Source organism: Thunnus thynnus, chromosome 19 (assembly GCF_963924715.1).
Source record: "Thunnus thynnus chromosome 19, fThuThy2.1, whole genome shotgun sequence".
Taxonomy (NCBI): Eukaryota; Metazoa; Chordata; class Actinopteri; order Scombriformes; family Scombridae; genus Thunnus; species Thunnus thynnus.
The window spans coordinates 10,038,196-10,156,796 of NC_089535.1; the positions used below are offsets into that span (position 1 = coordinate 10,038,196).

The 118,601-nt window shown below is 41.4% G+C and overlaps 1 protein-coding gene and 1 long non-coding RNA gene across 4 annotated transcripts; one reads left to right on the plus strand and one right to left on the minus strand.

Annotated features, from left to right (window-relative positions):
- The first annotated feature begins 955 nt into the window (after positions 1 to 955).
- On the plus strand, positions 956 to 57,803 carry LOC137170613 (uncharacterized). Of its 2 annotated transcripts, XR_010924639.1 has the most exons (3): positions 992 to 1,287; positions 2,411 to 2,505; positions 57,562 to 57,803. It is a non-coding gene; the product is annotated as an uncharacterized lncRNA (long non-coding RNA). The 2 variants fall into 2 exon arrangements; XR_010924638.1 differs by lacking the exon at positions 2,411 to 2,505 and having other exon boundaries at positions 956 to 1,287.
- ntng2b (netrin g2b) lies at positions 9,292 to 75,866 on the minus strand. 2 transcript variants are annotated; one of them, XM_067574114.1, is made up of 8 exons: positions 75,175 to 75,866; positions 73,022 to 73,755; positions 60,964 to 61,607; positions 39,490 to 39,662; positions 37,760 to 37,789; positions 14,592 to 14,759; positions 11,807 to 11,941; positions 9,292 to 10,679 (listed from the first exon to the last, which is right to left on the minus strand). In XM_067574114.1, exons 2-8 carry the CDS (start codon positions 73,238 to 73,240, stop codon positions 10,456 to 10,458), a joined length of 1,593 nt encoding a protein of 530 aa, XP_067430215.1. In that variant the 5' UTR covers positions 73,241 to 73,755; positions 75,175 to 75,866; the 3' UTR covers positions 9,292 to 10,455. The 2 variants fall into 2 exon arrangements, with proteins under 2 accessions (XP_067430215.1, XP_067430213.1); XM_067574112.1 differs by lacking the exon at positions 75,175 to 75,866 and having other exon boundaries at positions 73,022 to 74,002.
- Positions 75,867 to 118,601: the final 42,735 nt, after the last annotated feature.

Genomic DNA, 118,601 nt, shown 5'->3' on the forward strand with positions numbered 1-118,601 from the left:
TGTCTAATAGTATACAGTGATCAATGGTGTCAAAGACTGCACTGAGATCTAGTAATAGAAGCACAGAGATGGAATCTGAATCCATAGCAAGTAGAAGATCATTTATCACTCTGGTTAGAGCAGTTTCAGTGGAGTGACAGGCCCTGAAAGCTGATTGAAAAGGTTCATGGAGATAATTTTCTTTTATATGAGTCGAAAGTTGTTGAGACACAACTCTTTCTAATACTTTAGAAAAGAATGGAAGATTAGAGACTGGTCAATACTAGTTATTATGAGACCCTGGATTGAGGTGTGGTTTCTTAAGTAGAGGTTTAACCACAGATGTCTTAAAACAGAAGCGTTAATAACAGTTACAATACAGTTCACCCACCAATAACCAACTAAAACAAATGGCAATGAGTATGATGTTATTTTAATGAAATGATTTAATAATTTATCATATAGCCGATTACAGATTTAATTTAATTATATTCTTTCATAAACAATATAGACATAACAGACTTGTCAAAATATTCACAAAACAAAACAAAAAGGTATAAAATTGAAGTTTGATACAGGATAAAAACACCATAAGTAGCCTAACTTATTTCCATGGTGGTCATCAAATCATTCTAATAAAAAAAGACTGCTGTGCCACTGGTACAGATGGTGAAAGTTGTGGTATGCAGACTGAATTATTGTGGGCATGACCCTTCATAAAAATTGTACATTTTTACTTATACACCAAGGAAGCCTATTGACCCATCTCTTCACTTTCCCTTTCCTTTGATTAAAAAAAGAGATACAGAAACTAGATAGACACAGATGAAAGGATTTAGATCCAAAAGAGCCTTATATAATAAGTCTAACTGAATTTACATTTCTTATTTTTTACTTTGTGGCACCTCATTTCTTTTCTCATCATTGATTTTTTTCAAACTGTTAATTTACAAAAGCCAAAGAAAGTTTTCGAGTTTTTAAAATGAGTGAAACAGCGCCCCCCCGTTTGAAAGGCAAACGCCGCGGTGGTCAAAGGTGGAACTGCATGCTTAGACAGTTGAGGCGAGTCTACTGAGAGGAAGCCAACTTCTGATTAAAACACACGTTAAATATCGGATAAACAAACAAATGCGGTCGCTGATCCAAAAAAGGACACAAACTAAAAAAAACTCTGGAGCGAATTGCCTCACAACAAACAAAGTTAGCAGTATCATTTCATGAAACACCCGAGATAGTTAGCTTGTTTTATGGATATGGACAATTTCATCTGCACAGAGGGAGGAAAAATGGACTTCCACATCAAATAAAGTGAGTTAAATACACCCACTGTCTGTCTGTCTGTCTGTTATCTTTGCTTGCTCATGTCTTTTGTGGTTTTAAATGTCCCGCCGTGGCTGTTTCTAGTTAACTAAGTTAGCTGTTACTTGCTGTGTAAGTTAGTTAGTTGTTATGGAAATCATATTATGTACTGTGCTTTGTCTGCCTGGACACTGAAGCTGTTATTATGTTATTGCTGTTGTCCACAGGGACAGATGCAGCTGAGGCTTTGAATAATTTGTAATTTCCCCAATTTTGCATTTATTGGTTGTTCAGTAACCTGTTTACTGTCTGTGATGATTTGTGGCCTGTGCAGAAGGTCTGGTTGTTGTTTGTTAGAGTCTCTTCAGTCTTATTTCGTTTGAAAGCTGTGCTGTATAATGAATAATTAGCCTTAATAAGAAGCTAGAATACTGTAGGCCTTGGTGGGTATTTTTATTAGATAACAGTGTATATGTTTGATATATGCATTGATGCTTTTTGATGTGAATATAAACTTTTGATGACCACTTTATGTAAAGCACACTGATACAGAGTATTGGCACCTATCCACAACTTCACGCTGTATGTGCCAGAATCTCCCTTCAAGCCGCTCCAGATTATTTTGATTCCTGTCAAATGACTGTGAAAGAAATTGCTGCTGTGAATTTACTCATGACCCCAAAAAAGAGGATTCATTGGTGCGTATACTCTGCTGCCGCATTAAAATTCAAAAAGACAATAATTCCTGATAGAGGGTAAAATGCTGTCCCCATGTCTATTCTTCATATCTGCCTTCTATCAGATAGATTAGATGGCAGGACTGCTCCAAAACAAACTTAATTTGCCACCTGTAAGCATGCTGAAATCCTTAAAAGCATTGCATAAATTTACCAAAACATCAAGTAAGATTGAGAAACCCCATCGTTTTCACTGCACACAAACTCTATCTGTGACAGTAGTCTTTAAAAATGCAAAGAAATTTGACTGAGACGCTGTCAAAGCGTATCACAGGAAACCCCATGAAAATCACTGCAGATGTTTCTACCACCAAGTGTTCAAACGTCGTTACAAGTCACATTCATGAGCTCTAAGCCATCCGGTCTCGCTTCTCCACACCGCTGTGTGTCTGCAGGAGCAGCGGAGAGGGCCGGCATCCCAGCCCTACAACTTGCATTTGGAGCTGTGATGTCAGCCCCACAGGAACGCTGAGCCGAGCCTGACAGCTAAGTGAATTGACAAAGATTTCTTCTTTTTTTTTTTTTTTTATCTTTAGCCTGAAGCACAGGCGTTTTAAGGGTTACATACTGCACAGTAGAAGCCATTTCTCAGACATATGCCAGCATGTTTAAAATATGGCATGCTGATGCTTCAGAAGTGCATGTGGTGGTAAAGGACAGTGTGAGAAACAAGGCAAAGGCAGTGGAAGACAGCCAAACTAGGGCCTATTGAAAACACCCCCCACTTGCTTATTCAACAAACAACCCAAACAGGATGTGACAACAAGGTGGAACAGTGGATGTCGTGTGGCGAAAGAAATAATTGTTGTGAATTATTAGAGTTGCGACGAGTTGATCAGCAGAAAATTGAAAAACTGTTTGGATAAGCAATTAATTGTTTTACTCATTTTTCAAGGAAAAATGGAAAAACATTAGTGAGTGAGATGGGTGAATTAATCTATATGAGCGTCACCTTGGTCTGTCGGAAGTTGTAACACATATTTTTCCCTTTTTATTCAGCAATTAACTGATTCATCAAGAAGATAATTAAGAGCTCAATCAACAATGAAAAATAATTGTCGGTTGCAGCCCTGCAAATTATAACCTGGCATTCAAGGATATTTAACCAGACTCATTTCTTCTGCTGTAAGGAGATAATGATAAGCTCGTGTCATGCATCCTTTGCAGGTGTAACACCTGCAGAAGGAACCTTGGTAAACAGCCACAGGAGGCTGAAACATACCTAAGAGTGACAGCAGCCAAAAGCTTCCTCTTAGAGGCTGTTAACGGGTTTTATTCAATGATGTTGTTTGTACTGTAAAGCAGCTGTATTTGATATTAGATACAAGGAGCTTTACAGTATTTGATGAAATGCTGGCAAGTGATGGAGATGGAGTGCGTCGGGGGTCTGTCCAAGTGGTTCACTATGCGCCAGTTGACCCTCCTCTCGGCCATGCTTCCTCGAACTGCGGTTTCCATTATGTACGCATTTAATGATGCTGACTAATATGTCATTTAGCCGACTTTTCGAAAAGAGAGAGAGAGTGAAAAAGAAGGAGAGAAAGAGAGTAAAAAAGTGGGCAATAAAGAAAGAAGGACAGTGCAAGAACTTTTTTTGGAAATTACTACTTTTTCTTCTTTGTTTAAATGTAGTCAGTGAGTCAGTCACTCACTTTTAGCCCGTCTGCCCCCTAGTGTTTGTTAGGGGTCATGCCTATATGGACGCTGAACTCGTACATCAGTATCTCCTCTGCTGACCTGCGTAGTTTCTTTGTCTCTGTGACACTGTGGGTCCGTGTTAATTTAGCCTGATCTTTACTGTATTTGTGTTGGTAGGTGTTGGTAAGGCTCATTTTTCATAATGTTCTGTTTGTATCCAATAAACTTTTCTCACAAAGTTTCAGAGTATAAATTTATAGATACAGTTTTTGGATCAAGTTGTTCATCTGCACTCATTAGTATTCATAATAAAGATGCTGTATAACTCGCTTGCCATAGATTGAAACTTGCTCTTCAGTGAAGCGTGTGTTGAGGGTCCGTGCCCCTGCACTTCTTCAACTCTTGCAACGCCTCTGGGTGTCTTTACAGATTCCTTTAGCTCAGCCTCAGGCTAGACGCCTCAGGTAGACAACTCATCAAGATGAGTGACGGGAACTTGACCAACTAACAGGGAGGAGAGTGGGACTACACTCGGCCGACTCAAGGCTATTTTATATTGAAATTAAACGTAATATGGATTCAGTTTTAATATGTAAATAAGATTACTGTTATTGCAAGTCCTTGGAAAGAGGCACCTCTATCAGATATGTTTGTGTGCTCATGTGTAAAGAGCTCTGGCTAAGGGAAATGTGATGTCTGCACACCATACACCAGTCGATGTCAAACCTTCAACGCCAACCGGAGGCATCTGCATACTAGGTGGTGGCCTGGTGATTTCTAACACCATCAGCTAAGCCAATGAATAAATTATTCATACATATTAATGCAGTTTTATTCAGTGATTTTCACAGGTACAACGCTGCTAGCACACTTTGGTGCTAACAGGTGGAGTTTTCAAAGTCAGTTCAGTCTATCCTGTCCCTCCACTTCCTCACACTTACCACACCTCTACATCCAGCTTATTTCATTGTTATTAGTGCCATGCTGGAGGTTTATGTGTTTTTAATGTAATGTTTTCCCCCTTTTTTTAAGCACTTTCACACAGGTAATAAAAGAAATCTAAAGGATTTTCCCCCAGAATGACAACACACATGAATACAGTATTCACATCTAAGCTCTGCCTCCTTCAGTAGACTCTATTTCTTAAAGGTTATTTATGTAAATACCAGCAATTTCCTCTCTGTCATGAGTATTTCACATGATGTTAAGCTTTTCTAGATTTGCATGATGCAAGTTAATTATCAGAGAGAACAGTTTGCCAGGATACTGATCTTTAGGTGAGTAATAAACATTCACACAGCCTAAACATCAAATGACAATGTGGTTGTAAAATAGTTGTATCCATAACATCAAATAGTATCATGTATGACAGATCTTTAATCTTTTGGTAATTTTTAAGGTGTAGGAAAAAATCTGTAATGGTAGTAGTTAGTATTAGTGTTAAAAAATGTATTTAGTTTGATTTTTCTCCTTCTGTCTGTTTGTTTTATCTTTACTGACTTTTTCAAATGGCAGCAAAGTTAAAGTTCAGTTAGGTGTCGGTGCATCAGCTGTACAGGAGTGAAGTAGCCTTTTAACAGCTGAGCAGTCACAGTACTATTGTGACTAACGAGCCATTGTTGAGCATTTTAAAAAAAAGATCCTTGAGCCTCAGCCGCAGGAGATTAGATTGGAAACTTGGAAGCACACACTGTGTAAATATCGACGTCGTCGTTATACATGGCCTTACCTGAGGGTAACAGTAATAAGAAAAGAAGCAATCATTTCCTTGTGCAAAGGGTGCCTCAAAAACATTTCCAATCTATCAGTGCTGATGTTTGTTTTTGCTGACTGTTGTGATGTCGACTACAGAACATTGCGGATGGTGTCAAGGGCAGGAGCATCATTACGTCCTGTGTCCAAGCCAGTTGAGAGGTGTGAATGAAGTAGGTGGAGACCAGCTGTAGACCAAAGTCAGTGTGGAGTCACTCGTTTGATTAAATGGAAGCATAGCTGGTTATTAAAACGTGCGAGTGACAGACATAAAAAAATTACAATTAGACCTTTTAGCTTACATTATAATGACCCCAACTGAGTTTCATGCAGTGTTATTAGATTATTAAATTTTGGAAAAGATGCACTGTTATCAGACTAGTTCTCTATATCAGCTAGGGGTGTAAAAATGATCTACCTGAGGTTTATATTTGCAGCCGTATCATAAAATACATCAGGGGAATCTTGCTACTAACCAGCTAGAGTAGCGTTTAAGTGGCTAAAAAGTGATCCAGTGTATCACTGCCTATGTTTACTATTGTTGGTGTGGCAGAGGATATACTTTTCTGGAGAATTTATTATATAATGTTTGAAACAAGAAATGAAGAAATAATTTATTGTTTATTATAGTCACACTAGATGTAAAAATATCAATTCCCAATCACAGCTAAATCTAATTGGCTTTGTATCGCAGTGTATTGTATTCCCAGAACTAGTATTGGGAAGGAAAAAGTCAGAGTGGTGCATCCCTAATTTTGTTGTTATTAGCTACATAGAATAATTACACATTCAGTCTGGAGCTGATACATCTGATCTGAGTAGGATGTAGTGATTAATGCAGGGATGTCGGTGTACCAACAGAGTGGGACTTCAGATCCGTGCTACCCTTCCAAAAAACATGAGGTGTTCAGTCAGGTCTCCTCCGGAGGGATTCTGTCTAGCAAAGGTTTGCTGTACTGCTAACCCTACATGTTTTTAAGAAAGATGATGAAACACGATATCAGCTCCAGTGAAACCCCAGAGAAGCACACGATCCTAGAAGTGAAATCAGGTACTATACGAGAGATAAGTCCGGTAAGGCTGTGCAAAGTACGTCTGGCAGAGACCCACGGGCACGTATGGTGACTGGCGTGCGTATCCCCCAAAGCAAAGGAAGCCTGAAAAAAGGGAATTTTAGGGCAATCAACACTCAAACCTCAAGGACCCATGTGAAATCCGCAGCTGAAAATAATCCAAACAGGAGGCAGTGGTACAGCTGGGAAAACAGAGCAGAGATGACAGGGACAAATCGAACTCTCGGTCACATTCAGGAGGCCGAAGACAAACTTATTCAGCCGCTGTTCTCCCACGTCTCTGATCTGACACACACCAGCGTTGGCAGGTGCTACAGTCTAACCTTCTTCTTCTACCTTTTATGAGACCTGATGATAAGTGTTTTGTTCATGATATAGCTGTGACAGTATGTACTTATTTCTGTATCACTTTGTCCTGCTCTCCATCTCTTTATGTCGGTAGAAAGCGGCTGAGGGTTTTTTTCTTGCGGTAGAAACATAAATTAAAGCTTCTTTTGCACTTATTATTCAGCTATTCAGAGATGAAATATAAAGGAGAGCTTTCTGTTGATGAGTTTACTTTCATTCATTTTTTATATATCTCACAGCTTCATGTCGGAGCTGGAAAGCTCCGTGTGTTGCTCCATTTTAATTTAATTAGGTAGGTCGATCTGATTATTCATTTATTACTGTGATAAAACGCGAGTGCAAAAAAATTACTCACAGTTTTGTCTGGAGTTGTGGGATCATTTGGCAGTTCCAATCTTATTTGTCAGACTCCGTTCATGAGTTTAATTGACAGCACGGTTGTATCTCGATTAACAATGTATTAATGGAACGTGCCTAATTTGTTAATTGTCGGCACAGATTATTTTATACATGAAGCCACTAAATGAAAAAATGTCAATGGGTTCAATTGCTTAGTTGAATTACAATGGACTTGTTTTCAGCTGGCAGAGGTGGCAGAGGTGTAATATCCGTCTTGCAAGCATTCTTTCATCTTTATTATTTTTCATTGAACTGCAATCTCATTGTAATTTGTTCGGCTGCTGAGAGAACTGACTGAACTACAGCTAAAGAAACCGATTCAAACAGAGAAATGACAAGCAAATGAAGAATATGTGCAGCCTTTTGAAAGAAATGCTGAAATTAGGTAAAACATAAGCAAATTTAGAAGCTGTGTTCACCAAAACATACATTAACATAAAGAAAAAAGAAAATAGAGATGTGCTACAAGTCATATACAACAACAGAACTAAAATAGAAGTTTCCAGGGATCTGTCTGATTAACATGCTAGTAATTAGTAAAAGGCTAACACTAGGTGTATAGTCACAGTTTACAATAATAGACTCATGTGGTGTTAAAAACTAACATTGTTAATTAATTTTCAGTGAGGAGTGATAGAAGCATTTATCAGCTTTTAATGTCCCCGTAGTGTTGAATACGACTTACAGCATATCAGTATTTTTTTTTTGTGTGTGTTTTCTGTATTTGCAGTGTGTTTCTTTATGCCGTGCACGTGTTTCTCCATTTGCTGTCTTTGGTTACTTGCTATTTCTGAAGTTATGCAATTATTTTTTATTATCAGGTATTCCACTGATTATTCTATCTGTTAATCAATTAATCATCTGGTCTTTAAAAATGAAAAATGACAGTTTTCCAGAGTCTAAATCAACTGTCTAAAACTCAAGGATATTAAACTTACTATGACAGAAGATTAAGACCAGAAAATATTTACATTTAAGAAGATAGAACACACACCTGATTATTATAACTGATTATCTGATAATCAACTAATTGATGGTTTCAGCTCTATTGCAGTCCATGTCCTTACTATAGATCTTATTCCTCCATCCTGAATCATGTCGTCCTTGGTCACAAGTTGGATGTTACTGTATCAAGCTACAGTCATTATAATACAGTGTAGTATACTGCAATACATTTTCTTCTGGCTATGAGTGCTGCTGCTCTTTGATCCACAATGATATGTGTTCTTTACATAATTTCTCAGTGTTCAACATTCATAAACTATTCTCTCCCAAGTCTCAGCTCTTGACACCATTCAGGCTCAGAGGGGATGAGCCTTACACACAGAATAGCTAATACAGCTACCACCAACTCAGTGAGAGAGAGAGAGAAAGAGAGAGAGAGAGAGAGGAGTAATACCAGAATCCCTGTCTTGTCATTTCTCACAGGCTTAGTCTCGCTTTTATCTTTGATGTACACTGTATCCTGGTGTAATGCAGCATTCATGTCTCTTTATCCACTGTGTACCTGGGATGACTCAGCAATAGAACATTTCTCAGTCAAATTATTATGTAGGTTTGCTAAAAAAAAAAAAAAAAAAAAAACCCAAACAAACAAACTTGACGGACATTTTTTCCCCCCGCTGGAACAAACCTTGCAAATAGTAATCTTGAGGAGAGTAAAAAAAAAAATGGCCTCAGGGTCACTCTGTCTCCCAGGACCATTGTGAATCATTGTGGTGATCTCTTGTGCTGCATCTGCAAGTGACATTTTCAGATATAAAAAGCTCTTTGCAACTTTTATCAGAATAAAATAATTTGTATTCTCTTGACATTAAAGCAGTTCTTTGTGATTGTCAGACAGACTGTTGGATATCAAACCGGTATAATCCATTTGTAATAATAAGCATTCAACACCATGTCCAAAGTGAATGAAATAGATCAAATGAATGACTTGGAGCGATGGTTCTCTTGTCTCAACTTGTTCAATTTCTTTTTCTTTTTTTTTTTCTCACCCCCACTGAAAAAAAAAGACGGTGTTAACAGCATGTAATCGTGGACGGAATGAAAAAAGTACAAGCAAGAAGGCAAATAACAGTCATATTTACTGCAAGGTTTTACACTCAGTGTAATAAAATGCTCATTTGAATAGTTGTAAATGTCATTTTTTATAATTTATTTGTAACTCCAAACAAAAATAATTTCTACAAAAAATATTCAAATAATGTCATATAATATTGATACGTGGTTGATATCTTTTCTCTCTCTTTTAGACTTCTGATAAGGTAAATTCTGTTAAATTCTGCTTCCTGAATACTGTGTGAAGATTAAATCTCGCTAAGTGTGGCAACAATCACTCATTCCTATAACAACCATAATAGTGACTAAATTTTTTTAATAATTCGTAACCCCCTGGATATTATATAATATGTATAATCTCAGCGACTGTTAGTGGGCACATTAGATACAATGACTCAAGATATAATATTTTTCTTTTTTTAAAAAAATGCAGCAGAAATAGAATAAATGTAAAATCAAGTCTCATCTTTTGAGAAGAAATGAAACCTGGTTAATATACTATGTAGGCCTCAGCAGCAGAATCAAACGCGAACCTCGCCTCCCGACCCGTCCGTCTGTCCGTCTGTCGCGTCGACATGTCCCGTCCTCTCACCTCGAGTCTGACCGCACAACACATACGCACACACACACGTTGGCCATCAGAAAGAGCAGTCTTAACAGAGGCGAGATTCTTAATTCAACCAAGAAAAAACCAAAAAAAAAAAAAAAAAAGAAAGAAAAATGTCCTTGTGGTTACAACAGCCATTCCCTTTGAAGTGAAACAGTGGTGATTTAAGTGTTTTGTTTATGCTTTTTGGTTTGATGCACATTGCTCCTGCTCAGGAATAAAGGGAACAGTGGTTGGTATGATTTTTCCCCCCCCCTTTTTCGTCTGCATCTCTTTTCTCTGAGGTTACTCCTCCTTTTTCTTTATTTGTCCATCTCACACCTGAGCACACACTCAGTAACGTTAACAGTCCTGTGAGGATGTGTGTGTGTGTGTGTATACGTGTGTTTGAAAGGGGACTGGGGGTTAGTTAGTGTCGTGTGAGTGTGTGCTCCTATGCGAATGTGTGTTCGTCCGGGTCCATGATTAGGATGTCTCTAGTCACTCTGGGTGACCCCCTCGCCTCACGTACACACACATAAACACACACTCCTTGGTCTGAGGGTTGTTTTTTTTTTTTCGTGGCTCAGTGGGGAGTTAAAATGGCCAGCAGGTGGGCTAGCAGAGTGCAGAGCAGCAGGGTGGCCGTGGAGAGGTGCGGCGAAGAGGCGGCGTTGCAGTCCTTGCCCGCCTCGCAGCGGGATTGTTGGCACAGTACCCCCTTAAACTCTGGAGGACAGATGCACTTCTGGTTCTGGTAGCACGTTCCTCCGTTCTGGCACAGGAGCATCTCCTCGTCGCAAACGTTAGCTGTAGAGTAGAGACAGGCAGGCAGATAGAGCAGCAGAGGGAGAGGAGGAGGAGGAAAGAGGGCAAGTGAAGGAGTTGCAGAGGTAAGGAGAATGAGAGAGAGAAAGAGAGAGAGAGAGAGAGGAGTTGGGAATAAAGAGGGCGCAGCAAAGTGACAGGGTGACAGGTGGTAAAAGGATAGTGGAGGAGTAAAGTGCACAAGAAGAAAGAAAGATGTACGGCAAAGAGAAAGACAGGTGGGGGGAGATAAGGTGGGGCAATGTTAGAAGCATGATGGGAAACAGAGATACAGAGGGAGGAGACGAATTCAGGGCAGAAAGAACAAAGTAGAAAAGAAAACAGGAGGAAGGAAAGAGGCAAGATAAATTCTCCAGTCTTTGCCTCAGGGACAACAACAGGTAACGCCTGCCTTTTTTTGTCTTTGCAGCCCTTGTCTCTGTCTGTTTTTTCGTGAGCCTGCACTTTCTCAGGGTCAGGTTAAAATCATTGTCTCAAAACCCAGCAGAAAATACACAGCGTGTGTGATATTATTTAAGTAATGATTAGAGGAACAAATGGCATCATTAAAATGCTGTGAAAGGCATTAGGAAAAGCACAGGGGTAGCTGTGCAGCACAAGATACTTGACCTAAAAATGTACTGAGAGAAAATAGAGAGGATCAGGCTCGCATGACAAGAAATAATTACATGAGCTAACATGTTTTATTACATCAGAGATAATTGGCTCTGTTGCACTGGTGTATTTGCAGTGAGATGTCAAACCTAAAACATACTGTATGTCCCACATTGTAGTAAATTAACCCACAGTCAAGATACATGCCAGTGGAGGTTTAATGTGTGTAGGTGAAGAAGGTCTATTTGAGAGTGAGGCCCTTGACTAGATGGTAGATGGTAGAGGAAGGCGATTCCCTGTAATGGGGTTAAGGTGTGACAGGGTCATCAATTAAAGGAGCAGCTGATGCCACTAATGAGGTACATGATCTATTCCCCCGGGGAATAAAGAAACATCGGGGGATGCATAAGCAAAGTCGGACAGTGCACTTGCAAAGATCCTGGAGGGCTACAACATTTCTTCATTACTGGATTTTTAGACATGAGCAAACCAAATGTTAGTCTCCTTATACTCACGGTAACAGCCTTGTTTCCAGTAGTATCCCGGCAGACAGTCGTCACACTTGGTCCCCGTGGCGCCATCTTTACACTGACAGAAGCCCGTACCGTTACACCGATCATGAACGGAACCCATCTGGTTGCAGTTGCACTCTGAAAAGAAGAGAGTGGTGGATGGAGGATGAAGAGAGGGAGTCATTTGGAAATTTCCAGACTCACAGAGCCAGAAATGTGAGAGAGTCATTAGCAGAGTTTCTTCTCCAGTATCATTTTTTTTGTGTCAGTATCAGCAATTTGACCGCTGTGTACCAGCTTGGTGAAAATGATGATGCAATGGCCATGCTAGTGTTTCTCATGCAAAACTGTAATGCAGTCTGAACTAAAAACTACTGTGATTTAAAACTCTTTTTGCATGTTTTAACTGCTATTGGATAGGTCTTTTATTCTCAAACAATACAACCAGGGGCTCCTTGAAGTTAAGGTTTTATAACAATCTTTCAACAAATTCACTGGCATGGGTATCCAAAAAAACAACATCATGTTGTGTAAAATACCAGGAGACTTGAAACAGGAAAAATGAAATGACCTATGACAGAAAGTAGTGCATATCTCAGATGTTGTTTGGGAAACTAATCCCACCTGAATAGAACTGCCAGTTCACTTCATTGGATGATATCTGCTTTCAAAAGCAGGTAGAATAAGTGCAGAGAACATTGTGATATTTTGAACAGTTGTGGGAGATGCAGAAGTATTTTTATCGTGCTGCATAATTAAACTTTAAGGTGATTCTGTTGAAATGTATATGATTCAAACAGCTCAAACTCATATTCACTCTCAGAAACACCCTTAACTCTCCCTTACTACCGATCACATCAAATAACTGACATGTTCAAACATGTTTTTGTTGTATTAAAATGCCAACTACTTATTGAGATTCTTGTCAGATCAGTCTGAGACAGACATAAAGACATAAATAACTCTTAATTTCTGCAGATAATTATCATTACAAATGCAGATATTTATAGTGACTGATATCCAGACCAGTGATGGTTGGTATCAGATCAGAGATGATTAAAAAAGTTGACGATGAACCAAAGTTTTTCTCATGACTCGAGGTAAGCCGATAGCTTGTCCTTCACTTAAACCCAAGATCAAATTAAGTAATTTATTATGAAAAATTCATAAAAGTGAAACAAGCCAAGAGGCCTGGATTACACAACCACAGCAATGCGGTTGGTATCCGTGTGTTTGTGGGTCATGTGCATTAATATTGGGATTGCATGTGAGCCACTGAGACTCAGTGTGTGTGTGTGTGTGTGTGTGTGTGTGTGTGCAGAATGTGTAGCTGTGTCAAAATATGTGTGCAAATGCATTTGTGTTGGAGAGCTTATGATTTCTTGCTCTAGAGACGCTGGCGTGAACTGATTTCTGTTGCCATGCTCTGTGTGCCAGTGTGCTGGCAGATGAGTTAATGGGGCCTTATTTGTGCTGACTCCAAGGCCTGGCCCTGTGTGTGCCCCAACCGTGGCGAGTTTACCCTCCAACCCCCTGCTGTCCACCTACAGATGGATCCAAATCAACACCAGATTTTAGCTCCACAGCTATGCAAACACAGTGACCTCTTATTAGGACATGCCCTTAATAAGGTGTAAAAGAGTAAATACTCTCTGAAAGCATAAAAACAGTATAACGGTATATTACAGTAAAGACAGAGTATTTTTTTAAAGGAAGTATCAAAAGCTAATATGTGTCTTATTGTTTTGGCTCTGCTCATATCAGTATTAGGTGAACAATGCAGGGCTTCTAACTCTTTTTATACATACAGTAGTGCCTCCTAAGCTTAAGAACAATGCAACAGGACAATGACCCTAAACCCTCAAAAAGTTTTTATGTCCAAACAACGGAAAGTTCTTGACTAGTTAAGTCAGTCACCTGAACGTATGTTGCATATCTTTTTTGACCAGACTGAAGGCAAAAAGCCCCCTCAACAAGCAAGAGATGAACATAGCTGCAGTGCACTGCAGACCAACAACTGGGAACATACTAAATACCTTCTGTTGTATATGGGTTGTTGATTTCAACCTATCACTGACCACTAGGTATTGCAACCAGATTTTGAATTTTATGATTTTTTTTGGAGTGTAACAAGCACCTAGCATTGAGATATTATCATCTTATAAAGCTGCTAAGTCGAACATTTTATTAAACACTTCCTATTTCCACATCCAGCAGACACATTAGCATTAATCTGGAGATGTGTTTCTGGCCACCTGGTGAAAGTCAAATATTCTCTCTCCTTTTAGCTCTTTTTTTGGTCTCCACCAACTTCTTCGAAAAATAATATGGCTCTTTAGCTGCTAAATGCGCCATTGTGTTCACCTGCTAGTTGCTAACTTACTAGCTGGTGAATTGCTAACTGCGGCTGTTGTTAGATGCTGGACAGGTAGAGTGAGAGTCAATCAAATGGCAAAATGATGTGGGCCGTAAAATCAAAACAACTAGCTGAAAGACACTAAAATCTTGTTTAGAGCTAAAGAGCATTACAACCCTTTTCACATTATACATGATAATTTCATCCTCTATTAATATAAAAATGTTGATTAGTGCAGCATTACGTTAAATTTGTGTCCAGTTACTTTCTTTAAAAAAATAAAAAATATTGTCTTTGTTTTTGTATGACGGTATTCAACATGTCACTAGTAGACTACCTAGACATCGTAATGTTCACCTAAAAAAATAAATAGTACAGCATCTACTTTTTCCACTTTCTCCATGCACTCCCACTGTCCCCCTGCAGACTGACCGATGCAGACGCTCTCATCATCCAGTTCGGCAGAGGCGTTGCGGAAGTATCCCAGTCTGCAGTGTTGGCAGTTCTGGCCCCTGGTGTTGTGCTTGCAGCTGACGCATGTGACGATGTTCAGGTAGTCGATGTAGCTGCAGCGGTTGGAGTGGCCGTAGCACTCACAGTCTGAAAGAAAAAGAGACAGATTTAAGTTCCTCTCTTAGGGGAGGATCATTGTACATATTTACGTTCAACTCATGTGTTGAAAAATTGGGATGGGATGGTGTATTTTAAGCCATTGCATCCCCATAGGAGTCTTCATTGACAGTAGGAAATGATAAATGACTCGCAGCATCAGACGTGGTTGAAAGTTTTAGATGTCAGTGAACAAATGAATGGCTCTGTGTGTGTTTTATGACTCGCCTTTCTGACTCTATATTGGTTCAATAAAGACAGACCACTCCCTCTCCATTACTACACTCACAAGTTTGCTGAGTCTGCTTCACTGTGCTGCACTGATTACTGATGGGAATTCCACTATCCGGTGTGTGTGTTCTTGTTTGTGTATGTGGGTGCAGCACAGGCATGTTAATTGTGTCTGGGAATTTAATTGCATTACCAGATGAGTAGATTAGAAGTTACACAATCATAACCAAGGGAGTTATGAGTGAGTGATACAGTTTTCAGACTGCACCTGACACCGTGAAATAGGTCTAACCCTGCTTAACCTGACAGAAAACCTCTACTGCCTCTCCTTAATTTTCACCGTTGGTTCTTAATTTCCCCTTAAAGTCTCTTTCAGAAAGCGCTGCACAACCAGTGCTTAATTAAAATTTCTCTTTGTAATTCATGAATTATGTGAGTTTGATTGCAGGTAGGGGTGGGCAATCTGGTGATTTAGGATCATGATTGATCTTGAAGGGGTCCACAATCTACTTTTCAGATGAATTTAATGTTACTTCTGTTTCCAAAATTCACATAACCTCATAGATGTGGCCAACTAGATGGCTATGCTGATTGGACAAATTACTTCATGTGGCTTTTCCTTGAGTGACATATTGTAAACGATGCAATGTGAATTACAGCTAGCGGCATGGTAGATGAGGAGCTTGTGCCAAAAAAAACTCAACATCAGTGGTATGGGAATGGTTTGACTCTGCACTGTCAGATTTCCCAAGCCAAAGTTATCAGTAAACTTTGTCGAGCAACGGTGGGCTTTTCTGGAGGTAATACAACAAACCTGTTCAACCACCTTAAAAGAAAGCACCTGAAACAATATGCCAACAGTACTTCACTCAGGGCGGCACAGCCTCACTCGTCAGCATCTCACGAGACAAAAACAAAACAGTTATCATTGACCAAAGCATTTGAGCAGTCAAAAAAACACGACTGAAGCAGCAAGCGACGGACAGAGGTAACTGAGGCGGTCACAATCTATTCATTGAAGGATATGGTGTCATTCAAAGCTGTTGAAAACGTAGGATTTTAAAATGCTGGAGGAAACTTTAAATCTGCTGTATGAGTTGCCAAGCTGCAAATATCTTTCCAATACCACCATCCCCCATATGTATGCCGGATGCCAACAGAGGGTTGCTGCTCAAATTCAGCATGCATTTCTTTGGAACAACAAGCGACTTATGGTCCAATCGTACATCTGGGCCATACCTGAGTCTCACCATCCCTTTTATTGATGACTGGAAGCTGAAGAGTGCATGTCTTCAAACTAATTACTGCCCTGAGGGCCACACTGGGGAGCTAATTGCCCACAACCTAAGGGAAGCATTAGAGTCTTGGAGTCTAAGTGAAGAGCAAATGGCTTGCATGACCGCAGACAACAGCGCAAACATGGTGAAGGCATTAACCCTCAACAACTGGACTCGGCTGCAGTGCTTTAGGCGCAGACTGCATCTGGCAATAAGTGAGTAAAGCACAATAAGCACAATATCCTAATGTGAATAATAATAATCATCATAATCATAATAATATACATATATGATCAAGAACGCATTATTTATTCATTTGCTTTGTTAGATCACTCTTATTATTTATTAATTATAGCATTAAAGTGATTATTAAATTGTCAGCCTATAAAGAGACACCAGTTCTTTTTGTTTATTGCTCATGAGTCTCTAATATGACCATGATGAATTTGTTTTTGACTTGATGTACACATGTTTCTCCTTTTCATAGGAAAAAGTGCAAAGGACCCAGCACCCCTGAAGATGACTGAAAGGGTCCTGGAAAAGGAGGCAGCCATTCAACAGGTGCTGAAGGTGGACAGAAAAGCAAGACATCTTGTGCACACTTGGCAAGATATAGACGTTTTGGAATCTGTCAAGAAGGCCCTCAGTCCTCTCAGAGATTTCACAGATGCACTCTCTGGTGAGGACTATGTGAGTCTTACTTGAAGCCCCACTCCACCTCTTGCAAGTGAATATCTTGTATCTTGAGTGTGGATGCTGAGAACACTAACCTTATTAAGACGCTCAGGAAAGCATAACTGATTACCTAAGCGAAAAATATAAGGATCCAAGCACAGACGACCTGCTGGACATGGCATCCCTGGTTGACCCCAGGTTCAAGCTCCACTATGTGGATGGTGATGAGAGAGAGAGTTAAATCTAAAGCTGTGTCAGAGCTGGAGGCCCTCTTTTCTGTATCCACTGTGACTACAGCATCTCAGCAACACCATCTGCCGCACAAAGTGCTAAACCCGAGGGGCCCACAAAGAAGAAGAAGAAAAGTCTAGCTAGTCTCTTCAAGGCATCAAACGCCTCAACAACCACATGCACATCTTCCTCACCAACCTTGAAAGTGGTAATTGAGGGAGAACTGGCACCATACCTCTCTATACCTGAGACTGACAGTGAGGTGGATCCCTTGGAATGGTGGAAAGTGCACCAGGCAAACAAAAAAAACCCTGTATATAACAGTAACCAGTGCACCGTCGGAGAGGGTTTTCAGCACAGGTGGCATTATTGTCATGTGTTGTTTACATATTACTAATTTGCTGTTTTTTTTAAATTGAGTTGTGAGTACTTGAAAAGTGTTATTTTGTGATTATGTTATCTTTTGGCTTCTGTTTACAACTTCAAATTAAACTTATGTTTTAATCACCATTTTGAAACCTGTGCAGCACCTTTAATGCAATATTGTGTTTTGTAAATGGAGAAATTCTTAGGCTGTTTCAAATCTGGCTATAGCCTACAGGGCATTTCAAAATTGAGAAAAAGATTGCAATTTAGATCGTGATTGCGATTAAGTAGTCTGTGATATTTTTTTTTTGGCCAGATATCCCACCCCTAATTGCAGGTTTTACTCTACATGCTTGTACGAGTGATAAATTAAGACTTCTTCCAAATTTCACACCCTAAAACCAAAGCTAAAAAAAAAAAAAAGTGGAGAATGGCAAAAAAAAACCTTCGTGTAATTTCTCCACAGAGAGAGAAATGAAAGCCTGATATAATTTAGAGAGATCTGCATTGTGCAGAGGGGTGCAGTGAGAGGTGGAGGGGTATTGCTCTACATTCTCGCTGCGATTATCTTGGCTGAGGCTGGTACCTAATTAAGGTTTTATTAAGCTTTAGAAGTTGGCTGCAATAGTGTGCTGCAAGGCATCACTGTCCTCTAAAGAGGCGTTTACCAGGCATGTTTATGCAAATACACATTTAAATGCACGTTAAAAAGTCGGAGTTTAGCTGTTTAATCAGCCATCACATTATTATTTTATTATTGTTTGGTTGATGATGCCAGCTGAAATATTAATGAGCTGGTTTAAAGGAAGCCAGCAAGAGGAGCACCATAAAGTGCATCTCTCAGCACTGAGGGAGCCATGCAAGCAGTGGGGGGAAGAACTGCCTAATTAAATATAAATGGCCAATTACTCCACAGACTAGAGAGGCAATGGGACATTGTTTACCAAATTAACATTACGAGTCAAGATGCTGCTTTATTGGTATTTATCAGTTGTGGGTTGTTAACAGTGAAGGACAGTTATATTGAGAGAAAGAGAGAGATGCCTACATTATAGAATCAGTCTGAGGTTGAAAGAATAATGCTATATTTAGCTAACAAGCATCTTTTCTAAAAATCAATAAACAGGGATGTCATTGTAGGTAACTGTTTGATGGTTTGATATGAATTTTAAGTGTAGATACTTACCTTGATCATACACATAAAGCAAATACAACCAGGAGGGAGTCACAGATGCATGGAGGGAAAAATGAGCAAAATGAAAAACATAAAACATGCAATGAAGGAAATTTTTCCACAGGTTCTCTACTTAAAACACGAATTCCACACTTTAGTCAAATGACAGAAAGACTTTACAATCCACTGATCTAAACCAAGAATCCAGCGGAGTCAACCAAGCTTGAGTCTCCTGTCTGTATCTTCACACTACATGCTGCTTCGTGTTGATCTCTTACCTTTGAAATCATCGTATATGATTCCAAACAACTCTCTGGCCTGGGGCTCTCCTGAGATCAAGAGTTTCAGGAGCCCTTGAGGGATGAAGGAATCTTTGTTTAAGATTTGTGTTTCCACATCATCCACCGGTGCTACTGTCATCTACTGTACCTTCACCTGCAGCACTATATATAGGTCATATGGATTAGGTGGATGGGATTCCTACATGGTTCTACTCTAAAGAAAGGGTTGCTTTGTTCTATAAAGCTGAGAAAATCTTCACCTACTTCAGTGTTTCTTAACTGATTGAGACCCAAAAGGCAGCCAAAATATTTTATTTGTCTGTTTGCAAGGAAATACTGTTGTGATGCACCTGACGCAGAGTTTTCAAGTCAAATATGATTCGACATCTCAATATTTGACGGTTTGTAATATCTAGAGTGGACTGGCAAACTGGTATAGATTATTTTTAAGCATAACGTAGGTTTTCAGAATGATGAATGCATTCATCTTCCCCTCCCACTTGCACATGAATGCACCAACAACAGATTTTGTTCAAAACACTCACGCAAATGGGTTTTTAAAACTTAAAGTAAGAATTCTCTGGAAAATGATTGTCATGGTTTGTCTTGAAAATACATCAAGTGCATTTAGACATCTAACTTTGCAGTCTGTGGACAATGATGAAGGCTGTAGGAATAAAAATGTCTGAGAGCTCAAGCGATCCCAATCATCAACCTTAAGGAAGCAGCTCTGAGGAGCATGTTATATAAAAACTTCATGATACATTTTGGGTCCCAATCTTGAAACCAGTTATGAATCACTGCGCTATTACACTGTATGTTCAACTTCTACCTTTCTTTTTCTCTTTTTCCTTCTCGTCTCTGTCTTCATCCTCTTTTCCATGAGACTTGTGGGTTGCATAACTCCATCTTTCCCTCTCAGGTTTTTCAATGAAGTTGTGCACTACAAAGGGGCAACAGCTCACAAATCAATCTATATTGACAGATAATCTCAGGCTCTTTTACAAAACTAGATAGAACAACTGACAAAACAACATCTAATTATTTATAAGAAACCTTTTCTAACATAAATCCTATTCCCACATATTCTAACGTGACTGACTAATCTTAAGTATTTCAAACATCATTACAAACAGCATCATTTAATGCATTCTGTATGGGTATTTAGAAAGTTTAACATTAATTTACATGTATCATAAAGCACAATATTTTTGTACTATCTATAATTAGTTTATCAGACAACTGATGAGGGTATTTAAAACTTGTTATTACTATTAGGGATATCCATGACTATTTTACACACCTACGTTGTTATTAACGATACATCGCAGCAAACAGTGTTTCCCCTAGGTTCAGTGCTTAGTCCTGGTGGCGGCAGGGGTCGGGGTTAGGGGGGGCGGTCTTGAGAAGCTGCTGCAACCCATACACTGTAGCCTGTACTGTACATTTGCTGCCAGACCGACAACTTACTGCTAACCTTTTCCTCTGCTCTGCTCGCATTCAACGTCACTTTGCCACTCGCTCTCTCACTCAACCACTCACTTGCAACGTACACACATTATGCATTGCCCTCTTCCTTAGAAGGAGCTACGCTACCAAGAGTTTCCTAGGTAACACACAGAGGTTGACTCACGTTTCGGAACAGCACTGCACAGAGGCTCCCAAACGCTATTGATTTCTGAATGAATGTATATTTGTTGTTATTTTTTCTCATTAATTTTTTTTTTTTTTTTGCCTGGTGGAGGTTCTCGATCTCACTGTACAATTATAGGGGAAACACTGGCATACTAGGCTAACAGTCTGTCAGTTGTGTGACACAAACACCATAAACACAACTGTCACCTGCCCAGCATGGTGACATTGTTAAACTGGAAACACCGCAGCTACACCTTATTTTGATACAGTCTATGGGCTATGCACAGCACGGCACGGCTATGCTAATGATGCTAGCCATGCTAACTAGCTGCTAGCCGTGCACATTGGTAAAATTCATTCATTTCATGTCTGAAATTTGCCACCGATTGATCTAATGTGAATAACAATTACAATATTCCCTAATTACAATATTGACATTATCCTAAACACGGAAACAGCATTGAATGTATTTCAATGGCATCCCCAGTGTCAAATTAATGTTCCTTTTCTAGTCTACCCATCTTTTCCTTTTCTTCCTTGTATCTTTTCCATTATCTCAGATAAAAATATGATGTTGATGTATACCAAACTAAGATTTAGCCTTATAGCTTATGGTGACTGGCACACTATCATGTCACTGATCAAATGAATTTAGATACATTTTTTTGTTTCCATTTAGAAGCCCATTTTTCAGCCAAGTTTAACTCAAAGTTTATATACTGCTTAATTATTGCACTACAAGTAGTCTATATCGTCTATACAGCTATGGTAAATCTACAAGATCTAAAATAGATACCTTTCCTTTTTCTCACCGTGGTTAGATGAGGTTGTTATTCTGTGGCCATGACTCTCATGTACCTCAAAATGGTGGGAGACTGACACACCACAATCGTCATTGACATACCAAGCAAAAATATGAGGTCAATTTTACTAGAAGATTGCCACCAATACATCTAAAAGATATACCTTTCCTTTCCTCTCCGTGCCCATGTGAGGTTGGTGTTTTGTGACCATGAGTCTCATGTCCATGCCCATGTGAGGTTGGTGTTTTGTGACCATGAGTCTCATGTCCATGCCCATGTGAGGTTGGTGTTATGTGGCCATGAGTCTCATGTCCGTGCTCATGTGAGGTTGGTGTTCTGTGGCCGTGAGTCTCATGTGAGGTTGGTGTTTTGTGGCCGTGAGCCTCATGTCCATGCCCATGTGAGGTTGGTACTATGTGGCCGTGAGCCTCATGTCCATGGTCATGCGAGGTTGGTGTTTTGTGACCCTGACTCTCATGTCCATGCCCATGTGAGGTTGGTGCTATGTGGCCGTGAGCCTCATGTCCATGCCCATGTGAGGTTGGTGCTATGTGGCCATGAGCCTCATGTCCGTGCTCATGCGAGGTTGGTGTTTTGTGACCCTGACTCTCATGTCCATGCCCATGTGAGGTTGGTACTATGTGGCCGTGAGCCTCATGTCCATGGTCATGCGAGGTTGGTGTTTTGTGACCCTGACTCTCATGTCCATGTCCATGTGAGGTTGGTGCTATGTGGCCGTGAGCCTCATGTCCGTACTCATGTGAGGTTGGTGTTCTGTGGCCGTGAGCCTCATGTCCGTGCTCATGTGAGGTTGGTGTTTTGTGGCCGTGAGTCTCATGTCCGTGCTCATGTGAGGTTGGTGCTATGTGGCCGTGAGCCTCATGTCCGTGCTCATGCGAGGTTGGTGTTTTGTGGCCGTGAGTCTCATGTCCGTGCTCATGTGAGGTTGGTGTTTTGTGGCCGTGAGTCTCATGTCCGTGCTCATGTGAGGTTGGTGTTTTGTGGCCATGAGCCTCATGCCCATGCTCAGGCGAGGTCGATGTTATGTGGCCGTGAGTCTGATGTCCGTGCTCATGTGAGGTAGGTGTTTTGTAACCGTGAGTCTCATGTGAGGTTGGTGTTATGTGGCTGTGAGTCTGATGTCCGTGCTCATGTGAGGTTGGTGCTGTGTGGCCGTGAGCCTCATGTGAGGTTGGTGTTTTGTGGCCGTGAGTCTCATGTGAAGTTGGTGCTATGTGGCCGTGAGCCTCATGTGAGGTTGGTGTTGTGTGGCCGTGAGTCTCATGTGAGGTTGGTGCTATGTGGCCGTGAGCCTCATGTGAGGTTGGTGTTGTGTGGCCGTGAGCCTCATGTCCGTGCTCATGCGAGGTTGGTGTATTGTGGCCGTGAGCCTCATGTGATGTTGGTGTTTTGTGGCCGTGAGTCTCATGTCCGTGCTCATGCGAGGTTGGTGTTTTGTGGCCATGAGTCTCATGTCCGTGCTCATGCGAGGTTGATGTTATGTGGCCGTGAGTCTGATGTCCATGTTCATGTGAAGTTGGTGTTTTGTGGTCATGAGTCTCATGTGAGGTTGGTGCTTTGTGGCCGTGAGCCTCATGTCCATGCTCATTTGAGGTTGGTGTTCTGTGGTCATGAGCCTTGTGTCCTTGCTCATGTGAGGTTGGTGTTTTGTGGCCATGAGTCTCATGTCCGTGCTCAAGCGAGGTTGGTGTATTGTGGCCATGAGCCTCATGTGAGGTTGGTGCTATGTGGCCGTGAGTCTCATGTGAGGTTGGTGCTATGTGGCCATGAGTCTCATGTCCATGCTCATGTGAGCTTGTTGTTCTGTGGCCTTGAACCTCATGTGAGGTTGGTGTTTTGTGGCCGTGAGCCTCATGTCCATGCTCATGTGAGGTTGGTGCTATGTGGCCGTTAGTCTCATGTCCGTGCTCATGTGATGTTGGTGTTTTGTGGCTGTGAGTGTCATGTCCGTGCTCGTGAAAGGTTGGTGTTTTGTGGCCATGAGTCTCATGTCCATGGTCGTGCGAGGTTGGTATTATGTGGCCGTGAGTCTCATGTGAGGTTGGTGTTTTGTGGCCGTGAGTCTCATGTGAGGTTGGTGCTATGTGGCCATGAGTCTCATGTCCGTGGTTGTGCGATGCTGGTGTTATGTGGCCGTGAGTCTCATGTCCCTGGTCGTGTGAGGCTGGTGTTATGTGGCCATGAGTCTCATGTGAGGTTGGTGTTATGTGGCCGTGAGTCTCATGTCCGTGGTTGTGCGAGGCTGGTGTTATGTGGCCGTGAGTCTCATGTCCCTGGTCGTGTGAGGTTGGTGTTTTGTGGCCGTGAGTCTCATGTGAGGTTGGTGCTATGTGGCCATGAGTCTCATGTCCGTGGTTGTGCGAGGCTGGTGTTATGTGGCCGTGAGTCTCATGTCCCTGGTCGTGTGAGGCTGGTGTTATGTGGCCATGAGTCTCATGTGAGGTTGGTGTTTTGTGGCCGTGAGTCTCATGTGAGGTTGGTGCTATGTGGCCATGAGTCTCATGTCCGTGGTCGTGCGAGGTTGGTGTTATGTGGCCGTGAGTCTCATGTCCGTGGTCGTGCGAGGCTGGTGTTATGTGGCCGTGAGTCTCATGTCCCTGGTTGTGTGAGGTTGGTGTTATGTGGCCATGAGTCTCATGTCCGTGGTCATGCGAGGTTGGTGTTATGTGGCCATGAGTCTCATGTCCATGGTCATGCGAGGCTGGTGTTATGTGGCCGTGAGCCTCATGTCCCTGGTCGTGTGAGGTTGGTGTTATGTGGCCGTGAGCCTCATGTCCCTGGTCGTGTGAGGTTGGTGTTATGTGGCCGTGAGTCTCATGTCCCTGGTCGTGTGAGGCTGGTGTTATGTGGCCATGAGTCTCAAGTGAGGTTGGTGTATTGTGGCCGTGAGCCTCGTGCAAGGTCGGTGTTTTGTGGCCGTAAGCCTCATGTCCGTGCTCATACGAGGTTGATGTTTTGTGGCCATGAGCCTCGTGTCCGTGGTCATATGAGGTTGGTATTTTGTGGCCATGAGTCTCATGTCCGTGTCCCTCAGAATTGTGGGAGACTGACACACCAATAACATCATTAAGAAAACAATCTTAAACATCACAATTCGATATTCTTTTTCTCAGCAGTCTAAACAATAACGTCTTTGTGTTTTTCTTTTCTATTCTCAGAAATTGAAATATAATGCTGACGCTTATGTCAAATTAAGATTTTGCTATATAGCTTTAATTTACAGACATGCTATTATGCTGATGAACAAATAAATTTAGATACATTTATGGTGGTGTTGCTGTGAGTTGCCAAGTTTAGCTCATGAGGAAAGATTATCTACTGCATATTTACTGCACCACAGGTAAACTTACAGTATGTAAATGTACCACAAATTGCTGCCAACACTATATATAAAATGGATACCTTTCATTTCTTTATGTTCCTCCCTTTCCACCCCGTGCTCAGATGAAGTTGTTGTTCTGTGGCCATGAGTCTCATGTACATGTCCATGTCCCTCAGACTCGTGGGGGACTGTCACAACAGCCGTCATTAGCATAAAAAACAAACATTTGGATAGACTTTTAGTTTTTGGGGGCCCATTTTGAACTGCTAGTTGCCATGTTTAAATTGTAGTGAATCTACTGCATATTTCCTGTATTTCCACTATAGGTAAACTACAGTATATAAAACCACAATAACATTGCCACCATAAGAGAGATACCTTTCCTTTCAGCTTTTATTTCCTGTCCGTGCTCAAATGAAGTTGGTGTTTTGTGGCCGTGAGTCTCATGCAAATGTCCATGTTCCTCAGACTTGTGGGGGACTGTCACAACAACCGTCATAAACATAAATAGCAAAAATTTAGATACGTTTCTGCTGTTTCAAGTTTTTAGTTTTCAGGGGCCCATTTTTCACTGCTAGCTGCCATGTTTAAATTGTTATGAATCTACTTCATATTTCCACCACTGCAGATAAACCACAGTATATAAAACTACCATAAAAGAGATACCTTTCCTTTCATGCTCCTCCTCCCCCCTCTCTTCCCCATGCTCAGATAATGTTGTTCGGTGGCCATGAGTTACATGTCCGTGCTCAGATGAGATTGGTGTTTTGTGGCCATGAGTCTCAAGTACATGTCCATGTCCCTCAGACTTGTGGGAGACTGACACATCACAATTATCATTAACATAAGTTAAAATGTAGGTACATTTTTGCTATTTAAACTTTTGAAGGGACTATTTTTTGCTGTGAATTGGCAAGCTTTGCTAGTGATCTGTGGCGTATTGGCACAACAAGTTGACTACAATATATACATTTTTATATACTGGTAGTAGATACCTGCCACCGTACATATATAAGAAGTACCTGAGTTTTCTTTTTCCTCCTCCCTGTTGTTTCTGTGCTCAGATAAAGTTGTTGTTTTGTGGTCATGAGTCTCATGTACATGTCCTTCAGACTTGTGGGAGACTGACACAGCGCAATCGCCAGTGAAATAACAAGAAATAACATCTTGATGAAAAATTGATGTCTTTTTTCTCAGGAATTTAAATATTGAATAAACAACATGTCCATTTGTTTTTCTTTCACTGCATCCCTTCTTTCCCTTTCCTTAGGCCTTTAGTTTCATCTGAGATTAAAAAAGAGGTTCATTTTACTCTGAGAGCTGCCAAGTTTAACTTGTAAAAGTTATCTACTGCATATTTACCGTGCCACAAGTAAACTACAATATATAAATCCACAGAACATTGCTACTGCTTCATATAAAACAGATATTTTTCTTTTCAGCCTTCATTGCATTCTCCTTCACCTTGTGCTGAGATGAGGTGGTTGTTTTGTGGCCATGAGTCTCATATAGGCTACATGTACGTGTTCCTCATACTTGTGTGGGACTGACACATCACAATCGTTCTTGACATAACAAGCAAAAACACCTTACGAGGAAAATTGTATACGCTCTTTCCTTAGCAACCTAAACAACAAATAGCGTAGCCCTCTTTCACTTAATTTCTTGTCCTTTAGCTTCAGTGATGGTCTTAGATAAAAATATGACACTACCGTTGGTGCCAAAATTACGATTAAACTCCATAGCTTAAGTTGACTGACGGGCTATCATGTCACTGAAGAGATACATTTAGATACGTGTCTGCTATTTTCATTTTCCCAGTTTTCACTGTGAGCATCCAGATTTAACTTGCAATAAAAGTTTGCATATACTGCATATTTCCTGCACAACAAATAAACTACAGCATGTAAGCATACAAAGATATTGCCACCATTACATGTAAAAGAGATACCTTTCCTTTCCTCCTCGTGGTGAGATGAGGTTGGTGTTTTGTGGCCATGACTCTCATGTCCATGTCCCTCAGAAATGTGGGAGACTGAAACACCACAATTGTCATTTAAATAACAAGCAAAACATTAGCCACATTTCTGCTTTTTCCTACTTTTTAGGGGCATGATTGACCTCATGGTGAAAGTTTATCCACCACTACAGGTTAACTACAGCTGCAGTACATATAAAACAGTTACCTTTCATCTCAGCTTTTCTTTCTTTTTCCTCCTGTGTGTGGCCATGAGTCTCATGTATGTGTTCCTCAGACTTGTGAGAGACTGACACACACAATTATTATTAATAATAACAAGCAAAAATGTAGGGAAATGGCTGCTGTTTCCAGATTTCAAGTTGCCAAGCTTGTGAGGAAAGATTATCTACTGCATATTTCCTACAGCACAAGCAAACTATATTATATAAATCTATAGCCTCTTTCAAGCATAGTTCCTGCTAAATTACTGGGATAATCTTTCAAGCACTGCTAGTGATTTTCACTATTTGCACATGCAGCTACATTCAGGAGCATTTCCGTCATGAGTTTCACACTTGCCATGGCAGTGCCCGAATAGATGGGGCGAGGGACAGTCCAGCAGATCGCGGTCACGCAATACTTATGGATGCCAACCACCATAAAACTCAAAAGAAGAAGAAGAAGATGGAGCAAGGCCCGATGTAAGTGTACGCAGCGGATGACGTCTCTAGACGTTTCCAGTTATTGTTGAAAAAGGAGCTTGTATTGCTAGTTAGTTGTCAGATTACGTCATCAGTGGAGTCTTGTGATTGGTTCGCTCGGTCAACGTGAAAGCATGTTTCGTCAGACGGATGTAACCCTTTGCGTGCTTGACCCTGCAATGTTACTGCTTCCGTTCACAACACAACCGTACCGGAAATGTTACTAGATCTTGAGGTGAAATTGGCGGTACAGATTCCCCTGAATATCGATCCCTGCTCCCATGCACACATGACCCCATGCAGGAAATGTTCCTGCATGTTTCAGGGATAGACTGCATGTGTGAACGGGGCTTATGAGAGCATTGCCTCTATTACATATTAAGAGATACCTTTACTTTCCTCCTCCCTTTCCTCTCCGTACTCAAATGAGGTTGTTTTGTAGCCATGAGGCTCATGTACGTATACGTGCTCTTCAGACTTGTGGGAGACTGAAATAACAAGCAAGAATTTCAATACGTCTGCTGTTTGCAGTTTTTTAGAGGACAATGTTTTGCTGTATGTTGCCAAGTTTAACTTTGGTCTACTACACCTCTGCACAAGTAAACTACAGTATATACTGTACATTTACATCTACTGAAACAGATTTTTATCTCTCCACCACTACACATAAAAGAGATACCTGTCTCTTAAGTGTTTCTTTCTTTTTTGTCCTCCTCCTCCTTTCTTCCTGTGCTCATGTGGGGTTGTTGTTTTATGACCGTTATTTCGTCTGTGTTCCTCAGACACAGCAAAAATCTTAATTAACATAAGGAGCAGAAATGTAGATAAATGTCTGCTTTTCCAGTCTTTAGTTTTCAAGGGGCCATTTTTCGCTTGAAGTTAAACTTGCTGTGAAAGTTTAGCTACTGCATATCGCCAGCACTACAGTTAGCTCCAGTACATGCAAAAGAGATACCTTTCATTTCAGCTTTTCTTTCCTCCCTGTGCTCAGATGACGTTTTGTGGCCATGAGTCTCATGTACGTGTTTCTCAGTATGGTGGGAGACTGACACACCACAATCGCCATTGACATAACAAGCAAAAACATCTGATGACGTACGTTTTATATGCTCTTTTCTCAACAACCTAAACCATAAATTAACAGTCTAAACCGCCAGTTTTTCCTTTCTTGGCCCCAGTTTCAGTAATTGTCTCAGATAAAAATAAGATGCTACTGTTTGTGCCAAAATTATGATTTAGCTCGACAGCTTATGTTGACGACAGACTATGATGTCACTGAAGAGATGAAGTTTGATACATTTCTGCTGTTTTAATTTGTTAGGTTTCACTGTGAGCTGTCAAGTTTAACTCCACCAACTTCATTACTGCAAGTAAACTACAGTATCTATAAGAACATTACCACTGTTATATTTAAAAGAGATACCTGGCTTTTCAGTTAGTCTTTCTTTTTCTTTATCCTCCTCCTCCTCCCCCGTTTTCTCTCCATGCTCAGATGAGTTTGTTTTGTGTGTGATTTATGAGAGACTGACACACGACAATTATGATCAACATAACAAGAGAAGACATCTTGTGGAGTTTTATACTTTCCACAGCAACCTAAACATTAAGAACTTTATAATTAGGTTGATACTGCAGCACGTAAAGATTACTGATATCATCTGCCTTCTTTCCCTTCCCGTCTTCCTCCGAGACCTTGTTTTCCTTTCCTCTTCTCTCTCTGTCAGATAGTGGATTGCCCCATCAGGGACCTTCGCCCTGGGCTTGGGAAAAAGCTGTGAGAGTCAAGGGAGGCTTGAGAAACTCCTTCATCACTACACTTTCACCCTGGGTGTGAAGAGAAAGAAGAAATGACATGCACTTCCTTTTATCTGAATGTCATAAAATCTGACTGCTACTTGTGCTTGTTTCTTTGTTCCCTCCCATAATAGAGAAAGAGGATTATCTCTGCTCTTATTTTTTTACTGTATTTACGCAGAATATGAATATTCATAGGATGCTATATACTGTATTGTATTACATTAATATCTCCTCATGGGTGTGCTTCTTTATGTTGAGATTTACTGTCTCTACACTCACACATAGCCTCTCGATTCAATATATCTTCTAGAGACAAAGCGAGCACACACATCCCACTTTAACTGCATTTTTAATTGTCTCTTGCTCAACTTTTTCCCTTTCTTTCCCTTTTTCTTTGTATGTTCCACTTTCCCAGAGGGCTTTATGCCATTCCCAGGATCCTTTGCATCAAGTTTTTAGGGCTACAGTGAGCACAAGTGAAAGAAGAGAGATGTGAAACTAGTTCAGTTTGTGTATCAAGCCTCCTCTTCCCGTCTACCTTTTTTCTTTTTTTTTTTCCATTTGCTGCAACACAGCCATAATTCAATAAATCAAAACACCACAATCCTCTTCACAGACATGATTACGACTAAAAAATACGGAAAACCAATCAGAGGAAGCGACCACACCGTGCACGTCATTGAGGGACTAATGATTACTAGACCTCTAGAGAATACGGTGCTGCATGCCTCCATCTGTGTTTCCCCTTGAGGTGTTTTTGCACAGGCGATGTACATCTCCAGTTGTTCTTCATCAGAGAGGGGCATCCTGCAAGCATCCTGCTCCCCTGCAGAGCGTCCCCCTTCAGGCTATCTCCCGCCCACTCGCTCCCCTTCCTCCCTCCCCCCACCCCCCCTCCCCGGGGCTCCAGTGAGACAGGACGCCAGCAGCTGTTCTCACAGCACCCTGGACCATTTCACACAACTGGCATCATGCCATCATTACATCTCATCAAAGTAACCCATGCCTACCTCTACTCATGTCCGACTCTGGCCCCACTAGACCCGCTCCCTCACACATCTGTCACACACACATGTGCGTACACATGCTGGCTGAAAAAAACTCTCTTGCGGGAAAAGCAGGATTCTAGATCACGGTTGTTTCAAAGGCTGATGTAGCACAGCAGTGAGCATACATGCATTTAATCTCAGTAACCCATGCTGCCTTGGGGGTAGGAGTGATTCGAACCATTCTTGGCATTAATCTCAATCAGCTCAGCCCAAAGTGTCTGACATCAGACGCTGGCAGCCAGAGCATTCGGGGTTCCCGCTTGCTCTACGCTGACTGAAAGAAGGGTGTGAGTGAGAGTCTGTTGGGCTTTGTAAAACACCATGACAGTGATGGAGCTCCTCATCTGCTCTCTCATTGGCAGGCTGACACTGATCCAAAACCATCAGAAAATGACCTCAAAGAACATGTGATTTTTTTTTTTTTTATCTATATCATGACACTTCACGACTCCCCTACCCCTCCAACGACATAGTATTTTGTAATCTGCTGCAGTAAGTCGATGTTAATGTCGGGTTGTTTTTGGGCTTAGGTCTGATTCAGTCTCTTTCCTGTTATCTCTTCATATCTTCTGATCCTCCACAATCCTCTCAATGTCTCTGAACGATGCAAAAACAATGTCAACTCACTCACTCATTCATTCACTCACTCACTCACATTAACTAGATTTCAGTGTCACTATCTAAATTGAATAAGCCTCTCTGACATGCGATACGATGCTGAGCAGCATAAAATTATGATGGCTTGTGTATAAGAGCACGTTAGTGACTTCAACCTCCTGAAAATTGTCCATTTCAGAAGGGTTCTACACCATAAAAACCATCACGCTGGCTGGAAATGAAAATGATCTCCTGTTGCTAAATTAGGTTATTCTATTTTCTAGGGGGGGGCTTGACTCTACTCTATATCTGTCATCTAGAGCTACGGGTGTGGCTTACCTCCTCCCTCACTATGCTTTGAATGATGATGAACTTGATGGAAGACGGACTCCTCTGTGATTGGAGGGGGGTGATGATGATGATGATCAACAACCAAATGATGTGCAGACTCCTTTTGGACTGGGTGAGACTGATGTGAGTGTTCGGGGATTGATTTTGAAGGTGTGAGCTCCTCCGGCTCCTCTGGTGTCAAGGAAAGTCTGTGCTCCTCTGATGGAGAGGAGGATATGGAAGAAGGGAGAATCTCTGTTGTGTCTGGAAGTGTGTCAGATTCTCCCGTGGGTACCGACAAAGGGCTGGTGGGTAACATATTGTCTGTTAGCGAGTCTGAGCTCTGTGTAACTCTGGTTTCTGCCGGTGGAGCTCTGGTGTCTGTTGCATCAGTAGCATGAGGACAGAGAGTGTAAATGCAATGAGGAACGAGCAGGCTAAGACATTAGCATAAGAGATGCTGCCTCAGATTGTTTATCCAGAGAAAGCCTAGTTTTTCCTTTTTTTTCTTCAAATGTCCACATATACGCGCATAAGCACGAACATTCCTACACACACAAAAGTGAGAACACACAATGAAAGTGTGATTTCACACTGCTGAGACAGGCTAAACTCAAAAGCTGTTCCACAACCCTTTCAGTGCTGGAAAATGGTGGTTTTTTTCCCCCCTGCAAAACACAGTGACTGTTAAAGGTGTGACTATTGTTAATATGGTTGTATAATGAAATCACACAGTTTTTGTCAGTGTATTACTCTGTTTTACACATGCGACGCTGTGTATGGATGTGCGCATATGTGTTTCCACACATTTATCTTTGTCATTTCTAAATCTGAGATATGAAATGAACACAAGAATTATGGAAATCCTTCCTCACCTCTCACCTTTAACAACAGTGAATCAATTACTGATCCATAAATATAGCACTGTATAGTTGTACAACACACTGATGTGAACACTACATGATGTGAATACACAAAACCGCTGGTATTATTCCCCGTTTAAACTGTTCTGAGGTAGCTACTGGCTAATCATCCCACTAATGTGAATCTAAAATGGTTTGGTAGTCACATTTCCATTCAGCGGTTAGTTAATGAGAGCAAATAACAAAATTGTAATGCTAGACATTCAGCCTTTTGGCTGCAGTATTGTTCTTTGTGAGGTTTTTCATTTGCTGCACATTACAATGTGTTGTGTAATTAATACAACATTAGGAAACGTGTATGTTCTACAGACACTTTTTAGCATTTTAATTCAAGAAATTAAGCAGAATTACTCATTTACATTTTCTCGTCAGTGAGTAGTCGACTGCAAAGAGTGACTATCCATCTCATTTTTTTTTAAAAATCACTGATGCACAATTGTTACCAAAAACACATGAACAAGGCCAAGTAAAAGTACATCAAAGCTGCCTCGTAAAACACCACAGACAGCAGTCAACGGTTTCCTGGCAAAAAAAAAGTGAGTCATAAAACCTGTTCACATCCAAAAGACTACAGTGTGAATTTAGGTTCAAACAATAATCTTCCCTTGAGGACAGTGGGTTGTCTACCTGCATAGTAAAGTTTTTTTTTTAATTGTTAAACTAGATAGCCGGAAAGCAGAGAAGGAGAAAGCAGAATCTGACAGGCTTTAATCTCAGGCTAGCAGGGGATTCGGGGTCCATGGGGTGTGTAAGCTCTACATCATCAATAAAAGCAGGATTTTACATCATTTTTAACCAACTCATTGCTATGCACTAGTCGTGTAGCTCTCTATTCTAGTATATTCACACTGCGATCACAACTAAATTAAATTTGTCTCAACCTATCTGGTTTGCATGTGCCTACCTTCACTTCCATGAGAATGGTGAGGGTTTATAAAGTTGGATTGCGAGTGTCCGACTCCAGAAACAGAGTCGATGAAGGCAGTGGACTCTATATGTGTAAAAGTAAAAGGTTTAAAAAAAGAAAGTTAAATTTTAAAGCCATACAACAGCGCCATCACTCATTCACAGAGTGCATCAACAATCTAAGCTGATTCATTACATAATCCTCTGACATGTGCCTATCTGTCTGTACAGATGGACTAACTGTCCCATGACACACACACTCTCAGTCTCACTCACACACACACACACACATAGAGAGACACACACATACATACTTAAGCTAGCATACCGTGTAGGTTCATGTGCTTTCCCCCACTTGGACACATTTTTAGGTGCCTTCCACACCAATGCATTTGCATATAATGAGATCATTTGTCACTTGTATTAATATGGCCTGAGAAATGATAACAATAATGTTTAATGTCACCTGTCAGTCTTAGCATTCTCATCGTTTATTACCAGAGTGCTAGACGTTGATTGAGCCCCACGCTAATGAAGACATTGTGATTCAGGACCAGTTAACATTTGCCAGAACACCTAATGGCGGCGTACTGAGTGACAGCTTGGATGTTATTAATATGTCACATGATTTTCCAGACATGATTCAATCTCTCTCAGTCTAAGGCTTAGTTCAGTTTTTATAAAAAAAAAAAATCCAACAGTTTCAGTAGACAGGAGCGAAATTAGGGTGGTGTACAGATAGGATTGTGGTCGGTCGACTGGTTGCTTTAGTGTAGCACATCCTCAGTGCGTGTGCGATTGTGTACACTCATCTGTCTGTGTGTGTGTTTAAGTATGTGACTGTGTGTGTGTGTGTGTGTGTCTGCTTGTACTGTACGCAGATTCTTCAGCAGCCCTGCCGGGACACCCTGGGATCTGATTTTTGGATGAAAAGATGAAATAAGGTCATGTTGGGTCATGGTGGCTGGATAGGTAGATGTCTGACTAGGTTTTAGGATTTGGTTTCTCTGACCTCCCCTCTCCTCCCCACCCCCCCACCCCCCTCTTTCCTCTCACCAAACGCCCATCTGTCCAGCTGACCAATGGGCTGCGAGCTCCGTGGATCAGACTCTCCTGCCAATAGGTCGCTAATCCTCATCTGAGCATGCTCAGTGACTTAACTGGGGCAGCGGAGACATGACAAAGGGTGCAACTACTATGACATACTGTCCAACCCATAAGTCTGCTGTAACGTTTATAAAGCTACATCTGCTACTTCAAAGACTCATCTTTGCTTAAAATCCCACAACGAAAGATGGAATTTGCATTTTTCCAATTCCTGAAAAAGATAATAGCACTGAAAATATGATTTATATAAGCAACTTTTATGTGGATAAAAATTTAAATAAAATCCCAGGCTGCATATTTAGCTTCACAGTAACACTAATGTGTGCACATGCTGCTATTTCTAATATTGTAACATAACATACGTGCTACGTAGGCCTCTTTAAATGCAGTCGAGTCAGAGACCATAACTGAAATTACAGGTTATATTATTCAAGATAAGTAATGTAATGTGATCTAGTTATTAATGTCACAGGACCTTTAGCCACATGATGCAATAAAACTGTGTGTAAGTGTGTATTAGTGTGTGTGTGTGTGTGTGTTTGTGCATGTACAAACAGCAGCGGCAGCCGCTGTGTGAGAATGGAACCTAAGACCTCAGATCCCCGGGCGGAAAAAGAGAGGATGAAGATGATTTATGGGTTTCACTGAACAGCACCATACGCTCGCCATAAATCTACACATACACACACACGTGCGCGCATACACACACACACACACACACACACAGATAACAAGGGTTTGCTCACATCAGGGTCAGGTTCAAGCCAAATACACTCCTCTAAACCGGAGATAAAGTAAGTCAGGCATACGACTCTACAATAGTGTAATCTTCTTTTCTGGTGTCCCAGAAGTGCAACTGAATAGAAGTGCAATCGTAATTTAAGACAAACGGCAGCTTATATCTGAATAAAACTTTTAAATACGGATGTAGAATATAATTAAAATGATTACATTATGATTTTAAATGTAAGCAAAAAGTGCGTATGTGATGTTCTGAGATGTTTGAGTCCTTCATCGCGTGCTTTGAAAGCCTCACAAAGCTTCTGTTTATACAACGATAAAGCTTCTGTCAGCCTCTTCTAACTCACAACTAATCAGTGAATTCATTGAGTTCTCTACTGATGTCAGCCAAACAACAAAAGTGCTGAGCTGTTCAACACACGCTCTTAATGGATTTCCTTAAGACAAAAAAAAAAAAAAGACGTCCGACGACCTCACAGCGGTGCCGAAATCCCGGCTCCTCCCACGTCTTAAGTGCTTTTCTGGTGGAACATGAGAGGTCCGCTGCCTACCAAGATGGCAGGTTTAAATTTAGCATGAGCATTAACCGGGGTTTGAGGACTACTTTACTGTACATTCAAGTGGCTGACAGGATCTATTCGCATCCGCCCTGGGTTGCTGAAAATCAGTCAGTCAGAACAAATAAAGTCTGAACGTCCATATAGTTTGACAGCCGCACTCTCAAGACGGGACAACCCACGTCTGACATTAACGTCAGAGATCTATACGGCCGAGGAAAAACAGACAATGTTCATTTTAGGAACCTCCAGTAAGTTACAGGATGATTATGTAAGATGTAGAAACACACAGCTAGTCAGCATCTATGAGGACAACCGCAGGCACGCAAGCACACACATCCACTTTATCACAGCTAAGTCTACGCTACACTGCTACTGTGTCATCTCATCAGCTACAGCAAGTTATAGAAGAAGTTTTCAGATCTTCTTCCCAAGTAAGACTGTACAAATATTAAAAGTAACACTGTACAAATACTCCAGTACAAGTAAAAGTCATGCATTCAAAACTTCAGTAAAAGTATTATCGCCAAATTGTACTTAACTATCAAAAGTGAAAGTACTCATTATGCAGAATTTCATAGTGTTTTAATGTTATATGATTATATTATCGGATTATTATCACCTGTATGCATAATTTACTGTGAACTGGTCAAGGTGGAGCCCGTTTAAAATCTTTATGATCGTATCACATTTTTTTCTTTCTAAGTAACTCTTAATTAGTCCTGAAAGTCTTCGTTTTCTTGAATAATAAGTGTCAGTTTCCTATCGAGTGTCATCCTGTTTCCTATTGAATAAAAAAACAAGTTTAAGAAATTCTCAAGATATAACATGTGAGAATCTTGAGGGAAGACAGAATGAGGGAAAATGACACCCTACTCTAGATAATTCATGAAACCAGTTGAAATCATGTCACTGCAATGGCAGGCTGTTTCACTTTTAACTAAATTTTTTAGAAAAGTCTCAAGGAAATAAGACTTTGAGGACTAAATAGAATAAAATTACTCGGTGATATGGAGATATCTGCAGCGTGTGCAGAATGTAAAACCTTAATATCCAAAATAGGAGATGTCAAATAAATGTAGTGGAGTATAAAAGTACAATATTACCCTCTGAAATGTACAGTACTTCTTCTTGCTATGGCTAATCTACTCGTCCGCACCTTCCCGAGGGGCTCCAAAGGTCTCGTGGGCCTCTGAGACGGTTGTGTCACCTTCAGGTTCACCCTGCGTTCCACCTCCAGCTTCAGCTTCACCTTCAGTCTCACCCTCTCTTTCATCCTCATCTTCACCTTCAGTTTCACCCTCGACTTCATCGTCTGTTTCGGGCGCAGTAAATGTGTTAGACGAGGCTGACGTTGTGGCTTTTCAACAGAACAGGTACAAGTGTTCATTAACAAATAGAAACTGAATCTGTGGGAGAACTGAACCACTAATCTCATCATCAGCCCATTAGCAAGCGTTGCTCTTTTCTTTGATAAAACATACCCATTATTTTTCCAAATAACCACACAATTGTATCTAATTATGAGAGGAGACCTTTAAAAAAAAAAAAACACACAGCAGACTTCTGCAGTGCAGTCCAATTGCTCAGTCTATCCATGCAACAGCCTTTTACTGTTGGGCCATGTGGAGAAAAGCCCAGTGCTGTCAGGGTTGATGTTGCCACTTTGCCGATCGTTTCTGTCTAACAGCTCGGAGGCTGAGAGCCTCTCCACAGAGAGAATCCCTAATCAAATTCCCTTTTATTCCTGCCTCCCCGAGCTCTTCACCCGGAATCACACTGCATTACAACACACTAACATATGCCCACATCCTTCTCTCCCATTTCTCTCTCTTTCTGTCTCCTTTCTCTCTTCTCTCAGAGATCCCTTTGCTGCTCCATCCACCACCTATTCTCAGTCCTCTCTCATCCCTCCCTTTCTTCAATCCACCAGCACCGTCTTTAGTCTAAATAAGAACAGGAGAACTGTGGAAGAATTCCTCCTGTGCAGGTTAGTGTGATGTGCTGTGATGAAAGGACATGGCGACAGAGAGGCCTATTAATAATGAAGCACACAGGGCCCGAGCTGCAGCGCCGAGAGAGGAGACGCAGGGAAAAAGAGAAATGACTGACTAGAGAGCCAGCTGAACATCACAGGAGAGAGGGGGAGTTTAGGAGACATACAGAAGGCAAGGTGTGGGGTTAAAAACTTAAATTTGGAAAAAACAATGCAATAAAAAGGGGGAGAGACAAGACAGGAAGAGAGAAAGAGATAGAGATAGAGAGAGGAATACCATCTCTTCTGCTTTGTTTTGCATTATTACTTACTAGAACCGGAGGGGGAACCAGCAATTGTACCTGAAAGAGAATAAGAGAAGGAAGAGGAGATGAGAACTTGTTTATTTATGCATTCAATTTGCCTAAAGACTCGACTCTGCCTCATTCATCAGACTCAGGTGGGAGAGAGAGAGCTTAAGAGCTGTTCTGCAAAGTAAGGGCTTATTATAGACCACCTCTCATTGTCCCGGAGTAATTACTGGGTCTGCACCCACCTCCCACCCCCACCCCCGCCCCTCTCCCTTCCATTTCCCCAATTCAACCTGTTACACTTCTGCTAACCCTCACAGTCAGAGGTTCTCATCATATATGTATGTTTTAAGAGAGAGCACTACCCCTTGAATCCAAACTTTTTGCCTTTCTTGCATATTTTCCCAGATCGTATTTATAGTTAGCTTAGCTTGGCATGCATAATACAATCTGTAGAGAACTGTTTCCTGAGCCATGGCCATTTTGTGTTGTATTTCAACCAAGCAAGTTGCAAACTTTTTAATTTTTAAATTCCACTAATGGGCTTCAGGAGCTGTAAAAGGCTTGTGATGGGATCTGAAGGTGTGTGTCAGTACCATTAGAACTGGGCTGGAAACAACAGCATGATAAAAAAGAGCTGACAATAGGGCCGTTCTCTGCAGTGCGTGTGCAGGTACAGGTGTGTGTGTGTGTGTGTGTGTTTCGCTGTGTGTGTGTGTCTCTGTTTGTTTGAAAGGAGAAAAGTAGGGAGGAGCTGCCCTAGATTATTATTTTATCATAGCTAGCTACTGTAGCTGGCTACACTCTCTCCAAGAGGATTTCCCCCCACGCGCTCCCCCCCGTCGTTACACGGCTCTGATCTGCTCTCCGCACTGCCACCGAGGTGACGACAACTCAGAGAGCTCAGTCGCTCCGTCGTCTTCTCTCAACTTTTACTTTCTTTTCAACCCGATAACCTTGATCCTGCTTGTCATTCAGGACCTCAGAATGATGAACAAACCTACATGTTCATCAATCAAGAATGCTCTGGAGAATGTCATTTTAAAATAACCGCGTGGAGATTCGTTTTGAAAGAAGAAAAGTCAGGATTCATCATCCGTGATTGGGAAGGTTGAAATGAATTGTACTGATACCAAAAGAGAATTTGGGGTCAAGGCGGTGACAACAAGAGTAGAATAAGAAAGAGTAGACTAAATATGTGAACAATTAAGAAAAAAGCATCTTCACTGTTTGCTTAGAGGAATCTCCACTAGAGTTTATCAGGGTGGACCTGGATGTGGCACAGCAAAACTGTGGATGTCTTAAAGTATCATCTGTTCCCATTTGTAGCTCTCTAGTTTGTGAATATCAGCTAACATGACTCTGGACGCTAGTGGACTGGACACAATGCTAACATAACATTACTGGGGCTAAGCTACCAGTAGTTACAATTAAAAGGGCACTAAGGTGACATAAAAGTAGTTGGACTAGGCAGGATTTTCCTAAAAAATACTGTATAGACTCACTCAAAAGTAATCTCTTCAAATATCTTGTTTTGTCCGACCAACAGTCCAAAACCTAAAGATATTCAGTTTATAATATAAAACAGAGAAAAATATAAAAGTTTAAGCTAGTACCACTCTAGGCCCATCCTTGACCCTGTAGTTCTGTATCGCAACATATTCAGGAGTCAGCAGTATTGTCTCTAACTGTGTGAGTCAGACTGATAATAAACGCAGTAGGAACACGTCAATGTGTTTTTGGGTACGTACAGGTGTTAGGGGTTCCATTGGGTGTTGGCAGGTAGGAACCAGCCTTCCAGGACTTGGCTTTGAAGCCCTTCCTGCAGCGCTGGCAGTCCTGTCCCGTGGTGTTGTGTTCACACTGGCACTGGAGGTTCCCATCCTGCAGCAGGCACTGGGAGGCATGGAGGTTACACTTGCACCTTTAAAAAAAAAAAGAGGGAATAAAAAGGCAGACGACACAGATGAGAGGAGATGTACGCTGTGTGTGTGTGTGTGTGTGTGTGTGTGAAGGAGAGCGAGCGTGTCCCACTGACTCCACATAAGGCAGCAGCAGGTGAAAGTTGTAATCACACACTGGTTGTGAGTGTGGTGTTAATGATGCTAGATATTAAATAAGCATTTTTACACCAAGGAAATCTTCTTTTTCTTGTACTGTGTCTTTCCTGCTGCTCTGTTGTTGTTGTTATTGTTGTGTGCAACTTCTTTTTGCCCAATTGTTTGTCTCTGTAAAGCGCATTTGAATTCCCTTTAAGGCGCCTGTATACATAAAATGTATTATTATAAAGCTAAAGTATGGAATCACGGTCTTACAAAATGTGTATTTTATATAAACTGTTATACCTTCACTTTAAGAGTAACTTTCTTTATGTGTGTATGTGTGTGTGTAGGTGTGGAGATACAGTATATTTGTGGGTTTATGGGTGTACACACACCTGCATGCATCAGTAAAATGTTAAAACAACGTTGCTTAAGTGGTTTGAGTCGCTGCACCTTTGCCAGCTTTAGTTGAAGTGCCCCTCCGGACCAAATTAGTAATTATATACTAACAGATTGTTGTAATTATTAATAATACAATAATTACTGTTGCTGCTGATGCCTACACCTTTATTTTGGTTATTATTACATATCCCCTGTACACCAAATTAAAAGCTGTTGTTAAGACAATAACATAAGGTGACTGAGCATCCAAATGAACTACTGAACGCACTCTGTTGTGTGTGTGTGTGTGTGTGTGTGTGTGGGAGTGATGGGAATTTTTTATTAAGGTGACAAGAAGTTGCTTTAACGTTGCAGTAAAGCTCGTGGTCATACCCGGCCACTTTTGCGTGTTCTCCGCCGTTAAACTCCCTTAATTTCCCAAAAGTCAAGAGCAACTTAAAAAGTTAACTCTACATTAACAGAGCAGTCAGCCTCTTTGTGCATTTGACTGACAGGTCGACACATCCAGACTAGATTTATACATCACACCATCTTTTCAGCGCCTCCGGGGAACCAAAAAGTTGTTCGCTTGACATCAAAGAAATAAAAAAGATTTGGTCGTCTGCTTTTCGCACCACTGTGAATGCTAATTCAAATCATTAAACACACACATACATCTTTAGGAAAGTGTTTTCTCCTTTTGTGGTCTGATTTGTGGTGTTGTGGCATTAGTGGCTATTATAATGTAAGATTAATAATGAAGACACCTATGGCAATAAATGACATTAAAATAGCATCCTTTTGTATATTACTTGGAAGTAAGTTGGCAGAGACAGAGGGAGAGAGAGAGCTAAGGGAGTTGGCAAAGGGAAGAAGTTCTGTGGAAACCTGGTTTCAAAGCAGCAGTGAGCCAAATATCTAACATCTAGATATATACTTTATCTCTCCGTCGTTTGTTTGTTTGTCTCCATTATCCTTTGGAAGTCGGAAGTAGTAATGAATTTATTGACAAGAGGTCAATTTTTAACATAACAATTATATTGAACATTGTTATTCTGTGTATAATATGTGTATCATCAAATCAGTGTTTCATCCACACAAGCACACACAAGCATGTGTATGTGTGTGTGTGTGTGATTTTATATGCCAACATCACAGTGGAGGTGGGGCTGCACTTTTCTGTCTCAGAATTCCTGATTGAATTTCATGATTAAGGAGGAATTTTATTTTCATACAGAAAATAAATGACATGAACATATTTCTTGTTGCTTTTCCTCTTTGTAAATCATTCTGGAGTGTGTGTAAACATACAGCAGGGTGTAAATGGGGAAGAAAAAAAAGAATAAACACTAAAAAAAACCTGAGTGCAAAATACTGTGAGTCTAAGATTGTCGGTAACCTATTTACTCACTCTCTCTCTCCAAGACTTCCATTTGGGAGAAAATTATTGTTTTCAATTACCGCTTGTGAATTTCAAGTGTGTGCGTGTTTGTGTGTGCGCGGGCATTAACATATGTGTTACGACCTCAGCAGAGGGCAGGGCCCAGGTGGGCTGATCCAGAGGTTGGAGTTCTGCTGGAAAGGAAATGAGGATCTTAAGGACACTCGGCAGCTACGGCTTTAAATTACAGCCTTTTCCAGATGAGCGACCGGACTCCAATCCAGTTTGTTCCACTGGAGTGAACAGCTATCCGTCTGCATCAAATATTCAAAGAATGGCCCCTGTATTCTGGCAAGATGACTACTTCAATCTTCCTTCCATCCTTTCTCATCAGTTTTCTTTTGAGGGGGGGGAGGTGGGGGGGAGGTCCTATCAACCTCAACACCAGCTTCACAACATTAAGTATACTTTACATACAGAATAACGATGACTGAAACTTAGAAACACACACAGTAGGCCTCACAGGAACAACAAATGGAGACAGTTGATCACGGTGAGTCGTGTCTCATATCACATTGTTGCTCACAGTCCTATAAATTACCCACGCTTCTCTCTGATCACCTGGACGAGCTGACAGGACGTGCCGGGGAGAATCCATCCACCGACAAGGCCTTGTTTCCTGCATGCCTTCTGAAGGACACGAGCTGTCCACTTAGCGAAGAGGGAAATTGAACATCTCTTTTTCATGGGGGGAAAATAGTACGCGCGTGAGAGAGAAAGAGAGCGTGTGAAATGAGACAGGTGTGTGCATGTGTGTGTGTGTGTGTGTGTGTGTGTGTTCCTGTGTTTCTATCTGGTGTGATTCTGATGCATTTGTCTGAGAGCGGCGATGACAGACAACAGATCAGGGAAGCTGAGGCGCGGTGACTAATGCCTGCGTTGGGTGACTGACAGCCCCCAACATATCACCGCTTCTCATCTCCTGCATCTACGGTGATAAATCTCATCTGTCTCATCTTTAAAAGTGGAAGCGCCGCTGAGTGCAGGATCTAGAAGTTGTAGTTTAAAATCAATATTGAAGAACAGAGGGATTTTCTAGGTATACTGCTGTGCGGTTCGGGCCTTGAGGGCCTAATGGCTGCTGCGTACTAGAGGAAATGGCCTCTCTCTTGTCAATTATCTGGACAAATACATACACTTATGTGAAAGCCTGCATGAATAGACGTATCTGGATCCGCGTTACGATGAAATATCACTGGTTCCCTAATATTCACTAACACTTCGGCTAATTTAATCATTTAAGCGAACATTTGAGTTGCGAGTTGAAACTTTGTGGACTCTCCAACCCCTTGACCTGCTTTTCTGACTCCTGCCACATAGTACAGCCCAGGAATACCAAGAGTACTTCTAGCCTTGCACTCCTTCCACATGAATGATGTGACAATCCGACTTTTCCAGCGCTGTGTCTCTTTTGCTCCCTCTCTTACGGATGACAGCTTGCACTGGGATTTCTGCCGATCCCTCTCTTCAGTCCCTCCACACACAAATAATACATGGGCACAATCATATGTTAATGTGCAAGATGTCTGCCTTCACTGCAAAGTCATCAAAGTGGGAATAGCTGCTCTGAGCTGAAGGAAGTTAAGACGGGACAGCTGGATCCATCACAACCCTGTCTATTTACTCAGAGAGAGAGAGAGAGAGAGAGAGAGAGAGAGAGAGAGAGGAGAGATGAAATGAGAGAAGGTGAGAGGAGGAAAAGACAAAGAAGGGCAAGAGAAAGAGTGAGTCAAGGAACCGGAGGGGGAAAAAAAAGGATGCAAATGTATTCCAATCTACTAGAAACCAAACACACAATGTGGTGTTTTAATTAGCTGGTGTAATTATGGGTCAATACTTCTGTTTGTCAGTCTGCTATGTTTCCTTAAAGTTATAATCCTGAGGGCTGGTGGTTTCAGGTCTAGTTAATTAGGCAACACCTCTGGTAACTAGTGGTAACAGCAAATGCATTTTGATAACACTGTACAGGTCCCAGAGTTCTGTACAAGATGACACACGTATTGATCACTGAGCGGCTAAGTTTCTAGCGCAGCCAAACAAACCGTGGGAGGAAAAGGATTCATTATGTCACGTTGTTTTAAAGGTGACATCCTCCTTTTTAACAAGTTAATATAGGTCTCTGAGGTCCTCTAAACATGTCTTTGAAGTTGTTTGCTGAAAATACAACGGAGCGCTTGATTCCACCTGGCACGGCTGCGTCGCGTTCCGGCTGCGACGCGGCCCGCCGGAGCTGATCACAGCCACTCTAGATAATGCTTGTGATTCCACCAGCTGTGCTGTGGCGTTTTTCAGAAGCGGCTCTCTGATCTGCTCTGCTAAAAATTATGTGCCTAGTCTATTTTTAACGGAAGTTACGTCAAGTTTCCTGCGAGGTCCTTGCGTGTAGGTGTGCAACTGGAATCCCTTTGCGAGAAAAGCGGACTATACCGTCGTCAATCAAAAGGCAATTCTAGAGTGTAAAAAAACATTGGCCATAATAGTATCAGTGATCATTATCACTGATAATATGTCATCATCATCATCGGTCATTATCAATGAATTTAGGGGAAACACTGGTATCTCTACAAATGTTCATACTGAATGTATTTCATGTTTATTTGTCCGACAATTTCAGCTCTTGCAATACAATATTCACTTGTGGCAACAATAGCGTGATTAATTTTTTAATTTTAACTTGAACCACTTGGTTAAGGTTATGGAAAGATCATGGTTCAATACTGAACAGTGACACAAAACAGGATGTGTTTGCATTTCCTGTATTTAACCAAAACCCCAATATTTCCCTAAACAGTGTCTTCGTAGCCTAAATCAAACCACATGCCCCAGTCTCCAGTGTCAAAATCCTGCACTATGTGTGTCCTACATCCATCCGGGATGCAACTTCTGTGTGGTACAAGACCAAAGCAGTTTGTGGACTCGACTCACGTGTTGTCTGTGAATAAAATCCAGGCATCAATTTCCTCCCAAACTTATAAGCCATTTAGTAGCATATAAACATATTCTTTTTTTAGAGAACAGCACATGCAACATCATGCAACATCGTACATGTCTTACCTACATGCTTACACTATATTTTCGTGCATCTAACTAATGCTCTGTTAATCTACGAGGTTGACAATTATTGTATCAATCTGTTTGTATCTCTGCCCAGGCTTGTCTGGCTGCGTGCGTTTCTCTCTGTCCGTTCTCCTCGCAGTCTCTGTCTCTGTGAAGTCATGTCGGCCCTGTGTATTTAATGATACGAAGACTGCCTGTTTTAGACAGCAGAGACACAGCAATTAGGGGAATAAATAAGAAGAAAGATAAACATCAAGGGGGAGTCATGTGGTGGCAAAGCCTGAGAAAGCAGCTGGAAGCAGCAGTTAATGGGGCTTTATCTGTCTCTTTACTGTAGTCGACGCCTATCCCGCTATTCCTCTCCGGGGACACAGCTATCACTCCCTCTCTCTTATTTTCTGTTTTGCACTCTCCTCCCACTGTATTTTTTACTTTTGCTCCCAAATTCCATCAAGCTGTTCCAGTCTGCCAGTCTCTCCTTTCGCTCTTCCTCTGTGATTTCCCACATTATCCTCCATCTCTCTTTCATTCTTTCCCTTTCTGTCTGTCTGTACGCCTAAAGCTCTTTAGCTACTGCCGGTTGCACCAGTGCTCACGGAAGAGTGCATTGGGTAAATTGGGTTGTGGACATGTGTTTGAGAGGAGCGGGTGGAGGGGAAAATAGGGGGGGGGGGGAGCTGAGCAGACAGTACAGCAGGGAGCAGGGCAGTTGTGTTAAAGCCCTGACAGTCTGCTCGCCTCTCCGACTACAGTGGTGAGACTGGAAGGAGGAGCAGGGGGAGGGTCCGCATTGACGTGCTCTAACCTGTGATGACAGACTGCATCGATGCGGCTCTGACCCAGCAGGAGATCTCCCTCCTCTTCTACTCTTGTGTTCGATCAGCCGTCACTGAGAAGGCCCACTTGGTACTCGCAACAACTCCTTCCCTTGATACCACACATACACAACCGGCTACACAACTTGCTAGAGTAATAGTAGAGTGAGAGCCTAATGGCCGATGAGTGTCAGTGTTTTTGTCAGAGAGAGACAGTCTTAACACCCAAACCAGGGCTGGCATGGAGGTACATATGCATATGAATAAAATAACCGGAATAATACAATCAGATACAACGGCTCTACACCCTTTTTCGATGTGTATAATATCAGATTTTTGTCAGACAGAGGAATTATTCATTCTTAGGTCCTTTGTATCCAAAGATTAAAGCCGCCCTCTACTCAAAAATGTGTTTTGCTTATAGTCTCTTCACTTTGATGTGCGACCTTCACTGTCCAGAGTGATGAATGTGCAGAGTTTGACACTAGAAAGCTGTTTTCACATTCATTTACTGAAGGAGGAAAGTTTCTCTGCGCTCACTTTAAATCTGAGTTCAAGACGTGTACATACGAGCAAGATTCATGACATCACAAAGCCAACGGTGCCAGTATGCAATTTACACAAGTGGTAATGTGGAAACTTGAAGCCTAATGATTAATTAATTAATCAATCAGTTTGGGTTTGGGCCATAAAATGTCAGAAAATGGTGAAACATGTCGATCACTGTTTCCTAGAGCTCCAGTTGATGTCCTCAAATGTCTTGTTTTGTCTTGAACAACAGTCCACAACCCAAAGATATTCAGTTTACTGTCATAGAGGACTAAAGAAACCAGGAAATATTCACATTTGCGAAGCTGCAATCAGAGAATTTGGCCATTTTTTTTAGCGTAGTTGGTGATTAATTTAATAGTTGACAACTAATCTCCACTGCATATACACTGAGAATAGACTTTTCAGTGAAGTAGGAGACATCTGTAGTTAATCTTTTGAAATGAACAATAATTTTATTTGTATATTCATAGATTCAGGATTTTTCACTGAGTAATTACCAACTTTCTCTGTGAGAACCATATCAGGCATAGTAGTGAGTATTTAAAATGTCTTGAAACATGTATTAAGTGTATCAATACCGTAAATTAAAATTGATTGGTACGGGGCGGCCTGCAGAAAAGCCGAGCCCTCCAACACATTGTATCCCAAGTGCAGCGGGTAGCGACCAAGCGGGGAGTGGGAGTTGCGTGAAGCCCGGGATCATTGATCAGTAGCACGCCTTATTGGCTTCTGCTGAAGTCTTTATCACCGCATCCCCTCCCACTTCCTCCCCCGCCTCGCCTCGTAAATTCACAGCAGCTAATTGGACATGACTGCGTTTATGTTCCAGCTTCATAAATTTCTTTCTCTGAAGGGAGCGGATCGATTTTCCTCGAGAGGAGCCTCCCGGAGCGGAGGAGCAGCATGAGTCTCTTCAGACGTACGCTCTCCTCTCCACCCCACTTCACCTTTTTTTTTTTTTTCTCCACTATCCTTTCTCTCACATGTGTGCGCTCTCTCTCCCTCCCTCCTCCTCTCTCCCTCCAGACTAAACAGGTAATCTATAACTGACCTCCCCTGCAATCATGTGGTGAGTAGGATTACACCTCGCCTTTTATCATAACCACAGTAGTTCTTTGTACCTCACTCACTCACTCCCCCACATTAATAACACAACTGATGACATTTTAAACAAATATTCTACCCAAGCTCATTATCTATCATTAACTAATGAAAGTTGTTGACAGCAAAAGACCCCAAATGTTTCAGATACATTTCCTGCCTTAATTGTTTTAATATTTTTTTTTTATCCCTCGTTAGTTTTCTTTCTAGTTTCTGTTTTGGGGGCATTTCCCAAAAGCCATCTAAGAGAGAAAACACTTTTTACTGGAGCATCTAAGGGACAGGCCTAAGGGACTGTGTGTTTGGGGTCTCCCATTCTCTCACAACACACACACACGTACACACACACACACACACACGCATGCATGCACTCGCTAAATATGCTCAGCGTTGAGAGGTCACTGAATGTTTTTGGCCTCAATAAAAAGGAGAGTGAAATGTCCAGCAAAAAGACATCCTAAATTATTCAGAGCGCAGGAATGACCTTGATTGTCTTTGCAATCCACACCCTGTGTGTGTTTGTAGTGTATGTGTGTGTGTATGTGTGTATTACGCAGTGCAAGGGGATGTGTGACCTCCCTGGTGTGTAAGTGGGATGATTCATTATATTAGCACAGTTTGCACTGAGTTAAAAAGTGTGTTTTGGTTTGTGATTATGCATTAGATAGAGGAATGCATGGAGAGAGAGAGAAAGGGAGAGATTGTGTGAGACTAAGCGTACCGGTAAATTATTTACACGGCATACAGTAAATGGCTATTGCGTGCCTGCAAAGCTGGGTTTCAGACCTGAGAGCAGCTCTCTGATTGGTCGGGTCGGGTCATGTAGCAGAGCAGCAGGCACAGTCAGGCCCACTTTGAGCTACCTGCTCTCTGAAGTATGTAGTGTATGTACAGGCCCAAATAACTAAATAATGGAGCCTGGAGACATTCTGTTCTCCAGTCCAGACCTCAGAGGAACTCTGTGTGTTTGAGAGAGAGAGAGAGAGAGAGAGCTAAATATTGGAACAGTTCAGGTGTGCGTTACATGCCAGCTGTGTGATTTTTGCTGGCCTTTCAAACTGCAGGGGTAATTAATATGCAGCTTTCATAGGATTTTGTCATCCAGGCTGTTTTCAGTGATACTTGGTGTATGAGGACACGATATATAATACTGCATATAAGATAAGATTGCGTAAGGCGGCTTTCAGACTGACTTTAGCGATGCGTGAAAAAAATGCAGCCCTGTTGATGTAGCGGGGGGGGGGCAACACAGAGGTCTCTGGCAAAAAACACTGCAGGGTCATCCGGCAAAAAATGTTTAACGTAGCTTTCTGACTTTTGCCGCAATGCAACGTGATGTTATCCGGCAAGGTCCTGCAGGGGCGAATCAAACACATGCACATTCCTGGTAGATTTGAATGTAGACTAGAGGTTTGCCTGCCAAATATCATAACGAAAGTGAAAATGATTATCACTGTGATCGCTCTCCAGAGTTGTTAAGTATTTGTTTGTAGTATTATAAACTGTTGTGATGTGTTTCTGCATCTGCTAAGCCTTCAGACTCATGGATCTATCGCTCAAACTTGACTTCCTGGATCATATTTCACCGTCTAACTGGTACCTGGAACAACACGACCATACCAACTCAGTCCCTTGCATTTTTTAAAAAAAAACTCGGGGTTGTTTTTGGTCTAAACTCCCACAAGTCATTCAAATGTTATTGAGTTCAGGTCCATTTTGATTCATTTTCTTTGTTTGAAACTTAATAAACAGAGCCGCTCACTCAAATGTCTATTGATAATCACACGAAACGTTAATATAGAAACAGTTTAGTTGCTCAAAGCTGTTCAAATTTCTTTCACAAACAAAGCAGATAAATGCAGGAAATATAACTTAATGTAATCTATTTGCATGTAAATTGTTTTTTATCCAAACTCATTTTTTGTCCCTGTTTGGGACTTTGTTCCTTTTATTGCTTGGCAACTTTGGATACCCACAGATTTTGCTGTTTGATCAAAAAAAGTAAATGCATACAATATAAAATCACATCCTGGTGTAGCTGATTGTTTTTTCTTTGCCCCAAAACAAGACTCGTAAACACAATTTTATATAAAATGCCAGTAAGGACGTACAGTATACGTCTAAGCAGATGTAAATGAGATACTCTGTGAAATCCTCTCATCAGCACTTTTAATTGTTTTCTCTGCTTGTCTTTACATGGGTTATTGTAGCATAAATAGCATATGCTGAATGTTATCACCCATGAATAGATGCACCCTCAAAAGTCACTGACCACTGTGATGGGTGACCCTTATTAATTCGTCCACACAAGACATATTTTACTGGCATTTGGCACTTGGCAGGTGGTAATTTAAGACTCTGCATGCCAGCATTGTAATATTCATGCAGCATGATGCAGCATGAATGATGCAGAACGGGGCTGACACTGTCCTCCTTACTGAAGCGGCCATGTCTCTGCATCTTAAGGCTTCTGCCACTAACTGTGTCAGATTCCAGCCTGGCTCCATCCAGCCCTGATCATCCTGAGCGTAAACGTGCCGTATATTAGAGCGTAACCTCCCTGCAGAGTCCTTACTGTTGCTGAATGAACAATACAGCAGAGAGTAACACCTGGGGAGAGAGGAAATTGGGCATGAGTTTGAGAGAGGGGAGTTATTATACATCCTCCTCTTTATTTAAGATATGAACCGCGCTGAAAGACAAAGAAGAAGTAAAGGGAGATGGGAGGAATGAAAAAATGATGAAGAGACAGAAACTCTGGGACGACATGGGGGTTTGGTGGGAGGTTCTTCCTGTTTTGCAATCCCCTACAGAGTCTTAGGACCCCCATGAGCGATACAGAGTGTTTGTGTGTTTGTATCAGAGTGAAGAACAGAATACGCTACTGATATCTGGGCCTGAGACAATATGCCCGCCGCACGAACTTTTAGAGACACGCTTTTGAACTTCTAAATGTGTGAAGGCACATTATTATAAATTAGCACACCAACACACTCGCACCCGCAGGCCTTCACCCGTGCACCTAATTTTTCCCACACAAACACAATTACTTCACATACTTGCTCTCGTTTTCTGAGCCGCGCGTCCTCACATGTAAATTATTCAGAAAAGTGTCCTAAAAGTCACCAGAACTTACAAAAACACACCTACAGACATATCCACATGCTAATGAAAAACACACATTCGTGTACAACTGTAATATTCCTTCCCATATACCCGTGCGTGTGCGTGTGTGTGTGTGTGTGTGTGTGTGTGTGTGTATTAGAGTCTAATTCCAGTGAGACTGTGGAGGGGAGGATGCCTGGGGAAGAGGAGCTGAGCTGGGATCAGCCAGAGGACAGGGGTTAATATAATTATCCTGCTAAAACCTTGAGACTGAAAGAACATCATTAGTCATAGCATGAAGAGAGCTACCCGAGCCGCGGGCCAGAGGAGGAGAGGAGACGAGGTGAGGAGAGAGGAACAGAGGAGGAGATGTGGGGGGTGGCGGGGGGGGAGCTTCAAAACACACCAGTGCAGTTAGCAAGACAATTAGTACAAGGACTAAAACTTGAGGGTCTTTGTTAAAAAAAAAAAAACTGAAAGGACATTGTTTACCAGTGCTCTGAGCTGGAGCAGAAACTGCTTCGCTTATTCAGTACTTATGATATTTTGCTTAATAATCTCTAAATAAATGAATTACTTGTGGTGAAATGTCTCAGAAATTAGATTCATATCTGAACTGGAGACATAATTATACTCTTGTGTAGCAAATACCCAGCACTATATGGAATTAATGAAATGACCTCTGGTTTGTGCAGATTTCATATGAAGCTCTAGTTATTGAGTTTTTTTTTTTTTTTGTTAATAAAATGTGAACGTGCTTAGTGGCCAACAAATGAATTGATGGATAATAAGACACAGGTCTTCAAGCATGCTATTTAGGGCCAAGAGCAAGGCCCTATTTTCTGAGAGCATCTTTGATATTATATATTTTTGTCATTATAAACATGTCTCATGAAAAGACCAGAACCAGCGATGTGAGTCCTTATTTCAGTATTATTCAGTCTGTGGCCCTCGGCCCTGAGTCCATTCTAGGGACTATTATAGGGGACTATTTTCAGCTGCGGATTTAGTGTGCTATCGCGTATTCACAGCAACAGGATGGTGTATGTGGGATCGATTCACAATAAACTACACAAACATATTCATCATAATGAAGAAACATGTTACCCAACTGATCAGCTCATGGATGTGTTTTTAATAGTTTTTGACAGTGGAAGTCTATGGCACAGAGGAATAAGCTATATAAGGTTCTGGATACATAGACAATACTTGTTATGAGGATCAATTCAAGGTTGATTTTTTTTTCTCAAAACAAAAAAAAATGGGTATCACACTTATTTATTAAGACTAAGATGATATTAGCCCTTAGACTTACTGTAGAGCAGGACATCACCTTAGTCTTAAAAGGCTTTTGGGTTACAGCACCCTAAAGTTTTCATTCACCTGAAGACTGTAACATGTTAATTAATTAATCATTATAATATATCATATAACCATTTTTAATAGAGATTTCCTACATTTTTAAAAGGTTTTTAAATAGTTAAAAAATGCTAGGTAGCTATGCTAAAGTAATCATGGGTTAATGATGCATTTCTAATCAGTATGTTAAACTAATTCACTTGAGGAGCCCCTAAAATAGTAACTAATATGTACACAATGAGGAGCAAGTTATTTATTTGATATGTGTCATTTAGGAGCTAATGCAAAGTTAAGCAGAAACAACTCATTGAAGCTGCACTAATCAATATTTAATGAGAAAGAGGTCTCTCGTCGTGACGAACCCATCAAGATTTATCACCCGACTCTGCACTTTCCTATGGTCGGCGCCATCTTTTCCGTTTGGAGCCAGGACCTTCCAAATAAGGAGTGCGGGGTTTTACCTTTCATGCTCTGGAAACACGCCCTGCTACTTCGGACCGAAGTGGACGCTAGCTTACTGGGAACACTTAGCGATGTGCACTCAGACTAACGAGGGTTACTTTAATTACTTTAATTGTGCTAACATGGCAGGTACAGTGCAGAGCAGCAAACTGTCAGTTCCAGCTGTCAATCAACGTCCACACGGCAGACATTAAAGCCTACTATAAGTCTTAAATCTTATTAATGGAGCAATAAATTTCAAAATGACCACCAGCACATTTTAGAGATTAGAGAACCTAAATTTAGTGAACAAGTCCATTATGACTTGTTGAAAAAAATGACAGACATAGTATTTCTAGAGAGAAGCTGATGCTTTTTGAACGGGAGTCAATTGGAGCCAGCATCTAGCAGCTGTCGGTGGCATTGAACTTTGAGGTACTTTCGCATTGGCTTCAGTCTCAAGCCGTGGTAGTTGCTGCTTGTGCTTAACTCTACAAAGCATTTTATTTGGACTTTAGCTTTGGTTCACTTTTAAAACTCTCATCATCATCAGCAGCAGCAGCAGCAGCACACCACTTAAAGCCCTACACCTATCCAGCACCAAACAACAGACAGACAAAGTTAGTGACTATAACTGATGAACACAGTGGAGCATTTAGTCGCTCAAGAGTCTCATATTTCCCTCGAGAGTTAGTGGAGACCTGACCAGGGTCATCAGGTCGTCTCGGCACAAATTAATGCTAACGCTGCTTCATGCCTGATTGACATGTATAGCAGCAATAGCTTTTCTAGCGGTTAATGAGTCCATTCATAGACACTAATCATTAGATACTGGTTCATTAACATAGCATATTGCAGTCTGTTCTCAAGTCACTTACAATCACTTATCATATAGTCCTTTGTTTTTGAGAGTAATTTGTGGACTACCTTTTACTTATTCTTTAATCAGCGATCAGTTCCTAATTTGTTCTTAATAAGTTCAGCATTATGTTACCTGCTGTCCTGTTTAGTTGGACTGAAAACTTGCAGACCCTTCATGGCCTTTGATGGGACAACACTGACATCAAAAACTGACTTATCTGATGTTTTTCTCATTGAAAAAAAACACACATGGGCTCATTTTCTGTCTCACATTCAGACTCCGATTGATGAGTTGTTTATCTGTTCCAGTCTACATGCTAGTAATGACAGCGACAGTCACACAGTAAAGGCACTGCTGTGGTTTTGAACACACCATGCCTGTAATAATGCTATGCTAATTAATGTGGCTGACTGAGAACAAACCATCTTTCCAAGGACACCCTCCCTCTACCTCATGTTCTCCCACTTACAATTCCCAGCATGCTTTTCAGCTTTAAAGCACGCTTGCGGTATCAAGAGATTCCCCTTTTGCCAGATGCTGGGTAAGGCACAGTGCAGGCGCTAGTGGGGAGAATTCTTTATTGCATTTGTGAATTTAAAAGGATATTTATGGGATGAGTAACAATAAGGGGGGGGGGCGGGGAGGTGGAGGAAGAAAAGAAAAATCTATTGAAGAGGGTGGGGAGGAGAAAAAAAAAGATCAGTGAAACAAAAGATGGGGAATGAAAGGAAAAAAAAAGGCGAAATCGCTGACTTTAACTTTCTTCCCTTCTGAGGGGAAATAAACTGCGATTATCAAATCAGTTACAACCATTGTGTCATAAATCATCACATATGAGAGGAACAATGACACTTTCCTCATTGCGGTCCCTCAGCTTTCTGCATGCCTTTCTTTTCTGGGGAGTGCTCATGAATGATTTAAAAAGTGATCTGTTTCCGAGCTGCGGCTGCTGCCTCAGAGGGAGATAACTCAGATGGGAGGAGTCTGAGCCGGGGTGGGAGGATCCACGCGTGAAGGTTTTTTTCTTGTCTGTCTTCAGCGAGAACACATGAGCCACCACTTGGATGTTCTCCTCATCACACATCAAGCAAGGATCGGTATCTTTCATTCATGAGGGGGAAAAGGTGGCAAGTATTCAAGTGCAAAGCGTTTTTTTCTCATGAAACAGAATAGATGGGGAGGTTTTTTTTCGACTGAGGGCGGAAAATATGGAGAATACGTGGGGAGACTGCTCTGTGGTCGCCGTGTGAACTGGAGAATAATATTTACAGAGCATCACACCTCACATCATTCATCACAAAATCACACACCCCAGCTAGTCCCATGAAACTAGAAGTTAATCCATCATCTGCCTCCCTCTTTTCTTTCTCTCCCTCTCCCCTTGATCCAGGCTTATACCTCCCATCCTCTCACCTTCACTCCGTAAAGGACACACAAGAAAACTTTGGTGTAATTCAAAAATAGTGGTGACAGTTCGCCAAAGTCAAAGTCACCCTACAGTACGTGGATAATCAAGACACACAAAAAAAAAAAAAGACCGGAGGCTCCGAAAAAAGGGAGCAGAGGAGAAGCATCTGTTCTTCCTTATTCTCCAGTGGAGAAGACGGACAAGCCTCGAGGCCACATCGATTCCTCTGAATCTGCCCTGTCGTGCTCAATCATTCCTCTACTAGCACAATAAACCTTTGTAACAGTCGGGTGTAGCCACTGTACGCCATTAAGGGTCTAATTAGTATATCTGTCTGCAGGCAGCGTGACTAAAACAGTACAGATTAGTCTTCCTGAAGTTTTAAATGAGTTAGTTGCACTTATAATTTAAATAGTATTGTTTATTCTGCATGAATTATCAGTAGAGTGTAGCTTTATATTTCAGCTGTTCTACTTTATTTACCAGCTAAAGTAATATGTTTTAGAGCAGTGGTTTCCAACCTTTTTGGATTTTACCCCTTAAAACAAATCTATTTTCTACTTGAGACCCTTTGTCGCTCGGTGTTCAACCAATTCTTCATTTGCAGATTGTTGTATTTGAATAGTTTTTAAAGGTCTGAAAAGGTCAATTTACCAAGAAATTCCCACAAAAGAAAACCAAAAAAAAGCACTGCTCAAATATGTGTTTTTTCTACTTTCCTATCCTGTTAATTACCTAATCAATATCCCCATTTTGGGAACAACAGTTTTAGTTGTTGGTTGAGCGTTAGATACAGGAGTTTGTCCTGTTTTTATTTTATTTAAGAGGCAAAGAGTTTTACTTACTTTACCTTACTTTACTGTGATGAATGCCCAGTAGGTTTGGGTTTAAGTTTTAGTTCATCGTCATAAACCTGATCCAGATGTGGACCAAGACCAAGTTACAGTTTGTCTTTCAATGGCATCTTATGATCTGTTCATCCATAATAGACTGTGCTGTAATTTGGTAACTTTAATGTTATAGTCTCAAAATCAGATTGTAAAATTGTCAGACTTCCATTAAGATTTGATTCCGGGATAGTAAAAGCACACATGAGTGAGAGAGAAAAGTGGTTGATAGATGCATATTGAACATGATCACATAAATAAAAATTCTCAAAAAATTACATTTCCATGTGCAACACGGGCTTAACACAACGATTCCAGACTCACACCTAGCTTAAGGAGTGCATTTTCTTGAATCTTTGCATACTTCTGCTCTTACAAAATCTTTCGCAAGTAAGCTTTTGAAAAGTTTTTTTGTGATAATTACAGAAACACATCTCATTTGAAATAGTAATTTATCATGACTACGGTAGCATATTTTGCGAAGCGGAAATATTGCCATTTGATTGAGAATTACAAAGGACTTCTGTTGCACCGGCTGTCACTGATATAACCACAGACAAACAAGAACACCTGCAGAAACATAAAAACTGCTTTGACTGATCTTTCTGTAACATGCTAATGAAGACTAGGAAAGTTTTCAATGCCAGCCTGTTCCAGTCTGCAAGGAGATGGAAGGCTTAAACCTCTCAGCACATTAGCTCTGTCAGCAGGGGGGCCAGGATGGCACTGAGAGAAACACAGACACACATTGGATAAATGAGTCAAGCAGGCATGAAACAACATGACCATGAAGGAAAAACTCTGAATATTATTAGCATTCATATGGTTTGTTTTCTGGCAGGATGACTCTTAAAGGACATGTGTGTAGGATTTAATGACATCTAGCGGTGAGGTTGAAGGTTGCAACAAACTAAATACACCCCCCTCCTTCCGCGAACCACGCGAAAAATGTGAAAGGCCGTCTCTAGAGCCGGTGTTTGGTTTGTCTGTTCTGGGCTACTGTAGAAACATGGCGTTGCAACATGGCGGGCTCCCTATGTAGATATAAAGGTTTCATTCTAAGGTAACAAAAACACAACAATTCTTATTTTCAGGTGATTATACACTAATTAAAACATACTTATGAATTTTATATTCCATTATTACCAAGTCCGCTCCACTAGATGCCACTAAATTCTAACTAAACTCTCTTTTCACTACTGGAAAATGATTGGTTGTTGGCAGGAGATAGGTCCAGTCATATCTAAAGGCTCTATCAGACACAATTAGGGGTTAAATCCCACAGAACAAAATGCTTTAATGTTTTATACTGCTGGTAGTAACAGTTGTAGTGGTGATATTAATATTATTAATACTCTTTCCACAGTTTCAGCTTCGCTAGTGGCTGTAAGGATGGCAATGTTGAATCCTAATGACTTTTGTGATCCCCTGACTTTTCCTCTAGCGCCACCTTGAGGTTGACATTTGTTGTTTTGAGTGACGTGCTTCAACAACTATCGGACGGATTGTCATGAAATGTATTACAGTCATGTCCTCTTCAGGATGAATTGTAATAAGTTTTGTTGACTTTTTGTTAACTTCTGATTTCAATCAAATGTTAGCATGCTAGCGCTCTAAACTAAGATGGTAATCATGGTAAACATTATACCTGCTAAACAGTAAGATGTGAGCATTTAGCTCAAAGCACCACTGTGCCGAAGTAAAGGACTGACTGTAGACTCTTAGTCTTGTTACTATTTATGGTCAAGATTATACATGATAGAAATCCCATTTTATGATTTCTTATACCTCAAGAAATATGGCAATTAGGAAAATTGTGTAATTATTATCAAATAAATTCCCTCCAAAGTTTGCTTGGAAATAAATCAATACTAGCCATACATTTTTGATGTTGCCCTGGTTTGCAGTTTAGATTTTGTTTTCACAGTTTGGAAAACAGTTTGATTATTCCTCTGTCACCACTGGTTCAGTAGTTTGCAGAAGCCAATTAAGGACAAACACGTTTTTGAGAAAATCAATACTTGATCTAATACAATTATATTATGAAATAATGCCTCAAATGTCAAATAATGTTACTTTTCAATAAAATTGGATAAAATTAACATATAAATGCTGTTTGCAGAGTTTATTAGTCAGTCAGTTTTGTTTGACTTGGTGCATATTATCATGTTTTTGCGAATGGAAAAATGATTAGTGGTGGTGACTTCACCTACAACAGTGCTGTATTGTTGTACATGTGCTGAACTTTACTCAATTAAAGAATTTCTGGGGTTTTTTTTTCTTTACTCTCGCTCTGCTGACTGACCAAGGAGAGGAACAGACAGTCACACTGCTAACTTGGCTCTTCTTAAATGTCATTCTTCCTCCATCAGCCAATCCAATCAAATTGAGAAGTCGGGGAGTAAAGGACCTGATGCTGCAGCGATTACCACCAGGGGAGAGAAGCGATGGCAGACTTCGTCTTCCTCCTCATCCTCCTCCATCTCCTTCCCTCCGTCTTGGCCCTAATCCACTTAGTTGGCTCTTCCTGAGCTTACAGCCTTTCCTTTATTCCATTATAAAGACCCACTGTATGACCTGCTGCTTATTTCATTAAAAAAGGCCCAATCCATGACCCTGTGTCTAATCCATAATGCAGACTACAGACCAGCCACAACCCTCCATAGTCCACGCCACAGTCCAGCAGGGATGGCTGACAGATGGGACAGAGGGAACAGGGATGGAGAGATGGAGGTCCAATGAATGAGGGAGAATTTGAGAGCTCTGCTTCTGAGTGAAGCTTCCTGGCGAATGTGATTTCACTGATGTAAATGATGATAGAGTTGAAGCGTCGCCACTCTATCTTTGATGGTTGGAGATGGCTTTCGCTTGGCCCATCAGTGATATGGAAATGGTCACATCTAAAGGTGGAATGTAGTCTGTAAAATGAGCATAAAGCCTGAGACTCTCAAAACTCAAAACACCTTAGCTTAAAATTTATATTGTAGTCGTTTCTGTAGCTCATTACAGTTAACCTTGGGAGAACTTTGCAACACAGAGTGACTGATGCTGAATCATATGATAATACTCTATCGACTCTATCCAATTTGACTCTGTATGACCTTCTCTGCTCTCTGCCCGCTTCAAAATCCTTGCTCCACCTCTGGCTGCCCTCTACCCTAAATGCCCTCTCATGCTCGAGATCCAGTTTGCTGGGTGTTTTCTTCGCGTCCACAAAGCTAAATTTACAACCTCCCTCCCATCAAAACCTGGCTTGCCTGCGTTTGCACTTAATGGCCTATCGGGTTACGTATTTATTGATAAAGCAGCACTATTTAGCCCTGAGTACCTGGCTTCCCGTATACCTGCGCCAGCTCTTTAGAGCCCGGCCAGTCACTCTGACAATGCAGCGTCAGATAAAATAGACACGTCCCACAGAGGTAACATCTTACACCGGTTGATGGGGGGGGGGGAGCTTGTTTTGCTCTTTCCGTCCGGATCAACTCAGATCATTAAGAACAGTCAACTAATAATAATCACTTTTAACGGGGATCAGCCAGAGAGACACAGCCAGAAGCCCGGGGACATACAATACAGCCAGGATGTGACTACAACCCTCTCTCCATCGATAACACTAGCATATCTCATTACCGTGGCGACCTGCGGTACACTGCCACTCGGTCTTGATCATATAAAACCCATTTCGCTGCGCCGTCCCCGCCGGAGCACCAGCGGAGTGGAATATTCATTATTCAAATTTTAAGCATTGGAAACCCCAATATGTTACTAAGGCCAGATGAGATGAGATGAAATAGCTTAGCCTTTTGTCCAGGGAACATTGACTAATCGTCTCGCTCCCCAAAATCAATTTCCCAGCCATAAGCATCAGACACTTCTGATTGTACTGTACTGTTGAGGACCCCCTACCACCATTACCTAATACTCCTGCTGGCTGCCCAGAATAACTTATTGATTAGTGATTATGTTACGGGAGGTGTGGGTGGCCGGGGATGGGGGGGGGGGCGGAAGACGGACTGGCCTCAGTCATCTCCACAGGGCTATATTTGGGTCCTCTGTCACCAGATCCAGCACATACTGACACTATCGCCAGATGCCACCAGCCCTGCTCCCTGGATGAGGAGAGAAATTAAGAAAGTTTTCTGGCAGTATAAATATGAAGAGAATTTTTTTTTTTTTTTTTTTTGAGAGCTTACAGTGTAGAGGGTGTTTCAAGCAAAGCAGCACAGCAGGGATTTCGAGTCGGATGATAAATTCTTAGATGTGGTGCGCTTGTGGACTACTAAATAAAGAAATAAGCACAAATATTTCAAAACAGAGATGGCTGATTATTAAATTTGCTGGGTTTGGTGGAGGGTTCTGGCTTAGTGATGGACTGTTTTCTCCCCCCAGGGTATTGGGCTGATCTCTCCCTCTCTCTCTCTCTGATTCTGTGCTGAGCCTGAAAAGTGGCTGTGATCAATACCTGCAGGCCCTTTCCACAGTGCCAGAGGGCTGTTTCTTTGTGTGTGTGTGTGTGTGTGCATGTGTGTGTGCTGTGTCAGCATCCACTCAGGACTTCATCAAACACCCCCCCCCCCCAATACCTCAACTGCACACACAAACACAAGACTCCTGCATCGGCCAACGTCCCCCCCCCCCTCAAACAGTCGCTCATTTTCACTTTCCCCTTCTCATCCCCCCCACACTCCCATCTACACACACACACACACACACACACACACACAAGCACTAATTCACGCCTCCTTCCTCCCATTCCAGGCCATCCCAACAAGGATGTTAAATACCATTCAAATGTCAGCCTGCCGTATTGATTGGAATAATAATTCTGAAAGGTAGGAGAGATGGCTTGTTGATGCTAAGCAGGCGCGTGACGGCCCGAGCATCCTTCACTGTCACAAAGTTGCCATGTAAGGGTTCCCGGCTCCCCTGGCAGGATGTGGATGGCGGTTTACGTTAGACCACCGAGGCCGTATGTTTCTATCATTAATCATGGTCTTCACAGGCCAGTGACAGGCAGACCAGGATCTATGCTAAGAGAAACAGGGTCATCGTGAACGCCCTCGGATCAGAGTGTCTGTGTGCATGATTGTCAGACCAGAGGTTACGTTGATCACCAGGTGGTTTTTATTATCCATCATATGTGAGTGTGAAGGGATATTTAATAATATAATACTATATGTTTTATAGTTACACATATCTTTAGTTGCTGACTTGTTTTAAGAATATCTTTACAGCAGATATTCTGACAGATTAGTAACCTTATATGAACATTTCAGCAATAATCATCGATAGTTCATGTATAAATAACGTCAAGGATGCTTGTGAGCTTTAACAAACTGACAATATTTTGTCTTTTATATGTGAATTTGTGTTATTTTTGGGAAGATTTACTTTAAAAAAAAAAACTTCTGTACCCCAAAAAGCCATCAAGCGGAGAACTTTTTACATTTACCGACACTTGAGGAGTAATATTTGGTTTTAGGGAGGATGTAGGAGATGAAGATTTTCACAAATATAATTAATAACATAGCTGTCATATTCTTCTTTTGTAGTTTGTTTTTGCTATTTTTTTTACTCTGCTCTACAATACTTTTTAGTAGAAATACAATCTTTTCATGTATTTCATGATAGATGAAATTTTTGTTTCAGAACACTTTGGTATCTGCCTTTATTTTTTTTTTTAAAAAGAATATTTTCCTTATTATGAAGTGAGTCAGCATGTATTTAAGCATTTAAAAATATGCATCCCTAACTAAGTCAGCTTCGACCCTCACCTGGCAGGTACCTCGATGTTGGAGATGGCATAGAAGTACTTGAGCAAGTTGTCTCTCTGGACGTAGGTGCCTCCGAGGGCGGGCCTGAGAAGCCTCATTCTAAGGTTGGTGAAGGTGAAGAAGTCTCTCAGTCCCTTCATACTTTCCATGCGAGTATACAGGCTGTCCATGTTCTGTAGCCGAGGGCCGGCGAACACAGCGAAGCGCGCCCGAACCTCGAACTTCACATTCTTGTCGTTCTTGGAGCCGACCCAGCGCGAGTACTGCTCGGTGCAGATGACCCGAGTGATGTTGGCGGGCGAGAGGTCACGCACACGTTTAGGTGGCATGTTGAAGGCGTCCAGGCAGTCGTCAGCGTAGAACTGGTACGGCTGCCAGGAGCGCCCGTGGTCCATGGACTTATCCAGTACCATGATGGTAGGACGGCCGTACTCGAAGGTGATCTGGATGTCGTCTGTGAGCTCCAGACTCTTGTTCCAGGACATGGTGATGTTAGCCAGCAGGGGCTCAGGGTGGCGTCTCCATGTGACCGTCTGCCAGTAGGTGATTAGGCCGTTGCGTTCACGGTCCTGCATCAGCTGAGGAGGGTGGGCCAAGTCTGGATTAGAGGCATCACACTCGTCACTGCACAGGTATGGGTTCTCCTATGAGAGGGATGAAGACAGAGCAGTCACACATCAGTCAGAGATTGAATGTTATGAGGATAACATCTAGAGAATACGTGATATTTGTCATAAAAAGATTTGTTTTGAGAGAAAACCAACAAATATCCGATGCTGTAACATTGACTGGCCTCAGATTTTCTTGTTAGTTAGTTAGTAACTGATAATTTTATGAAACACTATACATACTATGACCTGATTTAATAAATGTGTTAAACTACATTTTGACACAGGAGACATGGCCCCAAGGTTTTAATAAAAGGGTAAACCTTAAGGCCCTTTTTTATACCCATTAATAAACCCTTATAATTTCAGTGTATACGTGCTTTGATGGTGCATATTTCAAAACTAATTTACAATTCATCAAATTACCTCAAAGTAATTGCAACACAGTGAACGTGGGACCTTTTGGGTTCCCAGAGGGGATGGGGCCCTGGGGCAGTTGGCTTCTTTGCCTATTTGATAATCCAGCCTTGCACAGACTTTATCAAAATGTTATTTCAAGTCTGACTTTAATGAGAAAACAAAAATGTTTTGCAGCATAATTTTTTGCTCAGGTTTTTTTTGCAGTAGTTGCAGTCATAGATACCCACACTGATTCAAATGATATGCACTTTTTCCTACGAGACTAGCTAAAAAAAACTATTCATATTGCTGGTGTAAATCTAAACGAGGAGTGTCTTCAACTCTTTGCCAGAGCACTGAGGGACACAGAGCTTAAAAGTAAACTTGCCAAACAACACAACAGGAAGTGTGAAGGTCAAGGGGATCGTGCACCATCACTGTCTTTGCATAGACAGCAGAGTGCTGCTGCACTTTTAACTCCAGAGAATTGATCCTCCTCTTCTAGTGATGTCAAGACTTTCAAGCCACGGCCCCTCTACAAAAGTCAACGGGATTATTCACACTCCTCACAGAGAGCTACGAGCCTCTTTCCACCTGCACTAAAGAAACGCCTTTCACTCTCTCTGCTCACAGATCTCGCGCCTCTCATCGTCCTCTTCTTCCAAAAAGACAAATTAATTCCGATCATGTTCCAAACATGTCAGATCCCGTACCTCCCATGACCTATATAGAGAGTTTTTCTAGCCTTCCACCAAACTTTGTCGAATTTAAAATCCCTTCCCTCGGATACGTTTCTAAATGTCCGGGTCCAGCAACATCCTAACTCTTGCTGGCTTCTCATATTCGAGACATTTGCATATATTTCAGTAAAATGGATGTAGCCTACTGTTGTAAGCCAGTTGTCTGACATCCACATCACCACAGAAGTTAAATATTTACACAAAGAAATCCCAGAGATCCTCACAGCCGTCTCTCCTGGTGCATAATTTGTGCAAAATTCAGCTCTAACGCTGTTTAGATTGTATCACATTCATAAGGCTCATCATGCCCCCAGGATGGACTAATTAGACTGATAAGGGCTTATTATTTTCTCCGTTGTTTAGTCACAGTCATTCATTGTATCAAAGGGGTCATTATTTGTCACTGTATTCACTACTGGTTTGTTTTTATCATAGCAGAACTCACAAAGTCCCAAAACTGAAATCTTCATCTTTGTCATAACGCTGTTATATTTATAGAGTATTAACTAAACAGATCTCTGCTCTAAATGCAGTACATATATTTTATTTAGGTTAGCAATTAGCCACCAATGCCTCTGAAGTTTCCATCCTCATCTCCTGTTTTCTACATTTTTAGTTACTGATTAAATTCTGATGTTATCCTTCGTCTTTTATTTATCGGGAACCCAATAGTATTTCTGCGTTTTACTGCATCTCGTTTAACAAGCTGTTGATGGAGTGCAGTGAGTGTCTTAAAATATCCCTCTTCTTTTCTTTCTTTTTATCCTTCCACCTCCACCACCACCACCACCCTCCTCCTCCTCCTCCTCTTCTCCTTCTTCCTCCCCTTTTCTTCTTTGTTTTCTTTTATCTTCTCGTCTTTACCGCCCGTGTTTTACTACTGTTTAATTGTTGTGTTTAAGGATGTAACCGGCTCATCCTGAAACGCTGTTTGGTGGTGAGGTAATGGTAATTGTGTTGACAACAGCAACTACAGAAAAACAGCAGACGTAATTAAATAATTATTTCTGGAATATTTTTAGATATTCAAATAAAATATGAGAAAGGACAAATGACGAGTAGTGGCAAGAGGTAAAACTGTCAACCAGAAGACTCAAATCTAAGATGGGTTGACAACAAATATTTGCCCTGCTGACAAATGCAAAGGCACTAAACTACTTTAACTTTGCACAACCTGCAAAGAAAATGAACAACAGCTTGTGTGCGGTTCATCAACACACATTGTACTTTAGTGTTTACATGCCAGGTTAATATTTCCCTCTATTAGTCAAATAAAAAACATGCTACTGTATGTTTCTATGTAAAGCAGATGTTGTTTAACCCTGCGGCTGGTTTGACGTCATTTGTACAGAGCTGGGCTTGTCAAACTTCTAAGAATTACACTTAAAAATGGTCTAAACTACCAATTTAAGATGAAATAAAGATATTTTCTGGAAGCATCAGCTCTCATGCAATCATGTGATTGATCATATGTATGCTCTGTGCTCAAATAACCAATCAGAGATAAGGATTTACCCATCTGCCATATTGTTTGATCCTTACATATTAGTGACATGTTATTCTGCAAAACATGATTTTTTTTTTTTTAAATGTTAGAATTGTGAAATCCATGACATCTCCTGTAACAATTAACATGCAGAATTAACAACAATCTAATAATTTTATAATCTAGGATTACATAATTGGACTTAAACAGGAGCAGGAAAGAAATTCTGCTGCTGGTAAAAGAAAAAGTCGTATAAAAGTCTGTCAAATGTTCAAATCAAATGCAAACAGTAAACTAAAACTAGCCAGTTCTGAATTAGACATAATTCAACATAACAATTATATTTTGCACAATTATTGCAAAACATGTAAAGTTTCAGTCACTTTTATCTTTCATTTAAGTCCCAAATGTCACTTTTAGCAGTTTGATGAATTCTGGCCTTAAAGATGATGAAAGACTTGATCTTGTGCATTTTCCTTTATAGTTCCCAGAGATAACTAAACCATATCTAACATCAAACTAGAGAAAAACTGTACAAAAAGACCAGTCTGGGTGTTGATGAAAATCATACCAATATAGAATGAAATGTTTTATGCAGTTTCATCAAAGTGATGCATTAAATCAACTCCACAAAATTACCGCCTGCTTTTCAGTTTATCAGATTACAGCCATGACTAAAATACTGAGAAGATTGATTACACAAACTGATGGAACACACTGAAAGGCTTTTTGCATTAGTTAAGCACTGCGGAATCAGATCGGATAATGACTTTTAAGTGATATTCCACACAAAATCTATCTTTCTAGTGTGAAATCATGCAACCCCCCGTAGACTTGAAAGGTGTCAGTAAATAGTTTGTAGTTTCATCCTTGATGGAAAATGGTGGCTGTAGTCAGCAGGAGGTGGGCGCTTTAACATTCATGAACCGGCGCACGCGCCCGCTAACGAGCTCGACAGAGTCGTGCGTGCAAGATTGAGATGCAAATTGTGTATTTAGCCACATTTTACGTGAAAACGGGAGTGTTCGGAACATAGAGACGGAGAGTGGAAGCGGATTATGCTGCAGGGGTGGTTTGAGAAGTTTTTATGGATGTTTTGTTTCCTTTTTCTGCTGGAATCCATCGTTAGTAACATAAATTCAAGCTGACCAAACTTTCTGCAGCCTACAGAGGATTACTGTTCGATACTCAAAAGATTTTGGGAGCAGTATCACTTTAAATAGCAGTTTTTTCTTTATGATGTAAGCTCTAACGTGATAGCAGTATTGCATCATATCGATGTACTCTGCAAGCGCAGATCATGTGTCACAGCTTCTTTGCAGACGCTCACTTTTTCATGTCTGTTTCCAAGAAGCAGCACATCCCGACAGTTCTGCCTTTTGAGTAAAGTCATTGGACTGTACCAAGGGAAAGTGAGCAGTCACTCAAACCCACTCTAGTGGTCTAATAACAAAAGCCAAAGTTACAATCCTGCGAGGCTGAGATTATAAATCATCTGATTTATGGTGACAACGCAGAGTGGGAAAACTCCAAACATAAGCAAATGCTGAGCCGGTGCTGAGGGAAGCTGTGCGGCATTGAAGACACTATACAAGATAATAATGCATGTGAAGGCACAGCAGTGAAACTACAGTATCTTTATACCAAAAAACCGCAGATAATCTATCTCTCTCCTCACAGGGACGACATATCAGCATTGTTCTCTATCTGATAACCCAATTATCTCCCTTGCACCGACTCAGACAGAGATCACTGTCAGTGCAAACACACTTAGGATGATAATCTACAACGCTCATAACCAACTGCAACCGGAAAAGGTAATTAGAATTAGATGAAGGAGGTTACAGTGAAAGTCAGAGCCGGTATGTGCTACTTTTAGCTGAAAGCTGCTCTGTAGTGGCCCTGCTGCTTTTGTGCCCTCCATTAGTGCATCCTCTGACCTTAGCTCAGACACACGTTTATACACAACAGACTGGATTTAGGAGGCTGTTGTTCCAGGGATGACCCTCGACCTACAAATCCTATTGAAAATGATTGCACTGTCACACTGTCCCAGATAGAAACTCCTTATACGTTAGCTGCTGAAGTGTGTTTGTGATAGTGTTTACAGACTGAGACAAAGATGTAGAGAGTCAGGAAGAGAAAGTGTGTTTTTTTTGTGTGTGTGTATGCAGGCGACTGTACAAATCAGACAAGAGGCAAGGATCAATACAGTATTTTTCTTTTTACGTCTGGGTGTCATGTTGTTGGATTTGAGCGTCGGGTCAAAAAGCTGCACACTGCTGTTCATCAGTGTGCTCTGACCTCTCCGGGCCCTTTAGGATTAGCTACAGGAGGAGGTGATATGTACAGTAATATAGGCTGGAAGATTTTTATCCCTCACGAGACTTACGCACGAGGTTATGTATAAGCCCTTTGTGTGCCCTGTCGTTCTTATCCCGCTCTACCTCCTGCCAGCACTCTGCCCCGATCCAGTATATCTATGCCAGCCTACACACACACACACACACACAGACACACACCCACAAACACCCGTAAACACACTCACACACACATATATATCCTGGCCAACTGCTGCGGCAGGTGGCCCGCACCGCTAAGCCCCTCCAGCAATTATCCCTCGCTGGGATCCTGTCTCCACGACAACAGCCGCCGCCATAATGCTCTCTGCGATGAGCGACTTCCTTGTTTTCACTTGCGGGGTAACAATTTGATTCAAAGCGCTCATTAATAACTCCTCAAGCGCTAAAGTTATGAGGAGTTTGTGTTTGTGACTAATAAAAAAGAGTGAGCTCTCTGACCTTCTGGAAATCATCATACACAAATATCAGTTTAGGAGTTAGTTATTGCGATGTTTGAACACAACAGCAGTAAAAAAAACATTACTGGTTGCCTACAGAAATAACAAACCGCCGTTATGCATTTACGCAGAAATAAAACACGAAGAAAATTGTCCTTCTCTCTCTCTTCCCTCGCTTTTATGACCATTTCTCTCTCTCCCCCCCCCACACCAAAATATTCTCCCTCAGTCTCTCTGTTGCCGCCGTGCCCTCTCTCTCCTCTTTATTTCTTCCTTCACTTATAGAAGTTTCTATGTTATATTGTTATATTGCTAGCAAGGGGAATAAAGGTAGGGACACACAGTCAGAGAATACAATTTATTTTGTTTTGGAGGAAACATCAAATGAAATGACCCTCCCATTAAAAAGGCCACAGAGGGGAAGAGAAAGGGATATTGCTTTTCCACTTATAACGTTAATCTTTGATTTTTCCATCATACTGAAGGATCTTGTTACCTTGAGTGAAATGCAAGTATAGAATGACAAATCATATACTTGTTTTTACTTTAATTACCTGCGACTGTGATTATTTGCCGGCTGTAAACTGTCTCGACAGGAACATAACAGCAGTCGGCAAAGTGTAAATGTGTGTGTGTGTGTGTGTGATTGTCTATGTGTGTGCGTGCAAGCAAAAGCAAATGTTTACTGTAGGCAAGTGTGATTATGCTGGAGGAGGAGAGAAGAAGGACAGAGCAAGGGACACCATGCTGCTCCGAAGCAGCAGCGAGGCTGGTCCCGCTCAGATCAACACAGTTGGACCAGGACGAGTTATGAACTTATCTTCTAATTCAGGCAAATGCTTACAGCGCATTGAAAGAAGCAAAAATATCAGAGAGATGTACTCCTTTCCTTAAATGCACTGATGAGGTAAATCCAGGCAAAAGCTATTATACTTTATTGATGTCTGTTATTAAATCTAAACCAATCACAAAGGAGCAGACGTAGATAAAGAGAGGCAGACGAGCTGGAAAAGGATTTTAAGCTTTTTGGGAGGACTGTGCGTCAGAGATCTTTATATTATTTTGTGCTTTCAATCTTTCTTTAAAGACTAATGATTTAGTTTTGCACATCAATAACATTGTCTGACTCATGATGTACAGGTTTAAAATAGGATCAGATTCAATGCAGCAGGACAACAGATATTTTTTACTCCACTAATTTTTTTTCCTTGATAAAACCTGGTGCCTACATTACCCATAATGCAACTTGACTGAAGACAGATCGGTCAGAGACTTGGGTGTTTATGCAAGCAGCGGCAAATGTAGTCTTGAACCTCTAGCCTCAAGCGGAGATCTTGTAACCCCGCTTCTTTCTAACGCCACACCTCCAGATTTTTTCATTTTCAAACTTGTAGTCGTCAACCCCAACCGACGCTGACTCATGCTACGTTACGTGAGGCAACAGACTCTGAAGTGTAAAATCAGCGCACTTCCCCTTTAATTGAGCAGCTGTGTCAGAGGTCAACCATGTTTTTGTCCCTTGGTCATGATAATATTTTTTCTCACCACATTCTTTGCACAGCGAGCAGACATTTTGACTTGTCATAGTTGGAAAAGCACAGCTGTTGCTAATAACATTAGCGATGGCTCCTCTGTGTTAAAGCGTCCCAGTAAGCCGTGACAGTGTGACCAGCATTCACAACACCAGGACCCTGATATCGAAGCAACTAAATATAATTCACTCATCACTTAATTTTATTATTTAAACCTGTGATTTTCACTACTGTGAAATGTCAACATGTCTGCCGTAAAGAGTCTCCAATGGCTTCCAAAAAAACACTTTTAATCAGCATAAATAAACTCAAATAGTCTAAGTGAAAGTAAACAGAAATTACAGACAGAAATGATTCCCCTGGAAATCCTTGCAGAAAAATATTTGAGAGGATTTGTTGATTTCAAGTTATTTTTTTTTTGTAAGTTGTAGGAGACTCACTTGCCCTGACATAACATTGCTCTTGCTGTAGTCAGCATCTCTACTCCTTTGTAGAGATTTGGGAAGTTCAAACTATTGCAAGAACACTCGTAAACATGGCAAGGAGCGTGAGTCTCCTACAGTTTTCCAAAACACATCATATCAACAGAAACCATCTCAAATACTTGTCTACCGGCATTTCCAGGGGAATACTTTCTGTGTTTATACTCAAGATATACTTGTCCGTATTTCCCAAATCTCTACAACGGAGGTGTTAAGTAAAATTTTATCATGAACAATAGTCATGATGGACAAAACACCGACACAGTGGCTCTAGCCTCTAACCGTACGGTCTGACCATCAGATCCCCGGTTGGAGAGACAAGACGATTTGTTAAGTTCACCTCAGGCTGTCTAAGCCCCTGTGACCAATCCCTCTTAGTATCACCTCAGTCAGGGATAAATCTCACTTATAACTATCCTCCTGTTCTGCCAACACATCTAAACACTCTCTGATCACTTTCAACTGTGTCCTAATGGGGAAGCAAGCCATGCCATTACATCACTACACCCTCCCCCACCTCCCTTGTTCCTTACAGTCACTCTCTCTGTGTCGCTCTCTTTTAGCGGTCTGTTTCTTTCTCTGCTCCCTTCCGTTAATTATGCCCTGCACTGTTAAACCTGCTCACACTGTGCCCAGATTCACCTCCAGGGGTGTATTATTACGGCACTGGCCACCCGGGCTATTTTTTTAACCCCAGGGAGATGCACCAGGGATGGCTCACCACTGGGTGTGGGTGGCCCTTTTGCACGGCCTTGATGGCCCACTGCTGGGCAGGGCAGGCCAGCCGGGCCTGGCAGGGCTACATTGGGCAGGCAGTATGAAGTATGGCTATAGGCCCAGTCTGGGAAGCACTGATCCACACTACCAGCTGCCATCTTCCTCCCCTTCCTGCATGCTCCCCTTCCGCTGCTGCGTGGCTTCTCTCTCTTCTCATGTCTATTTTTAGAGCTGGCTGATTTCTACCTTCTAAAACAGGCAAATGTGTTGTGAAACAGGAAGGTGTGTGTGTGTTTTTTTGTTGTTGTTGTTGTTGTTGTTATTGTTGTTGTCTTTCTTAGACATACTACAGTGTGTCGTGGCCAACTCATGCACATGTTTCACACTCCCCTGCTGGTCCCCGTTAACGTCAGCGAGCACTGTACATTCCTGTACACATGCATGCATGCATCCCATTTACATTCGGCTGCTCTCTGTTCTCGGCCCCGTGGGAGATGGTTGAGTGAAGGTTTTGGTTCAAAACCAAAAAAAAAAAAAAAATGAAATAACAAACAACGGCACAGTGAGACCTTTTTCGAATGCAGCATTTTTATATCGACACTGTGTGTACTACTGTGGAACTGTGGTCTGATTTCATCTTTCTGCTTAGCTAAGCTTGGATCTTCTTCACCTCTCCCTCATCATTAGCTATCCCCCTCTGCAACACACTGCCTCACCCCCCTCAAACCTCCTTACTCCATCATCCTCAACTGCAAGCAAAGACTCTATCGTAGCTATCATACGGAGAAACTACAAAGAAACTACTGAGGCTCCTAACACAGCACTAGTGACAGTAGCATCTTTGTCAAAGTGCTGGAAGCCCGTCATGTTGAAAGAAGCCAACATGCTGGCCTGTTTGGCTGAGGAGAAAAGATGCTGCATTCCCAGGGAACAAGAGAGATAAATAGAGTAGAAAAAATGCATCCCTGTGGAGACGGATAGACCAAAAACTACTGTAAACCAATGCAAGCAGGGAGAGCTACAGTATGCTTCAACATCAAAACCCCCCAAAAAGTGAATTCTCCCATAGTTTTTAGAAACAGCACTCATAGGGTGAGAGAAGGGGGGGGTGAAATTATTTTGCATCTTCCGCAGTATGTCTCAAGTCTTATTAAGGATGAGCAGCTCTGCGCATTGGGTGATGCAGTCTTTTTTTTTTTTTTTTCCAGTGCCCCGACTTTCCCTTGACTTGTGGGATTGCTGAATGAGTGAATGTAAATGTACACCAATTAGATAAGAAACCGGCTTTTCTGTAAAGCTGCCAAATCCAGGGGCAAGAGGAAAAGAGGAAAAAAAAAAAAAAAAAAAGGCGAAAAAAAAAAATGCTGCCTTCCAGAAAATAAATGATCTGTGTACCAATAACGCTCAACCAATACCCAGTTGGTGCGTCCAAAAGAGAGACGGAGAGGAGATGTAATGGCCTTGATTCCCTGCTGAAGATGGATTAATCCTCTGATAGTAGATACATATGTAAATGTTCAGTGATTCTTAACCCGAAATGCAGAGATTTTCTGTTAGATAAATGCAAAAATATTGATTCTAACATGCCAGAAAAACTGTTTTTTGTGCCCTAAATACTCATCGAGTCACAGACTTCAACCTGCTTTTGCCTTCTGGTGTAGTTACCGCTCATTATGTAGGAGTTTGAGTCCGACATCCCTCACTTCTCAAGCAAACTTTCATCTTAAAGCTTCTCCACTCTCTAAAATCCCCAGCTAGTGCTCTAGAGGGCCTGGTTCAATCCTCACAGCCACAAATGACCTGAGAAGAACCAGAACTTTCCATTATTAAGACCCTGTCCGATGTAAAAAAAAAAAAAAAAAAATGCTGACTAAGACTTGACTCCTTCCTGTCCCGCCCTCCATCCCCCCCTCTTTCTTTCTTTCTTTCTCTCTCATCAGTCTAGCGGCTCACTCTGGATCCACTGGATGGAGCGTCACCGGCCAAACCCCTTGTAAGGAAGCCCATTAAGGAACCCATCAATATTTCATCATCGCTCACTCAGAAACACAGTTATAGAAGTTTCCAGGCCGGGGCCATTAGGGGGCAGACGTCAATACGTTATGGCAGTGAGCATCTCTCTCCACTTCTTCTCCCTCTTTCTCATGCCTCCTCCTCTCAAGAGCAGTCATCGGAGAGGCTTTCTCAAGAAGACAGTGGTTTCCGCTTCTTCTACATTAAACAAATCATTAACCATTAGGTATCCAAGGAGCACAATATCCTTTCCTGCTCCTGTCAAATGACCCCCGCCCGCCAAGTGCTGCTATTAGTCTCAGTGAGAAGAAGGGAGGGAGACTGGGGGGTGAGGGGTGGTTGTTTGTAAAAGCTGTCTTAAGGTAACAAATGTCTAGTCACACAGAATACAAACACCTAATTAACAGTGTGGCATGATTGTATAGCCTAATGTGATGTAGACAGGCAGGAACACTCTTTAGAAACGCTTTTGTTGTGAGACTTTTGACTCATGTCTGTAAAAAGACGAGTCTAGCGCCTTCAATTTTGGCCAACTCAGTGAGTGGACACTGTGGCAATCATCAAGAGGACAAACTTGCTGTCTCACACAAACTTTCCATTGAAGAAGCAAAGGGGGGGGGGGGGGGGGGGGGGAAGCTTACATGCAGTCTGCTTAGGATTACAATGATTTTATAACCCTTATTTCAAATTATTACACCTACATTAGCTGGAATGGGGAACTAGCCTGCAGGCTAAAGTGTGTTAAATATTGCTGTAGCAGACATTTTAACGAGTTTTTTTCCTCGCAGCTCACCCCTCAGTGTCCTTGGAACTAAAGAGGACCCTGCTATATGCATTTTACCAGAGGAAATGTTAGGTGCTCTATAGATGCCCAAATCACACCGGATCACAGGGCTGCCAAGTACATACTAATGTAAACAACACCTCCAGACCTCTCTGAGGGAGGTCGAGCCATGCCAAGTCATTGCACTTATGTCATCCCTTTTAGATCCCTATAGATTTTTAAAGTGTGAATCCTGCTCGCACCTTAATTAAACCATTTTTTCTTGTGTGTCATTACTTTTCACGTTGTCACTATTCAGGTTCATTGCACAAGCCTGTGATCTTGCCAATTTCCACAACAGTGTTTTTGAACTTATTACACTCACAACTATGTTTTATAGAGAACCAGCCAATGTTGTGTTTACACACTATGAGCTTTCAGATATTAATAATTCTATACATTTAAAAGTTATTAATAAAAGTGTAAAATATGCTGTTCAAGTCCCGACATGAACTCACCAGGGTGCAGAATCTCTCCGGTGGGTTTCCACACGTGATTCCGGGCGGATCCACCTTGATCCGCATGTAGTCTTTCATGGTTGCGGTTTTCGGCTGGCACGCGTAATGCTCCCACACCGAGCCTTCATCCGTGCTCACCAGGGACTTGCACAGTTCGTACTGGCCCAGAGTGGAGGCCAAGCAGTGCAGCAGCAACAGCAACACGGCCTGGAGGAGCATGGCAGGCTGGGGGGTGTTTGGAGTGGGGTCCGGCGCAGGGTGAGGGGGGCCACGGAGCTCAGAGGAGAGATGAAGCGCATGGAGCGGTGATCACAAGGAAATAGTGGACATCCCTACCACCATACTGCTGTACTGTGAATGGACACAACTCGCCCCCAGACATATAAACTCCCTAAATGAACACTGTGTGAACTCTCGTTCAGTGTCTCTTCACAAACATCGACGGCCCCCAGAGAGCCGAGAGAGGGACACTTTGTTGTTTTGACGGCTGACTTCCTGAGGAAGATGGACGGTGGATGGAGAGGCGGATAATTTTACAGAGAGTAACCTCGGCAGACTCTTTAACCATAGTGTTGCAGGAAGTTGGGGTTGAGTTGTTATCGCGGGTCCATGTCTCAGAGAGCGGAGTCCTGCAGGGAATCGACGGAGTAGGTTGGGGAGGATGAAGGAGAAACTGACGCGTCTTCAGGTATATCCATTGGACGTTTGGCACCGGCCGAGCTCCTCTGATTGTCCTGGGGCGAAATGGGGGCAGATGTGAGAGAAGCAGGGAGTTAGCGTGCTGAGTAATGTATCCTCATCAATTAATCACACCCTTAATTGTACTGTAAATGCAAGGATGCATCTGTCTTATTTTCAGAGCTCAACTTGGGTTTAACTTTATCCTGAACGGTATTTCCTCTTTTGCATAAATAAAAGTTTAATGACAGTCTTTGAAATATACATGTGGATTGGTGGGTTGCATTCTTATTTAGTAGCAGTTTAATCATATCGCAGTAAATTGCATTAATTTATCTTGGAGAGTGAGGAAACATCACATATTTGTTTTCAGACTATGAGGACAACTTTTTTTTGGTGAATTTGGCACAGCCAGTTGGATAGGAAGTCTGGTTAAACAAACCTTTAACCTGCGGTGCATTCAGCGACACTTAACGTGAGCATCGCGTTTTAAAACGCACTATAAAGGCGCTGCACTGTGTAGATAACCTTGTGCGTAAAAACACGTGCTGCTGCCGGGTGCCGCCTGTGCGCACAGGAGTTGTAATTGCTCCTATAGCTCTACAAAGGCTGGAGATGGATAGTAGGCTATAGATGTGTGTGGTTTTTTTTTTAAAACAATTGCACTGCAAGAATGGAAATATACATCCGAAAGAGACATTTAATAGCCTATACCACCTTAAAATATGTGAACATGCGCAAAAAAGAGGACACAGTGCTCACAAATGAGCTTTTTTAAATATATTTTTTGAATTTAAAGTGCCATTTTCTTTGGAGTTTATGAATTATAGGCCTCTTCACTACTCTGTCTAACTTCACCATACTGTCATTTGTGTAATAATAAACTTTACGCAAAGGAAATTGCACCAGAAGTAGTTACTGCCCGGATTTATTCGCTTAATTCAATTATTATTCGATTTTTAGACCGCATTCATGAATACATGAAGAAATATGGTTGACATTTTATTTTTTGCAGTGTGGACCAATTGATCATAATCCGGCTGTCATCCCACACTGACAGAAACCAGGTTCTTGCACAACGTATCCCACACAACCCCGTGGACTCTGACTTAGTTCAGTTGAAGTCGACAAAAAGCTATTTCCCGGCACTGACAGTCCTGTAGGGGTGTGTCAGTTTGCACAGTACTAGTGCATCCCACCGAGCAGCATCGCTCACACACTATATATATATATATATATATACATATATACATATGTATATATATATACTCACACATTAAAGCGTTAACGCGCTTCAATAAAAAACTGTAAATTAAGCAGAAAGTCTCTTGATTATCCACTCTGACTATTCTGGAGAAGGTCCCGATATTGTGCATAACTCACAGCAGCTTCTCGGCGCAAGACTTCAAAGAGCTTCAGCACAATGCATCGTTATTGCGAGATGTTTTATCATCATCATCAGATAAAGCACTTACTTGTAACGTGCATCCGTGAGACAGGTCAGCACTTTGTATGGCGTTGGAGTACGTGCACGTCCCCCCCTCTTTGGGCAAATATTTAAAAAAAAAAAAAAAAAAAAAAAAAAATCCTTCCCGATCACCCACTGTCCTCGTTCCCCGCCGCGATCCTCACTGTACTCCCGTTATCTGCCTGCCTGCCCGGGCTCGCTGTTTGTTTTTGCCTTCTGCCGGATACTTTTTTATCGCACCGTGGACGGCTGCGCACGGTAGATCGGTGTCCTAGATCTGGAAGCGGCCGGGAAAAGAGGTCTGAAATCCAGCGTCAAGGAGTATCAAAAGTATAAAATATTGACTTTGAGGAAAGAGGCTTGTGTCCGCCCTTCTTTCCCCCCCTTTCCTCCTCCTCTTCCCACTTTACAAGCTCGGGTTTACTCGGGATGCTCAAGGGCAGAAAGAAAGAGAGAAAAAAAAAGGCTTTATGGAAAATATCACCCTCCCTCCTTCTCCTCCCTCCTCCTCCCCCCTCTCTCTCTCTCTCTCTGTGTCTCTCTCTCTCTCTCTCTCCCTCCCTCTCTCTCTCTCAGTTAATGCCCTGGCTAAATCCTTTTACCATCACTTTCAATCACTATCTGAGCTTTTATCTGCTCCCAGCCCTGCTGCCTGAACCGGGGCGGTGCAACTTCCCCTCTCCGCTCCTGCTCAAAACTGTTCCCCACCAGGTCCGGTCTGCACCCTGCTCGGCTTAAAGGACCAGCGGAGGAAGCGGGGACCCGGTGTTACTGTACTCTCGCTCTTAATCTGTCCAGATGTGTCATTATAACGTACTCTACACTCTGTTTACATGAACTCACAGTTGTCCCTGCGTCAGAATACTCATACTCCTAACTTATGGTGAATGTATACAGTGACCTTATCCTACTTTATTATATTATTTATCTCATATAATGCAGCCTTTAAATTCCTTGAAACATTTCCTATGAGAACATATGAAACTTTTTTGCTGTGGTTTCCACAGCCTGCAGTATATGTAACATTAATTATCTGTAAAATTAGTATGCAGGATTATAGATCTGAACTTCAAATATGTATAAATATATAAATGTTTGAATTTCCTTCTCCTCAGGGCAGTACTGGCTTCCTGCAGCAGAGCGCTGTCCGTGGTGCTGATATGGAGCAGGGCCTTAAACTTTTTCATACAGAGGGCGGCAAACAACAACTGATATCTGATGTTGTTGTTGAATTTCTAATGTTTTAGCAGTTCATGGGGCTGCAAAACTCTGCATGCTGTGTGCAGGTAATTCGGACGTTCCCGGCGTGGGAGTGGAGACCCCCTAAGAGGTCACGGGATCAAAGGAAAAGGAAAGCAGAAAAAAATAGTTTGTCTATAGGTGTTTCTCTAAAAGGGATAGTCTAGCAATTTAGTATTGGACTTTCATAAAGTCGGAGGACTCATATGAGAGTGATTTAAAAACCGAAAACAAAAGCGTGGTCAAAAAATGGCCTGATATGATGATTTTTAGACTCTAGTAAGGTTCAAGGTTTTGATTTGCTTCAAAAACACAATGCAGCTCAACAGCATCTTTCCATAGGCCTTCCCTGATAGGTCAACACCCACATCTTTCAAACTCAACACCTACAGTTTGTAAGTCAGGCTTTTTGTTAAAAAATCGAAGTCTCAAGCAGAATCTGAGATAACCCCAATGATGACATCAGGGATATTCTCTCAGACTTTAGAAAACTCCTTCCACAACCACTGAAGTCTTTAAATAACTTTTTACAGGCTGAGTTGTACTCCGTGTCACAAGTAAACTGACCCTCATGTGTTAAAATGGTGGAGTGCCCCTTTAATCTGCACTTTCTACTTATGAACTACAGGATAATATTACCTCTTAAGGGCTCTAAAAAGTATTCAAATTAAACAAGGAAAAAGAAATCCTTGGTCACAAGATGTAACCAGAAGAGGTTGCAGATAGACAAATATCATTTTAAGACATAAAGAGCCAAATAGTTTGGGAACCATTGTGGCAGCTGATGGGTACTTGACCTGTAATCAAACCCCTCTCTCTGTGGTAGCTTCTATGAAGTGAAAGATTAATTAATCCTACAGGGGACCTTGTGCAACATCCTCAAGAGCCCCAAAGCTCCCTGCACTCAATTTTAAAAACCACAAACACTATTGTACTGCCAACACAGGAACAGATGTGTGTAATCAATTCATAACGGGCCAGGAGGCTGTAATTCACACTTCACAGGTGAATGACAAGCATCTGGGTTAACATAATTCACACCTCTGGTCACATTGTAGGGCAACGGAAGAAAGAAAAGAGGCCAGGCGACGGGGCGAGAGTGAGAAAGAGATGTACAATTCAGAGGAAATTATGAAGCTCTGTATGAAACACTGGCAGCACACCCAGGAGAGGATCGATAGTTTGTCCTTGCAGGGCCTCCCCTCTCTTTTCGCATCTCGAGATGAGCCTTAACCCTTTTTTTTTTTTTTTTTTTTTTTTTTTACTGCTGAGGCATTTTAAGACCCCCTTTTCCACACCACTGTGAGCAGGGCCAGACTGAAAGACAAATTTCCCCCTCGGGGATCAATAGAGCATCACAAATATGGCATTTACTGCTACAGTATAACAGGCTCTTGATACAGAAAAACACAGGCCTTTAATCGACGCCGCACTAGAACACACAAAAAACAGGGCCTGCTGAATTTGTCAAACAGCCTTTGAGTCAAAGATGAAGCTCATGGCATTTGTCAGAGGTTGAGGAAAAACTCCTAGCAACCTATATTTCGCTTCCTTTCTGTAGTTAGCACCTAAAGAAACAAACGTTTTTCCTCTTCTGATTTAAAGCAGAGGTTCATCACTGACTCACTGATGGTCAGAGAGTGTCAGCCATGCTTTAAAACGTGACTTAATATGATTAAGCTCTAAACATTTATTTCACAAATGGACAAGGATTACATGTGTAGGCAGTGGAGCTGGTTGCATTTCGTGCAGCTGCTCTGTATTTCTGACAAAAAAAAAATCATGATGATATTCAAACTAAACATCTACATCTATATATGATTTTACATTTTACTAAATTCATTCCAATGTGCATCAATAACCTGATAGAAATGTCAACCCTCAACGTGATGAATGAGTGATATTGTATTTTGGAATTCAATTATGTCTACCTAAATAAGAGCATCAATAACAATAGAACAGCCTGTCCTGGCTAATAGACCTGTACACAACGCGCTACGCAGCACAACAGGCCGTAGCTGCATTCATTTCCTGCAACAGCGTCGGTGATTTGACCACGCTGCGTTCAAAGTGGCGGTGTGAAATCATGCGTCATCCTACTGACAGTAATTCTGATCTGGCTGAATGTGGATATGATGTCATTTCTTTGTTTTATTTAACCGTTTATATAGAAATCTGCTCTGTGAGTCACTCGGCTCCCCGGAGTGCTCTCGCAGAATCTGAAAAAATTGTATAAAAATGCTAATTGTCACTAAGTGGCAAAAATCAGATGACAAAACTCACCGGTGTTCTCTTTTCTTTTTTTTTCTTTTTTTTTTGTCACTCTCCATCTTTCTCTTTACTCTCCCTCTCTTTCACTCTCACTTCCTCTCCGTGTTTGTATTTTGGCAGAGGATTGAACTGTCAGAGTAGCCTAGCTGGCAGACCTTGATAAAAAATATACCCTTCATCGTGGCAGCCTGCAGAGTTTGGACAAGGTTCAGGACGGGCCTCATCTCTCTCTCCCTCTCTCTCTCTCTCTCTCTTTCCCTCTCTCTATTTGCTGAAAGGATGACGCAAAAGTCAACTTGTGCGGGAGTCACGCTCTCGCATTAATCAGTCTGGAACTTTGGGAAGGCCCCAAACAAGTCGTGCATGATCAGAAATAATTTATCTGTCCGTCGTCGATGCTTTGACCAGATGGCCGCGTTGTAATCACATACACACACATATACAGTACAATATACACTTCTGTGTTTGTAAACACAGGCTGATTATATCTCAAGCCATTAGCTTACACAACCATACTGTATATCCATGTGGGAGATGGATATATTTCAAATAAACCACTTCCTGCTTTGTTTTTCTCAAAGACACCCCAGTGTGCTGAGAGATTTGATTTGATCAGTTTGACTTTTTGGCTACTTTAAGTCCCCCCCTATTTAGCATTCATAAGCAGCATACATTTAATACATGTTCCAGCTGTTTCACTACAGTATAATGTAGTTGTTAGCAAATATAAGTGTTTATTCATGTATTAGTCTCCTCCTGTGGGCACCTATATGTGAAGGCTGGTGTGTGAAAGCATGGACTGTATATAAAGACGGACATAAGCGATGTGTGACGTCACCCATTTCTTCTCATTGGAGCAAGTTTGAAGCCCAGAGTTGCTGCATATGGTCGTGTGTTATATAACAATGTGTTATAAACTAGTAAATCTTTGTGTCCTGCTTATAAATGCTAAATAAGGTGACTTTTTTTGTACATGTGTGTCAATAATTGCTCTTCTTTCATGTGATGAAGGTTTAAATTGCTTCCATTTCCCACATTTCAAACCCCTTTTTTCCCTGATTTTAGTCTTATATGTGCCGTCAGACTATAGAACACCTGTCACTATGAACATATGATGTTCTTTAAACAACCAGATGGGTCCTCCAGACAATGAATAGACACACATACACCGGCATACACAGGCACGCACACACATGTACACGCACACACACAACAATCACAGTCTCCTAGCAACTCCTAGTTAGTGGACCTACCTTGGGAGTGATGCTCTTTTCACTTACATCAGGTGTTTGCCCACCAGGGAAACCAGAAATAACCTTGAAGTGACCCTGAATCGCAGGCACGTTTCACCTCATTCCCACAAACCACAGCTAACCCTTTCACCTAATCAACCCCCCCAAAAAAGGTATTAACACCACAAGCAGTTTTTATTCATTTATTTTTCCCCCACCCTCGTCTATTAGCTGAGTGGTGTTTTGTTTTTTTTTCCAATACATTATTAGAGTTTTAGGTTGACTTCTCTGTTGGTTTCTGTTCTTGGAAATCTGATAGGTGGAAGTGCTTTAGTTAAGGATCCAAAAGAAGTGTAATGAGCGGAAATAACACCTGAGGGCTCATCCTCCTACATTACGTATCAATCACTTTGTAAGGAGTGATGACAAGCCACCGACTCTGATTTAACAGCATCTGCAGAGTGCCCAGTTGGTGTCCCATCCCACACTGGGCCAGCAGCAGAAACACTAATCTAATGTTGTGTGTGTGTGTGTGTGTGTGTGCATGTGTGTGAGAAAGACAGAGAGCAAAACAGAAAGATTGAGCAGACAAAAGAGGCATTGTTTATGTTTATTTTGTGTGTGTGTGTGTGTGTGTGTGTGTGTGTGAATGTAGCGTTGCAGGGGTGCGTAAGGTGAATCCATGTGTGAGTGACACTACATTTGTATGTCTGAGTGTGTGTGTGTGTGAGTGTGTGTGTGTGCTGCGCAGGTGCTGTACAGTACGTGTGCAGTGGCCTCTTTCCTGCTCAGCGGCTGGTACATGGCTGAACCTCCTCGGTGTCCTCGTGTGATCCAGTGATCGATGCGAACCTCTGGAGGTGCCTTTCACACACACACACACACACACACACACACACAAACTCTTCTCTCTGCTCTTCAACGCTGCAAAGTGTCTGTCGCCACTGAAGGTTACGGTAACAAACCCAAGCTCTCACTCACCCTTTTACTCAATGAATGAATAAATGGATCAGTTAGTCATTCACTTCCTCACTCGCTGTTCACTCATCTATCACGTCACCAAAATGTAAAGTTGCGCTCGCCACTGCCAGGATTCTGCATTACCTGCACAAATCTTATGACTGATGCAGTCACTCAAACACTCACTTGCTCACTTACTCATTCATGCGATGAGTGAATGAGTGAGCTCATTGTTCACTGACTGACTCACTGGCACTGGGCTTATATATGTGAATGGTTGTACAGCTGAGGAGGACCAATTCTTGAAGTGGATTTGTTATGTTGTCATGTTGGAGTAATATTATGCAGTTGCGTAGTGTTTTTCAAGGGATCTATTTATATGTGCCGTATGAGGCTGCAGTTGTGTGGAAGCAGTGAAAAAAATGCAGCCATCTCATTCATTTGAATGGGGGAAGTGCGTTGACACAGCAGGGGTGCAAACGCAGAGGGCTCAGCAAAACAGCACAGCACAGTAGAGTTTTCTGCCAAATTAGTTGAACTGGGCTCAACTTTTGCTGCAACATAATGCAAAGTCATCCAGCAAGGCGCCACGATGACTAATCACATACATGCAAGCGCTCATTCCTGGTGGATTACTTTGTAACGTGAACGCTATGTTGTTTACGTTGCGAGGAAAGATGTTACAGTTGCCGCCGTGATAACTGTCCAGAGTTGTTAAATCCTGTCAGTTCGTATTACAAATAGGGATGGGTATCGTTAGGATTTTATCCGTACTGATACTGCTTATTGATACCGATACTTATCGATACTACTCTCCATAATTTGGTGCAAAAAATAAAAACATGTCATGAAAAGATTCAAGTTATTTATTTAAGAGTTAAATTAGAAGTGTTTAAAACCAGTGCTGTGTCCTGTGTTAATAACTACAGACTGTAGTAAACCAAAGAAAACCTCGGTCGACTGAAATTCTACCTACTCTTCAACCAATCGATTGGTCGATGGGAGAAAAAAGCGGCGTTCATGTAATATAACAAGCCAAGTTAGCCCTCCGAGCTAATGCATGCTAACTACTTGGCAGGTTATATCATGGTGATATTTAGTGTCGGCAACATTTTTTGCCAACACTAGATATCAAACAAAAGCCAGGGACTGTATCATATTTAGCTGCTGTGAGCTCTAAATTCACCACTGCTAAGCAGAAGGCAGAAGATAACGTTATCCCTTATAAGCCCAGTGAAAGGCCTCTCTTCCTCTGGGCAGCTCTCCTGCTCCCACCTCCGTCTCAAACTCACCCTGGTTGGCAGATGTCTCCTCGGCCTGCCGCTGGGTGTGCAGCAGCGCTGTCTTCTTCTTCTTTTTTCCATTTTATGGCGGGTGGCAACCAGCATTAAGGTGCATTACCGCCACCTACGACAGCTATGTTAGAATGAATTAACGTTACATAAATACCGATAGCAGCACCATTTGTCCAGGACCTTATCAATATTTCAGTGCTGACCAGTCAGGAACTGGTACCAATTTAGTACTGGTTCTCAATACCCATCCCTAATTACAAACCCCTGTGCAGTGTTTTGGCGTCTAGTAAGCCTTCAAACATATTAATGTGTAGCTCCAACTTGACTTTCTGGATCGTATTACATTGTCTCACTGGTACCTTAAACAACAAGCCACCACCAGCGCAGCCCCATGTGCTGTTTTAACACAGGGCTGAATGCAGCCTTTAGGCAACAAAAGCACTTTGGTTGAGGTGATGTTCAAGACAGTGTTGACTTTTTAAATATTTAACCAAGACAACAATCTTACCTGAACCTTAACCAAGCATAACATTAATCATGCTTTAGTTGCTATATGAGCTCAACTTGTATTGCAGAGTGAATATTGCAGGAAAACAAATGTGATACGTTGCCAGTGAACATTTTACAAATTGGCAGATCTGTTCATTAAAATCTTTTGTAAATCTCTCACTTATTCATCCACTTACTCTCTCGCCTCTTTACTCTTGTGGTAAATGGACTGCATTTATGTAGCGCCTTTCTAGTCTTTCGACCACTCAAAGTGCTTTTACACTACAAGCCACATTCACCCATTTACACACACACACATTCATACACTGATGGCAGGGGCTGCCAACCTGCACATAAGTAGGAAGTAATCATTCACACAAACTCACAGGAGCAATTTGGGGTTCAGTATCTTGCCCAGGGACACTTCAACATGCGGACTGGTGGAGCCAGGAATCAAACCGCCGATCTTCCAATTAGTGGACGACCTGCTCTACCTCCCGAGCCACCTGAGCCACAGCTGCCCCATTCACTCTCTCATTTATCAACTCTCGTTCAGTTACTTTTACTCAACTACTCGTTCATCTACACATTTACTTATTCACTCAAGCTATCTCGTTCTTTGTCTTCCTCTCACTGTCTTGCTCTGTGCCCCTTCAGTACAAACATAAATTATTTATTTATTTAGTAGTGCACTCAAATAAAGTTGGGAGACTTGTACCGGATAGATTTTTATAAAAAATGGTCAAAAAATCTCTGCAGAGAAGTAGAGATATGGTGACTTTTAGTCCCTAGCACAGCTCATGATTCAAAAACACTGGATGATACATTTCCTATGACGCAACCACATCATAAGGGTTATTTTCTTAAACATGAAAAGCCACAGAAGACAATGAACAACTGTTTTCACAAGTTCAGAGCCCCTTTTTCAAAGCAGAGTTTCTCACCTGAGGGGTCATGACTCCTTTCTATTGAAATGCAGACAGAGCCATGGGTGATCTCATAGACTGATATATAGTATAACAAATAAAAATCAATAACATCATGTTCATTACTGTATAACTACCTCTCTCCATGCCCTTGAAGGTAGAATATGAAAGTCTGCCGGATCTCAAAATGTGATTTCAAACAAGAAAAGGTTTTGAAATCCTGATTTAAAACTTTCAACTTTTATTGACTCTTTCACTTTTATGATGCTTGGTTTATTATGTATTGAGGTTATTGATTCATTTTTAAATCAGCATAATTTAAAAAGTAGTTTAGCTCTAACTATGGTTTCTATCCAGCATTGTAAAAACGAAATCTTCCAGTTCACGTAACCAAAGACGAGCACATTATTTGTCATGCGCTAGCGTGGCCACTTATACGCCATTTCAGATTTATAACTCGGGCTTAGCAGCAAATTAAAGTCAGGTCTAGAGGTGGATGAAAGATTTACGGCCCATTCACCAGAATGGTCTGCTAACAGTCGTTCAGCCTACTTACACCATTATATCCTTCATTAAATGAGCTGTAGAGGAGAGAATGAGATTTATCCTGGTGCTCTCAGGGCAAACAGGGCACCGTCTCTTCTTTAGACTGTTGCTCCGTGTTGACATTGGGGGGGATAAATCCAGCTGGATCAATACCAGCCTTTCGTCTCATTGATTTGCTCGTACAACCTCGCCCTCGTCCCACCCAGAGGTTCTTCCGCCACGCTGACCCCTCTCCGTCACCTGTGGAAGCCGTTCATTCATCTATCTACATATAGTGCCTATCCATTTCACCAACTGGAGACAGTGACATTGTACAATGGGTGCAGCTTTTAGAGGTCTCATGATGTCATGTTTGAAAGAAGGGGTCTTATGGTTCAACTCAACAAAGGTTGTTGAAGTTTTACCTTCTTTGTATATTTGGTATGTAGGACATTGACAGTGTAGTAGATATTGTATACGTGAGCATGGACAATTCTTCACCAAAGCTTAATTCTGGAGAGAAAACCCAACAAGTCCTCCAAAATTGACGCCGAAATATGTTGTCATTTCCCTCCAGAACAACACATATAACAGGATCTGACGCCCCGATTGACAGGATGACATCATTTGTTAGTGCCTTCCAAAACCTGCTTTTTCTTATGGTTGAAGGACGGTTGAGGGGTCCTTAAATGGTCATTATGAACTGCAGGATTTATTACAGTTACCAAAACCTGTTTAAATATTCATAACGGCAGTTGACTATTGTTTTAACGTGAAAAATTGTGAACCTATCCTTCAAGGTTTGGTTACATTTAGGCACAAACTTGCTTTTTGGTTACAGTTAAGTCGACTGCTTTGTTAAAGTTAGGAGACCATCGTTATCACAGTTACAATAATGATAACTTGGTTACGGTTGGGGAATAACCTAACTGTTGGTAGAAAACAGAAAACAAACAGCAGTGTCCTTTGTTAAAGTCAGACTTTTTGTTGACCCACCAACCATCCTGAACTCTTTCCTCTGCTGACTTTGTGGCTCTATAACACCGCCATACTACTTCCTCCTTTGCCCCTGACGGACAAGTCATAAAAAGAAGGGCAGTCTCAGAAAATCTGTTTCCTACACTGAATTTGAGACTTTGTGACTCAATAAAATGTCCTCTAACGATGCAGCATTTGACACTCAGCTGTAAAATGTTTACATTTATCTTAACTGCAGACTGTATATCCCCCGTCAGTAATAACAATTTCATATTGAACCGTTCAGTATGATATAATTAACGTGTATATATGCTCTTGGGGTGACATTTTCTTTCATAATTGAGACAATGTCATTTTGAGCTGCTATGATTGAAAGCCAGTGGGCACTGCACAGGATGACGACCAGTGTAACCTTTTACTGCGGCGGTGTTTTGTTTCCATCACTCGATCAGCGGTGGTCTTTGTTTATTTCTGTCCTTCCTCGGGGGTAAATAAGACCCCGCTATGCCAGAGAGGAGCCTGGGTAATGAGGCTTGTGTCTTCTGAAGCTCGACATCCAACAGGTCATGGGTCAACCTCTGAGATATAGGGGAAATGGATATGAGGGTAGAGGAATCTATTTATATTATATTATATTTCCAAGTGGGTGTGTATGTGTGTGTGTGTTTTCACATTATATCCTGTAATGCTATCTGTGCCCATCATTATTATCTTTGAGTGCACAAAACAACATTTCATAAAAACAAACTAGCAAAACCTGGAACACATGTTAGGAGACAAAACAGTATTATATAAAATACATGTGACAAAATATGACAAAAAATTATTAACACATTACTTAAACTGTAGGTGTTTTGTACATAACTTTTCTTCAATACCGGTGTTCTACGTTTCAAGTCAATTTTTTTTAAAAAGTATTCAGTTAAAGTGCAAAAAAAGTTTCTTGGTGTAATGTTAAAGTATTCACTCAAGTATTACAAGCAAACTTTGTATTACAAAACAATATCTGATCATTTCGTAATAGATACATCTCCAAATCCTTGACTTGCACTGCATCATGCCTTCAATGGAAAAGAAGAAGAAGTAGAAAAGAAAACGTCTGTTAATATGAGATGAATTTTTGTACTGTGGGTACACAACTCTGAAACAAACACCTCAGATCAGCCTCTTTTCTCTCCAACCAGTTCTTCTAAAGTCCATCTTCTTATTGGCTTCCAGTGCATTACAAACATCAGTTGGACACACAGTAGATTACTAATATCAGGACTAATAATATACTCAGTTGTTTTTGGTTTGTATTTTTCTCTTTCTGTCTCCCATTAATAAAACACACATGCACTGTATCATCAGATCTACCAACATGAAGTGCCTGCTTTGCTGTTTGAGCTCTTGATTGGCAGCTCACTAATTAGAGTCTTCGTTTTATTGCCTTGAGAGTGTATAAAATGCATCTTTTTTTCGTTTGAATCAAATGCAGGTGGGAATAGGAGGAGGTAGTGTTTTCTGTTGCAGCTGAGATGGCACCAGATTTTTTTTTCTGCATTTACTTTCATACTGTAAAGATATTTCCCCTTAAATTCACAGCTTTAAATGACTAAAGTTGCAATAATAAATAGTCTTACAGTAACAATGGGTCAAATTACTATGAATCGTGTAAAAGGAGTTGCTCATTGTAACTTTTTAGCATCTTTCAGCTCACTGTTTTGGTTTTACCACCTGCAACTTGGTTCACCTTCAACTCTATCATCAATCACGTTTCCAGCAGCAGCATGCAGCTGTTTTCCATAAAAAAAATCTCTAATAAACCCACTTTACGCTACCTGTCCAGCACCAAACAACAGCCAAACTTAGCAACTAGCTGGTGAACACAGTAGAGCATCAAGCTAAAGAGTCAGATATTAAATTTAAACAAGCTTTAATTTCCCTTGGGATTAATAAAGTATTTCTTATTCTTATTCTTGGATATTTCCATCAAGAGGTGGTAGAGACCAAAACAGAGCTAAAAGGAAAGTGAATATTAGACTCAAATTTGTTGGAGGACATAAACCCACCTCCAAATGAACGCTAATGCTGCTCCACGTCTGCTGGATGTTTGCTCCACATCCACTTAATAAAGTGATAACATGTCAGTGTTGTGTTTCAGTTTGTTTCTGCTACCAAAAATCAATAAATACTGCTTTAAAAGTTAAAAATTCTTTATTTCTTAACTAGTTGTTGCAATGAATGTAAGTTAATGCCCATTAAAACTACTGAAGTCTTTCATGTTTTTACCATGAAAAACATACTGTAGGATTTTTACACTTTGTTGTGTGTTTTGTACTTCACGGCCACCGTATATCAGGCTTGGCCTTACTTTGCCTTTTCCTTTCCCTCTTGTATCAAAAGCCTTTAAACATTCTTGTGAACATACATCCAACAGCAGCTCATCAGGACCCAGTACCACCAGTGACGGTCTGTGACGGACCCTCCTGCTAATTATCATCAGATCTGGCTCTCTACAGTAGCTGTACACTGCCGGGGTGCAATGTATGACTTCAGTACAGACCAAAGGTTTGAAGGATTTAAAAGCATTTCTTCTGCCACTCTCTGATATCTCCCTTATTAGACCCAGACAAAGAACATTGATTCACATGCAATTATTTTTCCTGCTCCACCACAACCGGATGATTTCCTTCATGCTTTTAAGTCTGTCTGCTAGGGTCATGGCTTGTCAGTGTGTGCGCTGTGTTTTTTATGTGCTTGAATGAGCGTGTGTGTGTGTGTGTGTGTGTGTGTGTGTGTATCTTTCTTTCCTTCATAAAGCATGTGCACTTTCCCCACTTTTTCACTTTTTTCTGTGCGGTCTCCATAAGCAAAGGCTGTGCTTGTATGTGCACTTTGATCAGTTGGAGGCTTTTGTGTACCAGTGTTGGAGTATTTTCCCACAGTATACAGACTTGGGGTGATGGGGCAGAGGTGGTGGGTGTGAGTAGGTGTACCTCTCCTGTCTGCGCAGGATGGGAACGAAGCAGGCGGTGGGTGGAGGTCTGGCCAGAGATTAGCCCTCCACTGTCTGAGTGATCCCAGGACTGCAGCAAAGACAGGGCTGGCCTCTCTTCTGCAGCTCCTCACATACCCATTAATGTAAACATGATCAATATGTTTGTTGTGAGACCTGCACAACTAAAAGGAGAGAGGGAAACCACAGGGTTGAAATCTCACTGCCTCATTTGCACTGTCTTTCTATGTATAACCCATCACATCTCCATGTCCTTTTATTCTTTTGACTGTACTGTTTTATACTTGTGGCATCTAAATCTCTACCTGAACACCTTTAATCTCTTTTCAAATCATCTCACTCACCTTACCCAGCTCCTGAGCAGCAACCATTAGGGCCTGGTTATGCTTGAAAAGAAGTTGTTTGTACGACATGTTTGTGTTGTTCCGAACAGCCAGTGAAACGCTGATCACCATAAAAATACAGGGATAGCAGCATCCATTTTCAGACAGTCCCTCCCGGTAGACATTCATAGTGTTGCGATCGGTTGTTCACATAAGCGGTGACAGAAATTGTTCCGTCACAAATGGAAAAAAAAGGTTGAACCCCCAAATTGTGAGATTCACAAAATGGTTAGGGAACACTCGCGGTTATGGATAAAAGAAACCAACCTTGAGTGAACTCCTCCTTCTGCGGACTTTGCGGTTGTATAACACAACAAGCAGTTCAGACTGAGTATACATCAGCCTTTACAGCTGACATTTGAAGCAAGATGAAGTTCCCCTACGGCTGCTAGATGTGAGTTTGAGAGAAAACTCACTGCAAAAAGTGAAGAGAAAAAAAATCAGTTGGAATTTCGTCTTCAAATATCTTTATTTAATTTATAATGTCTGCAATATTGTATCATTCATAAAGATGAAGATACAGTTAAAGATACACTAAGTTAAATTTTCCCATTTCCCATGATTTGTTTATTTACTGATTTCCTATTTATTATAGATTTAGCTGTTTAATTTTCCAGTTAATTAGAAAAAAAGAAGAAAAGTCCCTCTGACCCTTGTTCATAAGCCATTACGTCTCTCTGCCTCCTCTTCCTTCTTTCATTTTTCTTTCATACTGTAGCCGTGATGCTCTCTTTCTCTGCTGGCTCTGACTTGCATGCAGCTCAGATAACCTCTCACCCAGGCAGGCTTTTCTTCATTTTCGTTTTGTTTCATTTCGGTTTTTTTGGTCATCAAAGGAGAGTGCAATTCATATTTGATAAGCATTTAATTGTTGTGTCACTTCTGTGCTGCAGCTCTGTGCCCATGTGGCTTTTTTTTTACTCAGAGAAAATGTGCTTTTGAAGGTTAGGAGCATATTTGAACCTTTCATTCTTGGCAAGGTTGGTTTAGCTATTATTCATCCAGCGTTCCTGTCTGTGTGTGAGTGTGTGTTAATATTCGTTTTTTCTCAAAGTGAAGAGAAAAAAAAAACTTTCTGGGAGCTCTTCAACTTTTCTGTTCGCTGACCTCTGTGAGCTGAATACAGTTATTGTTTTTTGAAGAGTGCATTGGTTAGGTGCAGGTATTTCTTGTCCAAAAGCAACAATTTGCCAATTTAATGACAACTGAATAAAATCTATTCACCCATAATTTGTTCTCAGGATAAATTGTAGTCAATTAATTGTTTTAAATGAGTTGTATCCATACAACTGTCATGACCACAGCTGGTCTTTCTTATCTGCAGCTTTTGGTTTTCATTCCTGTTTTGTTTTTTCTATCTCCGCCATTCCTCACCTGTCCACCAGGGGCCCTCATGTGCCCCTTTGTCCCTCACACCTGTGACTCATCCCTAATCAGCTGTGATCCGCTGCCTGCCTCCCCAGCTGCTCCTCATCTCCAATTAGTGGCTCAGCCATTTCTGCTGTTAACCCTGCCTGAAACTACCTTTAACTCTTCCTGCTTAGATTTAGTGTCTGCGTGCCTGCGATGGCAATGGAAATGGAAATCTGCTGAATGCTGCGTTTACTAAATTCTGTAGACTTGGCTTTTCTGTGCAAAAAAAATGCATACCCACTGCATTGTTGCACATTGAATATATATGTATGACAGGTTTCTGTGTTGTTTTACCTGCAGTTCTGTTGCAGGCTGCACATTAAAACCTCATTAAACCACATTAAAACCTCTTGAACTTAAATTGATGACACCACATGATAGTGTAGAAACCTGGCTGCATTAGCTTAATCTACATGCTGCTGTGTATTTTTAGATAATATCTTAGTTGTAAACATCTTGGATACAACAAGGTACCATAGTTTATCTTGTGAGTTGTATTGTTTTTAGCGAAGGAATGACACATTCATTATCATTCTTATTGATTTTGGTTCCGACTGATTCTCCCAGGAAAAAAAACAATAGATTATTTACTAAGTCTAAACTAAAATCAGATTTTATTTCATTCTTTCCTGCTGAAAAAGGTCAATGTTGACTGGAGTCTACAATAAACAAGGGCTACAACCAAAATCACTCCCTTGTTCACTCATTCACTACTCCCTAATTAATAGACACTGAATAGTCTACTCAATAGAGAGCGGTACTTCACAAAATTAGTGTAAATTGACATGTTTTTTATGTTCCATTATACTGAGCATACATTACACACTCAGGATTCAGAAATAATAAATAAATAAAATGACAAAAGTGATTTTGGACACAGTCATGATACTCCTGTGGTAAAAGCAGATCATAATTTCCTTTTAAAGGATCTGCCCGCACATATGTTTTTAATTCCGACTGATTAGACCACCGTTCATGTTGAAGTTTGATGTCACATAGCCTAAAGTCAGTGTCCATGTAGAATTATAACAGTGTAAATGTTTAGCAAGACCAGATTTCACCTCGTTGGAGACCCTCACGATTAAAGTTCAGATTGAACTCGAAGTGCGAAGTGAGAAACGTGTGTCAGTTCATGTCTGGAAGTGAAGACTTCTCACCTCATTGTGAAGAAGTCACAGTTTATACATGCATAGTTGTTAGAGGAGGTCTCAGTAGTCAAAACAGGTAAAAACACCTGCATATGTTTGGGTCTTAAATTAAAGAGAAGGCTCAATGATACTGTTTGACTTACTATACTATTACGTCTAAATTACACTGAGCCATCGTTAATGTTGTTAATCTGTTCTGTTCCCGATTAAGAACAGGTCAAAGTGTCCAGTGTGAGAACATGCTCTTTTAAATCGTTGTTGTTTTTGATAATCAAAATAAACAGAAATTCCCAGGCTTTAAAAAAAAAAAAGATAAAGAAGAAGAATTTTAATTGGCATATCTGAATGATCATCACATAGCACTGCGGTTGCAAGAAAGAGCTAAATTAGCTATGCACTCGGGGATGCTTTGACATCCGGGAATTGATATTTAACTGGCAAATTGCTGTTTATAGACCGTTTTCACAGCAGACGTTTGGACATGTCATAGCAAGAGAAGCACAGGTGTATTTGATAACATTAATTATGGCTCAGCTTCACTTATGTGTCCCAGTAAGCCGGTACAGTGAGCAAGCATGCATAATAACAAGGTGCTGAAACTGATCACATGAATGGAAGCAGCCGTCGCTAATGTTATTTATTACACCTGTGCTTTTCCTGCTAAGATATTTCAAAATGTCAGCTGTGGAAAAAGACTTATTGATGAGCTTTGTTGTCAGAAAATCAAACCAAGAAGACAAACAATAAGCATGGATGATGTAAAAAAAAAAAAAAGATCATGTTAAGTGACTGTTAGTCAATTGATTTACTCGTGTGTCTGGCGAACACCTACAGCCCTTAGTTTGACTATGCCTGCTGTTCATGGTACAACAGCCCGACTTTGCACCTTAGAAATAGATTTCAGACTTCTCAAAACAAGATAGTTAGATAGCCTTGGGTGGTTGAGAGTACAGGAAAGAGTCTCTCAGATAGAGCATTGTGCATAAGATTGTACATGGTGCCGTCCCTCGATACCTTAAAAAAATGATTTCATCCAGATGAGGGGCGTTTCCGCTGACTTTGTTCCTCCCAGATTTAAGAGTAACCTGGGGAAGGAAACTTTTTTTGTACATGGCAGTAAATCTGTGGAATAGATTGCCAGGAAATCTTAAAATCATAAGCAGCTTGGGAGGTTTGTAAAAATTGTCTGAGAGATTATTATGTCTGATAATAGGGTGTCTTTCTATATTTTTATGTTTTGATGTAGCTATTTTTTTTAATATTACGGACAGACCCCAGACTTGTATATAATCTGCTGAGGGGGGCTGTGAAATAATGTTGATATATTGATGTATTTATCTCGGATGTACAGAGTTTTTAATTAGTTTTATCAACTGAGCGGCGAGTAGGGCCAGGCATTGTCCAATGAAGCAATGAAGTTGTGATTGATGTTGTTAATACTTTGAATAACTTGGCGAGTGTATTATATTATTGTTTTGATTAATGTTTTTGTGTCATACTTGCTGTGTTAGATCTACTATCTTGACCCCCAAACCCCCCCACACGCACACATCCCCAAAGGGACCACGATGGAAATAAGCCTTTTCCTTTTAACTCAAGCACTCAATGCCAACTGGTGTTTTTAAAATGAAATTGTCAAATAAAATCATTCAATCAATCATTCAGGAGTTTTTAGAGTATGAACAGAGCATCCCAGCGTCCTGTAACAACGTCTGAGCGTTAGTCGGAGGAAGGAGAGGCATATTTTCTAAAGGTTGAGCTGCTTATCCATGCTCGTCCTCGTGGCATCTTGTGGGAATTGCGCTCTAACAATAGAAGCTCATAGGAATCTGATGGAACTGTGGCACGGTCTGATCTTTGTTATGTGACTTGTGGGCCCAGGAACATTTGTTCGCCTTCATCCCTCGATATGCGTGGGATGAACAGATCCTTCCCAGGAGAGTCCAAACTTGCTTCAACTCTCTCCATCTAATTCATCCTCCGTGCCATCTTTTTATCTCTCTTCAGCCAACCTTCTTATTTTTCTGTATCTCGTTTAATCTCTATAATCTTAATCTATTTCTCTTTTGTTTCATTTTTTATTTCTCCTTTTCTCCCCGCTCTCCTTCCGCCTCCTGTTATTGCAGTTTTGTTTGCCTGTAATCATGTGAGTGGAGTATATACAGAAACGCACCCACACTAGCAAAATAATGAGCATAAACATACTCGCACATCACATGTGGCTTGTTTTATGAAAGAGTGTTGAAATATGTGTTATTACAAGCCATCTTTCCTAGAAGACCTCCATGAAGCTGGAATCTGTCATCATTTGTATCCGTGCTAGCAGCGTGGCTTGTTGGTTGTTTGTTATTGGTCCAGACTGAAATATCTCAACCACTACTGAATGGATTGTCATGAAATTTGGTACAGACATTCATGAGTGATCCCCTGACTTTTCCTTCATTGCCATGAGATTGATATTTTTTGTTCAGAGTGAAATATCTTGACAACTGTTGGCTGTATTACCATTAAATTTGCTACAGCTATTCAAGGTCCCTAGAAGATGAGTTCTAATTACTTTGATGACAGACTGCAAATGGTAAATGGACTGCATTTATACAGTGCTTTTATCCAAAGTGCTTTCCATTTTCACTCAACCATTTCATTCACACACACACACTCACACTCACACCAATGGCTGCAAGAAAGCAATTTGAGGTTCAAAATACATGGACAGGAAGATCTGGATGAACGATCTGGATGCCACACCAGCAGAGATATGGAGCCATGGACAGGGAACAGAAGCTTCAGAAAAGCCGCCGAACTGAAAAGAGGTATACAACTACAGGAAAATATGCTTCTTCAAGCCAAATCTCAAAGTGAATATAAAGGCACGTTTCATCATGGCAGAGGAAATAGCCAAATCCAGGTGGCCATTCACAGATGGTGATTTCATGTAAAACTGTATGCTAAAAGTTTGCGACATTGTATGCCCCAACCAATGACAAGCATTTGCAAATGTCAATCTTGCTAGAAATACCATTGAGTCGATGCCCAGTTGTCTGTTACTGAGGACCTCTTGGACTTAAAACCAATGGAACAACCACAGGCCAGGACATTTTCAAACAGGTGGAGGGCTACATAAGTGAAACAGGGTTACCATGGGATAAAATTGTGGGGCTGAGAACCGATGGTGTCCCTGCTATGTGTGGAGTAAGGAGTCGACTGGTTGCAAAGGTGCGAGAGAAGATGGGGGGGCACGGGAGGACAGCTGACTGCTCAACACTGCATTAGACATCAGGAGGCCCTGTGTGGAAGAGTCTTAGGCAGGGAAAATGTGATGACAGTGGTTACAAAAATGGTGAATTTCAGCTTGAACCATCACCACTTCAGGGCACTTTTGGAGGAGGAAAATTCTGAATATGAAGATCTACCATTCCACACAGAGGTGCGCTGGCTAAGCTCTGGTAAAGTGTTGCGCAGATTTTATGAGATGCGTGAGGAAATCTATCTTCCTAGTTTCATGAATAGGAAGGGGAAAGCCCTCTCCGAGCTTGAGAGTGAAAGGTGGTTGTGTGACTTGGCTTTTATGTGTGACATAACGGAGCATCTCAACACCCTGAATATGAAACTGCAGGGACGCAAGCAGCTGATCTATGCATGAGGCAGTGAAAGCCTTTCGAACAAAACCGCGCTTGTGGGAGAACCAAATTCAGCAGGGAAATTATGTTCACTTTCCGACCTGTCAGTCAGTGGCAAACGTGCTCACCACTGCTTTCCCAAGACAGATGTGCGGGAAAACTGAAGACACTCAAAGCAGAATTCGGCAGAAGGTTTGCCGACTTGCAGACTCAGAAATTCAGGTTTGAGCTTTTTACAAATCCATTTGCAGTTGATGACAGCGCTCCAGAGCACTTACAATTAGAACTGATCGAATTACAGTGCAATGGTGCACTGAAGGCCAAGTTTGACTCTGTTGGGGCAGGTGCATTTGCACCATTTGTCTTAAACATGATGCCACAGCTCTGCCTTCAGGCTGCCCGTGTCCAGAGCATGTTCGGGAGCACTTATTTGTGTGAGCAAATGTTCTACATCTTGCCTCCATTCTGAATGTGGCTACAGCTCAGAGCTTTAAGCCAAGAATTTATGAATTTGCATCAAAGAAAAGATGTCAGGTGTCTTGTGGCTGGAAATAGGCCAATCTATGCAGCGAAATAGCATGCCAACATATTTAGGTCTGTGAAATAGGCTGCATGTGAATTTTGCTTGACTGCTTGACTTTTAGGGTTTTATGTGCAGTCGATTGCATGCCAGAAGGCTAGGCTCTATGGGAGATGTAAACTACATGATCAAAGATCTTTTACGTTTATTTTTTTATTAAATGTCCCACACAACCATTGTGTTGTCATATTCAGGCCTGCGAAACAGAGTGTTGTTAGTTGGCTGTATGATAGCCTGCTTGTAAAAATGTAATGAGAATGCATTATTTTGCTTGACTAAATGCTATGATGGCTAAGCAACTTTTTTTGTTGATTTTTTTTTTAGAGCTTTATGTGGACCAAAGTGTATGTGAGAAGGCTGGGACATGGGACATGCAACAATATAATCAAAGATATTTTATTTTTATTGTTTTGATTAAATAAAAGTATGTCAGTATGTCTGGCCCTTGATGTGATTTTCATTTAATTCTCAGTAAGACTGAGTTTGACACCCTTGCTGTAGATTCTTAGTGTTCTTAATTTATTTTCTTGTTCATTTATCCATCAAAATTAATACATGCTGCTAATCAATATCAAAATCACCCTATCCTCATCATAACTTAGGCCTAACAAGGACACAAAGACACTGACTGTAGTGAAACTAATTTAGGGACACCAATTTGGTTCTCAGTGAGAAAAACCCTGCCCGATTAACTGATTTCAAGTTGAAAATTTGTCCCCAATTGTGGTCTAAGAGAGAAACACACACACAATCACACACACACACACACACACACACTTACCCTCACTAAGCCAGTGACATTCCTCTGCGCACAGGGTTTCTCTCCAGAGTCACTAGATCACTGTCGGATTAGCCCCCTATTTCCCTGCAGGCAGTTGGGGTGCCCCAAGTGTGTCTGTATTTTTCTTCATTGAGTGTGTGTGCGTTTGTGTATGTGTGTGTGTGTGTGTGTGTGTGTGTGTGCTTGTGAATGAAATCGCAGGGAACATGGTGATTAACACTGGATGTGTGGTTGCTCCCGGCGCTGGCACAGTCATAGGGAAGTGCTGAGCCGTGTAAGCACCTGCTTTATTCCCCCCCAGTGAGACGACAGAATAAAGACATCAAGCACCCCCCCCCCGCTCACCCCCCCACACCCATTCACCTCTCCCCCTTCTCCTTCACACACTTAAATACTGTATACAGATATACACACACACATTGAGGCTGACGTCTATGTATGAACGGCGTATATTTAGTCTAAATCTACCAACAATGAGCACCATATTGGACATGTGTCTGCACCATCTTTCCAATAATGACCTCCGTTGCTGGCCGAGCTCTGCTGGAACGGAAGTGTTGTACCACCTTAAATGGACCATTACTCAGATCTATGGTCAACTGTGTTCCGGCTGTGTCTGCCACTGGTCCTTGGATCCAACCAGCAGACTTCAGATCATAGCGCCTGAATCTTTGGCTTGTCTTGTAGAGCCTGGCAGTGTGTTTTAAGGAATGAGAGTTTGAATCAAACAAAACAAGCTGAAAGGAACACACAGAAGCCCTGTAGGGATGCCTCACACCAAGTAAAAAGAGAGAAGTAAGTGGAGTAAGTACGAGGTGGGGTGTTGGAGGATGGAGCTTGTATTCAGTGCCAGTGTTGGTGCTGACTAGCAACTTGTCTTTATTTTTGTCGAACATACAATTTTGTAATAATTACTTACCACAAATTTATCCTAAAAACATTAACTTTTATTGTCTTATTGATAGCTACAAGTTTGCATCATGGTCTGGTTTGGTCAGACTAATGTACAGGATCAGAAAACATTACTGCTAAAACACTCATCAGTTGACGCATTTATTCCAATCACTGTTTGATTAGGAACACAAAGCATTGTAAAGGATTTCTCCCACTCAGCAGACAGGCTGACCAGCTCTAGCCAAAAAGTATTATAGCTAGAGCTGAAACTACAGCTATAAAATACAGCCATGCTAGTGGCTCTGTGAGGCTGTACTTAGGCACAGTGGTGCATTTAGCTACATGCTGATGTTTAGTATGTTAATATGCTAATGTTTTGCTAATTAGCACTAAACACACACTACAGCAGAGGATGGTGGAAATATCATTTTGGAGCTATTTGGAAACAAACCAAAATATAGGACAAATTAAATGTTTTAGCTGATGATGGTGCTAGATGAAAAGTTAAGGGATTGCCAACGTTATTACAACAAGTTATAAGTTACTACAACATTAATATCTGTTCCAAATTTCATGGCAATCCATCCAACAGTTGTTTAGATATTTCAGTTTGAACGAAAGCAGCGGGATGACCGACGAACCAACAAACCAACGTTGCATCCCTAAAGCCACACTGCCAGCTCGGCTAAAACAACTATGTTAATAACTGTTTAATTGTTTATCACTTTTCAAGCATAAATGGCCCGAGATACGTTAGTTCCAGCTTCTCAGCGGTGTAATTTTTAAAGAGAATACTATGATGTTTTTCCTTCCAGTTAGTTATAAATGATGTCTCCCTCCCATTCAGTCAGCTTAGCATCTGCTGGGCTGACTTCAGAAGCCTTCCTCCCCTCAGTTTTGGCCTTATTGTCTTGCAAGGCCAGTGAGGCTGTGGTAGATTCTGGAGCCTCAGCTGCAAAGAAAAGGGAGTTGTGTGGCTTTGTGCTTCACTTGCAGGCAATTTAAAACTATAATTGTATACAGACACAACATTTTTGAAACATGAATAAAGGTTTGATTTAAAAGGGATGTAATATGCACATTTTCATTTTTATTCTGGGGCTGTGCTGGAATATCTTTGCATGATTTCAAAACAACAACAGTTCAAAACAACCTTATTTATATTATACTGGTATTTATGCAGCCCCTCAGTTCAGCCTCAGTCTGAAACAGGCTGTTTTAGTTCCTGTCTCTTTAAGGCCCCCTCCTGATGAGCCCACTCTGTTCTGATTGGCCAGTTCCGGAGGTGATGTAAACAAACAATAGTAGTGTAGTAGTACTTCTCTTTCCTGTTCTTTAATTGAAATATAAACTTCTCAAATACATCCGTACATGTTCGAGCCCAAATCCAATTCGAAATATGCAAGTAGATAACGCGAACAGCCCATTAACAACCTTAGCAACAACCTTAGCAACAAAGACTACGGAACGGTCGCTTGTGGGCATACCTTACAGCTCTCCGGTTAAAAGTTTGAAGTCTATTTCCCCAGACAGAAGATTTTCAGGGAATAGTGACGTTAATTATGTTAGCTTATCTTAGCATAAAGACAGGAAGTAGTAGCCAGACAGCTAGCCTGGCTCTGTACCCCTAAACTCACTAACTAGCACATTATATCGGCCTAATCCATACACAAACTGAAAAGTAATAACAGTAATTTGTGGTTTTACAGGGAGTTACATGCTGTAGATATTTCTCTCTGGGAGCAGTGACCAGAAGGCACCAGGAAGTCACTGCACCCAGAGAGAAAGAGTTACATCACGTAACTTCCATGTAAACAAAGGAGATACATTGTTAAGTTGTATCTTGTTGTAATTAGTGAGCTTTAGTGCTGGTAGGCAAATTTTGTTACTTTTGAGCCAGGCTAGCTTCTTCTAGTCTTTAGCTAAGCTAAGCTAATTGGTTGCTGGCTGTAGCTTCATATTTAGCGTACAGACATCAGAGTGGTATCAATCTTCTCATTCTTCTCGTACCATTCCTTTAATTGAGTCTTGTTCCAAAACTACCATTAAAAAGAGATTCTAGATAGACAATGATACAAAACAAATGTTTATTGTTTCTTGTTTACAAATGCAAATGCTTGTAAAAGACTGCTACTCCCCCATAGTCCTCAAATGATGCTAATGTAGCTTTGCTCTCTTCCCTACACATCATGGTTTTAAAGGTGCTAAAATGAAAATTTAACCATATGTGCAAGAATTAAATCCTATTTTAGTAAAGAACAATTATAACTCCTGCTTAGTACCAAAATTATTGCTTCATCTGTGCTTTTTCTTTTGCCTTTAGACTAAGGTTTGGGGGCTTTTTGTGGGTAGTACTGTCTCCAAAATTGTTGAACAGTCGTTTGGTGAAAATAATTTGCAAGTACCGGGGGATGGAGAGACTGGAAATTAAAAACATCATGTGTATTATTGTTATTTTGTGTGATATTGTCAGTAAAAACAATATGTAATCCACCTTAAAAACTGCCTATCTATCTATCTGTCTATTGTCCGCAGATGTGTGAGACTGCACAAATGAAATTGGTGAACTGTAGGTTATATGACATGCTGAGCAGTGCTCTGTGCAGAAGCGCTGACAGTGACAGGGTCTAGCAGTGATACTGGGGCACTGGAGGTCTCTCAAGTGTCGCCGAGAGCTATGGCCACATAATTTGATATAGCTGCAGTGGTGAGAATGAAGAAAAACACAAACAGCAACCTTTAATTATGCTGCCCCGGCTACTTCTCAGAGAGTTGAGTCTCTAGGTCAGTAAATCTCATCATTTTGTACACAACACCTTCATGAGTTCATTTATCAGGTTAATTCTACAGTACGAGGAACCACAAGCCTGGTTTTTGATCAACCCTCTCCTGTGTATATCCTCTCTCTTTAATCAAACGTAAGATCTTTCTTCACCTCAGATCTCTCTTCGTGACATTTCTTCGAGGGTTAATTTGCCATCAGCAATCACCAGACGTGTCACTCTGTAGTCAAATGATCTCTCTTGCACAGAAACGGTGCTTAAAATTCACTCCCGTCTCCCCTGTCAATCACTGATGGCTGCATCAGATCAGAGTTTTGTCTGAGCTGAGACTGAAGTTGGTGGAGATCAGCGGTGTCAGAGAATTCCCCTGGCCTCCCTCCATCCCCAGAAGGTCACTTTGCCGCAGGCACTCTTTTCCATTCTTTGGCTGTAAGGGTTGCAGGAAAGCTAATGTGCCCGACTAATGAGAGGGAGAAAGACAGGGAAAGGGCAAGAGAAAAAAGCAGCTAGCAGATTAGTTTCAGATTTCAATTTCATATGTTAATGTTGTCTAAAGTCGATCTTTGTTGTACGGTTTGTGGCAGATTAGCAGTGATCTTTCTTAGTTACTGAGCAATAGAACATGTTCTAACACTGTTGCTGTTTGTGAGGCTTTTTCGTGGACCAGCTTTCTCCTGAAAGCTGATCAAAAGCTGTTTATTCGCCTGTGTGTGTTGCGGCACCACTGTGCACATTTCATCTTCATCTTTGTATGTGTGTGTGTGTGTGTGTGTGTGAGAGTGCGCACACTTGTATGTTTGTTTCTGTGCACACACGTTTCTCTCTGTCACCACTGGCTTTAATCATCCGTGGAGCGAGGCCACGGGCAGAAGTCAGTGGTGACCCACCCACGCTTATTTAGTGTGTGTGTGTGTGTCTCTCTCTCCTTCTTTATGCCTCTTTCCCCCTTGTGCTGCAGTCCTGCTCTACTGCTAATGACCCAGCAAAGCACCTTAATGACAAGGAACACATACTCCCTGCTGTTCTGTGAGCCACAACTAATAAGTTGGTCAGTCAAACACGGAAAGTATTGTAAACCCTTTAAAAAACAAAAAAGAAATCAATAAGAACACAGCAAAGCATGAGCTGCAATGAGCCAATAAGATTTCACAGATCTGGCGTTGTGTGAAGAAAGCTCCCATCAGTCAGATCTGCTCGGGTCTTTGATGGGCAGTGGGGGGGCGAGGACCGCAGCGGAGCACTGTAAGACGAGAGTGAATAGTAAAATCAGAATTTGTTTGTTTATCTTTTACTGCTAATTCCTCATTAAAACCAGTCAGAGGCAGCGGGAGCCCTTTGATAAGAAGCAGCACAGTGTTTGCTTTACTTCTCTAAGCGCTGTCATCTGGTAGGCCCACTGTGTGAGTTGGCTGCAGACACCAGGAGATTGTGTTGATTTACCTTATTCAAAATATATCATTTTCATAACTCCTTCATTATTTTGTGCGTGGCAAACTGTTTACTCAGGTGAATCGGAGCATTCGGCACCGCTCGGGCTTTTGTCTCGAGCAAAGACTTTGATATCAACCAGCACCCTGCCCTCTTCCATCTCTTACATGAAATACTGTTCACGTAATTGCTTCAATGCTTGGCATGTGCACGTGTGTGCGTAGGATCGCATGAGCGCAAGTGTATGTGTGCGCGCAGCCCACACTCCGACTCTACATGTGTGTAACAAGGACTGTATTTAAAGACCAGGCTGTATTTCATAGGTCATTTCCCTCCGCTCCTCCAGAGCACACTACCCGGACTGCGTCCATCTAAAGCCGAGATTGAGTTCAGCTCATTTTTCAGCTCTGCCTCATGTCCAGGTTTTAATAAAGCCAGTAGGAGGGTTGGGAGACTTAGGGGGCTTTTGGGTGGAGGAGGAGGAGGAGGAGGAGGAGGAGGAGGAGGGGGTGGCAGTGTGAAAGGCACTAATTCCAGCGTCGCTTGGTGCTGGTTTGGGATCTCATTAGTGCCGTGTTGTACTGTCACACATACGCGTCCACTTGCTCAATCATAGCGAGCAAAGACGTGTTTAAATCCAAAATGAGTTTCTGGCTACAAAACCCCCCCCTCACGTCCAAATATCCAGAGGAGTCTGATTTATGGGGGTGCAACACAGGAAATACCACAGACCTCCGTCTCAGTGCTCCCATTTTTTACGCTAGGCGATTGTTTTTTGTTTTGCCTTTTTGTTACTCCATTACTCTGAACTTCCTCTCTTTCCTCCCTCTATTCCCCGCTCTTTTTCTGTTATTTGAGCAATTCCTTCTGGATTTCTTTCTTCTTCTCCTTTTCAGGGTTGATCCTAATTGGTCTCTCTCCCTCTTCTTCTTCTTCTTCTTCTTCTACTCACTTGCACCTTTTAATGAAGAATAAAACAGGAAACATGAACTCCATGATGAATAAAAGCAGGAGAAATATTTTATATCGATTAAAATCTGGGTGAATAAATCAGACTGATCTTTAAAGCTTAAAGAGTTGTTACCTTTCCAGAAAACATCAATAATATATTACTTACCTGCATAATCTAGATAGAGGTCCCAAGATAAACCTGGGCCTATCAATGAAACACTAAGGAAGGAGGGTGCCCACATGATGACCCCAGTGAAGCATTTACCCCCTACCTCCACTCGAGGAATGATTGTCGATTACAATACGGGATTGTATGAGCTCAACTGAAGGGTCACCGCATGATAAAAATGACATGACAGAAATAAAAACATTTTTCTTCTTCTTTTCTTTGTTTTTTCTTGTGAAACACTGGATACTTTCAACTCTTCAGGCCTAGAAAAATCCTTCAGATACCTCTGTAAGTAAGTCAATGAGTCAATGTCAAGAGTTTTCAATAGGAACTATTGCTTTGATAGAACATACAGCAGTTCCAATGACAACTGGATATATGTATGTATTATTAAGAGTAGCTAGGACACTGTGTCTAGAAAGAGAAGTTGCTGCAGATTTTTAAACAATGTTTTTGTTATTTAATGCTTGGAGCACTGCAAATGAAATTCACCTTGACTTTATTGAAATAGCAGTAGAAATATTGGAGACGGTGGACTATTGTAAAAACATTGCAAATAAAACCAAAATTAGCTGCATGCCTCTACTTGGAAGTGAGAAAATATGTTTCTCTGTTGTTTTTTTGTAATTTGGATGAAGCTGGTAAACCTTCATCCTCCAGTTTTTATTTTATTATTAATTAAGTGTTGAAGTAGTTGTACAGATAGTAGCAGCAGTATGGTATTTTTTCTGTGTCCTTTATTTTCTTAGTTCTTTCTTTCTGGATATTGTGTGTCCAAAGCCTGATATATCGTGTTCCTCTGTGCCATACATCTCTGTTGTTGTCCACAAACTATTAAAAATATGTTAATGAGCCACACCCTTTGCACTGGGTGACATGTTCCTTCATGATTACAGTCACGTTAGTTTGTTTAGAAACAGCTCCAAAGAGCTAATATCACACTAATATCACATTTTCAGTCTTAGGAGAGAGGTCAGATATATGTATATATAAGATATATCAGGCTTTGGATACACACACAATACTTGTAAGTAGGATAAGTTCTTTTTTTTTTTTTTTGGCTCTGTACATTTGCTGACAATAAGAAAAATACAGAAAATCACCATATCCTTTCTAAATTCCTCACAGTAACCTTTAACAGTGAAAATGCTTATGCAAAACATACAGCATCTTAAAAACAGAAAGCTTTAAGAAACTGTCGACTTTCCACTTCAAGCTTGTCAAATTCATATTAATAAGATAAGTTGGGGTTATTCCTCTCTCACTGCGAACATGATCTGCAGTTCAAACCATGAAACAGCCTCTCATTTGGCCCTCTCTACTGTAACAGTATGTACCTACAGTATCTCATTTCCCTGTACACCAGTATCCTCCACACTCTCATTAAGGGGCCTGACTATCCTCTAAATCCGCCAGGGTTTGATCATTAGGACGTACGGGAGGAATCAATCCGGTGAGTGAATTCACATCACATACACCTCCAGCTCTCATCAAATGACCTTGACTGCTGCCGCTGCCGGCACCGCTTGGTTTTAGATGAGAGGCTAAGTATGATAGTAAGATGTGTGATGTGCAGATGAAGTATAGCATTGCACATTAGGTTGGAGGAGGTAAATTCAAGCAGGCTAATGAATGTGCCATGCTGACTAATTTAAAGTTCAGCTCCCACGTAAAGGTAATGAGAGCTGCTGCACACTTGTCACTGCAGGCCCAGGTCACGGATTTAAGGCTGCACATCTGTAAGGTGTGTGTGTGTGTGAAAGAGGACACGAGGGTGATGTAAAATGTCTCAAAGCTAGTTAGTTAGTTAACCCATGTAGTTCGCCACCCTCGGGTCCTGATGGTGATGACCTCATCAGCATGACACCGCCTGGTTTCGCTGTGTCGGCTCCCAGAAGTCCTCATCCCCAGACATATGGAATTACAAAGCGAGGCAACATTTGCACATGTGCTGTCACTTCACTGAATGCATACATAAGACACTAAAACACGCCGTCATGGTGCGATACTGCAGTTCCTCGCTCTCGCCAGCTCGCCAGCTTTGTTAACATCTTTGCCTACTGCCTACCACACAAGCTCCCTTATCCATATGCAGTAGATCCCTGCTAATAAAAATGAGTCTCACCTGCGTGTGACAGAGGTATTTTTGTAGGTGAAGATGCGACATCCATAGCCAGCAGTTCTGAGAATGCAGGTGGTTCGGAGGTAGAGATAAATGTGCTTCAGACTCGGGCAAATGTCGCTGTTACACAACTGAAGAGTAATAACCACGATGAGGGCCAACTTGTTTTTTTTTTTTTTTTTCCTCCCTCCTCTGCTGCTCTGTGCAGGAGACTGGGCATAGTTTCAAAGCCTCCTCTTTTCTCACTCTGACTCAGTCTGAAGGAGAGAGAAGAGAGTGTCCTTCTCCCACATTCACACGGGAAATTCATCATTCTGTATTTGGACTAAAAGACTCCAGGAGCGAAAGACTATTCTCTCCTCTGTTCAGTACACTGTCACACCCTGCGTGTCATGGTCATCCTCCCTAAACCTTTGACACTTACTAACAAATACACACATGCATTTACACTGTTTGACATTCCCTTGAGAGTCTAATGCCTTGTACACATCAGGGCCAGTATGACTCTTCTGCACACCGTATTCACCGTACTTGTTTATCTATACATGTTCTCTCCTTATTCATTCACCTTTTAACTTATTTATCCGCACATTTTGTTTTTTGAGTATATGATCCACGGTTCTGGAGCCGGGAACATGCATGCTGCAGCAAGATGTCAGGTTCGTTTTAACTAGGCTCATTAGCTGCAGAAGGCGGCACCAGTTAATTAAAATAATTCCCTGTTATCGCGGCTGCTTTGGTCAGCCAAACGATACCGGGGGACTGCTATGCAGCACAGACTGCTCTCGCTTGGCGAACGGCGCTCCTCGACCACAGCTAGCACCTAATTAGCGCTGGAGGAGGAATATTTTACTGCGAATTAACATGCCGCGCTTCGGCTTGTGCTCTAATTGACGAGACTCATCTGAGGGCCCGTGGAAGACTGCGGCTGTACGGCGGCTCAACTCAAGCGCAGAAGAGAAACACGCATAGAATGTTTAACCATTTCATAATTAGTGAGAATCAAAAAGCTGCTTGTTTAGTGGCGGACTTAAGTTGATTTTTATGGGTGTTGCGTACTCACCCAGAGGAGGGAATCTCTGTGTTCTCCCATGACCTCTGTTGCACTCGTCCCAGCTTAAAAGCAGGTGGGGATGTTACATAGGTTAGAGGGCAACAGTGGTAAATATCCTATAATCCATGTTCAGATCAAAACTCAAAGGTCCAGCCTAATGAAAGCATTTGGACAAGCCATAATCCAGAGTAATAGGAAGGGATCCGACACACACTCTCCTCTCATCAAGTTACTCTGTTGAATAACATTAAAACCCAAACAACCTTCAAAATACATATTTAAAACCCTGGGGCCTGGGGTAAGCTTTAGCACATGGCTACGCCGACAGGCAGCATTTTGAAAGAAAATTTAACCAGACTAATATTTGATTGGAGCTTCTCGCTGGGCAGTGGGATAATTGCAGGCTGTTGACATGACTGTGGGGATCAAGATTAAAAGACACTTTCACATGTTTTTCAAGCTTTTCTTGCTCACATGTGTATACTGTATGTTTACTGAGCTGTGTTGGGAAAGTTAACTGAAAATTGTACTCGGTTACTGATTACACATTACTCATTGTAAAAGTCATTACATTACTTTAGGGCTGCAACTAACAATTATTTTCAGTATATATTCATTTTTATTTTATTTTCTCAATTCATTGATCAGTTGTTTGGTCCAGAAAATGTCAAAAAATGGTGAAAAATGTTGATCATTGTTTCCCAGAGGCCAAGGTGACGTCTTCAAATGTCTTGTTTTGTCCACAACACAAAGATATTCAATTTACTGTCATAGAAGACAAAAGAAACCAGAAAATATTCACATTTGAGAAGCTGAAGTCAGAGAACTTGGACATATTTCTCTTAAAAAATGACTCAAAACAGTTGATCGATTATCAAAATAGTTGGCAATTAATTTAATAGTTGGCAACTAATCGATCAATCACCTCATTATTAAGTAGAAAAAGTAACATTTTACATTACTCGTTACTTTACTTTTGTTACTCAGCCATCAGCTCTGTCAACATTGCTTAAAATCCTCCACACTCACACGTTGCATTTTTTTGTATTTAACACATGTAAAAATAGAAAACTGAAATGTTTGTGGTTTAACAAGCAGGCAGGATACAGTTTGGAGGGATTTATTGACCATCCAACAGCTAGCGTTAGCATAGCCTCGGTGTCTGCACACAGCACTAGAGAAGTCCCGACCTCTGCTACAAGATTCACACACCCTCCGATTCTGAACTAAACTAGTTTTAGGTGTCTCCTGAAAGTAGGCGTACCTGTGGCTAACATTAGCAATCCAGTTAAGAACACACAACCAATAAACCAACTTTGGAGTTACTGCAAGTTGCTTTTCTCCTCCTCTGAAGACCATACTGATATCAAACCTCCATTAATCCTAGTAAGACAGCGAGCAAGTGTACAAGTAACGGAGCATTACTGGGATTAGTTACTGTAATGTAATGCACTACTCATTACTGAAAAAAGTAATTGCAGTACTGTAACACATTACAAAGTAATGCGTTACTGCTTAACAGTGATATTGAGAGTTATCGGTTGCTGCAGTTGTTCCTCCTGTCCATTCGACACCACTCAAATTTACCTGCCTTTGACACAGAAAGATACAAACCATTAACCAAAGATTAAAACCATTGTTGGACTGTCTTGATATTTGGACCCAGTGGTGCTTGTGAGGCCCCTCACATGGACCTGTGTTCCCTGTCTAAAAACCCACTGTAAAAAATCTGGGTGTGATAATGGACAGTGATTTTAAATTGGACAAACAGATAAAGTCAATGATCAAAACTAGCTTTTTTCCATCTGAGGCTCTTATCTAAGATCAAGTCCTTTTTATAGTTTAATGATTTTGAAAGGGTTATACATGCTTTTATCTCATCCTGACTTGACAACTGTAATGCCCTTTTATGTTAGCTGGGCCTCCCTCTCACACTTGCAGTTAGTCCAGAATGCTGCAGCTCGTCTTTTAACAGGAACACTCAAACAAAGAGCACTGACCTCCCTTCACTGGCTTCCTCTACGTTTTAGGATTGATTTTAAGATTTTATTGTTTGCCTACAAATCGTTAAATGGACTAGCTGCAGTCTCTCTGACCTTTTACAACCACATGTCCCATCAAGGTCACTCAGGTCTATTGACCAATTGCTTCTGTTCCTTTGCAGTTGTAGCCCCCAAACTTTGGAAGGAGTTGCCTCTGCATGTTAGGCTGGCTTCTACGCTGCCTGTTTTTAAGTCCCGTCTTAAAACACACATCTTTATTCCTTGGATTTTAACAGAGCAGAGTTGCCCTTCTTTGTCTTTTTGTCTGTTAAACTGGTCTTTGTGTTTTTCTGTTTTTTTGTGTTGTTTTATGGTTTTTGCTGTTTTGATCGTACAGCACTTTGGTCAACTGTTGTTTTTTGAATGTACTTTATAAATAAATTTAAATTGACGTGACTTGACATCCAACAAAGTCCATAATGCAATGGATAACATCTGTTTCTGTCTCCATGTCCAAACTGAGCTAATTAATGACATCACTATTATTATAGCTGTGATTTTTTTTTTTTTTTTTTTTTTTCCCAGATTTCACAAAGCTCTTTCAGTGCCACAGGAGACATTACGCAACAGTTTTTACAGGCTGAGTAGTAATATTTTATATCCATTTTGATAGCCTACATTTGGTGTGGCTCCCTTTTGAAATTATTAGGGTTTTTGTGTTAATTTTAACTGCACTAAAATCAATTTTAAAATCATTTATTAACCATTTAGCTGCGGACTTGATGGTTCCTTAGAAAACTGAGTAGGTCATTATTAATTGGTTCCCTCCTCTTAGTGTTGAAGAACTGTATACTTCTCCATGATTTTATGTTTGTTTCATTCAACACGTTTCTCTGTGTTTGTATTGTGGGGTCTTTAGTAGCAGATTAGTGTGGGTTATGCTTCTGTAATCAGTTTATAAACCTGGAAACAGTTGCTCAATATTCCCTCTGATGATATTTGTTCCATATCTGAGATAACTACTGTGACTAATACATAAACTCTTTCCAGCAGAAGAGACGTCTCTTTTTCTCTCTCTCGGTTTCTCTCCTTTTGCTTTGTCTCCCTTTTGTCTCTCTGTACAGAACTGTAACATTGTCACATTTTAACATATTGGTTGTGAGGAGAGTGGGTGGGAGCGCCGACTTTTCTTAAGAACGTTTTTTTTCTTCTTCTTCTTCTTCTTTTTCATTTGTGTATTTGTGTGGTGATGTTTGTTCTCGGCATGTTAATCTAGCAGTCAACAGTGGTAAAGCCCAAGCTGTGTATTTCAGAGACCCGGGGATCTTTTGATCAGACCGGCGCTGCCTGCTGAGCCCCTTTCGCAACCCTACCGAGGCTTGTTTGCAGCTGCACACACTGTATGCACAGGCTGCTGCTGCGTTGCTGCTGCTGGAGTAGTCGCTCTCACACACAGGGGTTTTTATACACTATGCTTTCACGCCCGCTCACACACACCTGTCCATTAACATTTCTCACACAGTAACGGAGAAATATCTTTGTCCACATTCTGGTAATAATGAAAGCGCAAGCATGAAGACACATATGGCTTGCACACCCACATACGTCCATTCAGTTTCTTGAAAAAAAACATACTACGTTTTAACTTTAACATGTACAAACCCACTCTTTGTGGGGTTTGATACACACACACACACACACACACACACACATTTGAGCCCACTCACTGACACATGAAAGCAGACACAGAGAAGAGCAGCCTCCGCGGGCCTCAGGGAGCTCTAATGGCCTTGTAGAGTGCAGTCAGGGAGAGTGAGGGTGAAGAGCAGAGCAAGGTGAAGGCGCACAGCTCCATTTCCAGTTAAACACACACACACACACACACACACACACACACATGCACGTGAACATCTGTGTGCTTAGACACATTGTACACAAGCACGTTGAAAAGTACGGCGCGCAGAGAAAGCGCCCAACTAACAAACATGCCAGTACAAGCAGAATTCAGCGCACTTTCTCTCTCTCTCTCTCTCTCTCACACACACACACACACACACACACACACACTGCATTGCTACAGTCAAGCGGCCCTGTCCTGATGAAGCTGCTGTTTCTAAAAGGAGCAGAACATGAATTATGCAGGTTCGTCTTCACATGAGGGGGTTTTTCTCCTTCTCTGCCGCATTCCTCTAAGCCAGCTGTTTTCTGTTTCTCCTCTGACTTTCCTCCGCTCCCTCTTTCACTCGTTTAAACTCATCTTCTCATCTCAAATACTTCTATCGGTTTCACTTTAAATCAGGTCTCCCAAAAAACTGCTCCCACCCGTTCCTGCGTGCTAACCCCCCCCCCCCAGGCTCCCCAACGCTTTCTCCTTTCCTGCTCTCCGCTGCACCCACTAACCCTTTTTCCATCTCTTTATCTTTGTCTTCATGTTGCACGCTCTCTTCCTCTTCTCTCTCCCTCGCCACCTCTCTCTCTTTCTCTCTCTCTCTCTCTCTCTCTCTCTCTGTACTTCTGCTCGCTTATACCCGTGGATGGAGTGCTGAGTAGAGGAAGGGAAGAGGGCCAGTGCTGCTCCAGTGGTATCGGATTCTCATAAGTGTGTGAAAGAAGAGAAGCGGAAGTCTTACGGTTCTGTCATCTGCCCACGCGGCTCTAGTTTCCCTACGAAAGAAGTCTGTGACAAACGTCCAGAGCGATCCGCGGCCATCAAATCGTGCAATGTTTGTTTGTTTGTTTGTTTGCGGGTTAGGGTGTGTGTGTGTGTGCGTCTGCGTGCTGTAGCGTGCGTCGGTGTGTGTTTGTGCGGTGAGAAGTGAGAGAAATTTTTTTACAGCAACACCTTGTCTAACAGTTACATTGCATGTGTCTACATGTGCATGTATGTGCAATAAAAGGTTGGTTAACCCCTCACATCGTTGAAAAGATACATTTCAAGCATCCAACAGCAATGTCTCTTTCCAGAAACATGTTGTTACTCTGAATAGCCTGCTGAATAAGAAATCTACAGTGTGAATTACTGTCACTGTTACTATTTTCTACAGAAAAAATAGTCCCGGTTGTGCGTTAAGGGGGTTATGGTTAACTGTAAGAACTGTGATTGGTCAGCGTGGGCTACTTATGTTTTCTGCTGCAGGTTTACAATGCTGGTAGAGATTGTTGAGGATGAAAACAACACGAGAAAGTTGAAGAAAGACTCGATAATTGTCTCCTTTTCAGTGACACACAGCAGCAAAAGCCATTTCCACTGCAAACCCTCAGCTCATTGCAGCCCTCTACAGCTCTCTATCACCGCGGATCAGAGAACATAAAGACGGCAGCTGTACAGAATTTTCAAATATTCAGTAATGAGACAAGACAAAGCACTCTCTATAATGCAAAGTGAAGGAAAGCATGTAGACAGTTACTGTAGGGAATATAATTAAAGCATGATATGAACTGATCTCATTCTATACATTCATCTAGTGTTGAGATGGTGATTATCAACAGGTGAAATCAGACACTGAACAACAGGACTCCTGTTACGTTGTTGCAGCAAGTATAAACCCAGCTTAACAGGCACATTGTTTATAGAAAGATATGTTTCTATATTTTTCTCAGAGTCAACAACAACCAACAGTATGTTAGTCCATCTCTCAATACTTTCTGATTTCTCTAACCGGTCTGTAGCACTCAGCTCCATGTTCATCTGTTCCCACTAAATCTTTAGTTTACAAATACATAGTTACATTTTTTTAAGTAAGCTGGGCACTGCAGCTTTACGAGAGTAAATACTATATTTGTCGTGGGACTATTTTCAGCTGCGGATTAATACGGATTTGTTGCTTTAGTGAGTATTTACAGCAGCAAGACCGTGTATGTGGGATTGACTAAAAATTAATTGTCACTCAGAGAAAAGGTGAAGCTCTCTGATGTGTTTTTAATTAGTTTTTGGGCAACAACAGAGGTCTAAGGAGGCAACACTTGTTGGTAGGATAAATTAATTGTTGTTTTCTGTCTTCTCATAGGATTTGGTCACTATAAGAAAAACATATCACCAGCCTTATCCTTTAATTGTCATTTTTTCTGAAGCTGTGAGAGCTACCAAAAGAATCTCATTCACTTCCATTGTACTGCGTTGAAGGCAGGAATCTCAGAAAGATCAAGGCTGCTGCTGGAATCCTGAGACAACAACAAGGTCACCTCCCTCCACAGTGGTGTGGTGGGAAGTCACCAGAGGGCCAATCACCGGGGCCATTTTCATCTCTCTCTCAAAGCAGCTGCTTTGTCCTTGCGGGATCGATCCGGAGTGGCATTGTCGAGTCGGTTCTGCTGTGTCTCTGTCAGCAGGGAATCCAGGCGTTCCTAACAGGGGCACATCACACGTCCCCGATCCCCTTCAGGGTCCAGCCCGACCCAGCTCCAGAACACATGTGGTCTGGCCGGCTGCCACCTCTACACCGGCAGCACACACATGATGTGACCACAGTACCTAGGTGAAGTCTGACAGTGTGTATTTGCGTATGTGTGTGTATTCATGCAGCAGGAGTTTATGACCTTGTTTTTACCTGTGGGATGACATAAGGCCCTCACATTAGGGAGCTTTTCCATTACTACTTGCAACAAAAAGTTCACCCCCTCCTATTCTTCAAGGGTAATATTTGATTATCATTTAGCCTGTGCACCTGCGGTTGTTGTCATTACAGCACAAAAGGTCTTTTATACAAAGAAAGATAAAGATGTTGAGCACAGAGTGTCATGATGATCTGATTTTTGCGCTGCCTTCTTAAGCAGGGAGAGGAGTTAAAGGGATAGAAAGATAAAAGACTAGTGAGTGATGGTGAAGATCTCTGCATTGTTAACCTCACGGCACACTTCTCCTCCGCTGGAATACAGACATGCAGCTTCCCACTCAATCCCATTACCTCAGCTGACCCTCTGCTGCCCCAACGATACTCATATAGTCTCACAATCTGGGGAGACAAACGTAGATAAGGTGTTTACACACAGGTTATATCAGCTGTACTGATGTACATATCTTGGAATTAAACCCCGAAGATAAAACCTTGTTCTGTTTTGTTACCTTTCTTTCCCCTTATACTCACCCCTCCGCTCTCCTCCCAGAGCAACCGTGAAGCCTGTTGCGCAATGAGCCGTAATTTTTTTTTCCAGCTCTTGTTCGGACATCTTTTTGTGTTTAATCGTGGGAGATTGAAAGGATTAAGCTGGAGATTACGTACGGCGGGATTACACTGACCCCGATATCGGGAGGCCTCTGGGACGGGATGAGGGGGAAGAGGTGCAGTGAACCATGGGACCTGTCGGAGTAGATGAGGGTGGATAAGTGACGAGAGATAGACGTGGAAGGGAAGAAAAGCAAGCAGGGAGCTGGGAGATAATTGTGTGGGATAAGAGATGTGTGAGGAATGGAAAAGACGGTGAGGTAATGGAGTAAGAGATTTCACTGGAAGGGGGCATGAGAAGGGAAAGGGAGGTAGATAAAAGGACAAAGTGTTTTGTGGAGGAGTGTATCACGAATATAAGGTTAAAGGATAATTATGTTTTTTTTGGAGGAATTCTGCTTTTGCAATCTGTAATCATAACATTGTATTCAACAAGTTCACCGCTGAGATGTGAGAATGAAGCAACATTGCCAAGTCAGACAAGACAAAGAACACAAGCAGCCAGGCAATCAAGCAGGTTTAGCCAAACTTATTATTGTATTTGAGAAAATAGTAATAAAACTTATTTATATTGCACATTCCATACAAAAAATGCCATACAGTGTGCTTCACAAAACAAGAACAAATGAAGGCAAATTATAAAATTATTACTCAAGCTGTCACAGATGTATTTAGAGAGCTGGATACAGTCCGACAAGTCCGTCTTGCTGCCAACTTGTCCCGGTGACAAACTGCAGTACTGCAATATAATAATCTTTTTCTGGGTATGCAATGGATGAGAGACTTTCCAAATGTGTATTTGGAGATGATTGCAGTCATTTTGGATGCACTCACTATTAAGTATTACCTCCAAATAAAGTGACTTTGTTGTCTTTTAGCGATGTTGCTCTTTTCCCAGATCTCAGAAATTACTTTTGTGACTATAGTGTTAAAAAAGTGATAGTAATAAATAATCTTAAAGATTTTCATGAATACTATTATTTATGGTTGGCATTCTTTCTGAAATAGTCATTTCATGTATTTACAGTCAGTAATTACTTCTCTATATAGTAGTTTTTATGCCAACTGAACACTTGGGTCCACATACGCATTGAACTGGCAAAACACCAGGTGGCTTTTTTTTTGTGAAGCAACCACAGGAAATGCAATGTATTTGTCACCAAGGTTAGACCATGATCGTTCATCAAATGGTCATTTTCAGCACTTTTTCGTCAGCAGATCAGTTTACATATTGTAGGGAGTTATGGAACAGTGAGCTGCTGAAGAGCTGCGGGCGACAGGCTGCGCAACTCCAGCTCCACAGCAAGGTAACCAACTGTCCTGTTGCTGTGTCCTGCTGTTGTGTTACTTGCACAGTTTGCAGCATGAAATCAGATCTTGGTTGCAATTACCGTATTGGCCCAAACACCTACAACACACTTTCACACTCATCCTGTTGGGAATGTTTTCCTGAATACTGTTAATCAAAGGAAAAAAGGGAGCTCTACTTAAAGCCTTTCTCTAGTAAAAAGGTAAAATACTTCCATTAAAGCGGAACGTAAATTGCACATTTGTGTATCTTGTCTGTCATTATCACTCTCTCGCCTCTCAGGCTCTTGGAAGCTCCTTTTTAGCTCCTCATCATCTGTGACAGCAGTAAATCTTGGCTGCTTGACAGACAATTCGGACTCTGGTCCATTTCTGCAGTAAAGATGTCGCTTTCGACTTGTTTCCACTCGTCATAGATTTATTTCCTTCATGGGAGAAAAACGCATTACACAAACCTTCAGACACTCCTGTAGGTTAAACTGAGCTAATGAAACACTTTTAGGGGTGACTAACTCTAAAAGACACACTTTACTTACTCTAACAGACTTGAATGCACTTGCTAGCTTAGCAACATTAAGGCTACAAACAACCCATCATGCAACACTCTCTGAAGGTACTGTCTCCACTCAAAAGGTCTCTGATCTTATGACCACGTAATTGTCTAGTCCTCAAATATAACAAGACCTCCACTTTTTCAAATGTAATTTCTAGAATAAAATTGTGTCTTATATCCAGGCCAGTGCAGTATTGATCAACGATTTTATTAAAACAAAGTGAATTTGTTTGGCTGCACTGTGAATGATTCATCAGTTGCCCTTCTGTTGTATTTCTGGCAAAGTAGTTGCTCCAGGAGTGTTTGCTGTAATATTTAGTATCAGGACTGAAATCTTGAGGAAATTCTGACGTTTGTGATGCTGTTTCACTAACATTAACTCAATTATTTCATAACATTTGCTGGTACATGTCACATTAATCTGCTCCATGACAATTCTTGTCTTTTTCCCCAAAATTTCATGTTTCACACATGCAACACATTAGCATCAGTACGAATGCTAGAAGCCGTTAATGAACTTTGTCTTTAAGGGATCGAGCCGGAGTCGTGTTGTCGGTTTGGTTCTGCATAAACAGCTCAGATTAAAAGTTGATGCTCTCATCACCGACACATGGAAAAACACATTCACACTTTTCATGTTCACACGTAAGCAATAACACATGCACAGACACTTACATGCACACACAAACACATACGCCCATACAGAGTGGCTTATTACAAACCCACATCCCATATTGAGGGATTTATTCATCAGATTCTGTGTCATCTCTGCTTATCTGTGTTTCATTCATTTAGAACTGCCAGTTTTGGTTTAACTGGAAGTCAGAACAGATTTATTGTAGCTATGGAAGAGAGTCATTATAATATGTCTGGACAAAGAGGGAGAAAGTGAGAGAACAGACGGATGAAGTGGCTGGAGACCTTGGGTCTGTAGCATCGTTTACTCACAATTGCCGCATCATATCACACTCACTGTACTGACGATGAGTAAGAGTCTATTCATAAAAACTACCAGGTGTTTCTGTTGTAACATGAATTGATAACATGGGTCAAGTTCAGGTTTATTATTTCATCATGGTGTAATGAAACATTCCCTTTGACCAAGTTAAAACAAAAAAAAAACCTCCTCATGCATATTCCAGTGGACATCAAATGCAAATGTGAATATACTGTAGCGTGCAGAGATCGGCCATCACGAGAGCGAAGGCCACACAGGCGGACTGGCAGGCACGTCTTCTGCATCCACATCCTGTCCCCCTTGTTTACTCCGGAGGCTCTCTTTTGCATTGGCTACAATACCTTGATGTCACCCATCGATTGTCAGCAGTTAGAGAGACGTGCGCAATGCCCTGATTAGCATACAATTAGGACTGACCCGCTGCCCCTGGGACTGGACGGAGCGAGGGATGGATGGAGAGCTTTAGAGGGAGGGAGGGATGGAGGGAACAGCAGCCTGACACAGTGGCTTCTGTTTCTGCTGACATGTGCAGGACAGTGGTGGGGTCTCAGAGGGCACCGTGGGCCAAGGTGTGCCAAACCTGTATTGACGTCTGGGAGAGTTGTCTCGGGCCATGCTAACGGACGCCACTATGAGGGCTTAATGACCGTCCCAGCCAGGGAAAAGGTGTATAAATGCATGTGTGTGTGTTTGCCACAGTGTGTGAAGTAGAGTGTGCATGTTGAGAGAGTTGGAGAGGTGATCGAGGGCTATAAAACAACAACACAAATAGTTACTTATAGTTTGGGGTGATTCTAAGGTTGTAACTAACCGTTCATTAATTTATTCATCTATAAAATGTCAGAAAATAGTTTAAAATGCCCATCACTGTTTCCTAGCACCCAAGGTGACATTTCAAATTGTTTTGTCCAACCAACAGTAAAAAACCCAGACAGTAATTTACAGTGATATAAAACAGATAGGGAAAATGTACATATTCTTGCATCTAAGAGGCTGTAAATGGCAAATTTTTGCCTTTTTTGCTGGATAAATGATTTGCAAACAATGAGTTATACAATTTGACCAATCAATTAATAAACTAATCATGTCAGCAATAGATGGTTCCAATTTTTTAGTCACACGGGCAGCGTGGCTCTATGGATGGCAGTTTTTATGTGTTGGTTGGTTGGTCTACCAATTGGTGATCCACCATTGGCTTTCCATTCATCAAGCACCAAATGTTTGATGGATTGCCGTGACATTTTCTACAGATATCCATGGTCCACAGAGGATGGATCCTAATGACTTTGGTGACTTTTCCTCCAAGTGCCACCAGCAGATCCAGTGAAATATTTCAACATCTGACAGATGGACTGCCGTAAAACATGGTGCAAACATTCATGGTTACCAGACAACAAACGCCATCAACAGGTCACATTTTTTATATGTCCAATATTTTCGCTTATGACCCAAAACCTGCTAATTAATGACATTTCCATCAAGTCTCAGTTGTACTTTGTGTTTAGTGCTAATCAACAAATGTTGAACACAAACAAAGATGGTCATCATGGTAAACAGTACTTGCTAAACATCAGCATGTCAACATGTTTTGATATGTGAAAATCAAAATTAACTACCGCACACTGAGATGACTTTACTGTGACTTTACTAGGAGCGAACAACACGTTTCGCCTGTAACTGCTTCAGGTTCGCTCAGCTCAGAACCTGAAGAAGCTAGAGGCGAAACGCGTTGTTTGCTCCTGACCGACCAGCACCTGACTGAAAATACTGGCTGTGCATGGGTAGTTCTGTCCTTTGAAATGTCTTGATATCATGTTTGAGTGCTGATGTTATACTTTAACTCAAAGCACTGCTGTGCCTCACAGAGCTGCTAGCATGGCTGTAGACTCTGACTCTTGTTGAAGAACACTCACATGATGCAAAATAGACACTTGAAATTGAATTATTGACCCGTTAGCCTCCAATAACCAGGTGTCCAATAATAGAAAAACGCTCCCAGTATGCAGGCAATCGTTTGAGTGATTCAGGGAATCGTTTGAGACAAAATACTGGAAAATTTTTCTCAAAATACACAGAAACTCAGTCATGTCTAAGAGTAAATTTTTTTAACTTTGCCTTTTTGAACTGTGTGCAGGTGAGTGACTCAAATGAGCTGACGCTGGTTGACTGTCTATGAATTCATATGAGTCGAGCGTGCTGAAATATGTTCCACTAAAATGAAGCATTGCTTTGGGAAACTGTTGTAATTCTCTTGCTGGCCCCTTAATGACCTCAAGTGCCTGTACTTTAATGGAGATTTATATGTTTAAAGATTTGACCTTTCTATTATCTCCTCTACTGTAATCTGTTGTCATCTCACTCCTCTCGCTTCTCTCCTCTCCTGACACACCTATAGGCTCAGGCTGGCTACTTCTGCAACTGCAGCAGTGAAGCCTTAATCAGAGGTGCGTATCAATAGTATCGAACCCAGAAATCCCCTTGTGTCCCGTGGCGTTTATTCTGATGCATTGATGTACTATTGACGGAAACAGGACGGCCAACAGTGACAAATTAAAATGTCAGCCATGGCAAAGGTGAGCCTCGCCTCTCCTCGCTGCGTCCTTAAGGTGGGGTGACAGGCCATCGGCTGAACGATTCCTGATAAAATGCTGACACCTCACTCACACACACACATACACACACACACACACACACACATATACACACACCAACAAGGACATTGGTGACAAGGGGAGTTTGCATATTGAAAGGAAGAGTCAGGTGAGAGGACAAGTAGGGGAATAGACTGTGACATAATGGCTTAGTAATAGAATTCCGTTTAGCGATTTTTGTTTATAACGGCGTCCATTTTTAAAACCAGCTCCTGAATAACATGTTACATCTTAAATTACAGATCAGTTATTTAGCCACTTCCTTACATCTCAGTAAAATATGATTATAGAGTCTTGATGAACACTATAATTACATAAATGAGAACTGTTTCCAAGAATCAGACAAATTATAAAGCTTGTGCCCACTAGTGTCATTTAGCATGAGTAGGCTTGATGCACATTGATTTCATGCAGCGTGTTTGGAGGAGTGAGATGAAATGAAGACAGAGTGACAGAGGACACGAGTGCTAGGCATTGCTGTCAACATTTAAATATCATCAGGCCTGTGCGTGGGCACCCACCCAATCCGCCTGCACACACACGACACTCAGATCAAGTATATGATAACTGTATGATAGCAA

Bases quoted from the DNA above. Each gene is read 5' to 3' on its own strand.
- ntng2b (XM_067574114.1), bottom strand. From the start codon at position 73,240: ATGCTCCTCCAGGCCGTGTTGCTGTTGCTGCTGCACTGCTTGGCCTCC. The intron at 14,760-37,759 runs GTAAGTAATAAT...TTTTTCTTTCAG, and splicing joins TGGTTCCCCCTCCGGTTCTA to ACTGTGAGTGCTACGGCCAC. The intron at 10,680-11,806 runs GTGAGTATAAGG...TCTACTCTACAG, and splicing joins CTGGAAACAAGGCTGTTACC to CTAACGTTTGCGACGAGGAG.